The sequence below is a fragment of the Melozone crissalis genome, unplaced genomic scaffold (assembly GCF_028551555.1).
Source record: "Melozone crissalis strain CALT ecotype California unplaced genomic scaffold, PUWL_Pcris_2 ptg000081l_1, whole genome shotgun sequence".
Taxonomy (NCBI): domain Eukaryota; kingdom Metazoa; phylum Chordata; class Aves; order Passeriformes; family Passerellidae; genus Melozone; species Melozone crissalis.
In genome coordinates, this window is record NW_026535858.1 from 12,734,675 (window position 1) to 12,878,853 (window position 144,179).

General features: G+C 41.7%; 1 protein-coding gene across 1 annotated transcript; it reads left to right on the forward strand.

Moving 5' to 3' along the window:
• The first annotated feature begins 19,432 nt into the window (after window positions 1-19,432).
• On the forward strand, window positions 19,433-99,285 carry FSHR (follicle stimulating hormone receptor). The gene is given in 11 exon segments (XM_054290393.1): window positions 19,433-19,514; window positions 19,517-19,697; window positions 48,633-48,704; window positions 73,136-73,210; window positions 73,602-73,676; window positions 81,270-81,341; window positions 83,503-83,580; window positions 87,021-87,089; window positions 87,200-87,274; window positions 92,083-92,268; window positions 97,896-99,285. Coding segments are annotated over 11 exon segments (2,193 nt in total). The 3' UTR covers window positions 99,124-99,285.
• The last annotated feature ends 44,894 nt before the right edge of the window (window positions 99,286-144,179 follow it).

The window sequence follows — 144,179 nt, forward strand, 5'->3', positions numbered from 1 at the left end:
CTCAGAAGACTTATTTTCCATCACCTGCAGTTGGTCACACTTGCCCAGCCTAAGATTGCTGCTTATCAGCGTTGTTTTACCAGTATTACATCTGGCACCAGAGCCCAGCTGGAATCAAAACATTCATTTAAAAATAGTGCAGCTGCAAATCTGGCAGCTGAGTGACAGGCGCCTGGCTTTGGCTGTGCACACACTCCTTGCTTTTCCTGGGGTTGCACTGCAGACATCATCCTCTGAACTAAAGCCCTCTGCATCCTTGGGCTGTGCACGCTCTGCTCGCTCCTTTCTTCCTGAAATAGCTGCAGCACTGGGGATTATAGATGGCTCTATTTCACATTCTCCTTGCACCTCTCCCTTTCTCATGCCTCACAGCTTTCTTTAACTTGAACCTCTTTCTTTGTGTGTGTGTGAAGTTTTTTTTTATTGTGTGGTTTTGAGGGTATTTTTTGCCCCCAAACTGCGATTTTCCTGGTTTTTCTAATCACTTGAGTGGTCCAAATGGGTTGGTAATATTTGTATGTGCCTCTCTGGAGAGAAAGCAGTCAGCAAACTCTCCTGTAGCTGGGATCCTGGGTTGGTAGGGAGTCACCTTGAAAATCACAGGTAAATAAGAAAGTTTAAAATTCTTGTGTAAGTACGTGATAGGCCTCTTCTGGTTTATTTTTTGTGGGGGATCATAATACTTATGCAGCATTTCTGTCAGATATCTGGTGTTTCTGTTATTGTTCTTAGCAATGTTTTTTATCTTAATTTTCTTTTTTATTCCCTATGTGATGGCTAATACACATCTCCCTTCTGGCTTTCAGTTCTTTGTCTTTTAGCACCTATCACTAGATCTGTATACAGACTTTGCTTTCCCTGCACTTCTGTTTGTGCCAGATTCTCTTTGTTAGAAATTCAGCCTGGCCAATGATCTCAGTCACTCTGTGCTAATCACCTTCCCTGCCTTCCTGAGCATCCCCCTGGCCTGCCTTCCCCACATTTCACACACCACACCTTGGCTCCAAAACAAGAGGGTTTCATGCTGGCCTGTCTAAGTGTCTCTTTATTTAGCAGCTGATTTCAGGGGTGCTGCAAATGCACCACAAACTCCTCCCACAATAAATAGGTGGATGTCACAGCTCTTACCTCAGCCTTTCTCCTTTTTCGCACTTCAGTTCTGAGCAGGGAGGATATCTCTGGGGCACAGACAGTCGTTTAGCTCTGATTTCCATGAGTGTTCAGTACTTTTGCAGGCAGCATGCTTACTCTTTCTAGAAAAGGCAGCTCACAGAGCATCCAACAGCCTATGCCAGACAGGCAGGCAGCTGGAGTTGTGTGCGTATCATTTTCCTGTTCTGGAAAAAATTCCCCCTTTTTTCCACCCACTGGAAAAACTACATCTTTCTAACAGAAAAAGGGTTTTAAAATCTGTTTGATTTGTTGGGTTTCCTTAAGTAAATGGTGAATTTAGATACATTGTATATGCATTTTTTTAATTGTAGTTGAAGAGTTTGTGTATCTTAAAATGAGAAGCTTAAAAGAGGATCAAGAAAAATAGCGGAGTTGTTGACCTTCTGATTATTGTTACACATATTATATTCAGTGAATTTGTTTGTGTTTAGCTGTTTTCATCTTTTCTTTGCTTTCCTGGAGAAATCTCATATCTTATTCAACCTTTTACACTAGGTTGTTTTTCTTTTTTATTTTGACTATTAAAATCATTTTTGATACTGCTATCACAGAAATGGATGTAATATAGCAATCTATAAAATTATAAATTTTTTGTGCCAAAGTAGCACAAACTGGCAGCAGGTCTGACAAAGACAAGAGGGTGGGTGTAGCCATATGTAGAGAGCTGCCAGGGATTCATCATCTTCAACAATTCAAGTCATTATTCCTCACTGTGGATAATCAAGGGTGGGGGGAATTAAGCATGCAGTTTTATTTAACAGAAATGTTTTGAAGATGTATGGAATTCTTTGTGAATAATTCATGTTCTTTAAGATCAGAAGCACTGAAACAAAAAAAAAAAAGGTGGGCAATTCTGCTGGGATGTGCCAGCTTAGAAACAAAGCAGCACTCCTGCCACATGGAAATGCAGCTGAAACAGGATGGCTGCAACATCAGGGAAAAAGTTCTTTCCTAAAAAGTCTGTAACAATATAGATGATCTCTTCTTCAGAAAGTAAATTATTCATTTTGACCTTGATCAATTGCAGTTAACATGCATTTGTGGCTCACAACTGTTTTTCCAGAATATAAGAGTGGCTCACGGGGGAAAAGAAAAGTCATGCTTGGGAGAAAGAGCATCAAGAAAACCTTGCCACAATGAAACCTTCTCCATCTTGTGCCCCTACCAGGCATCTCTGATGAATCAACCCTTTCAATGATTTTGGCACTAAAAAGTTATTTAAATTTTCCTTGCCTCTCCCAGTGCATTGTTCTACTTATTTGTTTCCACAATATTAGATACAGAATGGAAATCAAAAAGGGAAAGAAATATTGGAATGTGCTTTTGATTTAGGACAGCTGGAGAGCAGCAGGTGTAGTGTGGGCTGTTAGGGTGAAGCCTGTGAGGGACAGGTGACAGCTCTGCCACTTCAAATGAACTTTCATGTGCTCCCTTCTGTGAACCTGCACCAGCAGAGTCGCATAGGTATTAATTTTATTTAATTTTTTTTAATGTCTCCACATCAAGTCCCTGGCTTTGCAGTCCAAACTGAAGTCAATGGGTGGTTGCTGATGCCTAAAAACCATTGCTTCTTGTTTGAGGAACTGGGACTTTGTGGCACAGGCAAATTATCCCCCAGCTGGTCACTGCAGGGTCTGCTGGGCAGCAGGGCACTGCTGGGGAACCCTGCCCCCTTGGAGCTCTCTTCCATTTGTGACATTCCAGCAACACCTTCTGTCCTCCCCACGACAGGGAATGCATGAGGCAAAGTGTTCTCCAGGACTGTCTGGTTTTCCCAGCACTTTGAGGACTTCTGTAGATCCCTTTTATCTAGCATTTTAAACCTCTTGGGAAACTGGATGCAAACTGTTTGTGTTCAGCATTCAAAAGCTGAAATACTTCCATAAATGTTCTTATGTCCAAGCAGAATCCTTCTTTGCCTGTGTATGCTGACTATGAGCATATCTCCTCTTCTTCTCAGGGATGAGAAGACACTCAGGAGAGGACACCTTTGGCTACATGGACATGGGGCTAGGTAGAAGCACAATGGGCCCAGTTTCACCCTACTGTCAGGACACTTTCACTGCCTTGGGTACACAATTATACTTGTCTGGAGAAGCCAGACAGAACAGAATGCACCAATCTTTTAAAACACTCCTTTTCCACCTCTTTGCAGCTTTTTTCCAAGCAGAGACAAATAAAGCTGTAGTTTGGTGGTGAGGTTCAGCCAAACCAAGCTGTCTGAACACTGAGCTGTTTTTGGAACTGCCGCAGTGTGCCCTGCACCACTTCTTTTCCATTTTACACGCACGCAGAGAAGGTCAAGCAGTGAATTAGCAGACACCTTTGATGGTGCCAAAGACAACAACCTGCTTCAATACATTATCAAATAATAGACTATAAATTATGTAAGCACTGAAATGCCAAGCTGCAAACAGCATTTTCAGTGCTAAATAGAATCACCAAAATCACTAGAAACTGCTAACCCCAATGATGCAATTGTTTTGAGGAGTCTGAGCATTAACTCTTTGTCACCACCTTTCATTTTCTTGCTGCCTCTCTGTCAAATGTGATTTCTTTTTTTTTGATCACAGTCGCTTGTTATGTGTTTCTGTGACACTGTGTTTCAATTCATGTTCAGACCAAGTGCATAAGCTGACAGAATTCTAAGGCAGCTCGGGAGGGGCACCACATAGGAATAAAAATGTTGAGTATGCAAAGCTAGGGAGCAAAATCCCTGAAAATGGAGCTGACAACATGGAGTTCTGATCCTTTGTGTGCTGCTTAGCTCCCTGCTTTCCATCAGCAGAAGATGGAGAGATGAAAAATCCGGGGGCTGTGCAGGCATCAGTGTGGTACCTGCTGAGATAGATCCTGCAGCCTCTGGGAGATGGGAATTGCATCTGGCCAGGGCTTTCAGCATCCATGGTAGTGAGAAATCAGACCCAAAAAAAAATGAGAATGTAAAAGACAGATGTCGCAGACATCTTTTATGAAAAATCCTTTCTTTAGGATTTTTCCTTATGAGAAGCTGAGAGGCCTCAGGAACAAAATGTAAACATTGATTATCTGCTGCTGTGGAATGCAACAGGTGGGTCTGTGATTGGTCTCATGTGGTTGTTTCTAATTAATGCCCAATCACAGCCCAGCTGTCTCAGACTCTCTGTCTGAGCCACAAACCTTTGTTATCATTCTTTGCTATTCTATTCTTAGCCGGCCTTCTGATGAAATCCTTTCTTCTATTCTTTTAGTATAGTTTTAATATAATATATATGATAAAATAATCAATCAAGCCTTCTGAAGCATGGAGTCAGATCCTCATCTCTTCCCTCATCCTCAGACCCCTGTGAACACTGTCACAGGCAGATTTTATTAGAAACTCAATTATGGTTTCAGTTTTTACGGGGTTTTGGTGCTTGTTTGGTGGTTTGTTGGTTCTTAGGTACTTTTTTAATAGAGAAACATCAAAATAAATGGGATTGATAGAAAAGTATCGAGCATCTTGGTTTCAGGGAACACAAAAACCTTGTAACTAAGAGCTTGATGTATCCAAGTCAAGGAAGTCTTCTGGAAGTTGAAGCATCCTTGGGAAAGGAAATATTTTATCTGAAAACTTGTTCTCACAGAGTTTCCCAGAGGCTGTTGGCAGACAGTGTTCTGCTAATGGAGTTTGTTAGACACAAGGAGTGCCAAATGTGCACAAGACCATCATCCATTTATTGACAAAATGTCTCATAGACTCCAAGGATTAACTAAAAATTAGGTAAACCAAACCATATCCAACACCTAAGGTAAACATTAATGCACAAAAATCCATAATCTAGCATGCTACTTGGTCCCTGTTTAAGCACAGCAAATGTCACGATTGTTGGGTACATTGTAGGACTCAGGCAAGTGCTGAGGTCTGCAGGGAAATGTAGTAGTTCACAAATTCTTTCTATACAGGCTGCTATCAATGCATTATTTTGGAAATCCACAAAAATCCATGTAATCATTATCAAAGGATAAAGAACATTAAGTTAAAACACAACAGAAGTTTCAAATCAAGGCATTTGCCACTGAGCATTTTACTTGCTAAGGCTTTTTCTTTCAGAGAACTCTGCAATTCCTAAAAACAAGTCTTTCTTTTTCATGATCACATATAGCTTTTAGGACCAAAAAATAGAAAAAGCATCTTTCTTTGTGTTTTATCTCGATATTTCACTGAACGGTGACATTTTTTTAAAGCCTCCAAAGAAAATACAATTTGCAAAATAATTTCTCTACCACTTTGAAGAAAGAAACCATCAAAAGATCATGCCATGTCCTGTGTTTCTGTGAGAGAGACTAGGGTAGGGAACACATATAATTAGGTGTTTCACAGCTGAATTTTGCTCTGATTTCTGTAGTTGTGATAATTTGCTAGCAATGCTGCTTAAGGCAGGGCTGCAGTTGTTCTACCTCCTAGTTCAGGTGCTCTTTGTTCCCCCTTCTGCAAGCAGACTTGAAGTCAGTGATTAGAGAAACATATTTTCTCCTTCATTTACTCCATGCATCAAAAGACCAGAGGTCTGGTGGCTATGGGTGCCCAGAATTAGATTAGTTTAACAGAGAAGCAAAAAAGGAATACTTTGCTGCATCTCTTCAGAACAGGGCAAGCTGTTCCCTTGCCAGTGGGAGTCCCTAACCTAGGAATATTCTCCAAGCTTAAGCATGAGTTGTGATTTTGGTATGTATCAAACATTTCTAATTCATAAAATTAGACATCTACTTGGCAAGCAATGGTTTCAACTGTTAGTAAAGTACCACTGTCCTCACATGAATCTGGAGGCAGTGGAGATCTATGACTCAAGAGCTCACTACTAGAAAGTGTCTCCCATTTCCAGAATTGCCAGTTCCAGAATATTTCACTGTTATAAGTTCTATGCAAAACAGCAAGAATGTTGAAGAGAAAACTTTGGCGATCAACATAAAGTATTTCTATTGTCATAGTAGAAGTTCTTCAGCTCTACTTCAGCTACTGTAGAAAGCTAATTCTCTTTAAGCCAGAACTGGCTGTTCTGGAGTCTTAATGTTGGTGACAATATTCAAACCAAGGATTTGCTATTCTGTCTCCAGAATTGCTCATAAATGGACACCTAAAGCCGGCAAATTTATGTAATACCTTCCCCTCATTTTCTCTCAGCCCTCAACTTCATACCTTTCTGGTGATTTCCTAAGTCTCTTGTGGCTTGTTCATTTAGAACCCTAAATCATCTCTTTTTCAGGTAATCATACAATTTTTCCTTGAATCAATGTCCACTCTTGCACCTAAAATAACAAGGAATTTTACAGATCTGTGTTCAAAACCAGCTCTCCTGGTTTCATGTGATAACCCATAGCTCTTGGAATGAAAGAGGTAGTAAAAATGTTGATCCCAATCCTTTACTCCCATGCCAACCTTTATTTTGCAGACTTGTATCAAATTCTTTCAGATCATCTCCTTTTTTCAGCCTCTTCATTTTGACCCTGGCTATTTTTTTTTTAACCCAGACAGAACTCTTCCTTTTCTCCCTTAGCTATTTGACTTTGGTGGAGAATTTTGTCAAAAAATCTTTTGGAAATACAAATATCAAATACCACAATCTCCCTTTTCTGCAAGGATCTGCAAGGCAGGATTTCCCTTAGCAGTTTCTCTCAGCTCTGGCAGATTTCCATGCTCTGTAGATGCATCCTTTATTACAGTTTCTGCTAATTTGCCCGGCGTTGTCATGATTACAGGCCTGTGATTCCTCAGATCTCCCTGGAACCTTTTCTCAAGGATTGATACTGCACCTAATCTTTAGATTGGAGGATATTTTAAGAGGTTGGTCTGCTTGCAAATTGCCATTAATAACTCAACTGCTCGATCTGAGTTCTTTCACACCCCCTGGGTGATTGCCATTGGTTTTTGTGAAGGTTGCTGGTCATGTGGAGCTGGAGTTAACCAGTGTAATTGTATTATCTGCCCTCACTGGCTCTCTGACTCCCCTCAGCACCTCAGCACAGAGCAGCCACTGTCAGCAGCTTCCTAAGTGCCATCCTTAGGGACATCCTTCCCACTCCCTGGATGTGGTTCAGTGTGATGGAGTTCACAGAGGTTCTTGGATGAGGGAAGAGATGAGATTCTGACTCCATGTTTCAGAAGGCTTGATTTATTATTTTATAATATATATTACATTAAAACTATACCAAAAGAATAGAGAAAAGGTTTCATCAGAAGGCCAGCTAAGAATAGAATCCAAAAGAATGATAACAAAGGTTTGTGGCTCGGGCTCTCTGTCCGAGCCAACTGACTGTGATTGGCCGTTAATTAGAAACAACTCTATGAGACCAATCACAGATGCACCTGTTGCATTCCACAGCAGCAGATAATCAATGTTTACATTTTGTTCCTGAGGCCTCTCAGCTTCTCAGGAGGAAAAATTCTAAGGAAAGGATTTTTCATGAAAGATGTCTGTGACAGTTCAGCATGGTTATGTGCCCTTCTTGTCCTAATGATGTTTCTGGAGCTAATCCTCCTCTACAGTCCTCTCCCCATCCTCTTCCTGGGAAGCTGCACTTAAAAATAAATGGAAGAAAAGTTGAATACTGGACCTTTCTCTGCTTCCAGCCTGCTCCTGGCCCATGTTGTGCCATAGTCAGTTCCTTTGGTAGGTGGCATCTGGCTTTAGCATAGGGGTTGAGCTGAGAAATCAAGTACCTCTGGGACTGTGGGATCTATTGTTTCAAGCTTTTTTGCAGAATGGGGTGGATTCAGAGTTTAATATCTGAGAAATGTTTTTTCTGAAGAAATGATTTTTCTGTAATGAATCTGGAGCTCTAATCTCATCACAGGATCAGAAAACTAAGTAGGATCAAATACTATTTACTCTTCTGCTGCTGTCAGAAATGTGCCACATGACACTGACAGATCAGTTGAAGACAAAGGAGGAAAGAGATGAAATAGGAGCTATTTACAGATGCTTAACTTTGGTGCTGTCACCTTCATTCATGGCAGAAATGTCATCTTCTCCTACACACATCAGAGAATGCTCCCTCCGACAGCTGTGGTCTGTCAGTGACGAAAACCAGGGTTTGTGGTGGGATGTGAAAGTGTGAATATTGGCCATGATCAGCCTTGGGAACTTTCTCCTGCTGCTGCTGCTGCTGGCAAGCTTTCTGCCCAGAAGCTGGATGACTTTCTGCTGTTGTGTCACCGATGTAGCTTTAGATTTGGACAAATATCCTATCTGAAGGGCATATTTGGCCTGGGTTTCTGTTTCCCCAAAAGCTTTACAGATCTTTGTAGTGGTTTGACTTGTGTACCTTGACTGTTACTCATTCTTTTTTCCTTTATGCATAAGTGTGCATGCTGTTAATGCCAGGATGGCAAGCTTGCATAAAGCATGCAGAGGCTAAATATTTTAATTTCTTTTTTTTTTCTTTTTCTCCAAAGAGAGTCTTTGTAAGTGATTTTATTCCTCATTCAAAATCCAGTCCTCTTCCCACAGTTCAGTGTCACTGCTAGCATTTGGTAAAATCACTCCTATAATGAATTTGAATTGAGATGTATGAGGGTGACCAGTGGCTTAATGGCACAACTGTAACTACTCCTTGAATCAGCTCCTGGGTAATAAGTGAGGTAAGAATAGCTCCTCATCTTGTGTGCTGCACTACCTGAGCTTCCTGCAGGCAATCATTATTACCTGCTACTTCATACTCTGTTTGGCCAGATAATGTCTTGCAATTAGGCCTTAAGAGCAAGCCTTGGAAAGCTCTCCATAAAAACTGATTATATTTGGGCCCAGCAGCACATCCCTACCACCATTCTCTGAGATTTATCACCTTTTTGATGTCTCTCTGCTGCTGCTCTGATACAGAGGCAAGCTGTTTATCCAGGCTGCTGCAGTCCAAAGCTTCAGCAGTGGTGCTGTGGCATAACTGCACTGAAGTCAAGGACAGTATGGCCTGGCTTCTTCCCACTTACATCCCTGCATATTCTGCAATGTGAGCTCTATCCTGCTGGCACTTTTAAATTTCTTTTATTGCCATAATCATTTTCAGCAGGTATAAACACCGTGTCCACATTTAGTCAATGGATTCACCACTGGAATCAGCCCTGCTTCCTGGCTTTTCCATGATGATGCTGAAATGTTTTTGTGGGCTCTGGGAGAAAGGACAAACATAGAAAACCCTGAAAGTTTGGTGAATGTCAATAGAGTTTGGAAATGAATCTTCATTGATGCTTATAGGGCCACGAATGGAAGGGATGGGCAGTTAAACTGCCCCACATCCTGAGGGCACAGCGGCTCCTTTGCTCCTGCACAGCAGCCAGCCAGCACAACTGGCTCCCCAAGGACAGGCAGCACTGCAAGCCCAGGCTCAGCAGATAATTCAGCTGGGAATCTGTAAGGGAATTTCCAGCCCTCCTGCATTCCACAGAGGGCATGCATATGAGGCCAAGGGCCTTCTTCCCCCTTCCCACAGCTGCTGTGGTTTGGGAGGGTGTACAACAATATTCCCTTGCTTTGTATTTGGACAAACAGCATTGATGTCCCCAGGGCTGACAATGCAGCCTCCACATGTTACTGTGCTAGCAAAGCCACATCACTTTACCCACAGGCCAGGCCAGTCAGGAGTGACATCAGGAGAAACGCTGCTTAGCACTGAGCATGAGCTAATGAACCCTAATGAGATTTCTGTTCAGCTCGGAGCACGTGCAGAACAGACTTGTAAAACATAATCATATCACTTTCTAAGAGACAGTACAAAAACTTCACCTATGAGAGCTTTTGGGTCTCCAAGCACTTTGAAGTTCATCTGGACAAGCAAAAATTAGTCAAGGTCTGGTCTTCATTTGACAGGGTTTAACAGGTTGTCTTTCACCTTTGTGGTGCATCTTAAAAACACCAAAGGAAGGTGGCCATTAAAGGTAAAATAGTCTTGCAGTCTGGTTTCAGGTTGTTATGCCTAAACTGTAGTCAGCTTAGTCCGAAGAGTATTTGCTTTTTTCATCTCATACAACAGGATGTGTCAATTGTTGATAAATTATATTATTCTAAACCATGTCACATGAGTGAAAACTGTAGTAGAGATAAGAAAAAAGAAATATATTGAGGTTAGAAAAGTGAAATATATTGAGGTAAGAAAAGTTAAATATGTGATGGAGTATGTCCTTTTTTCTGCTTTTAGCTTGCAGCACTCAAGAGATTTAAATGTTTTTTAAACATCTAAAACTTTTCTTCTCTACCCATGAGTGAATGACATCCCAGCATTGTCACAAGGGTGGCGGCAGCCACAGGAGCCCTTCTGAGTGAAAGACATGCAATCTGTCAGGGTGGGCAGGCTAACACAAATCTGTTAGCACTTGCTTTTCCTACACAGGTCAGAGTCTTCTACACTGGCCAGATTTCAATTTGGGTAGCTGTACATCTGTTATGGCTTCAACTGTGGCTTGTAAAGTTTGTTTGAATCCTTTGAAGAGCAAGTAAATCCTGTGGAAATGCTTGGAATGGGGTTTCAGAGACAAGGGAAATTTGAGATCTTGGCTGGGATGCGAGGAGGAGCCACAGGGCTTCTCTGTCCTTCCTCAGCTTCCCAGGGTGGATGCCAGTGAATCCCTGCAGGCAGCAGGGATGCTCCTGCATTGCCAGGCCACAGCTGGGTGTGCACAGGAGCAGAGTGCAGATGTCAAAAGGGACTGCAGGTGGGCCAGGGGGAGGTCAGAAGTCCCATGTGTATATTTGCAGCTCAGGAGCCCAAAGCCCAGCTCCCCAGCTTGGGCACCTCTCTTTGGGGTTGTGCACAGATCTGCACCTCTCTGGGGTCTCTGGCTGCACCCCAGGGGATCTCCCCACCACCAGGCAGCAGATGTGCCATTAGTTCCCCTGACATCATCTGTAAAATGATGCTGGAGGTCTTTCTTTGCTGCAGAAATGGGGACAAAAATGGGCATTAGAGCTGCAGGGCGCTTTGATGGCATGGTAATGAGGGCTATAAAGCACCTCAGAAATACGGACAAGCTTCTTTCTCATCATCTGCAGAATCTCATTACCCTACCTGCCACTCTATTCTGTGCCTTAAGAGCAAAGTCAGGACCTTATTCTTCTCCTCTTGCAGAGAGCTGGGCCTGACCTGCTCCCTCTGCATCGAGAGCAATTGCGGCAGATCAAGGATCACAGGCTCCTCTTTGTCACTCTTTGTCACCTTCCATGCAATAACCTGCTTCCTGACAGAAGAAGTGTCAAAGGACAGCTATTCCAAGGATGAATATATCATGGGCAGTCTTACAGCACTAATTTGAGCTTTCTGAAGCAACTTGGAGCTGTTCTTTTTCATTTTTTCCAGGGCTACAGCTGTGTAAAGACTTAGACATGCCCATCTTTCCTTTCAATGCTCATTTGCTTGCTTTCAAGTGCATGTGTCATTTTTCATTATTTTTTATGCTAAAGGGAAGATCCTGAATTTTTAGCCATGTTTGGCAGAACCTTGTTCCATAAGTAATCCTATTAATTCCAGTGGATCTTTTTGTGGAAAACAGGACTGTTCAGCAGCAGCTGAGGAGACCCAGCAGGAAGCTCAGGGAAAAGTGGAAGAGGAAAATGGTTGCCAGAGATTGGAATAATATTTAGGTTTTAATGTCATTACACATCAGCCAGTGAATGAAGCAAAATAATAATTTTTTTTTTTTTTTTGCTGTAAAAGCTCCTGCAAAAGTAGGAAAAGCCTTGGATGACCTTCAAGGATGCTTTAAAACAAATCTGCAATATTCATTCTCGCTGTATAGTGCTAAAAGAAGATTCAGTGACTCTTTGGCTCCTAATTGTCACCTCAGGCAGCTTATTTAGCTTACCTGTCAGGAAGGTAAAAGCACACAAAACACTATTCCTGCAAAGTAATTGAGCCACTTTTTTAACCTCCTTCTATCAATATTAATAATCTACTCTAATTGCACAAGGCTGCTTTTTTCTTTTCTCCTTCTTCTTCAATCTGCTATAGGGATTAGTTAGTCATCTGCATCTTCTTTAGAGGCCTTAACAAATGTTAATTTTTCACTCTTGCCTCTCTCTTTTTTTTTATTAAGTGTCAGAATGAAATTAATTTCCCGGAAGGATATTTAGTGTCTTTCATGTATCAATCACAACTGAGTTCTTCCTTTTCTCATGCAGAGATGGTTTCTCTTAGGTTGTATGAGGTCAAAAAAAAATAGAAGATAGGTACATTGTAAAGATATTTCCATTTCAGATGGAAATCTTTAATGCTGGAAATGCTCACCCAACCTGAGTGAATTTAGGGAAATTTTGTTTTCAAAAGGCCAAACAACAGGTTGTTAGTACTGTCTATGGGCTAATTTTAAGTATGAGAGGAATTAAAAAAAATTTCTCTTTACAGATATCTCTATACTTCAATCTTTCAAATTTCTCAAAAATGCTCTGCCAGGCAGCTCTCCTTCTTTAATATGAGATTATAATTATGGCATGTGGTGAAGGCATCATTAAAGTTTCTTTAATTCATTTTATGTCATAATAAATTGTACTTGAAAGAATTAATAGCCTCTTGAATTCTAATGAGTAAGGACTTCAGGTTTGTCACTAAACTGTCCAATGGCAGGTTTGTGAACTTTGAAATGCTGGGCAGAAAGCATTGCCAGCCTATTTAGTTCATGCTGACAAACAGTTCTCCCTTCTTTAGGGATTAAAGACTAATAGCTCAGTAGCATATTGTAACCATGCTCAAAAGCAAGTGACATGAGAAAAAGCATAAAGAGTCAGTCTCTATTTTAAACATCCTAGGGAGATTATTTTTTTCCTCCCTGAGCCATAAGTAGAATCACAAAAGGATTCAGGTGAAAGAGGGACCTGGGGACGTCCCACGTGTGGCTCAATGTGAGGTCAAACTGGGCTGCTCAGGGACTTATTCAGTCTGGTCTTTTCAGCTTCTGTGGAAGGAGAGAATGTGACCTCTCCAGCAGCTTGTGCCCCTGCTTCAGTGTCCTCAAGGTGAAAAATTTTCTCCTTGTATCTACTCTGAATGCCACTTATTTCAACACAAATCTGCTACTTTCTGCTCTCCCACCCTTCACTTCTGCAAAGAGCCTTGGTCCACTTGTTGATCATCATCCTGTAGGCACTGGGGACTGTTTTTAGGTGCCCACAGGCCACTCCTTCCCTAGGCTGAACAAACCCTGTTCTCACAGCTTCAGCTCACACAGCAAGGGCTCCTGCCCTGCCCATCTTGGTTCATCCCTGCCCTCCCTCAGTTAGATGATGTCTGGGCATCCCAGAATGGATGCAGTGCTTTCCAAAAGTCCTGAGTAAAGGGGAATAACCACATCTCTCAATTCAGCAGCAGATCTGCTCCCTGAACAGGCAGTGCCCAGCCTGCATTGCTGCAGGGAGTTTGTCCTGCACAGCTTTGGGGCTTTGTGTTTGTCTGTCGCAGACATCTTTTATGAAAAATCCTTTCCTTAGGACTTTTCCTCCTGAGAAGCTGGGAGGCCTCAGGAACCAAATGTAAACATTGATTATCTACTGCTGTGGAATGCAACAGGTGCATCTGTGATTGGCCCATGTTGGTTTGTTTGTAATTAATGGCCAATCACAACCCAGCTGTCTCGGACACAGAGCCAAAGCCACAAACCTTTGTTATCATTCTTTGCTATTCTATTCTTAGCTAGCCTTCTGAGGAAACCCTTTCTCCTATTCTTTTAGTATAGTTTTAATGTAATATATATCATAAAATAATAAATTAGCCTTCTGAAACATGGAGTCATATCCTCGTCTCTTCCCCAATCTGAGACCCCTGTGAACACTGTCACATTTGTCTGTCCCTGTTGGATTCCATGGGTTTCCCCTGGTGCTGACGTGGGCAGTGCATGGTTATTGATGCCCGTGGGCAGGTTCCTTGACTCCACACTCAGGCAAGGTTTCTCTTTCCTCACATCCCTGACCTTCAGGTACCTTTTGCTGGCTGGGGAAGGCGTCAGAGGAGAAAATACGGCGCAAAGTGTGATTCTAGGCAGGCTTTGGTGTCTCTTGTGCATTATTTTGGTCTAGTCAAACCCACTCATGGACAGTGCAAAGAAAAAGCACTTCTATAACTGTGCTTCTGCAGACATGTGAGAGAAACCCAGCAGATGGGCTGCGTCTTTTATTATCGGCTGGGGATGAACAGACCTGAACCCGAGGAGCAGCACTAGATGGAGTGACAAAGATTAGTCTCTAACTTCACTCTTGCCTCTTGCATATGTCTCCTGTGCTATGGAAACACATGAGGTGCTTATATCCTCAGATTGCCTCAGAAAAATCACACAGATAAAGGGCTGAGTGGGAGCTTGTTAGCCATCAAAGCCATAAAAGTATTGGGACAGAGGGAAATAAAGAAAGTCAAAACTCCCCTAGCCCATAGCACGAGGTCACTGAGAAGTGTCAGCAGAAACATTAGAAGTTTCTGAGACCCTTCCATGCTGGGCAACGTCCTTCCTTAGCTGAATAGATAGGTAGGACTGTTTACACAAGATCCTAATCCATCTTCAAGCAGGAGGAAAGTAAAAGCCACAGTGCAACTGCTTGCTGCTGCATTGGACAGCTCCATGTGATGTGCAGCTTCTGCAGGGATGCAATTTAACAAGGGAGAGACTCATCACAGCCAAGTAGTGAGGTCAAGAGTCAGACAGCCACAGGAAATCGTCATGGGCATAATTTCATGCAATTTCTGATCCCTTGCCTCACACGGGTGTGTTCTATTCCCGAGTCAGTGCACTCCCTCTGGTGGCTGATTTACCGTCTCTGCTCCACTCCGCTTTGGAGTTGAGGTTTCATGCGAGCAGATGGCTAAAGGAACTGAGAGAGCAATAATACTGCTTTTATTAGGCTACTTTAACGTTTTATGTCCTCGGCACCGAGGGCACAGATAAAGTCCGTCCATTCAAATGTATTTTAAAATAATCCCCATTCGCAGAAAAAGGTGAAGCTAAAAATATTCTGTTCAGAACGGCTATTTCTGGAAAGCGCCTAAAACATTATCTTTTTATCAGGTCAATGATCTCTTTGCCTCAATGATCTGCTGTTTTAAGACCCATGTTGGTCATTCAAAAAAGGTAAATCAGTGATGTGTCAAAGACCTTTTTAGTAATTTCCTCTAATTTCCTTTTAGGATCTGCTCCAGCTCACATTGCCAGCTTTTCTGGATAGAAAACACCTTTTTCTTCTCATAGCATGGCAGTCAGGACAATAGAGGCTATTGCAGCTTGTAAAGCCACAGGGAGAAACTCTGTGCTGGAAATCCTCAAAAGAGAAAGAAATATCCACTCTGAAAGGATAAACCTCTTTTGGATGTGTTTTTATGTCATCTGTTCATGCAGGTGATTGATTTGCCTACACATTTTTAGAGAATGCTTATTGTTAAGCAAAGCCACTGATAAAGAGGCATTCAGTAATTAAACAGAGTTCTGAGGCTGGGAAACATCAGTAGGAACAGTATTTACTTAATTAGCTGTCATGCTGTGTTTCAGAGGAGAGAAACACAAGCAGATGCTGCTGTGGACTTGCTTGCCTGTAGGTTGAGGCACTCCAGCGCCTGGTGACCTTCCTGCCTTAAGGAAAAGAGCTGCTCCCACACATCCAGCAGCTGGATTTAGGGGCTGGCCTGGCCACATGAACACTGCAGAGAAAGGGCTCAGAACTGTCTTTGAAGCAAGTTTATTGAGGGCAAGAGAGAGAGAGGTGGGGTGGCTCATTTTAGTTCCCACTGTAACCTCATCCATCCAGGTGACAGCATGGCCCGGGACAGGCACTGCTGCTTGGTCAGAGCATGGAGTCTGCAGATCCCCTTGGTTCCTCTGGCTCAGAGTTTGCAAAATTCAGCCAGAGCTGATTTTAGAGGCCAGTGCTGATTTTAGAGGCCAGTCCTATCAACCAGACTCCCCAACTACCATCTTAAAAAAGATCCCCTGTTGACTACATAACCTTGAATTAACTGCTTGTCTCAGACATCGTCTAATTTCATAATCTGTAACATCATCATTGAATATCTGTCATAATTCACTTAATTGCATCTCTGTTGCTACAGTGCTTCAATTTGGGGAAATTTCTGTTTTCTTACTCAGGAAAACAGTTTACACTCTCAAGACCAATTTGCCAGCTGGAGCATAGTTCTTCTGCAAATGGATGCAAAGATAAGGCTCTCATAAATATCTGAAAGCACCATCATCTCTGCATTTACACATTCAACAGCATGAATCTCAGTGGCAGTGCATGCTTGCTCCTAGCACTGATGTTCTGATGGTGGCCCCCTGCAACAGGTCCTGTGGGGTTTCAGACATGGTCATAGCTCCAACCTGGCACTCAGGAGTGACTTGGGAGTGCAAATTCCACAGAAAGATACCAGGAAGGGGTTTTTTTCCCCCCTTCTTTTACAAGAATTTTCTTCCCAAGAGGGAAGAATATTACTGTGCTCCTGAGCTGGGAGTGAGAGGATCACCAGCTGATTCATCATTGCAGGGGACTGTGCTGATGTGGCTGCGTGACATTTGACATTCATGTGCAAAATTAGGACAGAGTTTCCCAGCTGAAAACATTAATAGACACCAGAATCTATTCCTCAAGAGCTTGGATGGTATCTTTAAAACAACTCAGAGATCCTTCTGAGTGTTCGTGTATCCTCAGGGAGTTTTAGTGTGGTCCTGATAGTGCTTGTTCCAATATGAATGAAGTGTCAGTTGTATTTAGCATACTAGCCTGATTTTATTGAATGTAATGATACTTGCATATTTCCATCAAAATCTTATCTCTGCAGTATTACAAGAGAAGCTTGCAGTCTGGATAAGGGATTTATATTATTTAATAATTGTCATCTCATTCTTAACTGATGTAAGTGAAAGTGGAGCAGTGTGTACTGTACTGATAAAATAGTCTCACCAGACCAGACAAAAATGGAAAAGAGGCAACCTCCCTCCAATATTTGTTCATTATGCTCATGATTTTCTACTGAGCCTGACCTGATGTTTTAAAATATCTCTATTTTACTAGCTGTATTAAAATCAAACAGACTTACTATAGTTTTGGTTTCCACTAATTAATTGGAAAAATCCCTTATAATTGTTGTGATATTTTTTGATCTCCTGACTTTTGTATATAGAAGAATTATTGCTATCATTTGAAACAACTTTCATGGTTTGATTTATGAATCCCAAAGTTAATCAAATTGTGATGTCTTCATATCAGTGAAAATTGTTTTGACATTCAGAGAATGTTACCACTTTTTCAACCATGTCATAAATATTACTATCCGTTTCATCAGTATAACATGACCATTTATACTGATGTATGAAGAGATATAGCTTAAATTCCTTTTTATCCAAATACTCCTGTACCCTTTATATGCCTGAAACTTCACATTTGGTATTTTGGAGATTTTCTCAGCCTGCTTTTAGTCTATGACTAGCAGGAGTTAAGGACTTTGTATTGAAAAGGCAAAACCCCAAAAGCCTCAAATGATTTGTCTTCCTGGCATTTGTTTAAATCCTGACGTGTGTCGTTATTCCAACTTTCAGTGGGCCACAGCCAAAATTTAACTAAATAGGAATTTCTTTGATCATAGGATGCAATTCTGCAGTTTTCATCCCATTGAGGATGAAGGTGACTGAAGGTTTTACTTACTTCAGAAGACCTTGTAGGCTTAAGATCTTTCAAAGGAAAGGGAAGACAGAGAGGTGAGGAAAAAGTCGGTCAGTAGGGTTTCAGAAATTCTTTTTTCCTGGCAGTCACTGTCTTGCTCATGAAACTTAGAAAAATGGACTCTGTTTTACACATACAACTAAAAGAATACTCTTTGTTAGAAAAAAATTATCACGACTTTTCCTTACTTTTTTCCTAAGTGAATCTAAATTCTCATCTTGAGTAAGCTTAAATTAATGGGGGGAAAATAACAAATATTTGGTACAACTGGGGTAAGTCTTAAGTTTAAGAATTATTGTAATTATTTTAAAAAATTTAATTGGTTCCCTTAAGAAACATCTATATTATGAGGCTTGTTTTAAAAGTGAGAATGGTAGAAACTTTTTGTCACACAATTCAGGGAAAACATGTTGTCTTTTGTCTCATTACATTTGTTAATGTTTTTTGATTATGAAAGACAAGAAAAAAAACCCCAACCATTTAAAAAACTATGCCAAACATGATAACAGCAGCTTTTAACAAGATTAAGAAATCCTTCCAAGCAGTGAGAAGGATTAAATATGAGTCAGGTTCAACAGAATCACCCATGGCTCCCTCCCTTATTTAAAATGCACATGATTTATAAGCTCTGTATGTCTGAAACAGCTATTTACAGTTTAAAGAAAAACAAACCAACAGAACGCTCAAAAAACCAAATAAAATTTTTAAAAACACCACAAAAAAAAACCTTTATGTCAAAATGCTCATTTCAGGTGTCTTGTAGAGAAGCTCTGGCTCCAGGCAATGGCCTGGTGCAGCTTGACTCAGTGACAGCAAAGAGTTCACAGGGCCCCTTCCTCAAGGATTAATATTTGTAGGGAGATAATTTAGCTCAGTCAAAGAGTAAAAAATTTGAATAGGGACTCAAAGACAAGATTCAATATCCAAGCCTTCTGATGATATTCTTGAGGCCGTTTTCCTCCTGTTGTGCCACAAATAGTCATCTGGCAATATTTCTAGGATTTCTGTTCTAGATGATGAAATTAGTTTACCAGTCCACAGGGACAATTTGGATTGTGGAGTTTTCTTCTGTTTGGATTCCGATAAAGGTGCCAAAGGAAAAAAGGAGATGAATCAGCAACTGCATGAAAAATAATCACAGCTGTGAGAAGAAAGGCATTATTTAGCTCTGGCTTCAGGTCTGTAGAGCTCTTACCCCATGAAGTAGACTATATAAAATACTACCACCCTACTTTTGCCTAAGAGAAATACAAAAGCAGGGGTCCTTGGATCCATGAATGGGAGCATAAATAGTGCCATAAATAGAGTGCTTCTCCTTTAGGGACAAAAAAAAGGGTCTGAGCTGTAGAAAGTAAAAATGCTTTGTGGTCCCTTGGTCTCACCAAGCAAGACATGAAAAATAGTGTAGCTGAGAAGGAAGAACCTTTCCCCAGCATGTTGAAAGAGCCTGGTTAGTACAGCTGGTTAGTACAGCTGGGCCCCCTCATTTCAACACCACTTAAAATACAAAATACTCGTGTCATGAAAAATCAGCATTTCCCATCTCTATCCCCACTCCAACGCCATGAGGAATGTGGGGTCACGAAGTGAAACTTGCAGAGAAGTCATCATCCCCTAAGAGCCACATGGTTTGTCCCAGCTTTTGGGGCGGATCTTCCATCCAGGGAGCTGGCCTGGGAGGTCTCAGCGTTCCTCCTTTTCCGATAAAGGGACGGGCACAGATGTGAGGGCAGAGATGTCTCCAGCCCTCTCCTGCCTGCTGCTGCTGTTCCTGGAGGGCTGCCTGGCATGCCAGCACCCTGCCTGCCACTGCCTGGGCAGGGTCTTCATCTGCCAGGAGAGCCAGGTGGTGCAGGTTCCCCGGGACATCCCTGCCAATGCCACCGAGCTGTAAGTAGGGAGAGAGGGAGCGGCTGGGAGCAGCAGCCTTGTGGTTGGGAGCAGCAGCCTTGAGGTTGGGAGCAGCATCTTTGTGGCTGGGAGCCTGGCTCTCCAAAGGAGCTGCTGCCTGGCCAGCCAAAGGTCAGGTTTGAAGGAGTCACTTGGGAGACTCCAATCCTGCTGTTTGCAGAGCACAGCCCTTCCTCTGATGCTCGCTCGATTACACCTTGAAACTCCTCTCCATTTCTCTGATTGTGCTCATTGTGAGGTCTCTGTTAAGGAAGGATTTTGCACGTTATAATACCAAGTGCAGGGTAAATTTGAGACAAGCATCTTTGGTGCTGTGACAGTAATTTGAAGCATAAAGTCTAAGCTTTCTTTACAGCTTTGCTTTTAGCGCTGTCGGAACGTGCCGAGAAACTTGTCTGCCCCAAACAAGTCGATGATGAGTGTTTGTTTGTACTGCAGGAGCTTCCCAAAGGTTTGTGTTGTTTGCCAAGAAGGAACTTAATGTTTTCCCTTTGAAATCTCAAAGGCATTGCAGAAAGGACTCTGATAAACATTCAGAGAGGGATCCTCCTCCGCCACAGGAGCGGCATGGCTGTGCTTGGAGAGAGTGAACAATGTGAAGATAGAGAGGGGGTTTTGTCTATCTTAAAGCTTCTCATTATTTTTCATAAAAATAACGTGAGCAATACAAAAATAACGTGTGGCAGCTGTTTTCTGTGTCAGTAGCACAGGCAAGCAAAGGAGCTTGCGCAATGGCAAATATCTAACTGCAAGTGATTGTTTTCATTTTAATAGTTTGAAGGCAAATATCACCCTGTGCCAACACCCCCACACACATCTGGCATTGTTACAACCTAAAGCAAAACCAAAAGGAGTAGTCCTGGATAAAGCCTTTGGTAAATAAGTGGAATGGCAAGCTTGAAGGGAGGATACAATGAGGAATGATGTGTCACTAGTAAGAAAAATACACCCCCATCCCAATTTTACACACCACAGTACATCCATGGTTATTATGCCACAGTTTTCTTAGGGTAGAAGTTTTGTTTTCTTCAGAAGGAGGGGTTGTTATGCTCACTGACTAAGCAGACTGCAGTGAAAACTTGGGAGAAATGTCTGAATTAACCACAAAAGGTCAGTAAAAGTTTAAATCATTCTCACAACCAGAGGAAAAACTAATCCATCTGTGATTTAGGTCATCTAAATCTTGAGTGCACTGTGCTCCAAGCATGTACAGCTAATTTTGTTTAATTTTGCTTTGATTGTTTCTCTAGATTACACAGTTAAGGTCTGCCTTCTAGGGATTAAGCAAAAGCATTTTTTTAATTATTTCTGCAAAGAAGTCGAGTATTGCTGAAAAGCACCTGTTAGTAAAAAGGGATTTGTTTTTCTCCTTGTTAACTTCTCGAGGGTTTGTTGAGGATGCTAATTTGTGGGTTCTTAGCACGAGTGCTATTCTCTGAAACAGGCAGAATACAACACTAGTGTGACTGAAAACAGCAAATAAATCCTTTCTTCTGCCAGTGCTGTGCAAATACTGGATTTAGAATCTCTCAACTTAACTCTCTTCTCACTTTCTCAAAATAAACCAGCTTTTGGTTTCTCAGGAAGTAATTCAGGTCCCATTCCATCAGTATAGCCCTGGGACTGATTTCAGCATGCCTTAAAAATTTGAAAGCTGCCTAGAGTAGCTTTGAATATATCAAACCTTAGCATTACCAAAGGCAGATACATTAGCTGAAGAGCTATCAAGTGACAAATAAAGCTCAGATTTTTCCTTCAGGATCAAAGGGGAACTCTAGAAAAGTGCTTTCCTCTGCATCTCTCCACTGAGTGCCCAGTGGGGTGATTCAGGTGAGTAAAATAAGTTTTACTGCTCCAGATGACACTGCAGGTACACTCCTGCTAGCAGGAAAATCTGGCTTTATGTTTTCTCAAAAAGTCTTAATGGGTGAAAAGAATTTTTTGATCAGTGTACCAACTTTAGCACAGAAGTCCATGGTGTCTAAGAACTCTGTACAGGACACAAGCAGAAACTTCTTGTTACATACAGATCATACAAGGTACTTTTTTCACCTAAGAGCTCAATTCTGGGAGTCTGGATGCAGTCTGTTTTTATTTATATAAAGGAGAGGAATTCATTCAGTACACTTACAGCTCTTCACCTTCCCTTATGTGATTGTGATAGCTTTCCTAAGTTATCTTAGAGTCCTTCCCTAGTGCCTTTAACATGTTGAATAGCATGCTGGTGAATGCTTTAGAGTGAGAGCAGGAGCCTGATCAGCCTCAAGCACTTCTCCCTTTGCTGTGTGCTTCTATTTCACTACAGCTATGTCTGAAGTTGGGACCCTGGCATGTAGCAACCAGATTAGACACTTGGTAGGAAAACTCATGATAAAGGTAAAAATAGTGCCCTCCCTAGAGCATGTGCTGCCATGAGGGGTTTCTTTGTGGTTGGCTTCCCAACAGAGAGAGCTTGGGCTGCAAGGGAAACTTGAGCTCTGCAGTGTGGTGCATGAGACAGGGGTTTGCTCCCGGCTGGATTTAGCAAGGGTGCTGCAGAGGACAGGCTGGCAGCCTCTTAGGGTGAGTGATTTCAATTTGTACTCACCTCACGGAAACAGAGCAGGGATCAGAATCCACATGATTCCATCACTCTCATTTCTGCCACTTCTACTTTTTCACTTACAGTCCAAAATCTCATGATAGGATAATTACAGCTTGGTTTGTCCATTGCTTTTTGCAGATTTCCAAGTGTTCTGCAGGTGCCATGTTCTGAGTGTTTACAGGGGAGGCTGTGGTTATTAGCTGCTTTGCTTTATAATCTTTGCCTGGAAAGAAGAATTTTTGGTATTTTTTATACATACCATAATGCCTGAGAGATGGCTCTGACTTACAAATTTGGAGTCAATCTATCAGAAACCAGAGTCCAGCAGTTCAGATGGGAAATGTAGGCTCACCTGGATCAAGTATTAACAATTATTTGCCTCTAGGGAAGAGAGGAGGGAGTGACTCAGTAGCAATTGCAGGCAGTTTGCTGCTCGAAGATTTATTCCAGCCTTAAAATCCAGTGTCAAGTTTTGATATCCACCATCACTATTCAGTAGGATTTCATTTATTCATTAGAGGCCTTGCTTTGTAATGCAAACAAAAATAACATTCTCAGAAGGGATCCTTCTGAAGATTTAACAAACTAAGTAGAAACGTTTGGATAACACCAAGTAACAGGAAAACAGGAAATGCTCTCAATCTATGCCGAGGGCTCATTGGGTTCAATATTAGGAAAAATTTCTTCCCTGAAAGGGTCATCAGGCGTTGGAATGGGCTGCCCAGGGAAGTGGTGGAATCACTGTGGATGTGGCACTTGCGGACACGGCTGAGTGGTGAACAAGGTGGTGCTGGCTTCGCGGTTGGACTCAATTATCTGGGAGTTCTTTTGCAGCCATAATGATTCCATGATTCTAGGAGGCAGTTTAGCCATTGTCAGAGCAGTTTAGAGCTATGTTATATAGAGTGTTTTCTCCCGAGCATCTGCAAACTATAAACAGCAGGGTTTTTTACTTGCTCGCTGCATAGGTGTTTTTTTTTACAATTGCTCAAGGATATTTACTTTAGACTATCAAGTCAAGGCTGAGTAGATGTCTGAGCACTAAAACATCAGCTGCCTAGAAATAGCAAGTCCTGTGCTGTGTACTGAGTGAGTCAGATGTGCTTCCCAGCGACAGAAGCTGCAAATTATGTGAATTGTAGCTGCAACACTGTTACTGACAGCTGCAATTAGGATGTTTCTTTATTCTTTCACACTTCGAGTTGAAATTACACTGAAACCTGCAAACAGCTACACTTCTTGCTTGGGTGTTTATACTGATGGACTGACCTGAACCTGAGAAAGGCAAGGTGTGAGAGGATGAAGTAAACTAAGGAAATTAAGATCCATGAAGCTTTGAACTCTCTGTATTGTGGTGATTCATCTTACAGTCAGTCAATAATCCCACTCTCATCTTTTCAGGAATAAGATGAGAATATTTTCACAGCAGAGCATATTGAGAACGTATTACAGGCTGACTAAAGCCTTTTTAATTATTTTAGTTTTTAACTCAAACCAGCTTTGCATCTGTTAGGGTTACATTCTTCTCTTCCTGAATTTATGATCAGTTCCTACTTTGAAACAGAAAACAACAGAGTTGCTGTAAGATTGCTGTCGGTATATCAGTGCAGTGGTCCAATCCTTAGGCTGGATTCTTATTTAACATTTTAATTGGGTGGATAAAAAGAAATGGGCAGATCATAAGAGAGGAAGAGAAAGAAACAGAGGAAAATTACACAAAAGGATAATAAACTCAGCAGGACAGATCCTTGGCTGGTATAAATGACCAAAGATATATATATATATTTACAGAAACATTCAATTTCTAAACATCCAGGAGCTTTTGAACACAGGGAGTTATACTGCACACAATGGAAGCTGCTTTGCCGTGCAGTTCTCTGCTGGCTTACTCCTGATGCTATAAATAAATTCTTGCACATGGCTCCCAGCTAACTTATAGAGTCTGCAGCTTGGTGCATGTATGAGAGAGGGATGGCCAAGTCTGAAGATGTATAAATGTGTGTGTATATATATATATATATATATATATATATATGTACACACATGTATGTATGTATGTATGTATGTATGTATGTATGTATAAAATATATCTTTGCTATGAAAGTGCATTCACTTAAAATTTAATGACTTGCTAAATCACTGAGCTTTTTGCAGGGAAACAGTGAAAGCTAAGACTTGATTTTGTTTGCATGCAGCATTGGAAGGGTACAAAGCTGATGCCCTTCAATGGGGTCAGCTACAGAGAGATTCTCTCAATATCTAAATTCTGTTTTTTCCAGCAGTCTCTGTTATACACATGCACACACACACACACACAAAAACCGGCTGTGTCACATCCCCACACATCTGAAACCAGGCAAAATGGGCTCCTGGGCTGATGAGCTGAAATAAAGCCTCTCTGTTAGACATTTTAGATACGTTCTGGTTCAGTTCCTCCAAAGAATCAAAACGTGCCTAGTGAATGAGATAATAATAAATGTTTTTCTAAAGTGTTTGGTAGATTAAAGTAGTAATTTGTGGGAGTTACATTTTCTTGTCTCAAATATGGTGTCTTCATCTTGTGTGCCTCCCCATTCAAGTGATTAATATAGTTAAAAACCCAGGAGAGTTTGACAGTAATGTTATTCATGAGATGGGATCTGGTAAATACCAAAGTTAGTGTTGAGGCACAGCAGAAAAAAAAAAAAAAGCAGCCCTACTAAGATCTGAAATTAGCAGTTTTAAACTAAAATGTGGTAAAAATGGGGAAGCTGGTTAGCCTAGGGGACACTGCAAAGTAGGATGGAGGTCTGTCTTTTGCTTCTCCAACGAGAACCTGAATCACTGAGTAGAGTTGAGGAGTCATGAATTCACTGGTGTCACGCAGCAGTTAATTTCCTTTGCTCTGAATGGTGTGTTAGGCTAAACACTTCCACAGCATGGATGATTTCCTGGCTTCATTTACTCCCCTTATGACAGTTTCTCACAACTCATCAGTTTTCACTCTGCAGAAGTAAAACACTGCATTCCAGACTTTGTTGCCGTCTCATATCTAATACTGCAATGTATTAACTCCATCCCTCATCCCATGCAGGGACACTTTGGCACAGGGAATCCTATTGAGTATCACTCAAAGATGACTGCTGCTAGCCGGGAGAGCAGAGCATAGTCAGAGCTCTAGGGAAATGCTTTCATGAGTTTGAGTGACATTAAAGTGTTTATGTGGCTCAGTCTCAGCTTCAATGAGCTGCCTTCCCTTCCCTCACAGAGGGAGCTGAGGGTATTTATGAAGAGAGGGATGCAGACATGTGTGTGGGTGCCACTGATGCCCTGACCCAGCTGCTGTACTGTAAGAGCTACCAAGCCAGGCCAGTTCATCTGTTATCCTTGTATTTGTCCATGCAGTTGTGCTTTCAGCGCCTCAATCACATTTAGCATCTTGGGAATTTGAGTTAATCATTTTCTAGATCAGACACTTAGCAGGTTCATATCAGCATTGCAGTCTTGAAGAGTAAAGCTTATTATCTCCCTCAATATCCCAGGCCATGCCACTTAAATAAAAAAATAAAATTAAAAAAAGCTTCTCAAATACTTGATAATCCCAGATAAATTTCTGAGATGATTTCTGGAGAAGAGATCCCCAGTGGGACAGTGCCTGTAAAAGCTGCAAATCGCATTCCCCTGGAAGAGTGTCACACACAAAATGTGTCACCTGATAAGCCAGCAGGAGCCAGTCTGCTGTGCACCTCCAGGGTTTTCTGTGCAGATGCTGCGGGGGTTTCATCAGGCTGACATGTCACTGGAAACACTGCTTGTGTGAGAGTTTAACGAGGGTGACAGGAGAAAGTGGATGAGGAATGCCACAAAAACAGGAAAAGAGTTGCCCAGAGGAGAGATTATAGGAATATACATCCCAAAGGGAGAGCTGCTCTGACTGCCAGCAGTGTGTGTGCAGGAGGGGGTCCTGCAGAGGCAAGCTGAGTTATCTGCCGAAGAAAAATAAGCAAACCTGTGAGACATCCAGCTGAGGAGCCAAAGAAACCCGTGTAGAGTTCAACATGCCTCACTGTCTCCTCTCCTGCTGGCAGTTTAGGTTAGTTAGTTCTGCTTAACTTTCCCAAGTCCTTGTGCAGGCAAGTTAACAGATAATTGGGGTAGGCTCACAGTTAATTTAAATTGTCATAGCTTCATTAACTTCAGTGGAAAGAACTCCATTCATTTTCACCATCTGGCAGTGGGGAGCTCTCTCAGCCATGTGCTGTTCATTTTGGCAGCAGCTGATTGGGAATGAGTGTGTTTGTCTCTGTGTGTGTGTGTGTGTCCAGTAAACAAGATAGTTTAGGCACAAAAGGCAGGTATTATTTTTCATAGCAGTCTATTAGTTTTACACAGTGAGGGGCAAGGACTCTGGTAGAAAAAGCCACTTTTCTTTGTTTAAGACCTTGACCTTTTCAGACAAAATCTGTAAATTATTTCACACACTTTGCCTGTGGTTTGATTGGGCTGCTCTTATTAGCAGTGAAATTTAAGTCATTAAAATGAAGCTTATTTCAAATTATAGGTCAGACCAAGCATGGATTTCATGTAAGAGTATAGAAAATTATTTCTTGTAATTGTCTCACGTACACTATAATAAGGAGCCTGATTTCTGCCTTTTACTCAGGTGTAATTTCTTTGATCTTGAGGGTCTAGGGTCACAAAAGCTTGTGGTTTGTTTACTTTTGCTCAATGTTTTTCTCCAACTATGCTTAGGTCTTTCAGGAGCTCAGCCTGGAAGGTAGGGATGCTTTTTATCTCCCATTACCTTATCAAGCCACCTACAATCATTTGCTCCTGGGTAGCTGGAGGAGAACTTACAGACTGTTATTATATGCAGAGGGAGATATGTGTCTGAGTGAAACGAAAACAGCCTCCAACCCAACTCAGCTGAACAAATCCTTGCTTCTCATAAGTGTATTGAGCTTGCTGAGCCTCCCTCTTTGCCTGGACTAGCTAAATAATGCTGTATCCTTAAAAGTAACACACTCAGATCTTCCTATAGATAGGACAGCCTCAATTTTAAGCATATACCTACTGGGTGAGCTGCAGGCTGAAGCTTTCAGCTCTGCTCACTCTCTTATCTATTCAAGAATGCTATTACTGGTCAGCATTTTAACATATTTGCCTGGAAATTCTGGTTTGTGAATGTCTATGGAGCATGATTCTGAGAATGGTACTATTGACACAAAGTTTCCCCATATCCATGTACATGAGGATGTACTTTCTGATATGAATCCTTGCCCAAACACAGCCAGTTAATTGAAATTTATTTGTAAATATTTATTAATCAGGAATCTGTGAATCTTCAGTGATTTTCCAAAAACACTCTGTGCATAAACACGCAGTGGGAGAAAATTCCAAGTTCTCAGTGTTTCATTAATCTTTTGTTTGAGAGTGGAGCAAGGGGAGAATATACTTTCAAATGAAGATCAGAATATTTTTTTTTTAAATTTGAAATAGTAGCATGCAATAAAGGACTGGATGGACTGTGTGAAGATTGGAAAGTGGTGCTTGTTTTCTCAGGAGATTTTTATAGTGTCCTATATTTATGTTCCAAAATTTTGGGATACCATGGGATACTTATAAAGACATCTTCCCTCCCTCTTACACCAAAACCAGAGTCTACCCCAAGAAGTGTGCCCACACACCTGTGTATGTGCACAGAGTATCTGTGTTTAACTTCTTCCTGCATCAGTTCGGCCCTGGGAAAAGGGGATGAGATTGGAAAACACCAGTGTGGATCTATAGCTGTAACTCCTAAAATGGCCCAGGCTGAGGTGAGAGTAATAATGGTAGGAGGGACCCTCTGCCTGTCCCTTTTTCCCAAAACCAGGAGCAGAAAGAAGTGATATGTGGTTATTTGAGGTTGGTTTTCTTCACTGAAAAGGATGTCACAAAGGCAGGGTAAGAATTATAATGGTTTTCTTTTGGACACACCTTTGGGAGCCTTTTAATGGTTTTATATTCTGTGCTATGTCTTGTGCTTAGAAATAATCTCTGGTGTAACAGCCCTGCCTACACTTGGCTTTGAGAGGTTTGGATTTCAGGGCTTACCTTCAGGGTAAGCTTTGATTTCTTTTATTCACCATCACATGGTATAACCACATTAGGCTGCTGCCTTTAGTAGCCCAGTAGGCATTTTTGAGGCCCAGACCCTTTGTAAAAGGGTTCTGTGGGAAACATTCCTGCCTGTGAGAGCCACAGACATTCACTGAGGCAAGAAAGCACATCTGTCTCCAGCAGTGGAAGCACCACCTGTGCTGCTTCCTCTGGCATCTCCAGCCTCTTCACAGCTTTAAAAGAAAGAACACCAACAGCCAAATCCATTTTTTGCCTCTTGACAACTACTGGGAAGCAATCAATTCTGAAGAGTCTTTCCTTGGAGTCCAGTTTCCCAGCAGGAATATTTGTAGACACACATAAATTTCTGAGCAAGGAAGGTATAAGTAGAGGGGCTATAAACCCATGGAAAGACAGTGGCTTGATGCTAAAAAACTTCTCTTGTCCCCAAAGTTTTCTTTGGCCAACGGCACTGCTATGGAAATTTTTGCTTTTCATTTTTGGCAAGTGAAGAGTCATAAAAGCAGTGCAGGCTGTGCTAGGAAATGACAGCAGACCAAGAACTGCCTTGGCAGAGCAACTTTCTAGGTGGAATTACTGGTTTGGGGAAATACTCGCTGCATCCGAATCCCACGAGCTGCAATTTCCTATCTGCAGTATATTGTTGCCATGGCACATGAAGCCCAGACCTCATTCTCCAGTCCTTTGAAATCAGCATTAGTGGCCCCTGTGAGGGAATACCTTACAAAAAAATCCAGGGTCTGATTCCACAGGCGTTCATACACATCCTAATTGCTTGCCCAGGCTGCTCCGCTGCTTCCCAGTGGGACAAATCGCAGGTGCAAAAGTACCTGTCTGCTCTGATTTGCAGATTCAGGACTTTGTGCTATTGCAGTAGGCAGGAAACCACTGTGGGAAAAATAAAATGGGCATTGAACACGTAAATGAAATAATTTTTTAAAAGTTTGCATTTGTTTTATATTATTAGGGGAGATTTTAATTGTTTTAATGGACCACATGGAATTGATAAAACTGTTTTAGGGCTCACAAAGTTTTCTGTCTTAACAGATTTCACAATATTCCTGGTAAGTATGTAAACACAATTTTATCCATTACAGTAACAGCAAAGCTATGGGTTGCAAGAGACGTGCAATTTCCCAAGAGTACAGAGTTTAACCCAGTGGTTTAGCCTCACCTTATCCACCAGACTGTTCTCCTGTGGCAAAATGTTTCCCTTTTCCAAATAGCAAACAAAAAAAAATTACCTCTTGCATATTTGTATTTCTTTCTAATAACTATTTCTCAGCAGAGAAAGCTATAACTCTACTATTTTTTAACATCAAGTGAGGTGTAAAGTTTCAGGGCTTTTTCCCCTCAAGTGCATTTTTATTGACTTGGTACATCTGCATCATCACCTCTTCCACTTTCTTCCTTTCTGTACTTTTCTGGTATCAGTTTCTGTCACTGTATTAGAAGAGAAGCATTTCCCAGCAGTGTTACAGCCACTAATTTAAAGAGAGCTGAGGTGGAGATTTTGTGAGTATTTCAATTATGGCTAACGGTTGGCTCCGTTATGGTCAGTAGGGCTGCCTATGGAGCACTAATTGGAAGGTTCTCACCCTTTTATGAGTTTAATTGCTCTCTGTATATTTCTCCTTAGCTAAAGCTCTTCATAAATGCATGAGTGTTGCATCCACAGGAATTTTTTAGTATATGTTTACAGTATTCATATAACAAACAAACAATATTTCTTTGACTTCCTTCATTTCTCTACATGCTATGCTGCATTATGTCAGCATAACGTAGAGAAATGAAGGAAGTCAGGGAATATTGTTTGTTTGTTATGTGAATATGGGCCCACACCCCAGAAATCATGCTGGTTATGTGAATATGGGCCCACACCACAGAAATCATGTTGGTTTTTGAACACTTTAGAAATTGGAGCATGTCCATCCTGAGCTTGACAGAGCACTGTACAGGCTGGACAAGGAGCCAGCAGTTTCCATGAAGCTCCCACTGAGGAGTGGATTGATTCCCATTCACTTGCATGTACTGATGTCCTGGCCTGGTGGGGACAGCGTGTAGCCTCAGGGCTGTGGTCCAGCACCAGCTCAGGCCTTGCCATTTTGTTTGTCTGTTGAGAGGCGTGGACGCTGTCTGGGAGGGACGCTCTGGCGACACTGGGAATCAGGGAAACTGGTTCTTTGTTCAAGGCTTTGAAGGGCTTTGCATTTTTTTCACCCTGGGTGTGAGGCTGCCAGGAGCCGGCCTTGGTTCTAGGTGTGGATTCATCTCTCAAGTGTCCTCCAGGCCGAGGTGGTTATCAGCTGAAACAGGCAATGAGGCAAGGGGCGCCTCCGGGGCTCCTGCTTGCGTCTCCTTGAGGATTTTCTGCATTCCACAGAAAGCTTGTTAACCTCTGATCTGGTGGGGTGGCAGACTGTTATTTTTATTAGGCTGGCTTGCCAGCTAGAGTACATCTCTACAATGTCCATTGTGTACAGGAGTTTATAGATTTCTGTAAAGCACCACATGCTGGTATCCTACTTTTATGAACAGCTTTGGGCTTCAGCCTATGTTGCATAGCAACACTCAGGGTTTTGTTAGTCTGAACTCAGGTAATTCAGGATGGCTCTCAATCTTAGAAGCCCAAAAGTCCCAGAAGCCTTGAGCTTCAATAAGATGCCAACTGCTTTTCTAAAAATGGCCCAAAGAAGGAAAAAGGTGCACCCAGACTATGTGGAGGTCTAAATTTCACCTTCAACATCAAGTATAGCATCAGTGTAGGAGTTTCCATGGCTTTGAGTTCCTCCCTAGAGGAGGGTCTTTTTCCAACCTCAGTGTCTGTATTTCAACAGCTGCCTAATAGAAGCTTCTGCCCGTATTTCAACTGCCAGCCTGCCTAGGAGCATGCTTTCCAAGCTATGCCTAGCTTGCATGGTCATCTGAATTGTCTTTGTCCTTGCTGATCTTATTGAAGAAGAGGTGATGGAAAATACTGCTTGGAAAGAAAACAGTGTCAAACCAATCACTAATCATTCCCTGCTATCTCCATGCTGAAATAGCAATACTCACTGAGAGGCTACTTCTGCCAGATAAAGGATAATCACCTAAAACATCTATGTGCCTTGGAAGATTACCCTTGAGTGAAGGAGATAGGAAAATCAAAAAGCATAAGCACAGGCAGAAAATATTTTGATTGTGGCTTTCTTTTCAATGCTTCCTATATAGGATGTAGAAGAGGCTGTGATGCTTAATTTCTTTTTTGCTTCTTTCACAGTAAGACTAGTTTTCCTCAGGGTAACCAGCCCCCTGAGCTGGTAGACCAAGGTGGAGAGAAAATAGACCCCCTGTAATCCAGGAGGAAGTAATTAGTGATTTGCTGGGCCACCTGACGACTCACAAGATGTTATTCACGCAAAGGCACAAAGGGAGCTGCTGGAAGGGCTCACCAAGCCACTCTCCCTCATTTACCATCAGTCCTGCTTAACCAGGGAAGTCCCAGACAGCTGGACGTTGGACAATGTCATATCCATCCACAGGAAGAGCTGGGAGGAGCATCCAAGAAACTACAGGCCTGTCAGCCTGATCTTGGTGCCAGGGATGGTTATGGAAGAGATCACCTTGAGTGTGATCGCAAGTGCTCACAGTGTGAGCACATACAGGAGAACTAAGGAACCAGGCCCAGTCAGCTGGGCTTTGGGACAGGCATGTCCTGTCTGACCCAGCTTGATTGCTATGACTCATGGGGGATGAGGGAAAGCCTGTGGATATAGTCTGCCTGGACTTCAGTACAGTTTTAATGCTGTCTCCCACAGCATTCTTCTGGAAAAGCTGGCAGCCTATGGCTTGGATGGGTGCACTCCTGGCTGGGTAAGAACTGGTTGGATCCAGGGCCTGGTGGTGAATGGTGCCACACCCAGGGTGCCTAGTGGTGTCCCCAGGGCTCAGTGCTGGGGCTAGCCCTGTTCAATATCTTTGTTGATGATCTGGATGAGGTATCAAGAGCACCCTCGATCACAGACAACACCAAGTTGGGTGGGAGTGTTGATCTGCTGGAGGGCAGGAAGCTCTGCAGGGGGATCTGTACAGGCAGGATAGATGGGCTGAGACCAACAGTGTGAGGTTAAGCAAGACCAGGTGCTAGTCCTGCTCTTAGACCACAACAACCCCATGAAGTGCTAAAGAGTAAGGGCAGAGTGTCTGGAAACTGCCCAGCAGAAGAGGACCTGTGGGTGCTGGTTGGCAGCACTGAATATGAGCCAGGTGTGCCCAGGTGTGCCAAGGTGGCCAGGGGCATTCTGTCCTGTCTCAAGAATGCTGTGGCTAGCAGAACCAGGGCAGTGATTGTCCCCCTGCACATGGCACTGGTGAGGCCACACCTGAAGTGCTGTGTCCAGTTCTGGGCCCCTCACTACACAGAGACATTGAGGGGGTGGAGAGACTCCAGAGAAGGGCAATGGAGAGGGAGTCCAAAAGCAGCAGAGAATATTCTTTTAAACAATGCAGCCTTGTAAACAAAGCCCTGGGAAATAAACATCCTTTACAACTGTCAAACCCAGAGCAAATGTTCATTTTCTCATTGCCAGAAGCATTTCTTAATCTGAGAAAGTGAGACAGGATGGCTGTGATCACACCTACTCTTTGAACAATCCATTTGCAAGAATAGATATGAATGTCACACTAAAAAAAAAAAAGTAGTTGGCTATTGAGGTGAAATAATCAAAAGGGGTGAAATAACAAGCTCTGAATCTAACCCAACAGGTCAAGGGGTATAAATTAGCAGCACATTTTCTTGACAAAGAAATCAGCTACAAAATCCATACATTCTCACATTTTTTTTTGCAAGGCCAACTTGTCTTTGAAACTTAAAAGACTTTTTGCCATGTAAAACAGAGGGAAAAGATAGGATATTCCACAAGGAAGCTGCAATTAGAGTAGAGTAATGTTGCAGACCTTTGAAATAAATCTGAGGGAGCACATAATGATTCTGGAAGGGTGAGTGTGAAACTTCACAGGGATGTTTCAGGTTCAGTGGTTGATGCTGACTGTCATTTTTTCTTGCCTTTAAACTAAACTAAACATGGTTAACCAAGCCTCTTGCAGCAAATTCTATCAGCTAGATAAGATGTGCAGCACTTAATGTACAGAATGTTGGCTGATTGTGGATGTCGCCAGAGAAGAATGTGAGGCCAACTCATTTTTTTGTTAGAAACTCTGATTGGGACAATTCCATCTCAGCATGAAGAGATTATCACTGCACCACTGATTGGTTAACCTCTGTTCCCATTATTCAGGTTTCTGCATGCAATAAATTGTCTGTCCAATACATATTGAAAAATCAGTGGAAGAATTCCTATTGATTTCCATTAGATTGCGTAGTAATATTGGGCCCAGTCTTTTACTGCACTGCTTTAGCACTTGGTCATCAGCAGTGAAGTGTCAGCTAGCAAAAGCTAAGGAGTTGTGGCAATGTTTTTCTCATATGACTCATGAATGGATGTTTAGAATAAAATGAGAGCATTAGAAATATCCAACTTCTTACACAACTTATACCCTTTAATTACCTTCTCTCACAGAAAGTTATCATTGTTTTTAATTTAGCAGATGCCCTCAGACTGGCAAAATGTGCTGTTTCATCCCTGCTGGAAATGTTGCTTTGTTTTCTTTATTTAAATTTTAATATGAGCCATCAAGGAGGTGGAAGGAGAGCAGGGGTTTCAAGCACCCTGACATCCAGTACTGTATCTTATGTTTCCCTTACTCTCTCTTCAAGGTGAGCAGTCAAGATAAGCCAATGATCTGCGGCCCATCTAATTTGTTTTTCCATCATTTTCTTAAGTTGTCTTATGTGAAATAATCATTACAGTGTAAGTGACACTGCTGGGAAAATCAATTCTTCCTCACTGAATAGAAAATAAATTACACTATGCTTGAATCATAATTGGTATTTTGTTTATTTTGTTGGACTTCAAGTTAACCAGTGGGTACTTTGCCCAGGAAAGTTCTGTGTCTTCTGACAAAGGCACTGCTTGCTATAAACATTAAGGAATCTACTTCCGATCGAAATGTAATAAAAAATGTTCATGGATTTGCACTGAATTTTCTGTCAGATGTTCAATATTACGTCCTTGAAGACTATAAAGTCTCTGAATATTTATTAGCAAGATAGGAGTCTGTTCCAGATAGACTTTGAACCACGCTCACCACTGGAGCATGTGAATGACTTTCAGTAGTACATCTGTCATAAATTCTATTATTACAAGATTACTATTCCTCTTCTGCTGTTTATCTATAATTCAACCACAACAATGAAAAAGACTCTTATGTGCTATTCATGAGCACAAATCCCACATAACTGATGCCAGCTTTTCAACCTGAGGATGAATGGGAGTCAGCAGAGGTTATCAGCACCTTGCATTGTTCTCACACATCTAGGGTGTTATCCCACAGTGTGCCAAAAACCTTCTCAGTTTTACTATATTTGATAAAACAAATTCAGGACTGCTGGTTTGTACTTTCCTTAAATTAAACAAAAAGTTTCATTGGAGGGGAAGAAAAGGGGGCTGGGGTTGTTTAAGTGCTGTAATTTTCTGTGTGGCACTTATTCCTCAGAGCAGGTGCTCAGGGTGTTCAGGATGAAACCCCTGTGATGAAAGAGTGACCAGGTGCCAGGTGACAGGATAAAACCCCTGTGATGAAAGGGGAGCTCCTCAGTGATGATGTTCTCCCATTAATAAGACACTGCAGCTTCCCAGGAGCAAAGTCCCTTAGGAAAAAAGAATGCAACAAAACAAACAAAAAAGGATAAAGGGGAAAACAAGGCGCCTGTGTGCACCCATCCCCTCCCATTGCCCAAAGCTTGATTGAAGTTCATTCACCTCCCTTGTTCCCCTCCAGTGGATAACCCTTGGCTGAGCACTGGGGTTAGAGAGAACTTCCGTGGTGTTCTCCAGCACCTTTTCCTAACTTACTCCATGGAAATCCACTTTTCCAGTGATCTGACCAAGAATCTCTTCACCTGAGCATTAAATCTCATATATAATGCAGGATACTTGGTTCTTGCTTATCTATTTAGTTCTGTCCTCCCTGTAAATTCCTACATTTATCTTCAGGAAAAAAAATATTATTTTTGGGTTTTATTTATTATTTTGGATTTTATTTTCCTTGTGGGGAAAAGGAAAGGGAGTCTGTGTTTATGTTTGGATAACCTGGAGTATTTTCAGTATCCAGCTCTGTGTACAGCTGTTCTGGGAGAGATACTGAAAAGCTGCAAGTGGATTCTTTTGCCATCTTATCACATTCAGACAAGAGAAGACACCCCTTGGCTTATAATGATAAGCTACAGCCTTGATCGATTTGATCTGTGCTTTTGTTCTTCTTCATAATCTGAGCTATTGATTCTATTTATTAAAACTAATTTAAAAAACACAAGCCCTGAGTGCTCTGCTGTTCCAGATCAGGCTGCTCCAGGCAGTCTGATCTGAAGCTAATCCATTCACTGCTGATTTATTTTCACTTTGTTTTCAAGCAGAGCTCTGTTCTGTTTCTTTTTTTTTTTTTTTTTTTTGGTTCTCTGTTTCTCTCTGAGAAAAAAGGCATTTTGTTTCACACCTCTAGTGCAAGCAGGGATGCTTAGATTCCTTTTTCTGATACATGAAGTGAACTCAGGAAAGTTTACCTGACTCTTTCACACAGGTTTTTGTTCAGAAGGTGGCCTACTGTGTATTGTTCTCTGTTGTCTTAAATCAAAGCACTACCTTTATGCTAGAAAAAAAAAAAAAAAAATTTGCTTAAAAGCATTCAGTCTTGCCATCTTGGCGTTCATGGGAGTCACCATGTTCCTAAACTAAGGGCCAGCAGAGGAAATCTTTTCCCTGCACTTCCTGGGAAGCACAGGTTTGTCTAAGGGCTGACTGATAGTTCTCTAAAAATAAATACCTTTATTCAGACTTAGATAAATAGAATGAAGCCCTTATTATTCCAAACAGATTAAAAGAGAAACCTTAAGGAGACAGACACTTTTCAGCACCAAGCTGGCTTTGAATTTCTGGGCAAAGATCAGCATTTAGGGACTTTGTGGTATTTTATTTATTGTAGGTGCATTTTGTTAGTGATGCCATTGGGCCTTCTTTCCCCCCAGTTTTATCACAATTATTTAAATCTTTAACCTCCAAATTATTCGGCTGGTTCAAAGCTCTCTGAGTGTCCAGCTTGTGCAGGGACTGCACATTGTGCCTACTGCATCTTTCAGTGTTTGCTGCTGCAATCTATTCTTTGCACAGTAAAAAAACCCCTCATAGTCAGTTCCTAATTCATGCTGAGGTCTGCTTGGTCATCCTCACAGTCTAAAGCCTGCAATTTGTTTTGCAGCATGTCAGAGCTATCAGCTGGAATCAATCAGGCAAAACATAGGCCTTGATATTGCCATGAAGGAAACAGGCACAAGGTAACATAGAGTAATATCCTCTGGAGCCTTGGTGGGGCTTTGAAAACACTGGGCTTCACTTCAGAATCAATATGGGCACAGCAAGATGGAGTCAGTGTTGCTGAATATATCTCTGTAGGTTAGAAATGCCTTATGTAGTGCATTAGGAAGTTATTTTTGTTTTGACTTGGGAGCCACAGGTAGATTATTGATGGGATACTTGCTATAACCAATATTTAAGCAAAACCACAGTTGTTCAGATGCAGTGAGAAAGAAACTCCCCACAGCTTGTTTACAACGTGATCTTGCCCCAAACCTTCACAGAGATGTTGGATAGCCCAGGGAGCATCTTCTGCAAGGGGTGAGCAACTCAAATTTGACCCATCAGCTCCAGCTGATGCCATGCTATTCCCAGTTTCCATTTCCTTGTCCAGGGTCTCCAGGCAGGGTTACAGCCCAGCAAAGGCAGATCATGGCAAGTTTTTCCTTCTGTAGAAAGGGTCCCCCTCCTTTGCCTGCTCTCTCCCTACAATATCAGCTGTAGCTGTAGTGAATCAAGCATCCTGTGCACAACAGGGAGTCTTGGGAGCTGCTAAGGGTAGCTTAAGAATCAGAGAAGCATTCAAGATACTTTAGCCCAATACCCCTCCAGCCTCCAAATTATTCCAGCCCAGGGGGTTGCCTGGAATTTGTGTTGAAATATCAGTGCTTGCCCACCCTCTCCAGGACTTCTGTGGATCCCTAAGCTTTCCATGCCAAAAAGTCAAATTGGTTATTCCTCTTACAAAATTAATATCATGTCTTTGATCAGCATTAGTGCCCTCCTCTTTACCTTTCCCAATAGTCAAATACACTTTTTTGAGATGGAAGGGATCATAACTGCACCCTCTGTTTTTACATTGGAGAAAGGAGAGGAAGGCTTTAGAGAAAGAGTGCAGCAAACAAGTGACACAAAACCCTTAAGCATTTAGAGTATTATGAGCCTCAATTTGCTTTCTAGTCCACCTCCCAAAGAGGGCCTGGGAGAAGAGTAAGGGACAACTTGAGACTTTGCACTGGCAATTCAACTGGTCTGATTTTACAAAGATTATCAAAACTACCTAGGAAAAGAATTTGTGGAGAGCTGAAACATTCTTCTAATATTTTCATTATTAGGGTATGCTAAACTGTTCTTGTCACATTTATTTTTGGTAGTGTCTCGTGGAGCCAGTTCTGTGCAATGAAATAGGAGTCTGAATGAGGTGCTGAAAGCAATAAATCCTATCAGCAAGTGCCACATCCACATGCCTTTTTTTACCCTGTTCTATGCAAGGAGATGCCTATCAGAGTCATTTAGAGAGCTGATGTCACAGTCAAATCAAGGAATATGATGGAAGGGTGTGTAGGAAGGGGGCAGAAGTCTCAACTATTGAGGTTAGATGTTGCAAAGAATATATTTTCCCAGGCATAACTGCTAAACTCTTTCTTAGAGGTCCTCCATAATCTGCAGCTGTGCCATGAGCAGGTCAAGTTTCTCCCACCTCTATTTCACTCTTCTATCACCCTTTTTAGGAGTACCATGTCTGTTTATTATTTTTAAGTGCTCTGTGGAGGGTTCATGTTTGAGAAGCAGTCTGAAGGTGAAAGCAGAAAACAGATCTTTATTCTGAACACAAGCTAGCATTTCAGTTGCCAGCGTGGTCAAGGTGGCCTCTTTCTGAAACAATGCTACTCACTTTCAAATACAATAAAGGTCCATGCTTGACAACAGTGCAGGCTTTGTCCTGTGTTTTACTGAGAAGAGACCTGTCAGTGTTAAAGGAAATAGTACAGTTAGTATTTTTAAGAATAGTGGCACACTAGCTGCCATGCTATATTTAGTCAGGAGCATCATCTCAATACGTGAAAATAAATCTCTGGTTAATGGAAGGTAGATAGATAAATTCAGCTTTTTGCAGTGGCAAGGTAATTCCTGCTAAAATAATAGGGAAATGTAATTGTTTATTTTGTTTTGTACAAGGAGAAGTAAGGATAATTCCTTGCTTTTTCATTCCCTATCAAATTGGTGATGTCTATGGGGAAGGGACCTCAATAACAGAGAAAGACTGTGAGGCAGAAGAGACACTCTCAGGAGAGTGCAGGACAATATTGGAAGCGTGCAGGCACCTGCAGTTGATATCCCTGTGATTGTTTCCCTCAGCAATCTCCAAGAGATGAGCTGAGAAAAGTTCTTGACATGGGAGCTCTGTGACTGGGAAGAGGGCCAGTGATGTGGGAGTGTGTGGTGAGCAATGGCAGTGAACAGGAATTTTTACAGGACTTGAATAAAATGTGCAAGGTGCATTTAATTGCGAGGACTGTGACCCCTTTTACAATAACAGGAACCTGCTGCTCACTTTAATCTCATGGGTACTCCCATTCTCAGTGTGCTTTTTGGCAATTCCAAGAACCAGCCCCTGAAAGATCCAGCAGAGATTCAGATTAGAGGAAGGTATGACCGGAGGAGATTTCCTTTCTTGCATGCTGCTGGAGTGACCTAAGTTTGGGATGTTTTTCCACTATGTCACTTTGAGTGTTATTTCAAAACTTAAGCATTTAAAATTTAAATGTGTGCTTCGGTAGTTAAAAAGAGGTAAACTCTCCCCTTGCCATGGTGCTGGAGAAGCAGGAGCATGGGGCACAGGCCCAGTACATTTCTGCATTTCAGGGTAGCTGTGTCAGCACAAATCTGGTGCCCTGGGAAGAGTAGAGTAGGTGCTGTTTGACCCCTCCTTCCAGAGAGGCTGTTTTACCAATAATTCCACTTGAGTTAGCTGTGTTTGACACTCACACTACTCTTTGGAAAATACAGCATGAGTAGATAGCAGAGAGAATATTTACTTTTGCAAAGCTTATATTCAGATAGGAAAGAGGAGTACAGTGTCTCAGTGCTGTTTCTTAAATGGTTTCTGACTGCTGTGGCACTGGGAGTATCTGATATCTCATTACAACTTCAAACAAGCCTTTGCATGTATCCAAATTAATCCAAATATTTGGTGGGGACCCTGTTACTTATTAGACTGTGTGCTAAGTAGGGAATGTAACAGTGAGTGTCTTTCTCTTTATTTCATTAATATTCTGGGATATTTATTTCATTAATATTCTGGGATATTTCAGCTGTGTCCCATGAAGCAGCCTAGGTACAGTATCTATGAAGATATGGATAGGAAAGGAGATAAAAAGCACTCTAGCTGTTTCTAATGAATTTATCAAGATAAAGTGACACAGTTACAAATAATTAATTTGGTATTTTGCTATCCAGTGATGGCTCAGCAAGAAGTTCTGCAGAAAAGCTTCCTTTTCTGTTTTACGTTTCTTAAGGCACCCAACTCAGAACTGAAGGGATTTTGTACCTGCAGGATTTGTCTCAGTCCATAAAAATAACATCACGTATGGTGGCCCTGCCATCATAGAAAGTCCCAAAGTCTTAGAGGCAGAAACACCACACACAAAGAACACTTGTCGCCTTTTGGGAATGACCTCAGGCAATGAACAAACCCCAGTTCTCTCCCTGCTGTGAAGTAAGACCTTTTTTGACTCATTCTTGGGACAGGAAGAGTCTAAGTGACCGGCTGTGTGTGAGCAGGATGGCTATTCTTGCACTGCATCAAAAGAGGGCAGGAAAGTTGTGAAGACAATACCTAAAAAGCTTCCCATCTGATTGGACTGTGGACATTTTCCAGAACTGTATTTGCCTTGACAAGCTGCCCATGGGAAAGAACACAAAGTGAAACATTCTTTCTGCCAGAACAAAATACCCAGTACTTGTACAATGCTCCTTTTGTCAGGAAAATATGCAGAGATATTAATTTAGAGCTATTAACATAAATAGATGTAACACCAAGAATGTTGCTCAGAGTGAATGAATTTTTAATGGCTCCTCCTCACCACAAAGATGGTTGCAGATATCAAGGTCAGGTTTTAAGGAAGCTGTACATTCATCACATGCTGTACATTTCTCAAAGGCCCCCTGCAAGTAAGCTGTGAGGAACGAGGATGTGCTCTTCTAAAAGAAACACAGTGTCTTACAGGATAATCAAAACTAATAAAAGTATAGCTATTTGTAAAAATAAAGCAATCACTATTTCCTGGCTCTCTGTAACCAAGATGGGATAACTTCATTCACTGGTGTTATTTATCTTGCACAGAACACTTTTCACAGCATGCCTTTGACATTAATAGAAGCAATTTTAGCTGTGCTTTCAAGCTTACTGCTGGCCTTTTTTGTGGTAACTCATTCCAAGCAGTTAAACTCTTCCCAGATGCAAACATGATAACTGTGATTCTGCTCAGAGGCCTGAAGAGGACTTGTTTGTTGCAATTTGTGCCCTTTTTCTCTGTATGTGTATACACTGTAGAGAAATCCAGAGCTCCAACTTTGCTTTGCTACAGCTCTGGGGGAGCTTAAAGCAGGGAGCAGATCCTCCCTGCCAAGACAGCATTGCTTTGCCTGCTTTACCTGTCATTGTGTAGTTACTGCTGCTTGCTCCTAAATCTTCAACAAAATTAATTGTCAGGGACTTTACAAAATCAGTTAACTCACACAGGCAGCTGGTCTGAATAATCACAACTCTTGTGCATCTCCAGCTTTGCCTCAGTGTAAATCAACCCAACCTAAATGCACTGAAATAACTACAATAAGTGTAGACCATTAATGAGTAAAAGCTTTGGTGTTGCATTTCTTTTTTTTGATTAGGAGTTTTGCAATCTTCCCTTTTTTTTTCTCCTCTTCCTCCATATCCAGATTCCTCCCACCTTATTCGAGCAGAGCTATTTAAAAGCATCTTGGAGCTTTATTTTTAACTGGCTGCACGTGTGACCTCAGAAGGAAGCTATCTGCTGTGCCCTGGGGGATGAGGCAGCTACTGAGGACAGGGTGTGCTTTGTCCAGAAATGAAAAGGCTATCAGTGCTGAGACTAAACATGCCTTGGCTTTGGAAAACTAACCCAAGGAGGAGGGAGAGTAAGCTTTACAGGCCAGTTGCTTGACCACTTTTACAGTCTTTCAGATGCTTGGTTGTTTTGTTGGTTTTTTTGAGTTTTTTTTCTTCAACAGTTTTCTGCTTCCTTATCTCTCCTTATCAGCTGTGAGCTGCCTGCTGGCACTGTGGGCAATTAATTAGCTGACCTAAGCAAGGTCCTCGGGGAAAAACAAATCCCAGAGCAAATTTGCTGTGTGCCTGTGGGAGCAGCATCACAGCTCTGCTGAGAAAACAGACCTGTTGTTATCCCTGCCATGGTGTTGTGGGCACTGGGCAAGTGAAAAGGGCACTGGGGGTGTGATCTTGAAATGCTTCCCTGCAGCTTTTTGTGGCTGGGGGGCATTATTGCACAGGGTAAGTGTTAACTAAATTTAGAATAGGAATGCAATCAGTGCTGTTAATTATCCTTTTAATCTAATTCCAAGAAGAAAAGGAAATTGATTTTTATGGAAGACCTGATAAAGATTAAGAAGTGATTTTTCATCAGCTGCTGCAATTATTCCTTTTAGAGTCAGACCTGCAAAGCAGATGGACATCACTAATAATTTTATCAACACAGTTCTAATTGTATTTACTTTGTCTGTACAATACTTTATTTAATTGCTCACAAACCAAAATATTTTCTTTCTCATAGATGCCCTTTACATCTCTCCCAGACCTGAAGAGATTCCCAAGTAGCCTTCCTGCTAGGAGGACACATTCCCTCCCAGATTAACCCTACATTTTCTGTCCTCGTCATAAAATGTGCATTGCCTAGGTTTTCCTGGGAATACTCACCTTTACCAGCTTTTATTATCCCACGAGAGGAATAAACCAGCTGCACTGTCTAGATAACTTCTTCCTCAAGCATTTAAAAGGGATGAGGAGCTGTCTTAAGCACATTAGGTGGATGCAGTGATCAGATGCTTCAATCCAGATTGTGCATGTTGGCAAGGGATTATGCTCTTTCTCTCATAAATCCATTTACATGTGTATGAAGTAGGGCCTCTCAGACACTCAAATCCATGGATCATGTCTCAGTTGAACAAATGAATTGCAAAGCTCTTCCTCCATTATTCAAGTGTGCCTGAGCTATCAGGGTCCACTCTTTGAAATGAATCTGTAGTTACATGTATAGTCATTATTAGAGAAACATTCTGCTTGGCTTTGGGTTTCCTTCAAGATAATGCCATATCTCTCTGAAAAGATGAGCCAGCAGGATGGTGGGAGATGTTTTTTGTCACTGCCTGTGCCATTCCTCATGATCCTGCTTTACTCAGCTTCACCAAGTCCCTACTTGAGAATCCCATGGACAAATCTTTCCCCGTTCTTAAATTAAAGCCTCATGAGTGTTGAAAATAGCTTAGCAGCATGATATGAATGCACTCTAAAGACTTTAAAACCAAAAAGAAAACAAACCCAAGCTTTTTGCATTTAGCTTGATGGGTTTTGAAGCCTGATGTTTAGCATCCAATTTATGACTTTTGTACTTCTCTCTGCCTGCTGTTAGGAAAGGGAAAACATAGCTTTGTCTGAAAGCACCTACAAGCTACTTAATAGATTCCAGAGGTTTTCCACCTAGGCAACTGAGCAGGATAAATACTTTAATGTTCATATACATCTACATATGCCCCTTCCCAGTGAGGTGTTCACTAGAACCAGGCCCCAGTCACAGTGAAGTCAGATGACAGTGTGAACCCATTTCAGGGAGCTGGAGGCTTACAAATGTTCTTCATAAATTTAAATTACATCGCATTCCACTCTAAGGAATGTCATTATTCATTCTGGTGAGAATTAGGACAGAAGTTTAGGGCCAAAGTGACACAGGTCAATTGATTTACACCATCTGGGATGTGGTCTGCAGTGTCTATTTGTCTCCTATTACAGCATGAAAAGCAAAATATTCTTTCACTACTGTATTGACTAATCAAGAAAAAACAGAAAAAAACCCACTCCACCAGGATGCAGGATCTTGTTGATTTGTGCATTTAATCAAGGGCACATTAAATAGGTCATAGAATCATTTTGCCTTCCCCTTATGTAAAGCAAAAATTCGTCTGTTGCTTGTGCAGGAACCTCCAAAGCAAGAAGCAAAACCAAAGAAACAACAAAGAAACAACCAAAAAGAATTACAGAGAGTAAATTAAATTTCACTGTAAATCTTTGTTTGACAAAATGCACATTTCTGCAGAGGATTAGAAGGTGATAGCATCAGTCTATTAGCTCAGAGATTAAAGTAAAAATGTTCTTCAAAATCCTATCACATTTATTTCTTTGGAACCAAAGTTGGTGATTTAGCATTATGGTCACTGAATCTTTTTGGCTTTTTATTTTATTTTCCTTTGGTCTTTAAGTTATAAACTTTATAGTATCTGCTTGATATAGTTCATTTTAATGTGATGAATTTGCAATTTACATGAGGCAGAGAAGATAATTCCACAATGCACACACTTTTCTGATTAACTGTGTGTGACTTAAGTAGATCTAAGAAATGTGTTTTAACGAGTGTTTCGAAAGACCTAAATTCAGCCAGGCTTTATGATGCAGAAATTGTTTTATTTTTTTTTAACCAGTCTAATTTCTGATAATCAGTGCAGTTCTTTGTTGTGCAAGGTTATTGCCAGTGGCAGGGGGAGGCCTGTGCCAAGGAAGGGTTTTGGGAGGAGGGGACAAAAAATCATTGTGGGAGCAAGTTCTGGTGGAAAATTTGTGCCAAAGAGCACCTTATTAATTGTTCAAGAAAAACTTGTGGGACCAGGGTCTGAGAATTCTTTTGATGAATATGTAAAATGCACCATTCTGAACACAAATGGCTAACCTCGCAAACACAGTGTAGCTACATTGGCTTCAGATTTCCTTTGCACTTTTTTTTCAGAGACAATTAGCAGAAGTGACCTGTATAATTCCACTTTTTTTTTAATCTTCGAATTTTACAAGCCTTTTTAATCACCCGTACCTTGAGCATCAGGTATTTAAATAATGACATCCAGCCCTCCATCCTTTCATTAAGAGGTCAATCTCTTTTCTATCACTGGAATCATGTGGGGCTGCATGAAAGAACATTAATTTTTCTGAAGATTTTTTTCCTTCATGTCTTATGCTCTGCCTGTCTGAACTACTTCAGCTGAAGACTCTATTTTAAGAAAAGATCAATAAATCTCTTCATAACTGGAAATGTTAGAGGGTTATTCCAGAACATTTTAGCAGTGTCTGCTAATTTCTGTTCTTTGCATCATGTCCTCTACAGGCTCTCAGATTAATTTGCCACTGTGATATTTCTGTGATACTGGACACAGCCATACAGAAACAAAATGCATTTCTATTGTTTGTTCTTCATAGTGGTATAAAGTGCAAGTCATCTGTGTCAGTGATGCTACTGTTTTAAACATCAGGCTTAAATGTCCTGTAAAAATAAACAAATCTATAGGAGATAGTTCTGTCCTCATCTTGACAGGTCTAGCTTTAAGTTGTAACATTTTTTTTAGTAGCTTTATAATACAGGAGTATACTCAAACCCATTCATGGGACAAATGAAGTTGATGCAATAGGGATATGTAAAACAATTAAAAATGAGAAATGGAAAAAAGCTGTGGGAATTTTGTATGTTCAGTCCAGAGAAATATAGAAATTATGAGTGTAATTGTAAAACTGGAGCAGGCAGCTTCAGTCCCTACCAATAAACTCCCCAAGAATCCCTTTCAACAGATACTTAAGCCAGGATTTAGAAACCTCTCCTGGATATCATTGAAGCAATGGGCCAGACTGAAATCTATCCTTTTACATAGTTAATAACAGTAGTTAATATTGCCATTTTTCTATTTCCAGCTATGTATATTGCCTTCCCACAATGCAGGATAACCATGCGACCATCTGGTGCTTGTTTCCTTTTCCATGCTTCCTGATGTGTCATTTGTTAAGTTTTTGATGGCTCCAACACTGGAGTCCTTTCTGGGACCTTCTCATGCCTTGTGTTGGGCACCTGGCTCTGGGTTTTCAATCCCACACCATTCACTGAATATTTAGGCCTTTCAATGCTTTCCTTGCTGGTACCTAAGGGCCAACATAAATTTTTAGGACCAAACGCTGCAACTCTGTCTTAAGTACACATTTTTTAAAGGAAGCTTTTCTTTACTTGCTTCTCTTGACATGAAACATGCTTGAGCAAAGGTGGGCTGTATTCATTTATTTGACCCTAAAATAGTGCCAGAAACAAAACCTAGGTAATGCTTTCCATTTATTTTCTCTATGTAGCTCAGAAAGAATTGGTACTGAACAGCCAGTATCTCATGTTAAGTACAGATTGATTCTTGGAGACTAATTGGTGAGATTTATTGACACTAAAGAATTTGGCTAGTTATAATAGATTCTATTCATTATACAATTGATAATTCAATGAGTAGATGGTTCTAATTTTCACTGTTAGTTATGCCTTGAAGTCTGACTTTCTATAGCTCATGCAGAGATGTTTAAAAACAATTAACCTTAATTTTTTTTTTAAGTGGAATATGAGATTTCAGCCATTAAACTTCAATTCTGTTTTAACTGCTTCAGGGCATTAGACACGTGGATCCTGAATTCTGGCACCTTATTAACACAGGATATCAGGATCTTCTAACAAAGAAACTCAAGGTCTGATTTTTAGTTTTATGCAGATGAGGCTTTTCTCATATCAGTAACCCCATCCATGAATGAGGTTCCCTTCTTTTCATTGGTTTCTGTATCAGACTGTAATTTCTTGTTGTGGTGAAGCACAGCATAGGCCAGTGTTTAATTAAAAATTGCAAATGTCCTGATGACCTGTGCCTGCAGAGAGAGGATTCATTTTAGTACATTGCCATAAAAAAAAAATGATAGATGGCTTTTCAGACAAAGCCCTTTATTTTAGGCCTCGGAAATTAGGTGTGCATTTCTACAAAGCAGAGTTTGAGAGAGATTTCAAAGCAGATCAAAGTTAAAGGGCTTCCTGATGGTTCAGCTTTGTAGCACTAAGCCTGCTGGGTGTTCTGCAAGGATCCATTGTACCCATCCACTCTGAAAGCACAGCCTCAGCTTTGCATGCATTACACCAACCCCGTTTTCAGTCGGGTTTTACAAATTGCCTAATCCAGGTTAGGCCTTTTCTGGAAGCTCTTTTATCCTTCTAACATTTGCATAATGATCTCAATACTGTAATTCTTGTGTGACAGTGTGTTGAAGCTCTTTCTGATTTACATTAACGATAGTACAAGAATAATGAAATACAAAATTGACTTCATCGTCTTTCACAACTGAGAAAACCATAAATTTCAATGTCTAAAAAAAGTGTGGGACCAAGTTCACTCCTGGTGTAATCACTATGACATCTCTGGAACTAGGTGGGGTGTGCATTGACTTTTTTTGCTTAAGTAAATATTAACTCATGAGGGGGTAGAGTCTCTTAAAGACCTACAATTAAAAAATGTGAACTTGTCACATTGGTATTCTGACAGAATAATAGGTACTTTCCCCTAAAATTTTTGATTAAAACATGATAATCTCCCATGAAAATTCTCAGCTAATCATCTGAAATAAAACATAGATGAGGATTGCATGAATACTTTATATGAATGGTAAGGAAGTAAGTCTCTAGTTTTGAGGCATTGTGTTAAAATTTGCAGGACTGCACAGCAGGTAATAGCAGACTGAGTTCTCATTTCTGTCCTCCTGCAGACCTTACAATGAGACAGCATATGAGCTGAAAGGTGATCCTAAACAGCCATGCAAAACCAGTTCTGAGATGATGAAAATTAGGGGTGGTCTGGCAGATATGCTCACTAGATAAAATAACTCCATAGTAATGCAGAAAAAAATCCATTTCCCCTTCCACAGAAAAATAGAATAAGTAACTGAATCCCAGGATGTGATATATGTATGTAACGTGTTCATGTGTGAAACTTGGGTGGGTGTTTTTTTAAAATAAAGAAAAAAAACCTTTTTAAGAACTGTCTCTCAATGCAACCAATGTCTGATGGCTTGTGATGAGCAGGTCATGTCATATGCATTTGTTTGTGCTAGCTTCTTATCAATGATTAAATGTGTGAAAGAAAACAATCATGCAGATGACACCTTATTTCTCTGAGGAGTAGTAGAAACCCTATATATCATTTGCTGGGTTCTATCAGAAGTTTTCTAGTCCTTTTTGTTTATAGAGATTAAAGAAGACAACTCCAGGTTAACAAAGAGCCTTACACTTCAAATATTTTAAATGGGTATTTCAACTGGGTTTTCTTCATAAAGCATATTCTGTGACCTTTAAAAATGATAAAAGTGTTGTCCTGGTGCATGTGTGATCGAGTGTTCCAAAGTCCCTATTTTATGGCACATTGTGAACTAATTAGAAGAGAGACTGTGAGAAGCCATAAAGTTATTAAAATTGCAATGATGGGACACAGTAGCTGACCCCTCAAATTATCTGTGCAGCAAGCAGGTCAAGGAATTTTCCTGCATGAGCGTGGATGGAGCACTTTACAGCCTTGAGTAAGCAGCTCATCCCAGTCTGGCTCCACAGGTTACTTCATCCTGTGCTTGAGCATCACTCAAAAGAGCAGTTGAGAGGAGAAAGATGCTGTTCCCTCTCAGCAAACAGAGAAGCTGCAAGTCTGGATTTCTTCCTGTAGCAAAAAGGGAAATGGCAACTACTAATGATGCTTTTGCCCCTGAGGAGCCCCAATGCTGTGCTGAAATTTTGGATGTTACAGATGTATTTAGATGCCAAAGACTTCAGCCATCCTTGTGCCTGTGAGAAAGGCTTCTCCTGTCCTGGCAAGGCTACTGCACAGTCCTGTGCTGTGAATAGTAAATAATCACCCTGTTTTCTCTATTTTCAGGAGATTTGTCCTCACCAAGATGAGAGTCATTCCCAAAGGAGCTTTCACAGGACTTGTTGACCTAGAGAAAATGTACGTATTGTGTTAATATTTACTAGGAACCAACTATTTTACTCCAAGCAGCATTTTCTGATTGCAACTCCTTTTACAGACTGTGAGTAAGTTCCTATCACTGAGATTCATATAGTTTTATCTTTCTGTCTAAAGAAAAAAAATGGAATTTTTTTTATTGACACCTTCCAGAACAATATTGTCATAAATACATTTTCATATCAGCAACCAGGCAGTCTTCAGTCAAAGGGTTGGTTGAGCATGGAGTGTCATTGCAGGTAATAAATACTGTGCCATAGCAGAAGACCACAGGAAACTGAATATTTTGTGAGTTTTGGAATGAAGTAGTTGGAAAGATTATGGAGGAAAGAGCTCCTGTTAATAATAGGCCAGCTAATTCTCTTTTCACTAATGAATTAAATAGGATTGTTTTGTGCATGCTCAGAGGCAGCTGGCAGGATGCACGAGAGAATTTTCTAACAGGTGATAGATCCAAAAATCTTAGTACACAAAGAGTGTAAGCAGCTCATTTCTGTGAATTTTAGTGATCAGCCTGGAGGTACAATTATGAGCACCTTTGATGAACAGATGTATCTTGCATTCATTAGTACGCTGTTGTGGAGGCATTGCAGCTCCACCACTAGAAGGGAAAACCCTGTGTAACATGTTTCCTACTTCTCTTTAACAACAGGAAATCTATGGCTTAGCTGGTGCTAGCCCCAAAAATTATAAACCTCATTGTCCAATCAGAACTATTCTGCCTCATGTATGATTTTTCTGAAATATCTCATATATGGGCAAATCCCATTTTTCTTAGAAACAGAGCAGCACTTGCACCCTGACAGGAGGGAATCACAAACAGGCTGTTCACCCAAGAGCAGTGTGGGTGGGGAAATATACTTAAAATGCAGCACCTTTTTCAGTGCTGTGTGTGCAATGGCAGAACTCCAAAGTGACTCTGCATCATTCCTACCCTTCTTCCCTGTACTCCTGCATGAGTAAGGGATTTAGCAAGAAGGTGGTGAGGGTTCGTTTTAGCCTTGTCCTTATGGAAAATCATTGAGCACATTGGGCTGTGAAGTGGGCTGCAAAGTGCATTGTGAGCTGCTTCTGTTATCTTTAATTTCTCAGAAACCATATGTCAGATATGTATGAAGGCATTGAATGGGATGTTTCTAAGTGGTGATTTATTGTTAACCAAAAAAATTATATATGGAAATGGGCTCAATTTGAAAATACATCCATTTACTGGTAGTACATGGAGGAGAAATGGGGACAGTGAGTTTATAGCGAAATTTCCTTGAAAATAGAAGTGTGATAAATATGTAAATGAGGCCAATCAACATCAACAAAACTGTGGTATTTGCAGATGATATAGCAAACAGATAAAATTTGAAATAGCTCACAAATCCTAAACCTAACCCATAAAACATTCATCAGAAATATTCATGATAATGTAAAGACAAAAAAAGTCAGTAATCAAATAATAGATTTGCATATAAAAACACAGCCTTTGTATGAAAGCCTTTTTACTCTTGCAAGATCATGCACAGAAAGAAAGATTAAGCAAACTGTAGCCTATTTAAGGAAAACAGCTATTAATAATGTGATACCTCCATATGGTAAAATGTGGATGGCCTGATGTATACAAATGAGACACTTCAATGTAGTGTATGTGTGTGCTCCCCTAGAACTGAATAGGCTAAAAATGGAGAGTGACAATATTTCCTGAATGTGTTACTGAGGAAAAACAGCATCTTCTTCAGTCCAGCATAGCTGCACTCGGGATTTTCATCACTAATACATCATTCCTAAGTGTGTTTCTGAGAACAAGGTGGATGTTAAAGCCCAGAATTTGGAGGGAAATGGTGATGTTTGGAATCATCCCTAGGGAATGAGGCAGTTGAGTGCAAGTTGGAAATGTGATGGTCAGAGGCCATCTTGGGCATTGTCGGGGGCTCTCACTGGTCAGAGTGACCCCAAGAAGAGTTCCAAAGTCTCTTTTCCCAGCCCAGTGCTTGAAGAAGGAGTCAGGGCTCTTCATTTCTCAGTCTCAAGATTGTTCATTGTATCTTATCTATAAAATTCTTCCTCCTGCCCTGCCGAGGTCCATCCAGCAGGACAGTTCCAGGCACTCTGCCTGCCCCCGGGGCAGTGTTATGTCTCTATACTGAAAACTACCTGTACAATGTTTACAATTACATCCCAATACCTATCACCTCTGTTAGACAATGAGCTTCTACTCGAAACCAATCTATAAGTGCCAACATCACAGCAGAAGATGGAGGCCAAGAAGAAAAAGGGGAAAGGCTGGACACACCCAAATCGCTCCAACTTACCCTCCTGAACTCCCATTCTAAAAACCCCAAAATCTACTTTTTCACCCCGTGATAACTTCACTGTTATTCTACCTAAACTGTTGTGCCTTGTTGCTCTTCATATAAGGTTGGTCATTTGCTCCACGGGTCATAGTCAAAACACAGGGCATTTTGGGCTCTGTGCCAGGGTCTCTGAGCCCCCTGGCAGGGATCTGGGCTGCTCAGGACAGCCAGAGGGGTGTCCTGGGTTCCCACAGGGCATAGCAGACATTGGCCTGTTTAGGACACTGGTTCAGAGTCCTTTGGGAAAGAATCTTGAATAACAAAGAAGTTCAGAAAGGCTTCAAGAAGGAGATCTTGAAGTTACAGAAGTAGCGTCCTTATGTGCTGAAAGATGAGCTGTTGGAGAAGAAGAGCAACCAGGCTAACACAGAGCTTTTGCAGCAACCCAGGGAAAAAATAGTTTATGACCTTTGGAAAGGTTAGGCAACTCAGGAAGAATATAAGGATGTCATTAGGTCATGTAGAGAGAAAATTAGAAAGGCAAAAGCTCAGTTAGAATTCAATCTGGACACTGCTGTGAAAGGAAATAAAAGGGGGTTTATAAATATATTAACGGCAAAATAAGGGCCAAGGAAAATCTCATTCCTTTAATGGACCCAGGGTAAAACATTGGCACCAAGGATGAGGAAAACACTGAGGTACTTGATGCTTTCTTTACCTCAGCCTTTAACAGAAAGACTGGTTATCCTCAGAAGATCTCCTGAAAGGAAGTTGTAGCCAGGTAGACTTGGCCTCTTCTCCCAGGCAAATAGAACAAGAGGAAATGGCCACAGGATGTGCCAGGGGAGGTCAAGGTTGGACCAGGGAGAGTGTCAGAATTTCCAGAAAGGGCTTTAAGGCATTGGAACAGGCTGTCCATGGAAGTGGTAGAGTCACCACCCCTGAAGGTGTTCAAGAAACAAGTGGACAATTACAGGATTACTTTATGTGGTGGTGTTTGGTCAAAGGTTGGACTTGATGAATTTGGAGGTCTCAGTGATCCTTGAGGGACCCTTCCAGGTCAGAATATCCTGTGAAATATCTGTCTTTTCAAACCTTAATGATTCTATGATTCTAGGTTAAATCAGGGATAAGTCCTCCCTCAGAATCCTAACTCTGTTATATTTCTTCTCAAAGTGAATGAAGGCTTTTGAATTTTCTGGTTTTCAAAGAAAAATAATCCCTTTATATTTTCCTGCTTTTGCTATGCATTTTAGTATCTTCCCAAACATTTAAACTGCTGAGAAAATGTCAAATACTTTTCAGTCAGAGTATCCAGGGAAGGTCTCTTTTTTTTTTTTTTTTTTATTTGAACTGTCCAAGGATTTTCCAGAATGGACACTAATGACCATGGTTCATAATGGAAAAGCCAGTGTGACTTGGAAATGTTGGCATGGAGATATTGATCTGACCTCCATGATGAAGTTCCAGTTTTAGTTACCAAGACAAAATCTTTTAGGTTTCATCTGATTTTTTTTAATTTGGCAATATTGTCATTGGAATACTTTTACCTTTTTTTTTAACAATGAGAGCCCATTTGAACCATTTGCTAGTTTGCCTTTATCTTCTCAACCATCTAAATTCCTTCAGTTGCTGACAAAACATGAAATGACCATTCTGCAGACTGTCATATGGTGCAACAACTTTCCTTAAGTATGTTCTGGGAGAAGGATCTTTGCTTCTTAAATAAAACACTTGAAATTATGAAATAAACTTACAGGCTCTAAGTATCAGAGACTTCTCTTACTAAACATGCAACTTGAATCTTCCTACAGAAAACCTTTCAGAATCCCTCAGGTCTGAGGAACAGCCTTGCCATCTTGTTGCCAGCAGCTCTCCGACTTCTGCACAGCTCTGGATTCATGTCAATTTAGCAAATAGGTGTTCAGGAAAGCAGATTGGTTATTTTTGCTACATGTTTAGTCTACTGCTAGGTCTTAGTCAACTGGAACGTGGCATTTCTTCTGGACTTCTGCTTAACCAACTTATTTACACTCACAGAGCTAATTAACCCTCCAGTTACTAAATTAAAAAGCAGTCCCACGCAGGCACATACCCAGCAAAATCAATCTGACATGCTCAGCAGCAGCTGTGTCATCCTCAACCTGCACAGAAAGAGCTTAATTTGGAGTAGAGACAGTCAGAAGCAACACCAAGTCTCTCTTTTTCTGTTTCTGATTTTCCTGCTGTTACTATGAGGTGGCAAAGTAGATTTGTGAATCTTGATCTAACAAGGCTTGATTTGGGCATTATATATACAGGAGGCTTGATCTGATTGTGTTACCCTGTGCAAGCAAAAGAGGCTTCATGTCTGTACCCTGAGGCACAATCCCCTTGAAAATTCATCATCAGTTATTTGTTCTTTTTGAAGGGTTTAAGCTAAAACATAATGCTTTGGTTCATCATTTGCTCTCAAACCCAACCTATGTGCAGCCTAAGGAAACTCAGCTGTGAGGATGAAGTACTTCTTGAACTAGAAAATGTCACAGAGGAGAAAAAAGCACCATTACTGGCCCTGGGTTTTTTTTTGGAGTAATTGGAGGGAAGCATTTTTATAGCAGATGCTGGCAAAGACACATTTTAAGAGCATGAACCATGGTATGGACAACAGAGCCTGATGAGCTAAACCCATAATGAGCTCTGGAGACCATGGAAAGCTAAAGCTTTTAGGGTGGAGGGAAACCACCAGAGCTGACACTCCTGGAAAAGGAAGTTTTCTGTCCATGGAAGACAGCAGCTGTTTACTGCTTCCTCATGAATTGGTAGAGAAAAATAGCCCTGAATCATGTATTTACTCAATTACTTGGTGCATTCAAAATTTTCTGGTTTTCTCTTTGTTGAAATTGTGGATCCAGTGATAGTTCCTAAGGACAAATGGTGCTACTCTGTGACCTAGACACACAAGCACCAGGTTATTTCACAAACAACCAACCTAATGGATGATGCTAAAACCTCTCCTGTTTGCCCCTCTAGGCTAAAAGGCAAGTCCCAGTTTCCTTTGACTCAGCTGGATCACACTGAGTGATCATGCTGGGATCATCTTTTATGTTTTGTCTAAACTCAGAGGAGTTACTTGTGGACAATGGAGACCAGAAGACAGAATTTTGAATCAAGGGATGTCTCTCTTTCTGTGGCTGCAGAAGGACCAGAATTCTTGGCTTGGTTTTAAGTCTCACCTAGAAAATTTGGCAGAACGCAAAGACTTCACTTTCTCTAGCAAGTTATAACAACCTGGCAAATTGATGCATTCACCATCCAGACCTTCTTCAGCAGTAGCCATCAGGCTGCCTGGGCTAGCAAGGGACCAACCCATCCCATGTGCTCCTAAAATCAGCTTCATTAAGCTCCTGCAGGTGACTCTGCGACACTTTTCAGCGTAGGGCCCAAAGACGTGGGAGGGAAGGGGGGAGGCAGGAATCACAGGATCACCTAAGGACGAGCAGGCTGTGTCTTCTGCTGTGTCTTCTGCTACCAAGAAAGCTGTTCAGCATTTCACAACTTCTCCAGTTTTCCTTGTATTGTGTGCTGCCTCATTTGATATGCAAAAGAGCAGGCTTAAATAAGCTCATTTCTCAAAATGAGAAAATGGTTATGATTAAGTGTAGCCAAAGCATTTGGAAATTTTATCTAGGCAGGAGTTGCTTTCTACCTTTTGTTACATCATTTGGATTAACCTGCTTTTTATTTTTTTTGCAAGTGGAAAAATATGGATTTTAGGATCTGCTGTGATATATAAGTTAATTAGTGAATCCTTATAAAAGTATTTATTTACATCCCTTAGGTGAAAGTGGTACACAGACCATTCTGTGTACCAAAATACCTACTGAATAAGGTAAAAGTCATCCTTTGGTAGCAAATACTTCAGGGTATATTCTCAAAGTGCAACTCTATGGATATTAAATTCTAATTTACATTATAGGAACTTCTGTGTAACTTTCAGCATCTTGAGGGCAGGCCGTGAAAATAAGTACGCTGCTTAATGCATTTAAATTAGTCTATGCATTTTCTCTCAGGGAACAGAGGACTACTGTTCAAAAACATTAAGGCAAGTAACCAACATAGGAAAAGAAATTTAAAATTCAGGCAGTTATCCCAAAGAATAAATGTTTGAATGGGGCCATTGCTGTGATGTGGGGCTTTCCCTGCAGCCCTGGACAGGTCAGCAGGCTGGTGATTGGGCAGGGAGCAATCACAGGAGGCTTCCTGGCTTCTGCAGCTGGACTCCTGCAAGTCCCACCACAGGTGACAGTCTATTTTTGATGGTGATCAGTGGCTGGAACAGGGCTTTTCCTCAGAGGAGGGTTTGGTGTCACTTCAGACCTCTGGTGCATTCCAAGATGGATCCAGCAGAATCACATAAGAAAGCTTGTCCTCAGCCACATTTCAGGGTGTGTCAGTGTTCTTTTGCCCCCTCTGCCCTTCGGGATGGGTTCCCACACACGGCATGTGGAAGGTGAGCAGCCACAGGAGCTTCTCCCAGGGCTCCTGTATCCATGGTGGTGGTGGAGGAGCCGGGTGGAGCAGTGACTGCGCTGCTGTCTCTCCGTGAGCTGCTGGGGTAATTCTCCTTCCCCAGGCGGTGCCATTGCTTCAGACACCCCTCCATTGCTGCAGCCTTTGGAAACACCACCCCTCCCTTTATTTTCATCCCAAACATTTTGTGTTTGGGGTGAAAATAAAGGAAGTGTGTTCTAAATTCAGTTTATTTCCCGCCAGGAGAAGCTATACCTTGCGTTCTAAACGCAACGAGCAATGAAGGAAGGCTGGGTGGCTTTATTACAACCCATAAACCTTTTGCTGCATCATCACCTGGTATTCCGCTTTTCCCTCCCAAAGCTTAACTGTGGAAGAGATCTTCCACTTATTGTCATCCCTTGCACAACTAAAAAAACTGAAGGAGAAATTTATTATCTGTGTCAGTTACTCACTGCTGATGTCAAAGAGCAGAGATTTAATTACAGTTTTGCTACATTTCAGGGAAAGATAATCTGATCTCAGGATTTTTCTAATGCTTGGATGGAACAAAATTACAAATAAAGTAAATACCCTTAGAAGAAGAAGCTAGGAAATGTAAAATCAATTAATGGTGTCCATATCAACATTTTCTAAATTTTCTATTCAAAAAGTCACAGAAAAACACACTAATATTTGCATATTTTAATTGAAACACATCAGAGCACAAGAAAGAAGTATTCCATAATTCTTTCTATGTGGTTTACTATCTTGATGCTTGCTTTCTTTGATAAAATAAATTTAGAAAGAAAATACATTTTGTCATTGCTTGCTTTTGTTGAGCAAGAATGAGCTTTGTGGTAATGAACTGTTAGCAGAATCTTTATTTGTTAACTGCACTGGTGCGAAGCCAGCATTAAAGACTGAAGTATTTAATGGGAGAATCATCTTGCACATCATTTCAGGTCCCTGTTTTACAGCTGTCTAGACAGAGAGAGAGAGAAAAAAAAAGGGAACCAACTTGTCTGAATGTATGCTAAATGCTTTAATGCCTTTCCCCAGTGACATACTGTTCAGATTACCTGAATTTAGAAAACATGAAATGTGGGCAAAAGCTTTTGTGAGTTCCCACTCTGTTTCAGGAGGAAACTTTGATCCAGTCTTCTTCTGACTTCCTCCACCCTAATAAGACAGATAAAACTAAATGCATGCTAAATTAAGATAGCCTTTTTGCATATATAAATGTAGGATCTCAAGCAGCCTCATTCATCCAAAATGAGATTTGGGGGTGAAATGCACAGTTCCTAAAGAAGCTCTCAGCCGGTGGAAGAAAAAAAAAACCCAACCTAAAAAACCAACCAAACAAACACCAGCTCTGCAATTGAAAATGTTTTGAATTATCAATATAAGATTTTTTCTCAGTTGGCTTGCCCTGCTCTTGGACAGTTTGCTGGGCTTCCCCTGCCACCATTTCAGCAAGAAGCTGTGTCAGACAAGGTGGAGGTTCAGCATCACATGGAGACAATTCCTTCCCCTGGACCATTAAGTTCTGCAAGGCAACCCCAGTCCAGGTCCTTGCATTTGAGGGATGAAGCTGATTATTGTGACTGGCAAACCTAGCCAGGAGCCTCAGGACTGATGGTCATCCTGTGGTGCAGAATTAATCCCATCATCTTTCTACTTTTCTCCCCTGGGCATGGTCACTGCATGCTGAGGAGGCTGCTATGTCTGCCAGATTTTTGACATTCATCTCAGGTGCTTTTGGGTTTTTTTTGTTCCAAGAGGGAAGGATGAATGCTGGAAAAATCAAAAATTTTTCCCCAAAATGTGCCACCTCTTCAGTTTTCATCTCTTTCCTCCAGAAGATTCCCTCTATTTGGAAAAAAAGGAAGTTTCAATTTGTATTTTATTATGAGATTCATGTGATTTCAAGGTAGAATAAATGACCATCTAAGTGAATATAAAACCATCTTTGTAAATATAAAACCATTTTTGTAAATATATAAATACCTATTTAATAATTAACTTAAATAATTCTTAAAGTGGCAGAGTGGTACATTTATTAAATTTAATATCATATACCACAGAACTAAGAACTCAAAATTGCCGGTTCTATTTACATTTTACATTTTCAAATATAATTCATCACTCATACATGGCAAAATATATGTTTTTTCTTATGTGATGTGTCCGAATATTGTCCTGAGTTAAATAATTATCTTTTTCGTGATAAAATCAATATATTTATTCTAATGTCCCTAAATAATTTTCAAAAAATGTTCTCCTTTGTGTGTTAGTTATATATTACATACATTCCCAAATTTCTTGATCAAATTTAGAATTAAAATGTACTGACTTGTAAAAAGAACTGTAAATACAAAATTTAGGAGTTTAAAAAAATTATATAGGTATTTTCTAACTATTAAAATAGGTTTTTATAAGATTTTTTCTATTAATGTTGTTGAGTGTGCTGTAACTGTGCCAGCTAGTGAATGCAAAAGGTGTGACCTTGAAATTGTGCCCAATTTGCTCTAAATGGGATTTGCCTCAATTTTTATTGTTGCTACTACTAAATATTGTTTGTAGAAAGAAGAAATCTGGCACCAGATTGGAAATGGCAATTCCATTTCAGGAGGATTTCAGAAACACCTTCCCATATTAATTTTATCCAGCTTTTCTGTTTATTTTAGGAATAATGCTAGTGGAATTGACATGTTGCAATGAAGGAGTGTTTCCCATTGCTATACAAATGCTGATACAAACCTCAGCATTTATGGAAAACAAATGTTGAGATGAAGTCAAGACATTTATTTTCTAAGCAGGGGATGTTGATTCTCTGACAACATTATATTGCATAGCCTTTATTTTTATTATGCCAAATGATTGATGTGGATTTAAACATTAGTTTGATGGCTCCTTTGCTCAGTGGAGAGGCAACTGGGCATTTTATCATTATTAGTGAGCTGCATTTTGATTTTTCTATCAAAGGCTCTGCTGGCCCTAATTCATCCCAGGTGTAAAAACAGAGATTCATTTTGCCCATTGTTTATTTTGTGACCAAGCCAAGAACAATTTGCTCACAAAACATTGTGAATATTTGTTTTGATTTCTAGAGCAGGAGCCTGGTTTGGATGAAGACTCCCATATATGTGTGTGACCCTTTAAAAATAAGTAAGAGTGGGGTACCTTTTGTGACTAAACCACTCACACCACATGGCAGAAAATATATACTTAAATACATGCATGTGTGCTGGTGCATACACAGAGACTAGTCTGGGAAACATTGAAATTGCTAGGATTTAGAATGGTAGACAGATACTAAGCAAGAAAATATTTTGAATGCTTGGGGAGCCAACACCACAGATGGAAATTACAAATGGTTGTGAGAGAAACGCAGAAAGCTGGAGAGCTCTTGGTGTATGTAAGTTTTCCAGAGCAGTCAGCAGAAGATTGGGAGCTGGGGACAGGGACAGAACCTCACCTGTGAGAGCTGCTGATGTCACTTTCTGAAGGAGGATGTTCAAGAGAACCTTTCTGGAATAACTGTGAGATAGTTCATCCACATGGAGAATATATTTTGTCCACCTCATAGGGTGCTTCCTCCTCTAAACAGAACAAACTCATGTTAATAAATAGGGAGTTTCTCAGCCAGGAATGGCCTTTCCATTTTGTCTTGTGCTTGGAAGTTTCTTCACTAAAAGCAGGAATAATGCAGAATTTCAAGTGGGGACAGAATTAAACCATTTTTTGTTATTTGGAAGCATTGTTTACTTCTGTCTCACTTTTCTGCTCAAGAGCACAAAGATTTACATCTTTATCTGGAAGTGTTTATCCTTCCTAGTGTAATTATGAAGTGAAGGTGCTCATTAGACATGTCTAATCCCTTTGTCAATCTTATCTTTCATTTGGAATGAGGATTTTATACTGGCCTGTTTTTCATCTTTATTCCCCACATTTTTAAGGCTTCTTGTGCTGGATTTTTAAGATTTATGCTTTTCCCATCTGTGCTGCGAGAAGGGGTGAGCACGATGCAGTGAAAAGAACGTGCTTATTTATTATTTCTGTTTCCAATGAGATGAGGCTCTCTAGGAGAGCTGGCAGCAGCAGAGCTCCCTGGAGGAAGGGATGTGGGGTGTTTTCTTTGTGGGATAAAGGGGCTGCAAGTGGTAGGAGAGCTAGAGGCCAGAGATGGATATGTGCCACTCAAGGTCTGCCCTGGAGAGCAGGAAGCAGCCCCAGGGGTGAGGGACAGGATTTACAGGAGCTCTGAGCAGAGCTTGCTGCCACAAGCCATTGAGGAATTTGGCCATTCAATGTTTAGAGACGGTCTGCACAAAAGAGGGGGACAAACATTTCAGCAGAGCCTGTTGCAACAGGACAAGGAGTAGTGGCTTTAAACTAAAGGTTTAAAAGAGGTTCTGTTTAGATTACATATAAGGCAGAAGCTTTTTGCTGTTTTTGTGCTGAGCCACTGGAATGTGCTGCCCAGAGAGGTGGTGGATGAGCCATCCCTGGAAACATTTAAGGTCAGCTTATTCTGGTCTCTGAGCAATGTGGTCTAGTGGATGTCCCTCTAGGAAGGTGGACTGGATGACCTTGAAAAGTCCCTTCCAACCTGTACTATTCTATGGTTCTGTGAACTCCAAGCCTCCAAAGGAATTGGACGTCAGGCTAGGGAGGATATAAAATCTTCCCAGTTCTTTTCCAATATCCTGTAAGGTTTTTCTGCTTTGAACTTAATTATCCTAGTTGATATTCTAATAAAAGCTGCCTTTTTTGTGCTTAAAACCCTCTCATCCTTCTTTGAGACATCCTGTGCAGAGGAAGGTCAAGACACATAGCCTCAAAACTCATGACTTGAAGTGTCCTCACAGAGCACTGTCCAGACTGCTTTGTCATTACATTTTCACCATCCTGGCTCCTCCATTCCCTGATCCTGACCCTCTGTTGGGGGACCCAGTGCCATGAACTGAGGCTGCAGGCACATTTGAAGCATAGGAGTAAACTCAAGGGAGCAACAGAGGACAGAGCCAGGAGGCAATGAATTTCTACAGAGGAAAGAAAATGGATTTCAGTTCATCTGCAGCAGCCATGTGCCCAGGCATAATTGACAACACAAACTGTTTATTTAAAAATAAGCTTGGTTTTGCCTGTGTTTCTTGGTAGCAGACCTAAACACACTAACAAGTAAAGTGGTTTTTCACAAGCCTTCATCTGTCAATATCAAGGCTCCTGTTTTGTATTCCCAGGACCCAGAGCAGCTCTGAGCAGCACATTATATTTCCATCCCACTGTGCTGCCAGGCACTGTGCTTTCAGGGTAACAGATAACATGTTAACGACTGAAACAGGCTGTAAAAATGAGGGGGGAATTGTGTCAGCAGGGGCAATCACTCAGGTCTCCAGACAGAGGCCCTCCTAATGGGACCTCAGCTAAACGCTGTACAGGCTTAACTCCCAGGCAGCACCTTCCTGTGAACTGCACAGTCTCCAGGTTTCAGGCACCTTTGCCACACAGGGAGATTGACTTCATATTGCTAAAAATCTAGGACATAATTGTTCTTGATTTTGGTGGTGTGCAGTCAGCATCAGTCCCGGCAATGTGACAGTAAGGTATATTTTCATCTGCACACATAGGGATGCTTCTGTTCCCCATATTTTGTGAATCTGTTGGCAGGCTGAAAGTTCTCTGCACTCAAGGGGCAAAGCTCTCATTTGCCACGACTCCTTTGGTTCGCAGGAGACAGAGCAATAATTGTTCTTTGGGGAAGACCACCATTCTTTGAGGAAGACCATCCAGGAGCCCTCTCTTCCTCTTCTTGCTGTTATTCACTCTCAGTAGCCTTTTTTGAAATCTGTAGAGTTTACTCCAGCTCTTACTCCAGCGCTGACCTTGTCTAATCGTATTGATTGTTAGGAACTGAAGGCTAATTAGGAAGCAAGTTGCTATGGCAATTCTTGAGTCACACATATAAAGAGAAAATACTGCTAAAACCACCAGTGCATGGTGACTATTAGCATAGTTAAACAAATTAAAAAATATAATTCATTCAGATGTATGCTGGAATTCAAATGAAGACCTAATACGCTACAAGGAAGTTTTTCCCTTGCTACCACATTTTCCTCTTTCATGGTAGGGGTTTTTTTCGCTTTTATTTGTATGTTGAATGAGTTATACATAATTTCAGGACTAAATGACAAAGTAGGCTTTGGGTTGTTCTCCACCCCCACCAGGCAGCCCACACAAAATATGTCACAACAAGTTTGGTGTGACAGGAGAACGGCTCAGGCAGAGGGTAATGGGACTTGGAACCCCCCAGATTTCTGGGTCATTTGTTCATATCCAGTCTGCATGTGCGTGATGAATGTTTTATTTTCACTTGGGTGGGCTGATGGCTGACGTACCAGGGGAGGGTGAGCTCAGCCTGTGCCCTCAGGAGATGGTGATTCATTGCAAGCTGGGGCTGCCACAGCTGGCTGTCAGCAGCAGCAGCCTCTCTTGGCCAGGCTTTGAAATGGGGTCTCAGTGGGTGTCCAGGCTCCTTCGTGGGGCACTGTGGGAAGGCTTGATTGCTTTAGCCATGCTGCACCTCATCTGTGGATAAATGGAAGGTTTTTGCCATCCACATCAATAAAGTCTTTTTACCTCCCTTTTAACTAAATGTGACCTAAAAGAAAATCAAGTGTGTTTCTCCCTGTTTAGTGGCGGCCTTCCCTCTTCTCCTCTGGCACCTTCCTGAGTAATCATGTCCCTGACACATCTGAGTTCTCCTAGCAGGTCTCCATCTGTACATTTTTAAGGAGGAGGATATAAGAGTTTGATTCCTAGTGCCACCCTTCTGGATTTTTTGAATGATGAGGCAAAATGGATTTAGGAGAGTCACAGGTCTAGATGGGAGAGAATTGTGTCCTGAGCTCAGGTCATACCCTGAACTCCAGGGGAGTTTCTCTGCCCCTCTCAGTCTTCAGTGGATGAATGTCCTCAAATTGACTTCAGCAGCACACATAGAAAAAAGTGAGCAAAAGTAGAGTTGTTTTGTAGCATTAATCTCTTTTAACAGGTCTAATCAATAAATATTCTCTCTGCAGCTTCTTGGGGCTTGCATGCTCGCAGAGGTTCATTCATTTCACTGAAAATAAGTTATAAAATTTATTGGAACTGTGTGCCAGATGAAAAAAAGACAACAACAACAAAAAAACACACACTCACAAGAAAACACATACAAAATAAAATCAAAATACACAAGTAGGTTTGAATTCATTAGGATCAACTAAATCCAAAACATCTGATGTGGGGCTTTGTGTGGTCCTGAAGTTAAATAGATGCCACTGTCCTGACCCTGCCATTTTGAAGTAGCAATTGCACAATTTCAGGGCAAAGACAAAAATTAAAACCCCATGTATTTAAGCTGCTACATAATCTGTCCTCACCAAAGGCATTCAGGTGGAGCACAGGGCATTCACTTGGAGAATTTTTAGCAAGAGCCACACTGCAGGCCTATCTTGGAAGTGGTGGAAAGAGTACAATGCCACCCTATTAATTTTGTGTAGAAGAATGTGGTGTGTGCTGGTGCTGCTGGTTGCTTTCTGTTTGCTGGATCTTTCTGCATGTAAGAAAAATGCTCTTCTGTCCAGGCATCTGGTCCAAATTTCAGAAATTTCAAGAAAAAGTATTTTTTGGAGAGAATTTTGATCATGTTCCATAATATTATATTGTGGGATCTCAGCCTCTCAGAACTGGGGTGCAGGGTGACCAAGACCACCCCTGGGGGGCTCGGGAGTCCTGGAATGTTGCCAGAAATGTCTGGTGGCTGGACTTTGATCCCACAGGGGAGATGACATCAGTATGAGGACAGGAGGATTTCACCGGGGTGAACGGTGAAGGGATAAGTTAATTGGAGTGTGAGATACAGGGTTTAAGATTTCTGTACAGGGGGGTCTAGAGAAGTAAGATGGAGGAATTGGGGCGTGCCCTTCTCCTTCTTCTTCTTCTTCTTGGCCTCCATCTTCTGTGGTGATGTTGGCACTTTGGGATTGGACCTTACTAAAAGTGTACTGGTTAATAAGGGTGAAAGGTATTGGAGAAAAATGATAAATATTGTATATGTAACTCCGAGTATAAAGATAGGTGACCGCCCCAGGGGCTCTCAGTGTGTGCCCATGGCTGACTGCTGAGCAGAACTCTGTCAGGCCAAGAGAAAATCTTTTAGATAAGCAATTAATAAACACCGAGACCGAGAAAAGATCTGAAGTCCCTTCTCGTCCTTTGGAGCGCGGGCGGCCCAAGGCCACCTTGGGCCTTTCCAGACCATCTAAACAGCCGAAAATCCAACATTATATTTGTTTCTTCATTTTGCCATTAAAACTATTTAAAAACACATGTTTTTTCCTTCTGGTGGAAAAAGAAACTATACCATTTTTCTCTTAGTTTTAATTCAGTATTTAACTTTCCTTTAAATCTGAGCTAATTTGCTGTCACAGGATTGCCTTTAAGTTTGTGTACTTCTGTGTTCTGTGTATTGAGCTGTGTGCTTTCCAGAGAAAACACTTATTCATAATTGCAGGAAAACATGCACTCCTCTAAAATGTAGAATGCTAATGTAAATACATTTCCACTATTAAAATCGATGGATCATCATTCCTTCTGCAGCAGAATCTGAAATCTTCTTCAGTCTCAACTAAAGCAATGATAAGTATCAGAAATTATGGATTTAATTATTTTTATTTATTTATTTATTTAATTTTATTTATTTATTTGTTGTGTTTCATCATCATGACTTTTCCAAATGGTGATTTTTGTGGTTTGGGATCTCTTCAGGAATTGTTTTTCACCCTTATCAGTAGGGTTTTCTCATAGGGTTTTAATGAAAATACAGAAAGGTTTTGTCAGGTTTGAGGACTGTGAAAACACCATAAGTTCCATTTTATTTACACCAATACAGGAAAATTTTTTCAGACAGAAAAACATATCATAAGTATATGCAATACTGTTCAGCAAAGGAATAGGCAGAGCAACTTCTAAGGAAAACATGATTTATTTTTTTAATTCAAACCACATTTATTTTTCAGCCTCCTTCTTTAGTGCTGTGGCTAGGGAGGAAGATTCCTCCTTTCTCTTGATAAGGAAGGAAGAGCTAATTCCAATAAGGCTTTTTGCATCACCTCTAGGTCAAACTTCCTTCTATGCCCCAGGATAGAGGGGAGGAGAATGGTTCCCAGGTAGATCAAAGTACTCTGGCACAGGAGGAACAGGCTGCTCCCAAGGGCTGAAAATTGCCTCTGGGTTTTGCCTCATTCCTATGGAATGGTTCTTCCTGAGGGCTCCCCATCAAAGGGCTGGGCCCAGCCTGGGGATTTCCTTGTGAAAGCTCCACAAGAGCAGAAAGCCTTTGTATGTTTAGTGCTTCGCCAGAGCGGGGTACAGAGCAGCCTCCTTGGAAATGGGGTGAGGTGTGCAGAAAGGCAGCTGCTGCCTGCTTTCAGTGAGTAAGGACCATCCTATGCCCATGGATTTATTGTTTTTATTGTTTTATTGGAGTATGTGCTTTTATTGTGTGTATACACGCAAACACAGAAGCATATTACTATAGTGAAATTTGGCCCAAGCTTTATGACATCTTCCCTTCCCCCTGTTAAGTCTTCCTTATCTGTGTGCAGAATTTCTTATTGCAGAATTTGCTGATAAGGGTTGTAACTCAGGTGGAAGCATATGATTTTCCAAGGTTTCATAGTGGACAGCTGTTCAGTTATTTGTAAAATAAATAAGACTCAGGGTATCTTGATTCAGGCTCCTCTTAGCTGCCACTTGGCAAAAGGGGTAGGGACTGCGTGCAATTCCCATGTTTCCATGTCATCTCTGCATCCTCCAGCACAGAACCTGCAGATTTGGGGTTAGCAGTAATTTTTTCTGCTCATGATGATATCATAATTATATAAAGAAGTCTTGTTGCACACCTGTTTTGTAAAGCTTTTGATTTAGTATCTTCTTGGTTGTGTGTTTTTTGGTTTTTTCTCTGGCATTCTGTTGAAAGGCAGAGGTTTGGATTTAACTTTGGAAATATAAAAGAATATCCTTTTCCTTGGTTAGTTATATGTAATCATACAAACATTTATGCAGTACCATCTTAGCTGAGCCTGGTGCCAAAGCTCAAGGATAAGAGTTTGTAGGGTTCAGTTAGACACAAAACATAAGGACAGTAAAAGTTGCTTTTGTGGAAGGGAAGAATTAATGCAACTAAAATAAAGACACAAGGAAATCTCTGTGCTGGAAAAGAATATTTCTCAGGGAGAGCTCTTAACATTGAATAACAGAAACCTAAATCCTTTCAAGAGAACATTTGAAAAATGTAGTGCATGGTGCTGGCAGCTGTTGGATGATGCCTATATTTATAATTTGCCTTAACATTAGGTAATGCTAATATTTTTCTTATGATGTGTCAAGTCATGGAGATTTATTTTCACTGAAATGAAAACCACTGTGTGTTGTATGTACTATATGATTTGCTCTGGTGAATAATACTCAGTGTTCTGGGAGGATTTTTAAAGCAAAAATTGAGAAGCAAGAACAAATTTTTTTTTTTTTAGAATTTTTCTGTCTTATCCTAAATGTTTAATTGTGCCTATCTGAGGCACTTGTTATTCTGGATATCCCTGTTTCTGCAATGTATTTGAATTAGTAATGAACTGTCCTCCAGAGGCCTCTCATGAGTGTGTGCTTCCTTAAAGCATTTCAAAACTGCCTGCTGAAGTATCTGGGAGCATCTGCTCCAGGAGGATCTGTTTGGAAAGGCTGTCACCAGACTTTGGGCTCTGGAAGCCACATGTTCTCCCAGCCCAGGACAGTCTGCCTATTGATTTTTCCAGAAATTATTTGCTGCACTTCCTCGTTCAGCTGCTCTGCTGAGTGATTGTCTCCAATGCAATTTCTCCATCTCCCCAGGTCATCTTAATAAACTATTCATCAGTAGCTGGCTACTAAAGCCAAGAGAGGAGTAATAAAAGATAAGTGGCAATAAATGCTGCTTGCCCATTTCCATGGAAGGAGTTACAGCATCTCTGAAAGAGAACGTCCCTTCCTCTTCCATCTTTGGTCTCAACATCCTCTGGAGCCCCCCATGCCTGAGGGGAAAAGTGCCATTGACTAAAAGTGCCATTTCTATTTTACACACATTTTTCTGTCTTCCCTGCGAGCTTCCATAGCCATAAATAAAATTTAGCAATTCCTGAAGTGGGGGGCAGCAGATATGTCTGTCCCAGGGGCAGGAGGGCACTGAGTTCTGAGCCCCATCTCTCTGGGCTGCCTGTGTGGAGCCAGATTTCTGTGGAAAGTTGTCATTTCTTCCAAAGACCCTTTTTCTTGTTTGACCCTACAAAGTTTCATGCATTTTCAGCATTGCTGGCAATAAAATGAAAGGAGTGTAATACACTCCCTTAGTGCTGGAGTATGAGTAGATATCTGTCCCCCAAACTGTACTGATTATAAAATCAATTCTTGTAATGATGTAGCTTCCTCTGTTGGATCTGGTTGTTATCAGTCCCAATTCTGCAGACTAATCATGTGCCTTTTCAGATTAGAGAGACCAATTTAAAACCTTTACATGGACAATTAGTTTGATACAACCAAACTCTCCACAGACTTTCATCTGGATTGCTGGCATGGTGCTAAAGCACAGATAAAAATAAAATCCCCTTTGCTTCTGTCTGCCTTGCAGAAATTTGCATTTTATTTTCTTTCCCAAGCCTGCAGGAATTTCTTTGAGAACATGGTTTCCTGCCCTTTGGAGAAGACAGGAAGGCACAGCATTGGCACCTCCTGATAATCTCCCTCAAAGAATGACGCACCATCTGACTCCAAGTGTGGAGCTGCCATTAGTGTGCAGTTGGTTAAATGGGTTTTCCACTTATTTAGTAAGGCCACTACAACATATGTGTGTCTTCAGCAAAGTAAAGAGATGATGAGAAGAGTCAGTCCTTGATTTCATTTCTGAAACATCAATATCTGCTAAGAGATATTACCCTGTAACTCCCTGGTGTTCAATAAATCATGGCAGGGAGACAAGTTTTTCATGTTCACAAGGAAAAGTGACAGGAGAAAGTGTCAACTATCTATTTTTTAAAGGTCAAAAGTCTCTAATATTTTTAAGAAAAATGGCTTTCCTTTTGTAACCTGTTTAAATCAATGGAGTAGCATTTTGCTGTCACTTCAGAGGCAAGTTTTCAAAAGTAGATTTTAGACTGCCTTGTTTCTGATCAGACTGAAGAAATAAGAGCCACTCCATCCATGACAGAGAGACAGAGGAGACAGAGGTAGCCAGGTGTTTAATTTCTCAGTTCAGACACATCTCAGGCAGGTCCCTTGGGGGCTCACCCAGTGAATGCTGGAAAGGATTGCCTGGGCAGCACCACATTTACCTGTGAAGCTTGACATAAATTGTGGCATCAGTCAAAGCACTGAGTAAAACTGACCTGAAGAATTGCTCTAAAGAGCATTTATATTTACAGAAAGGGGGGGAAATAAGCACTGCTGGCCTTTTTTCCCTTCTCCTTTCCCTTAAATGAGCACAATGCTGTTGATTTGTAGCAGTACAGAGAGCACAGTGAGGCCACCTGCTCTGGGAATCAGTACCTTGAACCTCCAGCATCACTGCTGATTTCAGAGTGAAAGAAAAGCATTCCCAGGAATCCACAGGACAGCTATGCCGCAGAAAAACTGCATCAAAGGTGAAGGATAAAAGCCAATAAACACCCAATTATAATGTATTACAGGAAATACAAGGTGAGCAGATCAAGTGTATAGCCTGTGTACACACCTGCTCTGGAAGGGAATTGAAGGAAGGCTGTAGGAGTTTGCAGGGATGGAGTCACCACCACAGAAGACCACAGAGCAGGACTGTGTTCCTGGAGAGGGGAGAAATCCTTTCTTCACACCATGTGCTACATCTGTGTGCAAGGTGCACACACCAAGCAAGGACCACAGAAGCCTTGACAGACAGGGCAGTCCCATATGCTATTCCACCACGGGGAGAAGAAATGCAGAAATCCACAAATCCCACATTCACAGTGGCCATCAGGCAGCCAAACTCACCAGGTGGGCAGCAGCCTCTCTCTGTCATTCCTGCTGCAGGAACTACAAGGTCTTCATGCTCTAAATCACACATCCCTGGTCATTGTGTGAGGGGCTAATGCTGGTCCAAGCTGCTCTTCTGCCTCTTGTGTGCTCTGCTCTTCTTTTGACACGACTTACCACTCACTGATCTCTGTTATCTGTATATATACATGCATATATAAGCACACAATTTTTTAAAACAGTCCTATTTCCAAGCAGGAGAAGAAATTACCTTGTATCCTATCCATGCATGCTCCACTCTAATCCTGAAAGGAATTCCTATGATAAAAGACATAAACTTCCAGTCTATTATTCTTTTGTTATTTTGGAACATTAGGCCACTTGGCCCCAAGTTTGTGAGTTTAATACAGTCTTGTTTTTTCTGTAAGACTTTGGTTAGCCTAAGAGACTTTTCCATCAGTGGACTACAGAGAAACTGTCATGAACCCTAAGTCCTTTGCTAACAGAATTGTTTAAAAGGCCATTTTGATGTGTCTTGATTTTTACAGGTTGCACTCTGGGTGCAGCTGGTTTGAAGAGGAATCCTTGCTCTGGATCACACTGGGCTCTGCCACAGATGTCACAAAGTTGTACCCCCAGCCTTGCCTAAGGGCAGCTCTACAGGCAGATTAAGTGATTTTCCAACTCTCTCTCCTCTAACACAGGCTCTGGCTGTCACACATGGAAATTATACACTGCTCCCAGTTGCTGGAAATGGGTAATAGTGATTCCAGTTTGCTGCCTTGGGGGCAAATTAGAGGAGATCCCTTAATCATGTGATGGCACATCTTAGAGTCTTACATTCTCTTTGCAAAAAAATAAATACTGTTGTCCTTTGTGCCTTTGGAAAATGCATTTATTGAATGCTATGTCATCTTTTAGGCTGTGTTTGAGTGAACAATTTATGCTTTCAAGGATCACTGGTGATTTCAACTCTGCGTGCAGCGAAAACTTATCTCAGGCAGATGCCTAAGCACTTTGCAGCCACTGGGTGGTTTGGATATTTGGGGTTTTTTTGAAGAAATTGCCCCTGGTTTTTTTGCACACCATCTATTCCAAGGCTTGTCTGTTTGAGAAGTGATGCTGGGATTGCTGGCTGGGTTTCCTGCCATAGCTACCAGTAGCACTAATAGTGTCATTCATTCCAAACAAACAACATAATACATAATAACAGCCCTATCTTCTCTCTTGATGACATATAATCAGATTTGCATTATGAACAATCATCTGTTTGTGTGTATTTATACTGCAAGACAAAACACTTGCACAAACACTAGCCAGCAATCCCTTTTTTTCTCTTTGTAGCTGCTCCCTCAGGTGTTATTTGCTCTCCTCTGCAGAGGATCTGAGTCTGCTGAGTTGGTTGTTTGATGTGAGCAGCAGTGGTTTGCACTTTTAATGTCATGGATACCTGTATCCAAGACAGTGTTTGGGATTTCCAGGAGCAGGTGTGCACACTTTGCTAGGTATGAATAAATAGCTCACACAAATTATGCAACCAAACCCCAGATTATTGTTGCCTGTTGTTCACAGTGTGTGCCTGATCTCCTAAACAGAATGGTTTTATTTTATTTATCCTTCTTATCTCAAAAACAGGCCTATCAGGTTTATGTGCAGCCCAAAACTGGGATTCATCTGCAAAAAACAATGAAGAATAAGGTTATCACCACCAGGATTTCCTGGAGAGAGTGTAGCAGAGGATACAGTTCATTGCCTAAAGGGACAGAGGGTCATTTCCCTCACCACTGCAATCCCCCGAACACAGAGGATGCAGCCCAGCACCAGGAGGGTTGCTGCCTTCTGCCACTGACAGTTTTCCCTTCTGTTCCTTTTACTTTGAGTTGCTCATAACCTCATCAGCTGAAAAAGATGTTTGCTTCAGCTGGAAGAAAAAAAAATGTCATTGTAAATGGACATATTTATATTCATTACCTGTTTAAAAAAACCAAGCCTGTTGCCTGTGTACCTGTGAATGGGCATGTTAGAATAAAAGCCAAGTCATTTCCCACATCTCTGAAAGCCCCCTCACACAGGTGTTATTTAATTCTGTTTAAAACACAATCTCTAAAAGACTTACTATTTTAAAAACCTAATCTTGCAAAAACAGTTTGGAGATTCCTATCTTCCTCCCTCTCTTCATTCCTTTCCTCCACCATGAATTCTCCAAGCCTTCCAGAGTGCCATGGCCTGCTTGTGCCCCAGCTTAATCAGGTCTGTATCTTCCATTTCTTGAATCAAAACAAAGCCAATAACCTACCACACTCACAGGAAGCCAAAACACTCTTCTGATGCAGAAACATTCATTTTTAAGCAATCCATTAAAAAAGCTGTGTCATCCAAGTTGTTGCAAAGTTAGATAGCAGATTGGATCATAAAAAATTATTACCCTCAGCAGCACTATCTGCTGGGTGAGGTCACAACTGTATTATGGTTTCTTAATAACCCTTTTTTCCCTGGGTGAGGCCAACACATCTGCAACATTTTTTCCCTGAACTTCTTAGTGGCATGAAGTATCTTCTGACTAAATGTATTTGTTGGTATTAAACCTGATGTTTTTTCTGAAGATTTTCTTTTTTCTAGACAACTGATTTTTAGATTGTGAGGAATGGCAAATATGCACCTGACCGCCCAAAAAGAGCATGAGGAAAACCAAACCAAACCTCAAAAATGTGAGACACCTCCTACCCTGTTAAATCTTAGAGACTGTAGTTAGGCAAGTGAATTTTATATTGACATATAAATACCTCATGGGGAGTGCTTGCTTCTGTTCTATTCTATTCTATTCTATTCTAGTCTATTCTACTTTTCTGAATATTTCTACTTATATCTTGTAATTATTTTTAAAGCAAACAGGAAGATGATAAAAACTCTTTGAAGTATCCTTTGCAATGTCCGGATATCTCACATGGCATGAAGGAATCCCTGTTTTCAGGGATTTTGTTGCTGCTGAAAATTAAGTAATTTTGAAACATTTTGTTGCTGCTGAAAATTAATTAATAAGAAGGAACACACACATGTGAGCTGGTGGTTCAGCCCTACTAAACAAACCTAGTCCTCAATGCACCCTGCCAAGCACCTATTGTCAGTCCTCGTGTACTTTTATTTTCCTATTCTCCAGCCAGTTTGGAGCTCCTGAAGCAGAGCAGAGTTGGATTTCTTCCATTAAAAAAAACCAAAAAACTTGAGGAAACAGAAGGGAAAACTTCTTATTAAACTAAAAAATATTAAACCACTAAGGCATTTTTTAAAACTGAAAAGGTCAGGTGAAAAACATGTCTCCTTTTGCAAGGCTTCTGTTTGTCTTAAATGGGCAGGTAATCTGTCAGGTATGGTTCAGCTGTTACTTAGAAGAGAGTGGAACACATTTATATTCCTCTGATTAATTTTTGTGATTATTTTTTGGCTGTGCACCTGACATTACAATCTCTTGTTTTACCTCAGGCCTATTTGAATCTATTTGCAGCCATCATAATTTCAGAAGAACAAGATATCCAGGAACAAGTGTCATCCATTTCCAATCTATTTATCCAAGGTTTCATTCCAAAAATGTGTGCAGTTGCCTTATGATTAAAATGCAACAGACCATGACAATATCACTGAATTATAGCTGTATTACAAATTTTACTTCCTACACCTGACCTCAGCCTGAGAAAATAACATTTTGGCACCATTTCCAAAAAGCTGGCAGTGAGGAATCTTTTGGCATGGCTGTCTTTACCTCGACCTTCCTGGTCAGTGCCAGGATAAGTGATGTGATGCCAGGGGACACTGCAGTAATGCCCACTTGATTCACCAGGGGAAATCCTGAGCTCTAAATTACACCAGAGCCCAGACCCAAAGATGAAGGAAGCAAAGAAAGATGTGTTTTCTGGACTAGCAGGAGATGTATTCTGGTGTGGTGAGAGCAGCAAAACTGGCCATTTATATTCTGCAGTTCTCTGGCTGTAAGTGGGCATTAACTGTGTGCAGGCCATGTCAAATGAGGTTTGCTCCAAGGTGTGGAAGACTTCTTCATTTCTGTGTTCTCCAGCTGCTGCTAGCAAGGGCACATCTGCTGGTGGCTTAATTTTAATCTCTGTTCTTCCCATTGAGTCAAGACAGCAGCGTCCTGTTGCTGAAGTTGTGCAATATTTCTTGGGAACTTTTTAGCTGTCTTTGTTTTCAGTCACCTTCACCCCCCCCTCTTTTCTTCACTGAGTTAAAAGGTTTCATTAAATTTCTCTCAGTAATTAGTAATGTCAGAGGGCCAGTAGCCCATGATGGATAGACCCTGACTTCAAATGCACAGGGAATGGTGGCAGCAGGACATGCAGGGCTGATGCTGCGGATACAAACTCCAGCCTCAGATCTCTGTTCCTGACTGTCATTGTTGCTTGCTCCTTGTACTCAGCAGCATTTCTGTTTTCTTATCTGATATCCACCTTGTTTTTAAAACTCATCAGTAATCTGAGAAGAAGTTCCTTGTGAATTTTTCACTTCTCCATTTTCTGCTTCACCATGACTTGAAATATCTTGACTTCTAAATTATTTTTTCAGAGAGATCTCACAGAATGATGCCTTGGAGGTCATAGAAGCAAATGTGTTTTCCAACCTTCCCAAACTACATGAAATGTAAGTAATGAGCAATCTAAATGCAAAGGAGACAATTATAAAGATTCATTATAGGCGAGTATCAAAGGTTTTGCAGTTTGGTTCAGGTAAGCGCTAAAGAATTTGTAGCATTATAGGAGAAATTGAAATCTCCCTTTGTCTTTTCCATCCTCTTATCTAGCTGCCCCTTTCTTTACCTGCTCAGGCAAAAATTTATCCTCAGATCACTGCCAGGATCAAAAGGTGGTGGGGTCTGCCTGTCCATGGCAGGCTGCTTCCTGAAATCATCCAGATCTTCTGCTGCCAAAAAGGAAACCTCAGCGTATTGTTCCACTGCATCATGGGACAAACACAATTTTAAGATCAATTTATTGATATATTTTTTCTCTGATGTTTCATTTCCTCTTTGCAGAAGAATTGAGAAAGCCAACAACCTCGTGTACATCGATAAAGATGCCTTCCAACACCTTCCAAGCCTCAGATATTTGTAAGACCTTTTGCTCTTTACAACTCCTAGAGTCACTTTGAATTACACACCTGTGTGTTTGTCCAGCTGGTGCTGAGCACTTTGGGTGATAAGACAGGATGATTCCCTCTCCTCACTATCAGTTGCACGTTATCATGACACATTTTCGTGCCTGCACAGTCCTCAGAAAAGCTGAAGATAAAGCTTCCACAGAGGAGTCCCACACACAATTTGCTCAAGCCTTTCTAAGAAACAGGTTGAAAATGAGTGATGAGAAGAGGAGCTGGAGCTTTCTTACATCTGTAGAAACAAATTTAGGTTGAAATTCCTCCTGGAAGCTTAGAGACAAAAATAAAATCTCTCATCTGTCTTTGCTATGGTGCTGCCTTCTATTATACGTCTCATACATGATGTTAAACATTCAGATTATTTTTTCTTTGGCAAAGGTGGTGTTATAGCCATGGTCTTCATAAATGCCTAATGTGAGATGATTAGATCCCCAAAATACAAACATATAGCTGTATACAGATACAAAATAATTGTATACAAAATAAAGCTGTATGTACAGCCTCATCAGGAATGCGATTTGCACCTCTGTGGTTGCCACATCTGCTTCTGTGGAGTTGCCATCAAAATTCAGTGGTAACTGAATGCATCCTTACAGGAAGCTGGTCACTCAAACATATTTTCACTGCTTTTAGCACATGGTTTTAATGTGACTGATGATCTCTCCTCTGTGTTAGAACCCCAATGAAGTCCAGTGAACTCCATTTAAAACTAGCTGGTGTTAATGGTGGCAGCTTATACAGCTCAAATGGTGCCCTTTGGTGAGCAGGACACCAGTTTATTCACCCAGCAGGATACCAACTTAACTTTTATATGTCCACCAACCTGAACACATAAACCCTGTCTGGTTTTCCTGACTGACACAAGAAACCTCACTCATACAAGAAGCCTTGTTTTCCTTACTTATGGGAGAAACCTGGCCATAGTTTGTACATTTCAGTACATAAAAGGAAACATTTAATTGTCTGGTAAGCAATTTTATGAAGACAGTATGAAATCAGGTCAGTGGTTTGATAAGCATAGCTCCCAGTAAGCCAAGGAATGTTTAAAGTCTCTGAAAATCATTAATATCTGACAGGTTCTGGGCTCAAAAATGCCAAGGGGCATTGCTTTGAATTTTTACTTTAAGATTTGAGATTTAAGACTTGGACTTTAGGAGATAAGGTGTATTTAGCACTACAGAAGCCATTACAGTTTAAATCCTCCTTGAACTGGAATATATGTCTAGATTTGGAGTAGGATTTTTGCTCTTCCCAGTATTTTGACTGATTCCCACTTTATCAAATTCATCAGGCACCTTGGTAAACTTTAAATTTTGTGTTTGCCTAACTGAAACACAGATTTTCTCTTGACAGTGGGGAAATAAAGCTCTAAGTTTGCATTGTCATGAGGAGATATCATGTGCCCTTTTCCTCCCATTTCAAGTCTGAGTCATTCAGCAGTGACTGCTGTCTTTGTGTAGCTCTGGCCACCCAAGAACAAAACCACAGCATTTGTGTATTCCATGTAAAATCCCCAGTACAGTTGTCAGATGTACAGATGGGTGGAAAGAATGAGAGCACATTTATCTCACATGAAACTGAAGCAGAAATGTGAACATACTAAAAAACACACACTAAGCATTTAACTATGGGACACAGAAATCATAGGGGAAGGTAAATTCGCACTTTAAATATCTGAAATAGTGAATGTTTTTCTCTTGGCACTAGTGGATGTTGAACACTTGTGAACATTTGTCATTCCAGGCTCTCATGCATGTTGACTCAAACATTCAAAGATTTCACCTATGTAAATTTCAGCTGCAGCAGTAATCCTATGACCTATAGAAAAAACTAGTTGAAAATACAGAGGATTTCTTGTCTACCTGACCATTCCCCTAGTTTTACTCTTCAGCTAGTTTTACTTGCTAGTTGATATCAGAGGAAACTGCATTTTGAAGTTTTTTCAAGGTTTTTTCTCCTGTGAGCATGGAGGGCTAGAAGAGACTCTCCAGCTGCTGTATCCTATTTCTTCCCAGATCCACTTCATATATCCCATTAATCAGGTGCTTTATTGAAATTCCTGATGCCCTTCACTGTTGCCTGCTTTCCTCTATTTTCCAGGAGAGGCTTTTCTAGAACCTTAATGATTTGGTAATTAGAAGATTTCCTCTAGTTTATTCACAGCCCCTTAATCCATGTTCATTCTTGTGCCAAAGCTTTTCTCTGATTTATGTTTATAAAATCCGTTTTTGGTGCTTACTCCACTAATGGATTCATGCTGCATCCCCTCTGTGCCTTCATTTTAGGAGGTAAAACCCCCCAGCCCTGCATGACTATAGAGAGCTCAAAGGGTGCAGGTTCCATGGCTGGGAGCTTCTGAACAGATGAATGTGGGGTTTGTTCTAAAAACAGGGGTTGAGGAAGGTGTGCTGGGGGTATAAATCTGTGCAATATTGTTGGAGCCACAGCATTTCCCAACACAGGGACTGGGAGCAGGACACAAAGTTCTTGTTGGGGACTTTGTGCATCCAGTGTGCCGGGCGTGGTGTTGAGTAACATCATGATCAAATCAACATGGTCAGATCACCTCTCTTTGTGTTCTCCCCTGCATTTCTGGAGCAAAGATGTCATTTTCTCCATGCCCTGCCTTCACTGACTGGTGCTTGCCCTTTTGGAAACTGAATAGGCAGAAAGCTTTGCTGTTTGAAAGGGTAGGATAGTTAATTTAATGAGAAAACAGAAACCTTGATGGAAGGGTGTCAAACACCACCTAATAAAGGTAACCCAGTCCTCATATTCACCTTCCTGTGACATGCAGGGAAGAGGCAGTATTGAAAATATAAGGTAAGGTGTAGAGGAAAAACCATTACTTAATGGTTTTTCAGTTCTGTTTTGTGGTGGTTGTTCAGGGTTTTTTATACAAGACACAAGCAAAAGGTTGTAAACATGTGGGACTATAGTTTAAAGTAATTCATAAAAGAGTAAAGCATGTGTGTGGAGCAGCTATTGCAGAAATGATAAAAATTTTAAGGCCATGAAAGGAAACTTGTAAAACCTGGAAACTTGGAAAACCTGGAAACTTGTAAACCTGTACATCACTGCCTAATTTTCGCATTAATTGCTGTAAGTTAGGAAGGAATAGCACACGGTTTTGTCAATATCTTTTCACATAACAGATTAGGTGATAATGTCTGACTGTGTAAGGAGGTACAGAGTGACCAAGCTGCAACCAGCATCTCAAAAGGACTTGGGTACCTGCCCATCCTTGGATCATTGTGGTTCTTCTGAAGCCCCCACCTATGGGGACAGTCTGGCAGGGTACAAGATACATGCTCTGATTCATTACACAGTTCTGGGGCTGTAGCAAAACTGTTAAAACACAATGCAGAAAAACTTCCAGAAAAAAAATTATATTTACTGGTGCTTTTAGTTCAGAAAACACAGAGGAAAAAAAATAAATAATGAGTCTCAATGTCCAAAATTGAGCCCAGGTACTACAACCCATTAGTTTAATGACCTTTTCAACACATTGTTTGCAAGGCTTTCTCTGTGTTTCTACAAAAATAGTTGTAAAGCCACTGGGTCATGTTTATGGGCAGGCAAGAAGCTCTAGCTAGCCTTGTCAGTCCCCTCATCGGTTTCATGGGCTCATTATGGCCACCAGCTGTTGAATATTAATATGCTTTTATCTCTGTCAGCTTGGAGACAAATGCATTTCCTCCCAGCCCCTTTGGCACTCCCTTTGTCTCCTGCATCATCATTACCAGTATGGCAAAAACACAAAGGAGAGGAAAATGCTGAAAAAACACAGAGCTGAACAGCCTAAACCTTCCAGAAACAGGCAACTTTAACTTTCTCACCAGTCTTTTAGAAAGCAGTGAAGAGAATTGCTAATTGGTTTTCCTGGGTATATGCCAGAGAGACAGGCTGCTTCAAAATGGTAACTTACTGACCTTTTCATGGGTACAAGATTATTTATCTGGCTCTCATTAGGGAGACCTGTGCCATAGTCTCCTTAATAATGTAGTGATGGCTTTTCAAACTCATTTTCTTTCCAAAATTAGTTCTCATATGTGATCTATGTCCTTTGATTCCTTTTTGAGGGGTGTCCATGTCCTGTATGAAGCAATCTCAGCTTACAATACAAAGATTTGAATGTAACAGTCCTTTCAGGTTATTTTTGAGGGCATACAGCTGAATTCTTGGAGAGGAGGGAAAATGTAGGTCCCAAAATTGTAGGTTTTGCCCAGACCTACAACTGGATTTTGAGCAGACCCCAACTCCAAAGTCTTTCAGCAACTTGTGCCTGTCTGGTGCTTCCTAAACACAAATCTGCATTTGGTGCAGGTGCAGCAAACCCCACAGAACTCCTGACCCTTTTCTTGGAGTTGACTCTTCAATAAAATGAAGTGATGCTCCACTCCTTCCTTTGGCCTCACTGTAAAAACCTTCCCCCAGGAGTGGGGGCTGCAGATTTAGGGATACCTGAATCAGAGGGATGTCCTGCTGCAACCAGGCTCACAAGCACCATCAAGTGACCAGTGTGACTAAGGGACCCAAAAATAATGCTTCCTGAGTGAAGCTGTGTTTATCTCTGCCTATCTTGAGTTTGCAATTTAGAAAATACCCACAGTAAATTGATGAGGTGAACTGTGTTCCCAGATTGGCCAGAATAGCTCCTACAATTTGGCACAAAAAAAACCCCAGACAAATTGCTTATCTGGAGATAAGCAGACAGAATCTTCCAGGAATTAGTTTCTGAAATATATTTTTTTTTCTCTGCTGATTGTGGTGCTCTGTTTGCTTAAGTATTGACTCTAGTAAGCCTTTTCAGAAAGACAATTAATACCTTGGAAAGCAGCCATCAAAAAAACAGTAATCTGAAAAAAAAAAAATATTCGCACCAAGCTGTTTATGCATGGCAAGGGGGGACTCAGTTATAACACAGATTAAAGAGGACACTTGTTTAAAGTGAGGTTACTAAGGATGTATACATTGTATGGTAAATATATTGACAAAGCTGTCCTGCAGGAAAGATATTCAGTAAATTGGATTATCTACATTCTAAAGAGATTATCCACTTTAAGGCCTTTGGAGATTTGCTGCTGGAATAAAAAGAGAGGGAAGATCTAGGCTGCAGTCTAGCTAAATATTTTTTCAGTTCTTTTTTCTGCTTTTAATTAAAAGAACATCCTCTCCTGCTCCTAATCACCATTCTGTGCCTCTGTGCAATCAGTGCCTTGTACCACCTGTAGATTTACTTCAATATGTAATGATTTGTCAGAGATTCTTCCCTCTTCATCTCATGCTGCTCAGTTGACACCAGTGAAAACTGAGCCCTGAACACTTTGGAATTACTGGAAAGATCAGAACTAACCCAAGGCATTGGGGATGGTTTTTCTCCCATGTAGGGTGAAAGCCCTGAGAGCCAATGTGGAATTTTGCTATGCTGGGATTAAGTTGCCCTTTGGAGCAGGGTTTGAATAGCAGATGCTAGAGCCCTGTCACCTTTCATTGCTGCACCATGAGGATTGAGATTTACTTGGGGAAGGACTGTAGAAAGAAAAGCTCCTTATGTCTTCTCTGCCCTGCAGTAGCCACACACTGCTTGGCAGCAGTCCCCTCCTTCATTTTCCTGCTAGGGGAAATGTATGCCACAATTTGTGTTTAAAAGGGGCTTGTAAAATAGGATTGCGCCGATTTTTAGCATATGACTCATTTAAAATGAAAGGCAGCTTTCCACTAAAACCCTGTATATCTCCAGTAATTTAGAATGTGTATTTTTAAATATTGTAAGGGGGAGTTACAGGTTCTTCTATTGCTTCTAATTTTTTGGGTGAAGTCCTTTTATGAAGTGTAAGTGCAGAAATGTTTTAAGCAACAAGGGTCTTGTATAATTCACCTGCTTCGTTAACCATGCTTTCTATTTAACTATATATAATAGTTTTTCACAGGCATTTTTGTGGAGCTTTCTTGGTCACATGTGGCAGCTGTTATTTTTAAGTTAATGCAATGTCAGACCACTCTGAACCCTGAGACGAAACAGTCTTGACATTTTAGCAACTTTCCCAAATTGACTTCTTGAATATTCACTAATACTACTTTAATTTTTCCCTGCATATGAACTATTGCTTTCTGTTACAAGATGAGACAGATCAAAGTTGGCTTTTCAGCATCTGAGGATACCCAGATACCATCTCAGGGAGCTCAGAGCAGTACTTATGCAAGTGAATGACTTTTTCATGAACTTATGTGTCACCCTGAGTTCCCAAATGTAGGATTTGGTTGTCACATGGAAGCGTTCCATTTCAGTTCAAATTATGAAACCTGAAAGACTGCAACTCTCCTGAAATAATCTGGATTAATAAAAAAACATCATATGAACAATGTTCCTTTTTCCAGTCTCAACCAGTATTTTGATCACAATTCAGCTATTCAGGGATGATTCTGTTTAAAAAATAAATAAATAAAAGGAAAAAGTTCTGATCTAGTAATAAAATAATGTTGTTCTAAGTGCCAGGATAAAAAAAAAAAAAAAAAAAAAAAAAAAAAAAAAAAAAACTTACATATCCTGTGTTCTTTAAGAAACCAATATTCTCAGTGAAATGTTACCTTCTTTACCGTCTCATATATTAAAAACACAAAGATGTAATCAAACTTTCAAGAATCCATATTTTCTCTTTGTTTGGTGGGGTAAACATGAGACTTTTTGGCATCTGGGAAAGGCTCCCAAATGTCCAGAGGCCAGTCCAGTCCAACTCCTCCCTCCACATTGAGCCCTCCTCCCAGCCACCAGCAGCCACCAGTCATGGCAACATCACATTTTTCCTGACCTTGCCACTGCTCTGGATAGCAAAATTTGACTAAATTAGATGTGGTCCATCTCTCTGGATACCTGTGAGCTCAGTGGCAGTGATCACAGGGTTGTCCTTCCGAACCAGCATCTCTGGGGTGGTGTTTCAGGGACAGGAGCCACAGTGCAGAGGCCAGTGGTGGTCAGTGCAGAGGGAGGGTGGAGGTGTCTAAGGACAGAGGCTTGGGTTCATTTCCAGCTGCACAAACTGCTGAAATGCTCCCGTGGTTTTGGCTCCTCACTATCAAAGCTGCTGGGGAGCAAAATATCCTAATTCTCTCCTAATTTCATCAATTAATTTCCCTTGGAATTAATGTGCCCTCTGTTATAGTAGAAGGTTAAAATTGTGGTGAGTCGATACTTTTGTCTTAAAACATCTACCATGAAAATATTTATCCTGTGTCAGTGCAGTTAATTTCTTAGAGTATTGTTGGGAAATTAATATGGACAATTTACTGAGATCATCAGGAGGGACTGTGTTATCATCAAAGGTAGGGTTTCTCCCTTTACATCTGTCGGCAGAATTCAGCTTGCACTTCGGACAAAAACCTTTTTAAATTACAATGTCAAGTTTCCTACAGGGAAACCCCACTTTTGTGGCTAAACTCTGCCTTTTGTGACAACCATTTTCAGTCCAATATTCTTTCTTCTTCATTGACTGCTGCCTTCTTTCCAGGGGCAGACTGAATAATCTTCATCTTCTCTTCCCCTTAGGTTAATATCAAACACTGGCCTTCGGTTTTTACCTGCTGTCCACAAGGTTCACTCTTTCCAGAAAGTTTTGCTGTAAGTTTGAACGTTTGCCTTTCACTTTTTGAAAGCTGCCTTTGACTGTTCTTCTCCTCCAGCAAAACCTCTCTAAACATGATTCCCCATGTGTTCATTTATTAGCTCTGCAGTGGCGTGCTGATTGTGATTTTGCAGGCACCGATGGTCAGGAGGTCTCAGTTCTCTCCATATCTCCCTTCTACAAAGCATTGGAACTTTGACTTTACAGACCACTCTTCCTTGAACTGCAGTGTCTGAGTGGCCCAGGGGACAGATAACAGCCTTTGACTCCTCTTTCAGAAGTTGAAATCCAAACCAGGATGGTGGCAGTGGAAATTTGTTGTCGCCTGGTGAAAATTTTCTGACCTGCATGGGAAGAGTCGCTGATCTCAGAGCTGAGTTGTATCAGAAGTGGCCATAGCACAAAGAAAAGAAAAATAACAACAGCAGCAAACCACACCAAAACCCAAACTCAGGGGGTTATCTACCATACCCTTTTCCATTTTCCTCTGTCAGTAAAAATGCCCAGAAAATTAAAAATTTTTACAATGGAAAACTCCAGTGCCAACGAGGAAAAAAATATTTGTGCAAAGTTCTGTGTGCAAATAGGCTGTTAATTTCCTAAAGCACTTCTTCTGCAGAAAAAATGCATGTCAGAAAAACTTGGTTTCTTTTTCACTGAAAAATATTTTGACATACATTTCTGTTGGTTCTTAGTTTAACTGAAAACATTTGGAAAAGATTTATTGCTAATTCACATACAAAGTTCTGCATCCTCAGATGTTTGATTAGAATATTTCAACCTGCAGAAGCATTAATCCTGCAATTATTAATGGCTATTTTAGTAATATCCATTAATATCAATAAAAATGCATATAAAACATAGAGGAGATGACTGAATATAGTGTACAGACATATAAGATAAGAAATCCATTTCAGGAATATATTTGAAGTTCTTAATTCTGAGAACTTCAGTTCATTGCTCCTCAAAACCATCAAGGAAATGCAACAGCTATGGCACAACAGGGAATTTCACCTGTACATCTTTGTGTTTATCATCAGTCTTAACTAGACAGGAATTATTGCGTCCTGTACCAGCAAGAGCTTTTAATTTTTTTAGATGCAACTCCTCACTTTCCTGTAAGAATAAACAGACCTTGATACTGATTGAGTCCCAAACTAGACCTCAGTTCAAACCTTGGACCTTCTGTGGTCAATAAAAGAATTCCCCTTGGCTTCAGCTGTGCCAATATTTAAGTCTCAAAGACTGATCTTGAAATTTATAAAGGGCAGAGCTTTAGTAGAGGGATACACACAGTTCACTCACATGGGTGCTGTGTTCCCTCCCTATTCCTGCCCCTGCTGCCCTCAGTTTGCTGAATGAAGCCTCTGTCTAAGTATCACTCTGTGCAGAGTTGTGGCTGCATGGAGCTGTCAGCATGAGATAATTTTTGCACTTAATTTCAAGCTTTGCAGATAATTAATTTTGTTCTGTGCTTTCCAACAGAAACAGCATGGAAACAGCAATATCCCCAGTCTAAATTATGAGTAACATTATTTAACTTCTTTGAGGCCTATATTGAGCCAGCAACAGAACATTCCTTTTTTTGTATCAGCCACAACTGAGGAAAGACAGAAATTCTTATTTGTCCATTCAACAAATTGCACTGACAGGGGTCCTGCATTTAAGTTCTTAAGCACATACAAAGCTTATAAGCAGCCCTGTTGACATCAGCTGGGGAATGATTCATGGGCTGGTAGGTTCCCTGCTGGATCAGGCCAGAAAGGCTAATGGCTTTCCTCCTTCTGTAGGGAGGCTGGGAGAAGGGGTGGCTCGCAGCCCCCTCTCATTGCATTTTCTGGGGAGTATGTTTGCTGGAGGAGCTATTTCATCCACCTCAGGGTTATAGACCTGAGCTTATATGCATTTTAATGTCTTCAGCCTATTTGGGAGGAAGGTATGGGGGTGTTGGAAATGTTTTGCTCCAGACTTTTTTATCAGGAAGGTTTGTGCTCTGCGGGAGAAAAATGTCTCGGAAATTTTGGTTATTACCCTCTGTCTGCAGTACTTCCTCAGATTGAATATAAGGGGAAAATACTGTGTTTGAAGCAGCATATTGTATTGAAAGGCTCACAGAAGTACAAAAAGGTGTAGTTTCTATTGTATTTTATTTTTCAGAGATATTCAAGACAATATCAATATACGTACAATTGAAAGAAATTCATTCATGGGCCTGAGTTCTGAAAGTGTGATTCTGTGAGTAGACATAGCAAACTCATTATTCTCCTTGTTAGCTCATTTCTTTTCCAGAACAGGGTCAAGGATAGCAGGAGTTGGGCACTTTTTCATACACTTCCAAATTCAATTTGAGATTTTACATCTCTCCTTGCCCCTGAGATCTCTGTAAGCTGTTTCTCTGCCATGAAACAAATGAATACTTTTGGGGGGTTTTTGGTTTGTTTTTTGTTGTTGTTGTTGTTGTTGTTGTTGTTGTTGTTGTTGCGTTCTATTCCTGCTCTTTATTTTAGAAGCACATCAGAGAGTGAATTTAGTAATTACCAATGCCAAGGTTAAACACCTACAGCTACAGTTCCCTGCGATACAAATTGTGTTCAAAAGGATGGCACGACTCATAAATATTTACAGTCAGACACATCACTCAAAGACATTTATTACTTGGGCAGAATGTGTGAAGATGTTGTGGAAATGTGGTTTCTGTGTACACAACGTTAATGCATTGGTACAAGTGGGTTGTCAATGCAGTTTGGAGCTGCGTGGTTAGCTGGCCCTACATTTGATTTGAGCAGTCATGTATTTTAATGAACTAGCTGGCTTCTTTGATCCTTTCTCTCTATATATCAAAACATAGTGTTTGCTTGCTAACAAGCTGCCTTCCTTTCACTTAGCCAGTGGCCAGACTGGAAAAAATTCCCACCATGTGGTTTACCTGGCACACTGAGAGAGAAAAGCGAGGTTTGAATTGACTGAGCTCACGTCGATTCTGGGGGAGCAAGGTCAGACCATCAATAATGAAGAGAAGTCATTAAGCTTTACCTCTCCCTTTTCCCTATCAGTTATGCACAAACCCTCTAAACTTTTCTGAAGTTTTAAACACACACACACATATACACACAGGCTTTTTCCAAGTAAATACTTCCAAAGCACTGCACAACAAATTCTATGTTTGTTTTCATGATACCCACTGGAGGGTAAGATAAATATCCCAGAGTTTTGCTGTGTTTTGATCTCTCTGTGCCACTTGAGCAGCTTGAGGTTGGCTTTCCCCTTTCTCCCCAAAATGTTTCATTGCTTCTATCAGGAAGAAATTCTTTACCAGGTTGCCCAGAGAAGATGTGGATGCCCCATCCCTGGAAGTACAAAAGGCCAGGCTGGATGGAGATTTCTGCAGGCTGGTCTATGGAAGGTGTTGCTGTCCATGGCAGGGGGTTTGGAACTGGGGGATCTTTAAGGTCCCTTCCAGCCCAAATTTTCTGTGATTCTGTGATTGTCACAGGCTCCCCACACCCACCACTGTGTGCAGGAGCAGCAAGAGCTGTGTGAGCAGACCTGGCCTCCAGCACCCTGATCAGACAGTGTCCTAACTTTACTCTAGTTCTCCCCAGACCAATGTGGGACAGAGGCCCTGCATGCACACTTTGAGCCCCTGATTAGGCTTTCCCTGTGCTGTGGTGAATTTAGTTCATTTTAGGCACAAATATGCCATTTTTCTATACAAAACTTAAATCCCAGCAACTCAACAGAGTCACAGCAACGTCATTTAGTGCAAGCAGGCATATCAAGATGATTGAAATAATCCAGGACCCACTGAACCCCCACATTCTAGGGAGAAACCATTTTAACAGGCTTAGCTATGGAAGGCTCCAAGCATATTTTCACCAGTAATTTGGATTTAATCTTATGCTATGCATGGGATCAGCACAGGTGGGAGCTGAGGAGACATTTGGTGATGAAGTGCTAGAAATTTGTGGAAGAAATCCACTTTGTTCCCAGGTCTGCATGCTACTTAAGCTCCGAGATAGAGCCTTTCCAGTCCTGAAATAGAGTGTAAATTCCTGTTCCTCAGGGACAGTGACGTCTTGCACTGGGTGAATTTTAGAGTTTTAAAAATCTGCCCTGGCCATGAAATGATAAGGAAAAGCCCCCATGTGCAAGCTCTGATCTCTCCTCCATTGTCACCTTGCTAACATAAGAGTTAGTGGAGTCAGTAAGTGTGCTGGTTGAAGTGAGGGGAGAATACACCTCAATAAGAATTCATCTATGTGTGCTATAATGAGGTCTCAGGATTTGAGTAATATTTTTTTTGCTCTTTTTACTACTCAGATGCTATTGGCCAGGTGACAGGAGTATATAGTCCACACTGTGTGGCTACAGTGGCTGTTTTACAACCTTAGTATCTCACTGCATTAACATCATGTTCAGTGAGAGAATGCAGCAAGTGCTAATAGTGTGATTAAAAACGTATCTATCAGCCTGGCAGCTACAAATTTATAAGATCAATGTAATACAATAAATGTTTCAAATGCTGTAAGCAGGGACCTGTCTCTCCTCCGTGCCTGCTCACTCATGTCTAATGGTGCTGGCAAGTGAAGGGGACGGTGACAGCTCTCCTGATCCATCCTGACAGACATTATAGACACAGAGCCATGTGCATCTGCCTGTCATGGTCAAAGGAGCAATCCTTTCAGCCAGACCCATGACTGATTTCCGTGCTGACCTTAGCTCACCACCTCAGACCTCAGATAAGTGGGTCACTTGTATGCTCAGCTTTCAAAGTGAATTAGAAAAGAGTCCGGGTTGGCTGACAGTTTAATTAAATCAGGCCATTTCTGCCATCAATCAGCCCTGTCACTGCCTGCTGGAGAGGGCGTGAGCTGTGCGGTGACGTTTAAGGCGAGATGAAAGATTGCACCGTAAAGATGATAAATAGAACTGACCTCAATGTAAATTTTTAGCACCGTGAAGGGACAGAGGGAAGGTCATTAAACGTTAATTAGCTAATGCACCAGAGTAAAAACTTGGCAGAGAGCCCCAGGAGCTCCAATAGCCAGGTTCACTACCTGTGGCCTCCCCCTGGGGAAAGGAGCCTGGGGAGGGAGGGCTGGGCAGCAGGGCAGACAGGGGGTGTAATCTGTCAAGGCAGCAGTGTAGGAGGAATCACCTGCTGCCTGGGCAGTTTGGCTGCCCCTGTGCCCTCCTGCCTGGCTCAGTGACCATCAGCCCCCCTCCTGGCTGCCCACGGCACACAGCAGGCTTTTTTCCCTAATAACTGGCAAAGGTGAGGCTGTGGCACAGCATTTCAAAAGCATCTTGATAAGAGTAAAAGTGAGTGGCACTGACAGCACCAACAGGAAAGATTCTGGTCTTCCTGGCTCCTCTGCTGCCTTCCCAGTGGAGCCATGAGCAGCACCAGCATCTTCACCAGCTCTGACCTTACTCTGGAACTTACTCCAGCTGCCATCTCTCATGGTTGCCCTCATCCACCCTATTCGTGTCTGCCCCCTCCAAAGCCTGCCTCCACTGTTGGGGTCTTGCAAGCTGGGATTTGTAGAAATTTCACCATTTCAATGTCCATTTACCAATTTTGTTTGTTTGAGATTCCCTGTTTTGAATTGCATACATTTTAGTCATGAAGCATAAATAAGAACACAACTCTCTTTGCCGTTTCTCTGTTGCAGATGGCTCAATAAAAATGGAATTCAGGACATTGAGGATCATGCATTTAATGGAACATACCTGGATGAGCTGTAACTATTTCTGTTGTTTGCAATTCTGAAAAATGAAGATACTAACTTCTGCAAGATATATTTTTTTTTTAGTCTCAGATTGTTTCAGCCTAAAATATTGTGTTTTTCAGAAATCTAAGTGATAATCACAACCTAGAAAAATTGCCAAATGAGGTCTTCCAGGGAGCCAATGGACCTGTTGTTTTGTAAGTAGCAGTTGGATAACATTTTTCTCATTACTGACTCCTTAGAAAAGGTCAAAGAACATATGAATGCCAGTCTGGATTTCAGCATCTTGCAAACCTTGGAGGTCAAGACCAGAGGTCTAGCTCTGAATTTAAAAAAAAAAAGGAAGCCACAACTGAAATTTCAGTCTAGAACTTTATTTTCACTTTGTCCTCAAGTTTTTGAGAGTATTGAAGGTGAGAGATTTAGATCCAGGTTTGTCTCCACAGTTAATTAAACTGTGCAAGAGAGGAGTCATTCTGCTTTGTTTTTTCTGCTAAAAAAAAAAAAAAAAAGCTTTTGGTTTTCTATTTGAGCAAAATCAAGACTGGCTGAGTGGTTCTAATGCTGAAATCTGAATTACTTGCCACTGAAAATCTGCCCCTGCATCTGTGCAGCTTGATTCTGAAGCGAAATTCCCATCCTACAGGGATGGGGATTGGGATAGGTATGAAATACATCCCACACAGTTCCAGCAGGATGTCCTTGGTGGGTGATGAGCTGAGAATTGAGAACTCAGCAGTGGAAAATTCAGCAGTAGGATGCTCATGGATCTCAGCCACCATTACCATTACTTCAAGCCATAGTTTGCCACAGCCTCCAAAAATATATGAGTTTGCACAGCTGCCTGTGTTTCTGAGCACAAGCCACCACACGTAAGGGCTGCAAGAGAGATGTGAGGTTCTTTTTTCATCTCACTGATTCATTGGAGCCTTTCTCTCTTTGCATCTACCCTGGTTGTCCAGAAAGGGCTAAAAGTCACCCCAAATAAGTGAGAGGGGTCATTGGAGCTGTTGGAAGATTTTGCACAGATGCTAGAGTGGTTACACATCTGAAGAGGAGAGAGAAAAAATTATTAACCTTCAATTGAGTCCGGAGTTCATCTGAAGGCCTCATTTTCCACTGTGTGATGGTCAGTGCAGCTATGACATAAAGACCTGGGCTCACTGCATTCTGCTGCACTTCCATTGTTTCTTCAAAGCATCTTCTTTTTCTTGGAAAAGACTGACACTGGAGCCTCTCTGAATCAGTAAAATCTGAGGTGTTTCTTTGGGAAATCATTGTTTCCTGTAGCAAAAAATAAGTGCATTTCCTTTGCAGGCTATACTTGATACAATCATATTCTGGAGGTTTATCAAATTGATTTGTCTGTAGTTGAGATTCATTTGATAGTTCAATTTCTAACACTGAGTTATTTGTGTAAAAAGTTTTCTGTTCCATTACCAATGCATCCACTATTCCGTGGATGGGAAATTACCTTTTTATCCTGGCTGAGATCATGAGAGAAGAGCCTTCTTACTCATCCATCACCAGGGATGTGCTTTCACTTGTGGAAATGATTGACCCATAATCATATCTTTGCTGGGACAAATCATATTTTTGCTGTTGCTGCAATCAAATCCATGTTGCAGACTGCAGTGTTCTAATAGAATGAATATCAAGGTGGTTTAACTCCTGATCTTCCTGGACCAGTGTTAAGGAGTCAATTACTGCCAACTTCTATTTTATAATCCATCATATTAAAGTAATGTGAAAGAAACACAAATAGACAGCACCAATCATGGGCCTTGTGCAGGATACAGAGTTTCACAAATTAATTCCTCTCTCAGACTTACAGCTCTTGGCTGAATTAGAATCTCTCTTTGGGAAAGACATCAAATTTTGAGTTAAAGCATTTCAGCATTGACAGTAAGCCAGTAAATCAAATAGCTAATAAATCCCACAACTATACATATTCCTTCTATACAGATATACACTCTCTTTCCAACTTTGAGTTTCATAGCTTCAATTTTCAGTTGCACTGTTTCATTTAATGGTCTGCAGCTCCTCTCAGAGCTGTAGTGGCTTGTACCAGCCTCTGCTGGTGTCCTTGGTTCTCTGGCTGTGTCCTGGCTCAATGCAGAGCAAGGCATGGCTGTGCCCCATCTCACCCTTGCAATTTTTCTTCATTGATAGTCCCACATTTGGATGCTGCAGGAGAGCTCCAGCAGATCCCCAGCTCCACAGCTGAGCCCTGAAGTGCAGCAGTGATCAGTTTAAATACAAGCACGAAGAAAATTGTTCTCCCAGTCTGCCTATCCTGCTCTGATTTCTGCTCCAGGAGCTATTTTTTGCTGTTTCTGTAGGTGTCTTTCAGACCTCATCAGCTGGTCAGTACTTCTGCTAATCCAACAGAGACTCCCAGTGGGAAAGGGAAGTGTTTGGAGGAGAAGGCAGATTCATTTTGCTGTTCCTGCACCGGCTGCTGCCAAGGCTGATGACTCACAGCCAAGCAACAATAACACAAGAACACGTATTTCAATTGCTGATGCCTTCTGGTTGGATTTCCTACTGCCACTTTATAATCTTGTCCATCAGGCTTATTTAATTTTTCAAGCCTCTAACTAGAGTTCTCTAGCATCCCAAAGAACCTCTGTGCTGAGGTGTGTGTGGTAACTCAGTGGAGTAATTTACTAAAGCACCTGCACAATGTCTGTGTTTGCTTTTTGCGGCTTTTCAGTGGTGTATCCATAGCTATCCCTCACAGACATACTGAAAAAAAAACCCACAGGGGCATGCAAAGCACTTTCCCTAACTCACATCTGTTTATGTGTGATAATGAGCATAAAAAGAGAAGTTTCTTCAGTAAGAAGTAACAAGTCTTTGTGGGAAAACTATTAAATATCTTTGAAACTATTTAGAGATGATGAAAGATTCAGAAAACTTTTAGACATTTTTAAGCTCTATCCCTATTCATATTTATTTCCACACAGTGTAAAACCAATTTGGATGCAGTCATGCTTTTTATCTAACAAGCCAAAGGAAACATTTTTTTTTCCTCTGCTCTTGTTCAGAACTAAGAAGTTACACATTCTCTTAATGATGTCGTGAGAGATGCTGTCTCTGGATTTAACCAGAAACCTGCTGTTTAGTTTTTGACTCATGAGCACACAGTCTGGTGACAGTTTTCATTAGGCAGAGCACTGAGGGCAGCATCAGCATCAGAGTGAAAATTGAGGCTGCTCATTGCAGCCTAATTGCCTCTTCAAGCGTCCAAGGTAGAAATCGATGGCCCAAAATTTCTCATCAGCTGCCAGGTTTAGCTCCTCTAGAAACAGGCCCAGGACCTCAGGACCTCTTCTGTGAGAGGTGTGGCTTCTCTCAGCCTGCCCTGCAGAAGTTCACAGCACTTAGGAACACACCAGTCTGTCTTCTGTAAAAGCCACTGTCCCAGCTGGGGCAGAGGAGTGGGGTTTGTGTTTGTCCTCTGCTGCCACAGCCCATTGTCCAGCTGCTGAAGGTGGCACATTCCTGCAGAGCCTGGATGTGAAGCCTCAACTGTGGACACAAAGATATCTTTACCAATTTTACAAACTGCTTTATCATCTGCCTATGAACTTCTTAGGCTTGGCTGGTGCTCAAGCAGAGCCCTTTCCTGGTATTGATTTTGCTTTCTAGACCAGAGAACAGAGGTGCAAATGTGTTTATGGTACATAGTCTAAACTTTATTACATGCTGCTAAAGCCTGGTCTCCCCCTCACATGGCACCACTCTCCTGTATTAATGCAATAATAAAAACAATTTGTGTGTGTTGGGTGATAGAGATCAAATGAAATGTCCTGACATCACACTGTCAAAGATGAACTGGAAATTGTACCTTTGAGGGGACATGGAGAAAACTGGAAATATTGTCAGTCCAATTCCTTGATTAGGGAGAAATCTGACCTTTTCTTGGAGAATAAGGAGCAGAGCAGCCTCAGCAAACCCTGCATCCTGGATCAGTCTCAGGCTGTGAGAGCACAGGGCTTAAAGGACGAAGAGTGATTTTTTGCAATTCACTTTTACCTTTGCTCTTCAGAGAAAGGAGTTGCTGTCAGGCTGTCATGATCTGAGGGACATGGTTTGTGTCCCAGTAAGGGAATTGCAGAGATGCTTCGCCCCAGCTGCTACAGTCTGGAACTATGGGGATGGATTTTCTCTTAGCGTGGAGATGGAGCACCCTTGGTCCTTCTTCCCTTTCTTCGCTTGCATTGCACAAGTCAAGATTAAGTGTATGCAGAACATGTTTCCTTTTAAAAGCCCCTCTAATGCTCCCTTTAGTTCATTCATGGCTGCTGATTCCATCACTGCCTCTGATAGTCTGTCCCACAGTAATTGCCTTCACATAAACACATCCCTCCCTACTCCTGCAGTCGTGCCCCCTCCTTTGCTTCAGTCTCTGCTATATTTGTTATCTAAACCTCCAAGAAGGTTTAGTTGGGTTTTTTTTGTTCCTAACAGCCTGAACAATGCCACCCCTGTCTCTCTTTAATGTTTTTCTTCCTAATAAGTACAAAATCTGATATCCCCAACCTGTACCCACATGTGAGCTTCTCTCTTTGTGTTTATTGCCTTTTCCACAGCAGCCTTCTCATGATGTGATGTTCGTATAGCAAACTTCTATTGTGATTTCATCAGCCATATTTTTGTCCTTTAACAGTATTATGGGATGATTGCTTCAATTCTGGGTATTTACTAAGCTCAGCATCATATTGCAGTAATAGTTTACGTGCCTGCTAATTTCCATCCAGAACATTATGGGATTTTTTTTCTTTTGTTCTCACAGACTAACACCACTTGATTGTTGTTTGCAATGGATATTACCTCAGTTTGCTGGAGGAACACCCAATTTAGCACTGGATCATCTTTTCAGTGTAGATTTCCAGCTGATCTGTTTCCAGTCACTACTCAGAGAATGAGTCTAAAACACATATCCATTGTTGAGCAGTAAATTTGCTTTTTACCAAGATTTTCATATGTTTTCTTAAAGGGATATTTCCAGCACGAAAATCAGTTTCCTGCCAAGTCATGGATTAGAACTCATTAAGAAGCTAAGAGCAAGGTCTACATACAATTTAAAAAAGCTTCCTGACTTAAGCAAATTTAGATCTTTGATTGAGGCAAACTTCACCTATCCTAGCCATTGCTGTGCATTTACAAACTGGAAAAGACAAAAGTAAGTGATTTAATTTGTTTTTCTTTCTGGTGCTTTTCAGCAGTTGATAGTGAATTAAATAAAATTCCTCAAAATGTGGATAGAAAAGGTCTCTTCAAGGCAGGTAAGTAAATGGATGGAAATAAATGAATACACAATATGTACAGGTTTATGCATGCCACACAGTGCACACAGGGAATTATTAAATTTTGATAGCATCAGCACCTTCCCCAGACACAAGTCTGCCCTCACCTCTCATAAATCCATCTTTCACTGAGACCAGCCTGGAGCCACACTGAAGATATTAACCAGGAAACATTTGATAACTCTTTCAGAAGGTAGCTGGAGGGAAGGCTGTGTTTGCAGAGAAGATGGTCAACACTTGTTCATCACTCCAGGAGGGCAACAGGACCACTGAGTGATCCCAAACTCTTCTTTCTGAAAGCCTCATTGAAGTTGGAGCACTGCCCAGCCAAGCATCACAGATACATTTTCTGTTGAGTTCACATTCACAGCAATTTGGGGCATGTTTTCTGAGCAGATCCATTTCACACAAATCAACAGAGCAGGGTAGGAGGCTAAGGTGTCTTTTTAGGCTCCAAAAGCAATTTTACATGCTGTTTTTAATTTTCCATTACCAAGTTGCAGTGAGGATTTAGGTATCAGTGATTCTCATTGAGTATTTTCATCTCAGTCATGCAGTCTTGAAACGTTCACGTTTAGTAGTTAATGAACCTCCTGAATCTGTGCCACTGGAAAACATGAAGAACTGGTTCCTACAAAAACCCTTGGTATTGTTTGAAATTTTTCCTTCACTTCATGTCCTGAAAGGTTTGGACTTTACCATGAGAGAAAACAAATTATGAACCATTGTTACAATTCAAGACAACATCTTCAGAAGGGGCATAAAACTTCAAAGAAAAGTAAAACCATGCAGAGAAAGCATAAACTGTTAGTAGCTTCTCTTTTAATACCCTTTAATAGCCCTTTGTTTTACTTTTAGCATTGTATTGTCTCCAGACAAGGGAAGATTACTGAGTTTGCTGATAACTAATAAATATCTACATGTGTTTATAAAACTGTGTTAAGAGCACAAGTGTGATGGTGGAGACTGTAGTGATGACAGAAGTATCTGAAAGAATCCACCACCCATTTTTGATCCAAAATGCTAAGTTTTCACTAGAACAGTTGATCAGCAGACAACGTTTTCACACACTTGTGCAGTCTTATGCAGACACAGTGTCTGGTGACTTCTGAGCAGAAATGGGTCTAGTCCTTCCAGAACTGGTGGCAAAGTGTTGTTTTCCAATGAGTCCATTGAAAGCATGTTCAGTTCTGGATCTGCAAAGGAACACTGATATCACTCTGATTCATGTTTTCAAAGGTATTTGGCTTCTGGGCTGCTTGGGCCTAATCAGGACCCAAATTCCAGAATACAGCCCTTAAATTTGGCAACTGGACTTTTCAAAAACAAGGAGTTGCTATTGAAGGGAAGCTACAGAAGGAAGTAGTCCTGACCCTGTGGTAAGCTCTCAGTATCTAGTCCCCACACTTGTGCTTTGAAAAACTTCCATGCCACACACTCGCACATGAAATTGAAGTCCTCAGCACCCACTACCCCTTAGTACAGCCCCACTTTTGGAAGCTTTTTTCTGGCTAGCAAGAAGGCAAGGAGAGCACAACACAGCCCTTTGCACAGCCTGGGTAAGTGTAATTTTGCAAAGAAATGCCAAGAAACCTGTGAAGAGCTCACATAGCCCCAGTGTGGATGTTCAAGGCTGGGCTGGAGCACCACGCCATGGTGGGGCTGCTTCTGGAGCAAGTCTGGTCACAACTCCACCTCCCTGGTCAGCAGAACCAAATTGAGCATATTTATCCATGCCTTTAACAATTACCATTTGTATTTTCTACCAAACATTAGGCATAAATGCAAAATTATGAGAACCTATTACCTAGATGAACCCTTCCTGTCAGCTTCTTTTTAACATAATTAAAAATTTTCACTTCTTTCACACGGTCATGTCTCTTGTAGTGAAACTGGTGTGAAACTGTGATCCTCTCTCCAGATTAAAGAGAGAAAGTGGATGCATGTGTTTGGTTTGAAGACTGAAAGTATTACCATACACTTCAGCAGAGATTAGTCACACATACAGTAGCTACACCCTCTTTCATTTCAAAGCAGTTTTCATGACAGCTGGCACAAGCTGCATGTTCACTGAAGGCTGCTCAGGCTGTTTAGAAGTTATTAATACTTTGCATAGTGCTTGATCACACAATGTGTAATATTCCTTTGGTGAGAGCTGTGCTTGGCTCAAAGCAGCAGGCATTGCTTGTGGTGGTGGGAGCCCTGGTGTGACCTGGCTTGTCGCGCACCTTCACAGGAGAGGGACATTCCCTGTGGCCATTTGGCTCACAAAATACTTCCAGGCAGTCCAGGGAGTACAAAAAGGATGTCTCATCCTCATCACCCCCAGAAGTGCATTTTTAAGGATCACAGCAGCAGCTGATGTTCACATGAGAACTCTGGGAAGGAATTAAGACAGGGATGTGTGGCCCCTTTCTGGCTGCCCATTCATGTTTGATTTCACCTTTTTGAGACATTTGCAGCACTCAAATCCCTAGATAAAATAAGGTACCATAGTGGATCATGCTCAATCACCTCTCCAAAAATTGTCTGCAGCAGCAAACAGGTGCTGTAGTGATAATGGAAACCTTAAACCTGTTCAGCAACAGTGTTTTCTATGTTTTGGAGGATGCCACATCAAGCACAGTTCTGCCAGTCTAAGAAACACAATTAAAACATAAGACAGTTTTGATTTTTTTTCTCATTCCAATAAGGATTATGTGCTAAATATTAATCTGTAGTTTGAATAATGTGGTGCTGGCCTAAGAAAAGGTAAGCTGCATTCTTAAGACAAGTCCAGTACAGTATGCTGAACTCCCCTCATATTTTTTTGTGACTGGAAAATAATATCCTTGAGGTATGGATAGAGCAGAGACCGGATGTTAAAACCTTCAACTTGACATAGGCCATTAGGAACTTCAGCAAGATTTTGGCTTTCCTTGACATAAAGATCACCTTCTGCCCAAAAGAATGGCATTGATATGACTCTGTCCTTACACTTGATCGTTATTCTTTGGAGGAGCTGTCACTTGAAATCCTACTTTTTCAAAAAATGTGGCAGCATCAGGAATGGTGTTTGGGCCTCATCTCACAAGAACATACTGTCAGTTGCTCACAACTCACTTAATGACACTTTTTGGTGAGGATGATTGGCTTGAGATAGGACTTATTACAGAGCACAGGTCAAGACTATTTATTCTGCTGAGCATGTTTCTCAGCACACAAGATCCTGCTGCCCGCAAATCCAGACGAGGCGCATAAAATAACAACTTAAATAACAACTTGTACAAAGGTAGTAATTTTTGTTTATTTTTGTCAGAGCACTCTGCCAATTTCAATTTTGTTCTCTAGGCTGCCCTTTCTGCAGTTTATTTTTCTAGTTTACTTGAGCAAAATAATGTTAGACAGTAAGGAAAGTTTACAAAAAGAGGGAATGAATTAACTCTACAATGACACCCATGGTGGCAATAGGAAGCAAGGACCCAAACAGCCCTTGGGAAATAATGTTTTGACTTGCTCTGAGTGCACTGCAGAGCCCAAAGGGTGAGAAACAGAGGGCAAAGATATGACAAAGAGTCAGTATCAGAGGATGGCTCTTCCTTCCCCTGGGAGTTTCATCTTGCCTGCTCCCAATACAGGGAACCAGCAGGACACTCCCCATTGCCCTTCCCTGGAGCAAACACCTTATTCCTTGGGATCCTGCTTTCATTTGGGACACAGGCTGTAAAAATAAGTCAAGAATTAATGAATTGTAATCATTAGAAATATTTAATTGTCCTTACAAATCACTCTTGCCTGGGTATATATTTAGGTCCAGGCAGTGCCTGCAAAATTTTAGAAAAAGTTTATTTTTGCCTTTTGCTGAGAAATGATGGGCTACAAACATTTCCCTCAGTTCATTTTCAAAGAACCACCAATTGCTGTAGCTTTCAGTGCCCCCAAGTGGCTGTTGCACTAAAAATGAAGGACTTTTTCTCTGTTATTGCTCCTTGGAAGCCTTTATTCCCTTTCAGCCAGAGAACTGTTGATATATTGATCAATACTCTGGACCCTTCACTCATCCTTATGCGAATAGAACACAGGAGAGCAAAATGTAATGCCTTGTTATTGCTACTGTGACCTTCATTTTTCCTTTCTTGCAGACCCTTTAAACTCAATTTTCAGGAGATGTAGTGAGTGCAGAAAGTCAAAAGGTAAAATTAGGTTACAAAGAAGAATTCTCCCTTTTAGGCTGCTATCAGTTGTTAAAAATTTCAACTTTACTTGCCTAGAGAGTTCTTCTCTCAACTGTACTCAGAGTCAGGGTGGAAGATAAGCTGGGGACCTGTCCTAGAAATTACACATATAAACTGCAGTCTGGCTTGTAGCTGAATGTAGGCAGAGGTGAAGTGGATTGGTTTTACAACAAAACATCAAGTATTTTATTCCATAACTCAGATTAGATCCAAAACTGTGGATGCAAGTTCATGGGACAACCAAATTCTAAGGCAGCCAAAGAGCTGTTGTAAAAACTCGTTGTTCATTTCATGTTTCTTGATATCTATGATCTTGTTGGAGGTGATCATCTTTCTATCATCAGCCAAAATATTTGTTTCTTCTGTAGGTCTATGCATGGAGAAGGGCACAGAGTTAATACTCTACAAAATAAACCCAAACACAAATCTATCAAAAATGCTAGTATTTACTTGTGTTACTAAAAAATCTTAAAATGTTTTAAAAATGCTTTCTGACAGAAACAAATGCAACTACTGTTTACATTAAAACATTCAGTTTGGTTTGGTTTGGTTTGGTTTGCTTTGGTTTGGTTTGATTTGGTTTGGTTTGGTTTGGTTTGGTTTGATTTTGCTTCACTTCACTTGATTCCTAATCCACTTATTTTAAAAAACAGTTTTTAAGCAAAATGGTCTCCTGTGCCTTGTGTTTCTGTTGGCATCTGCCATCTAGAGATTATCTGGAATCCTGCATTAATTTATTGGTGCTATTTACTTGTGTTACTGGCTAATCACTAATATGATATGAGATACTAAAAATGAACAGCACAAAATGGAGTTTTGTGCCCTGGCAGAGTTACAAGATGGTGGTGGTCAAAACCTTTAGAAAAGAGGGAATTTGAGAATTCCTAGCTGACTTGACTCATTCCTCAAAGCTCAGTCTCACACCGGTGTTCATTGTCATGCATTGCCCCCATGCTTCTCAGTGACAGCTTAGGTGAGAAATTCATTTCTGATGAGGGAGGTTTCTTACAGAGTGTGTTATCCAGGTGGATAACTGCATCCTGAGTGTTAGGCAAACATTAGCTTTTCCTTTCCTGTGCAGTTTATGATGTTTCCAAGTCATTTACATGTTCTTGTAGTATTTTATAAATAGGGACCAGCCGCACTATTAATTTCAGGCTTCAGGGTAATCTATATAATCAGCTAACCAGAAAAACTGTGCTGTTAATGGAAAATGGAGGATTTTGTATTTGTTTTTTGCCTCATACTGTGTTTCTTAGCTTCCAACTCTACTCTTTTTACAATTTCAGGACTGAATTGCATCCGATATGTAGCATATCTCAGGTGAAGCAAGACTTTGAGGAGAAGCCTAGCAAAAAACTACAGAGAAGGTCTGCAGCTGAAGATTATATTTCCAACTATGGCATAGGATTTGACCCAGCAGAGAATGAATTCGACTATGGTTTATGCAATGAAGTAGTGAATGTAGCCTGCTCTCCTAAACCTGATGCTTTCAACCCATGTGAAGATATCATGGGATACAACATTCTGAGAGTCCTGATATGGTTCATCAACATTTTAGCCATTACTGGGAACACTGTTGTCCTCATAATTTTAATAAGCAGCCAATACAAACTCACCGTTCCTCGCTTTCTGATGTGCAATCTTGCCTTTGCCGACCTCTGCATAGGGATCTACCTGCTCTTTATTGCCTCTGTAGACATCCAGACCAAAAGCCAGTACTACAACTATGCCATAGACTGGCAGACCGGGGCAGGGTGCAACGCTGCGGGGTTTTTCACGGTGTTTGCCAGCGAGCTGTCGGTGTACACGCTGACGGTGATCACGCTGGAGCGCTGGCACACCATCACCTACGCCATGCAGCTGCACCGCAAGGTGCGCCTGCGCCACGCCGTCACCGTCATGGCTTTTGGCTGGGTGTTTGCCTTCACGGTAGCGCTCCTGCCCATATTTGGGGTCAGCAGCTACATGAAGGTCAGCATCTGCCTGCCCATGGATATAGAGACACCCTTTGCCCAGGCTTATGTTATGTTCCTCCTGGTGCTGAACGTGCTGGCGTTCGTGGTCATCTGCGTCTGCTACACCTGCATCTACTTCACCGTGCGCAACCCCAACGTCGTCTCCTCCAACAGTGACACCAAGATCGCCAAGCGCATGGCCATACTCATCTTCACTGACTTCCTCTGCATGGCACCAATATCCTTCTTTGCCATATCGGCCTCGCTCAAGGTTCCTCTCATCACAGTGTCCAACTCCAAGATCCTGCTGGTTTTGTTTTACCCCATCAACTCCTGCGCCAACCCATTCCTCTACGCCATTTTCACCAAGACTTTCCGCAGGGATTTCTTCATTCTCCTGAGCAAGTTTGGTTGCTGTGAAATGCAAGCCCAGATTTACAGAACAGAGATCTCCTCGTCTGCTCATACTTTCCACACAAGAAATGGCCATTGCCCTCCTGCATCAAAAAACGGTGATGGCACTATTTATTCTTTAGTTCCCCTGAATCACTTGAACTGAAATGCTTGCATAGATTTGTGTCTGAGGCGGTGTGCTACCCACTTGCGAGTATGTGAATTTGAATAATGACTTCAGCATAGCATGCAAACTTGTTTTTTATGAAAAGAAAATTCTTTCCAATTCCCTATTTTTTGTTCAATGAACAACCATCAGAGATGACATATCATCTTCATCAGTTCTTGAAGAACAAAGTGCTGAAGTGTTCATGTAGAACTGTCTCAAGAAATAAATGAGATCACAAACTGGTATCTCCCACCATGCGGGCAGATTCCCTTCATTCTAGGGAGTTGTTAGTTGCTTATTGAGAATTAAGTAGTGGTTATATACAGTTTAAAAAAAAAAAAAAAAGTAGAACTAGTTTCTTTTTCTGTGAATTGTATTATAGCAATACAGATAATTAGCTTTTTTCATTAATCACACCTCCTGGGGTTACAGGAGACAGAAGGCCAATTTAAGCCCTCCTCCAGCACAGGCTTGCTAGGAATGAGAATATCTTGTGATGTTTCCATTTCTGTTGAGCACAGCAGGGAGGCAGGAGGCATCTCCAGCTATGCTGGATCTTTGCAGTTCCACACTGTGTGGACCTGCCTTTCCCTGCACAGAAGTGTCACTTTGGGTGGTGTTTGTGTTGTTTTAGATTGGCAGGCTCAGAGAAAGCTGGTTTTTCTGAGTTTGTATTAAAGAGTTGGTTTGGTTTAGGTTTTGTTTTCAAGGTAAGAAAGAGCAAGGGCAAGAGAAACCCCTCATAATAAAAAGGGTGTTCTTTAAAGTTGTTTTCACAACAATTAAAGTTGAATTCACTTGTATGTCTGGGAGCCTTGGATATGCCAGCATGGGCCAATGGGCTGCTCCACCAAGACCTGTGAGTCAGGTTTGCCATACAAGAGCATTTGTGTATTATACTGCCTGGACTGCACAAAGAACAATGGCACTGGATGTGGCTTCTAAATCCCTGCACAAAAGTTCATGTGAAATCCCAATTTTTTATATACTCCTTTTAGGATTTCTCCTTCCCTTCTAAAAAAAAATCCTTTGTGCACACATTATTATGTCCTGGTCCAGATTGGAAGAGCTGAAATAAATCACAAGCTGCATACGTTGAAATAACAAACCAAAAAAAAAAAAAAAAAAAAAAAAAAAAAAAAGAAAAAGATAAAAAGAAAAAAAATTTAATCAAGATTTTCTGATTTTACAGGGGTTTTTACTGATATCTCAATGAGTGTACAGACATTTTACATGATTTGAATATCTAATTTTTGCATGGTTCATCATTCCAAATTGCAACAAAATTCATGGATGGGTAGGGTTTTCTCATGCTGATTATGTGTCTGTGTGTGGATATGTGGGCATAAAGAAAACACCAGGAGAGCAGTCTGGGCTTCATTCCCATCTCACAAACAACTCACAGTTCTGCCCCATGAAATTATAAAAGCTTGGAGTCTCCATGGTTAAATGTGATGTGCTTTAAATGTTTCCTACCTACAGCTCATAAAATTTCAGTAGCAAATCTTGATGCTTCTATCCATAATTTCCCCTGTCATCAGTTTCACATTTCAGCATCTGAATCTTATGTGAATAACAACAGGAGGTGATTATTCATTCAGTCCTAGCCAGGGAAGGAACTATCAGCTCCCTAGTGCATAAAACAGGGGAGATCAAAGACAGTGTGTTTTGGCGGGGGAAATTTCATTACTCAACACAAGTAACACTCCCTCCAAGATCCAGGAAAAGAAAGAATGAAAGAGAAAAGTGGAAAAGACACTTCATCTCTGGGAAGAACATCTGACTACTCAGAGGAATAATTTTTTTTCACAAATGCTTTATGTCATATACTGTGCGCTGGTGCGCAGCCATTTAAACCCATCTCAATGGAAGTGACTGAATGATGATGTTCCAAAATGACAAATAATCTAGTTATATTTTTTAAAGGGTCCTGATTCTATTATTTGCCTAAAATTGAGGGAAGTTCTTTGGCAAACACTACCCCACTTTTGATGATAAATATGCAAAATTCTTGCAGCATGTCATGTCACACTTTTTTTGGCTGAGCTCTGTCCATTTACCAGGAATGAGACCTGGCAGCTCAGGAAAACACAAGCACAGCAGTCTAGAAGCCAGTCTAGTAAATCCTCTCATAGATAAATCAGGCACATGAGCTTGATACAGACCATACTTCATGCAAACTCATTGCCCAGACATTTGCAGAATCAGAACACAGTTAAATATGTTTTTCTCTAATTAACATTCCTGAAAAGAGACCTTGCAGGGATGTGTCTTGTACCCAGAGTCAGACCAGGGCCTGGGATTGAACCACCTGGCCCATGGGCTTTCCTCCAGAGGACACATGAGCTGATACTTGAGGGGCAGGTAAAGCCTGCAAAATTGGACACCTTGCCCGTGTAGAACATGTCATCCTGCCCACACATGCTGCTCAGGAGCTCTGGTGGCAGCTCCAAAGCTGAGAGATTGACTCTGCAGTTACCAAGACAAAATTCTCCCTTTTCCAGTCCTTAGATCTCCTTGGCTTTAGCTATTCTTTTGATTTTAATTTTAAAAATCTTCCACATTGTGAAGGACATTGTGCAACCTGTGTCTTTTCCTGTGTGAGATACTGGTCTTTTTGTATCATTATTTTTTATTTGAAGAAAGCAGTATAAGAAAAAAAAATACCTCAGGATACATTTTGTCCATGCTTGTAATGTACAAAAAAGCCTGCTGGTGTTTGGTGTGGGTTTCCTCAGCTCTTGAACAACATGTTTATGTTGCAATCTCTAAAATATTTTACATTTCCCTTTCCGAAATCTGTTTTAATAAAACCAATATCAAAACAGAGTGCCTTGAGAACAAGTGTGCGGCCAGAGATATGTTGACAAAGTATGCAATAAATGTTGCTGCTTATCTGGAGAGTTCCATTTATGCAGTGCAGCCCCCACAGTCAGGTCACTGTGACCTACAGATGAGAGACTCTGCAGAGAAAACCCTCCTGGAGAGTTAACAAAGCACAGAAAGGTGTGCTTGAAACCTCTTCAGCAAATAACACAGGAGGACTGACCTGTCTTTGTTTTAACAAATCTCTTGTATTAAGCCATATTTCTTAGGAAATAAGATATTAACCATTGACAGAACTCAGACAGGCATGTTTTTTCTCTTTAATTCATATGAACAGCTCTTCTTATGTGATGCATTCTAATTTTTTTCCCTCATTTTTAGAGTCAGGGCTTGTAATTCTCTTTTGTTTGGTATTTTGCTCAAACAAATAAGAGTATGACTGTGTGTGCACATATGCTCATGTGAGTAGGAGAGACAGACCAAAGGTAACAAGGAAACTGAATCAAAGCCTATCTCTGATTCACAGGAAAAAAATGATAATTTGTCTATTACAGGTAGAATTGCCATTCATTGTGGCAATTCATTGCACTTTAGTCTTCACCAAGCCCCCAAAAAGGCTGAGTTAAAGAGTTATGACTCTGTCTGCCCTTATGGTGCCATCACCACAGTGACTAAAAAGAGACTGTACAAGCAGTGAGAACACAAAAAGCAACTTTTTAATATTTTTGATAGAAATATCATCCCTTCAGGCATGTACCTTGTGGAGAACCCAAACCTGACCTCCCCAATAAACATTCATCAGGTGTTGTGGTGGGAAATGAGAAATGGGGCCACTTCAGCTTGGCAGACTAAAAGCAGCATCACAGAAATTGCCACCATGGGTAAAGGTAATAGGAGCATCAGGAGCACCTGGTCAAAAGTGCCAATAAAAACAAAATCCTGACTTGGTAGAGAAAATGAACCATGATCCATTTTCTTTACAGCTTTGCTCTGGGGGTTACACAGATATGCCAGGCAGAGTTTGCTCATTAGAAGGCAGGCTTGTGTTTGAGCTTGTTAAGAATTCAAGATGAGATTTGCATCCCATTTAGCAAGTCTTCAAATCATTTGACCACATTTCTTTCCTGTAGATTCCCTCCTAATCATTCCACTGAGGACACAGCAGATAATCTTACATTTAATTTATGCAGCCTTGTTGTTAAGAGGAGTTAATAATGCGAAATGATTTATCCTCAAGGAATAATTTAACCATCCCTCCCCTCCCTGAATGAAAGAACAGAAAAGAAAGGTAGGTCTGGTTCAAATGGTCAAGCAAACACACACAAACCTCCTCACAGATTTGCATCTTTAATATGGGCATATGCAATCTCCCATGGTGTATGCAAATGGGAATTGCACATACACACTCTTCTTCCCTGAGAGCTTTTGTCTGAGTACTTGGCTACAAGCACATATTTGAAAGTCTGGGCGTTGTTGCTTTAAAATATTCAAGAACAGGAGTAGGATTTTATAGCTGTCATCTGGATAATTAAACTCTTCATTAACAGTTGTTCACAAACCAGTAGGTGACCTTTAATTAGGGATAAAAGTACTCAGGAATGGATTTCAAATGTTAAGAAACTGCAGAGGAGCCCTTTTCCCTCCACTTCTCCAAGTCCATTGAAAATCTTTTGTAAAGCATTGGTTTTCCAAGAGAAATTATGCTGGGTGAGGCAAAAATATGTTTCCAGGCCAAACTCATCAGATATATGCTTTGTTTAACCTTGCTGTAACTAAAATATTGCATTTTCTGTTTTCTGCCTCACGCAGAGTTTGCCATGTGTCACCTGGGTCTTTGTAACCCCAGCCTGAACACCTGCACCAAGCCATATCTCCACCAAAAAAAGAACAGGAAAATCAACAAGTTCACAATGAGAGCAGTGCACAGATGGTAACGTGCTGTATTTGTGAGTGGGTGGAAGATTGCAGGGCAGAATTAAGCAATATGGACATTTCTGTTGAGTCATTTGAATATCCAGTGCTGAAATTCTGCATTAAAGGGGCAGTTTAGCTGAAGATTAGTTCCCAGGAAGAAAGCAATAGAAATTTGCATGGAAAAATCCTGTAGAGAGATAAAATTTAAAGGTAAAGTTAAAGTCAGTGGGGTTTAAAAGCAAAATATTGATATGAGAGAGTATGTTCTGTCTCTGGAAGAAGATAGCAGCTCCTTTAGGGGCCATCCAGACACCACACTGCACCAGTCACCTTTGCACTGTATTTCTGTGTATTCATTGTGAGCTACAAACGCCTGATTAGCTTTAAGTGCTCACATTTTGCTCTTTTCTTGACTGTGCTGTGTGGACAGGCACATACCCCTTGGACATCTATACTTCATTGCCTCAGACTTACCCCATTCCACAATGATGGTTTGTGCTGTCTGTGCTTGGAAGTGCTCTGCTTTTACCTGCAGTCATGTAAGGAACAGAATCCACATCCCTTAGAAACACTTCTTCAGAAATCAGTGGCTGGAAGACCAGAACTCTGTTCGTAGCTCTCTGTTCTGGGATGCACAAATCATTTTATGCTGCCCTGCAGCTTCTCTGTCTCTCCTTTTTGGTTATTTGAGTGACTGTTATGAGGATAACTGGCCCTTTGCCAAGCTTGAGACATTCTACTTTGAAATTGTCATTGTTTGAGCCAGACAATTTCCAAAAATCAGGGTGATATGAACAGATCCCTCTCTCTGACTCTACATATTCCCTGGACTTTGCTGGGGGGAAAAAACCCTAAATTTTACATAGATGATTCACAATTTTATTCTCCCAGATTGCCAGCTGCATTTTTGTCTTGTCTTAGAGATGTCATGGTGGCATGGGACAACCCTAAGTGACCTGGGGAGGCTGCAGAAGGATGAGGGAGGAAACATAGTCTGGATAAAGTGGGGACATCAAAAATTGCACACCCAAATTAGAGCAGTTTTTAAATGACCCCCAAATGCTCCAAGAACTACCAAAACCCACATCAAAGAAAAGACCAAAGCCATTCTATTTTTTCATTCCTGCCACCAAGGCCTGCAGTCAGAGAGGATTCCCTGATCCAAGGGGTCTCTGAGAATAACCACGGGGTCTGTCTGTCAGGAAGCTGTGCCAAATATGAAGTTTAGCAAACAGTGATTTTGCTCAGTGCTATAGCTGTCCTGAAACACTGTTTCTCTGCAGATTTAAAAGCCTGGACTGGGCAAAAAAAATTGCATTGAACTAGGCTTTTTTCGAGAGGTGGCATATCCATGGTACTGTTTTCAACCACATCAATCTAACCGAGGTTTGGGGTGGTTTTTTTTCCCAGCAACTTCTCCTGCTGCCCAACATTACCTTTCTTTTGGAATGCTTGTTCTTCCTTCCTTCCTTCCTTCCTTCCTTCCTGGAATCCTTTCTTTCTTCCTTCCTTCAAAAACCACTGCAGCCCAAAACCACCACTTTTAGTACCTGTTTTCCTTCCTTCTGTGGATGGTGGCATCTTTTCGTGTGATTACACTGGAGTCCACCAAAACACTCATTAGTCCCTGAAAAACCTTCAAGGCATCAGTACTCTATTTTCTTCCAGTAAGGTGTTTTTTTTTCTTCATGGGAACACTCAGGATATTTTTTCCACAGACCTAATACCATCATAACTAGCACTCAGCTTCAGTGTCTGTCCTACAGCACACCATTATGCAGACATGAGGTTGGTAGTGGTTTTGGTCTCTCAGTTTCACCATCCTTTCTGCACTTGTGCTAACCAGACAAGTGTCATCATTCTCAGATCCTCACTAGAGACCTCCCAGTTTGACTGTCCAAGCTCTAGGCGCTAGTCCTGTTTTGTTGTTCACCAGAAGAGACCTGCCTTCATCCCTGAGGAGGGTGAGCTGTGAAGTCACGAGAAGCTGAGGAGGAAATTGGTGACCGGTGTACAGAACAGCCTCACCCTTGCTCAAACACCTCAAAGGACACTTGAATGGCAGCCAAATCTCACATGTAAACATACGTCATTACAATTTTGCCTCTCCCCTTGTTGCTATAGTTAAACCTCCATGTATCACACAGCAGCACCAGTGTTGTGTCCCAGAACTCACAGTGCTGGAACTTCAGTGTGTAAAGCACAGTGGGACCTCTCCTGTAAAACATGCATGCACGCTTTTGTCACCAGGAGTCAATAAAGGTCTCTAAGAGTTAACTAGTTAGGCAATCAGACAATTAATTATGCAACTAATTAGGTCTGACCTAATTTCTGGAAAATAACCATCCAGGAATCCTTTGGTTCGCTTCCTCTCTCAGAATAATTCATCAGCAAATACATTTCCTTTCTGTGAAGTGTCCTCCTGTGAGTTGCAGCCCAAGTGGCTTCTGGTTCCTTCTTTCATAATTAAAGGCCCTTTGTCACTTTGTTCAAAAGGTGAGAAGCACCACCAGGGCTGTGCCTGGCTTCCCCTTGCCAAGCAGGCACAGATGGCAGAGCCCGAGGCTGCGAGCGAGGAGCTGAGGCTGTTTGCATAATGCAATCTCCACACTTCCCTCAGCTCTGCAAAACTCCAGTTAACACTTGCATGTAGACAAGGTAGGCAGAGAGCTCCAGAGGGACCTCACTTGTCCAGGATTCATGGACATTTATGGGGAAAATTCTGAATTTGAAGGCTTGGGGTTTTTAGCATCCCTTTAGTCTTGGGAAACTGTTTGAGGGAAGGGTTTTTCATGAGACAAGATGATGATCTGCCTTGTTTTAATTAATACTTGCTGACACAAAGGCAGGTCTCCAGCAGTGCCCTTCTTACCCTCGTGGTCTTCTTCCCCTCCCAAAAGACCAAAAGAATGAAAAGGCTTTTGAAAGGTAAGCCTGGAGAAGCACTCACTGCTACTAGGGTGAGGAGCACTGCAAATAACGCAGGGAGGTAAGGAGGGAGAGAGGGAAGGAGGGAAAAGGATGGATGGATGGATGGATGCATGGATGGATGGATGGATGGATGGATGGATGGATGGATGGATGCATGGATGGATGGATGGATGGATGGATGGAATGAACCCAGGAAAACAAGGTGCACTTAACAGGAGCTTTTGCCATGTTTCAGAAGTAGAATGATTTTCTTAAGGCTGTAACCAGAAACCAGGTGGTGTTGAAGCAAAATCTTCCACGTCCTGTGTTTTTCAGTAAAGAGAGCAAAGAGAACATGGCTGTCTGAGGAGAGAGTCTTAGTGAGGCTTTCAAAGGTTTCATACCTCTTTTTAATGTTGGCAAACTCTGAGGGAAAAGTGTTGGGGAAGGAGGGAAGAGGATGACAAGGAGAATGAAATTTCTCTTACTTAAAATAAACCTATAAAAATAATTCTTACGAGGGGAGTGAAAAGATTTGCACTGAGGTGGCTCATAAAAAAAAAAAAAAAGCAATGTTTAATTTTTTAAACTGGGCCTCCTAGAGCGAGTAATGCTCTGCACAGAGACCAATATCCATCCCTGTTCAGAGAACCAGCACAAGGACTATTTCCACAAAAAATGACCTTTTACAGTGGGACTGACATGATGTGTAAGTTTTGTGCTGGCCCTCTGCACTGCAGCAAATTGCATGTTGAGGAGGAAAGGCTTGTCTTTCGCCCATGACAAATGTCCCTTGGCTGCCCCGTCACCCCCAGCCCCTCCCAACACACATTTGTTTATGTGCACCTCGGGCTCCAGGGCTCTGCATCACACAATAGCACCAGAGCTATTTAAAACACACTCTTTTAAAGTAAAATGCATGGTAAAATCCTTCCCCAAAAGACAGGTGACTCCTGCCTATTGCCTGGGATCAGGGCAGCCTTTTTTGAGCTGAAAATCACAGAAAGGTGGCAGACAGGCTACAGGAAGACCTGAGCTCCTATCTGTTCAAGCTGTATAAATAAAAAATAAAAAATAAAATAAAAAAAAAAAAAAAAAAAAGGGAAGAAAGCGAAGGGAGAAGGGAAAGAATGTCTGATTTGAGTGTCTCAGCTCCTCAGCTCTCAGCCTCTTCAAGCCAACACCATTCCCTCTGCAAGAGGGTGGCTGAAGGGCTGGAAGATCATGAAATCCCAGCAAATCCATCTTGTGGGCTTGTCATTGCTTCTGACATGGATTTGGATCTGCTCTTACTTAGAAACAAACCAAATTAACTCCTGTGTGGAATTACAGCCAAATTTACAAGCATACACAAAAAATACCTTCATGTTTCGTCACCAAGCACCACTTTCACCATCACTACTTTCAATTCTCTCACTGCCTCATCACTCTAGGTTTTATCTCTATATTTACTTACAGTTTTCTTGAAAAAAGTCTTTTCCTAATCAAGCCCTTCCTAGTGCCAGAGAGCCTGTCAGCAATAAACCACTTCTGCAGTCCTTCCATGTCTGGTGGGATATCTCCACTAATGGCAGAGTAAACTCTCTTCCTGCCTGTCCTGGGTTGACTGTATGATGCTTTTATCCCCGATTGTCTTGTTCTTTTTTGCTAAATAATAAGTTTTGCACCTTTAAGACTTGTTCCAGAGAGTGAAGGGGGGGGAGAGTAGAAGTGCACAGTTTTGTTTTCAGACACTGCCCTCATCCTATACATTCCTGCTCCAGACTGTGTTGTCTGCGGATGGACAGACAGCGGGACAGAACTCTCTTTTGCTTTTAGTTAGTTTTAGCTAGCTGAGGCAAAGAAGTTCCCTGGACTGTGGGTTTTTTCCCTTTTCATTGGAACTGAACACCAGCAGAGCACTGGCAGCTCACACCTGAGGCCCACCAGGCCGGGCCTGGGCCGTGACATTTCCAGCACCGGAGGGACTGATCAGAGCCTGAGTGAGCTGAACCGCAGTCCAGAGAGGGAACTTTCTGAGCTTGTCATCTCTTTTGGAACAGCAAGGGGTTTTATTGTTTCATATTATTTAGGTTTTATTGTTTAATAAACAGGTTTTTTCCACTTTTCTCCAAGGAGGTAGTTTCTCCTGGACCGGTTGTGGGGAGGGGCCAATTGAATCTGCTTTACTAAAAGAGCCCCTTTGGGGGAGTCTCTCCCAAATTTTCCCTGAACCAGGACACTGCCTCATTCCTGCACAGGACAAGCAGTCCAGGACCCCATCCCTCTCTGCTTCCTGGGCAATGATATCAAATACCAGCAATCACAGCAGGGTCTGCAGACTGACTCAAGCCTCTGCTTCACCCCTCAGAGGTCGCCAGAGCTCTATGCAGCCTGGCAAACCCAAAAATGGATATGCAAGGTGTGCTCTCCCCAGACAGAGTGGTAGGTGCTGCAAAATGAGAGCAAGACCTCAGTGCTTTTGCAGAATTGCTTTTGTTCACGCTCTGCAGCAGAGCAACCGGCAGAGAAAGGCATGTGGAATAAGTGAGCACATATTGTCCCACCTGCTGGGTGGGCATTAAAGTCAAACAGAGGATGGGGACTGCGTGGAGGAGAGCAGGCAGCAGGCTGGAGAGTCCCTGCCCTCCCCTCTGTTTCACACAGGTCCCTTGTTCTAGTGAGAATTTTTTTATCCAGGTGCATATGATGAGCAAGAGAGCAAGAGTGGAGCTCAGGAAAAGAGGAAATGAGCATGTTGTGCTTTGCTAGGGCACTCTTCCTGCTCCTTGCTCCTTGCTAAGAGCCAGGACACCAAAACAAGGCAGTGCTTGAACACCATTAACTACACAAGGGCACGATGTGCGGGGTCCATGAGAGCGAGCTGAGCTCCACAGCTACTCAAGGGCCCTGGCTTTGGGTGGTGGGAGAGTTTCCCCCCAGGTCTACATATTCTTTGTGCATAGCATTCTAAAAGCTAAAGCATGCACTTGTTCAGAGCAGGAGAAAGCACACAGTCAGTCTGCTCACAAGGAGCAGGAGGCACTTGCAGCTCTGCTACCATTTCAGCTCTTCTTGTCTCCTTCACTGCTCACCAAGTTGCACCACATTTCTGTAATTCCCTTCTGTGCTCTCCTCCACCACCTCCAAAGGCATACATGTCCTCTTTCCCTCTTTTTTGCTCAAGTGCTTTCTGTTTCAGCCCTTTCCCTGCCTGTTACATTTCTTTGAACCAGCCTGGATGTTTCACTTCTGACAGGAATATTCTGTGCTCCTCAAGCATACAAGCAGCTGAAAGGGGAGACTGGAGAGGCTCAAGGAAGAAAGCCTGAGCTTGATCAAGAGACTGATGGGTGGGACAATTTCTTCTGAAGGGTTCAGAAGGAGAAGGAGAAGGAGAAGGAGAAGGAGAAGGAGGAGAAGGAGAAGGAGAAGGAGAAGGAGAAGGAGAAGGAGAAGGAGAAGGAGAAGAAGGATAAACCTTGGCCTGGTTTTGCCCAAGCCCAAAGGATCTGTCCTGATTTGGGATAGACTTTTGAAACTGAAGACTGAACCCTTCAGAAGGTTTATGTACATTATGATGGAGAGGAAGGGATGCAAGTAGTTATAAAAACACTGAAACACTCTCACATTACTTACAGGACATTTGCTGGCATTTAATAATAAGAGGAATAGTAAAGAAAGCTGCTGTGCTTTAAAAGCACTGCCAGATAAAAAAAGCACTGCTAAGCAGCCTCCAGCCACAAAATCAGGCTGACTGGATGTATAAAGCCCACACTCCACAGGTGGCCCAGCCAAGCTCCTAGGATTGAGAAGCTGCTCCAGAAAGCAGAAATGCAAGTAGCTGGGAAATTGCTGTGAACACAAAATTTCCCCCTCTTCACATTCCTATCTCTTAGCACATTTTCTCTCTGCCTGCTAAGCCCTGTGGGCAGAGAACAAGGGAACAGCAGCCACAGATGGGGGCACCTGGCAAAGGGCTGTCCCCACCTGCTGGGTGAGGTGGGGCCAGAGGACAGGGCAAGCTTGTGCAGGGCACATCAGCTCTCTGAGAGCACCCTGGGGCTTTGTGACCACCTCCTATTTCTGTACCTGGAATGTCTTTTTGTGGTTTCTTATCCATTCCCTTAATAGGATTAACTCACAGTTGCATAGAATACACAGTCTCAACCATCCATATTCATAATTCAGAAACTTCCTTTTCCTCTTAAAGCAGAAAGCAGCTGCCCTGGATTTCTGAAGCATCCAGTGTTTAGCATATGAATGGGATGGCATTAGCTACCCTGCCGCTCAGTAGCTGTTTGTCCATCTAGACTCCACCTGTGCATCTGCCAGGAATGGACCTCAGGCTTTCCAGGAGCAAGTATATTCTTCTCCTTTTTCACGCCTCAGTCTCTGTCTTGGTTTGGAAAGACAGCAGTCTTCTAAGGAAGGCAGGAGCCTTCCCTGAAATGGAGAATGTAAAACCCTCCCCACCCCTCTGAATTGCTATAAATTTTAAATTAAGGGACTCTCAAGCAAAAATATGGGAGCAGGAAATAACAGTTCTTTAATAGGGACAGGAAAAAAAAATAAAAGGAAAAAATAAACAATGCCGTACACTAGAACAACACTGACAGAGTCAGAACCCACCCTGACACCCTGTGGGTCAGTGCGTTGGTAGCAGTCCCATTGGAATTGTGGCTGCAGCCCTCCTGGAGTGTCAGGTGTGGTTCTGCTGGACCAAGGGGGTCCTGTAGAGAAGGATGTATTCTTCCTCTGAAGATCCAGTGGAAGAAGAGGCAGCTGCTGTTTCTCTGGGGAAGCCAGTGGAGAAGCTGTGTGGTATTTCCAGAATCTCCAGATTATATCTGGGTAGTAATGCTTGGCTCCTCCCTCTGGGCAGAGCATCTCCCAATGGGATGCTGTGGTTCTTATCAGCCATGCAGTGACATTCAATAGTGTGTTATGAACAGATGTCCCCTCCCGGGAGAGGTGTAATTGCGATCACTCAAAGAGAGACAGAAAGCAAACTGCCCACTTGACAAAGGTAATCTGCCATACAGATGGTAATGGAAAACATCCTGCGTGGCAATCTTCAACAGCCTCACCAATTTTTTCTGGACAGTTCATTTAACCCTTTTTCTTCCCATGACTGAGGGAGAAGCAGCTGCTGCCCTCTTCCTCCAAACTTCTCTCAGACCAAAATTATTCCTCCCAGAGCTTTTTCTGTTTTATCTGGAAGAAGGATGTGACATTTTAGTGTAGCTTAATGAGAATGTGCACATGGTTCCAAAAGAAAAAGCAGGTCTGGCTTCTTGCTTTGAGGTTAGAGACCAACAGTCTTCACATAGCAACACAAACTCTATATTCGGTCAAGCTTCCATTGACCTCTGAGCCAGTTTGGACAAATGGCATAAATTTTTCTGCAGAGACTTAAGGTCCTGACACTTTTGAGATTGTTGCAAAGTAAAATGTAGTGACTTGTACAGCTGCTCAGGTCAAAGATGGATTTTGACCTCTGATTTATTTTTTCTATCTTAGAAAGTAAGGTTCCACAGAATTGCAGAGAGGTTTTTTGTTTACTAACCAGTTCAATCAGTAAAAAAATTGTGGATTAGCAAATCCTATGCTTTCATATCCCAGGAAAATGTGCTCATTATATCAGAGAACTTCTGACCTTGCAAGGCTTTTAGGTGAGGCATTTAAACAAAACATTCCACCACCTTTTTCGTAGTAATACCCATGTGCTGGCTGCCATCAGGACATGCTGGGCACCTCTTTTTCCCCTCTGTTTCAGTCCTCAGGGACTCCAGCATTCCTGGCACACATGCAGCAGCTGGAAATGCTCACTCACTGCTCTGCTTCCTGCATGTCTTTGATCAGTTTCAGGCCATCACATCCCAGAGGAGTTTATCATGATGGACTTTCACAGCAGTCACTTTGTGCTAGTGGAACTGTAAAAATACTAATAAATTCTGGGCTTGCTTTGTGGCAATACAATAGGCTTTTATGCCCAAGGCTCAGGCTCAGAGAAGGACATGAAAACCAAGGCTGAGCAGCAGGAGCTGACAGAAGTTTCTGAGTAACTGAGAACTTTTGAACAGCATAAAAATCAGACATTTTGCCTATGGGAATACAGAAGAGCTTGCAGCCAGGAAAGCTGGCTGAGGAATGATGGGCATGGCCCGTGGCAACACCGGGCTCCTGAGGCAACCCAGGCACAAAGAGAGCAGGCACTTAAACCCCAAAGAGGTGGGTGAGCACCCAAAGAGCACCCCAAAGGGCACATCCAACCTGCTTGGGTAGCTCACCCTTCTCCTGGTCTCTGGGGAGTGTTCCAAGCTGCTGAACATCGAGGGGAATGTTTCCCATTGCCCACAGAGGCATTTTCATTCCATGCCTCATGGACCTCAGGCTTGCAAGGTGGTGGAAAGGACAGGCTTTCATTCCTGGGAAATGTCTGAACTCTCCCACAGAGGGCACCAACTGGAGGGCACAGCAGCTGCCTCCTGCTGCAGTTTCTGGCTCAGGAGAGAGCTGTGGAGCCAGAGCTGAGGTGAATGAGCCAGGTGGGACAGGTCCATCTCAGGAATCCAATCCCTCAGTGCTCACTCTGCCTCATTCACAGAATGCCTTGCAGGGATGATTTCCCTGGACCCACCAGCCCTCCCAGATGGCAAACAGCAGGCAGAGCAGCCTCTGCCATGCCACTGTCTCCTCCTGCTCCCCCCATCCAGGTCAGCCCTGTGCCAGGGAGGTTCCTGCTTGGTGCTGCTGTGCCTGGGAAATGAGTTTGTCTGAGGCTGGCGCTGTGGTGTGCTCCCACACACAGCTGCACAGTGAGCTATTTAACTGCACAGACAGTACTGAGGCACAGGCTGCAATTAATGTTTTCTTTCTGAAGTGAAAAAAGGAGCATTACATCATGCCTATACCGAGAAACAGTCCTCCCTTAAGGACAACAGCACAAAGTTTATCTCAAAATGCATGATTAAAATGTGTGATTAAAGTGCAAGGATGCTCACAGATAAGGAAGGGAGAGGCTGGATTCTTCCACCCTGGCTTGTGACCTTGCCCTCATTATTCCTCTGCTTCCCACCCGTGGGAGACACCTGTTTGGAGTTAGGATGGGGTGTGCAAGGAAATTTTTGTGGTCCCATCTATGGAAAAGCAGCGACGCACCCAGCATCTCCTGAGGGTCTGAGGAAAGCAAAGGACTGTGAGCGTCCCTGAAGTGCACATTCAGTTTTGGCATGGGAGGGTGAGAAGGAATTTCAGGGGATGCTCACATGGTTGGGTTTGACCCATGACCAGCCCTGTAAACCCATCCCTGGAGGGACTTCATCACAGGCAGGTGATGAGAATTTAATCCCTCTGCAACCATTCTACAGCTGCTCAGCACATTGCTGCCTCCTGCATGTCAACTGGAATATGCATAGGAAAAAAAAAATAGCTGTAACAGGACTGAGTCAGATCATGGGCACCATGGCTGTAGTTTCTTCTGTGCTGTGTAGAAGATCCCCAAATTTTAATTCCACTGCCCCTAGTGTTGAAGCTGACAGGATGCGTTTAATACCAGGTGAGGAACTGGAGTGCTGCACGTGTGAAGGAGCCCTTACAGGAGCCTGACAGAAGAGATTCACTCACAGCAAAAAGGCAGATTTCATCCTGATGCATCTTTGGTCGTGTACTGCTGAAAATATGCCATTTTGTTGCTGTGTCTCCTCTGTCTCAAATAAATATTGCACCTAGAAGAAAATCCAGGGAAACAGATTATTTCCAGCCCTGTAAGAGATGCAGATTCACTTCGGGATTTCTCTCTCTGCATTGGCAAAGACTTACACTGTGCTTTCAAGGACTTTTTTTTAATGCATTTTGGGGTTTTTCCGCTTATGGGACAAAAGAATTATTGTATCAATAAAAAGACAAGGTGCTCTGTGAGTCAGTTCTGCTATACTGAGGTTACAACTCCTGTATAGAGGTCAGCTCCCTGAGGTCCCAGTAGCTCCTACAAAACACTCCACATGCTCAGGAGGAAGAAGAACCTCTGAGTTTCCTTGTGAAGACTGTGGAAATAAGTATTTTCCATATGTGCTTGGACAAAAGTTGATGCCCAGGTTATAAATTTTGAATATAGGCAGCTTAAATGGGCTGCAGGGCTGGTGCTCTCCCTTAGTTTGCTTAATGATATCAGATACTCTTTGGTGATTACACTTAGAAACTGGTGTTAAATCTTCTTTAATAAGAAAACTTATTTTGATTTTTCTGCATTGCTACCTGTACCACCATAATCTATTGATAAAATACCAAGAATATAAGTATCTTATATTGGCCCAACATGTTCACACTATTTATTAATTATAACAATGCAAGAGACAATTTATTTGAAAAATTTGAGAAAAGTCTGCAAATTAAAACAGCAGCAGCAAAACTCCCACAAAACGAATCTTAAAGCACCACCATGTTCCTGGAGCTATTCCTGGAAAGGTTGTCATGTTTGTGTGAAATCCTGGGGAGGGAATGTGTGCAAGCATTCTGCTCATCATGAACCCCAAACACCCACAACACTGCTAGATTCAATGTAATAATACGATCTGAAAGAAGAAAAACTGCAAGCAAACTGAACAACCCTTCAATGCTTTTTGACACCCCGAAGGGAAAGGTGCCCAGGGAATGTTGGTTTTGCCCCCAACACATCAGAATCACAACAATCAACCACTAGGCTCCAAGAAAATCCTAATGCCAGGTTGCCAACAACAGCAAAACCTGACCACAGAAGGGAGAATCAGTGTCTGAGGAACAGGGGGCTCCTGTGGGATGGTTGCTCCCATTGAAGTTGTACCTCTGGTCTCCTGCACCATGGACAGAGGCTGTGCCCTGGAAAATATTTATTTCTTCTTGGAAGCAGCGTTAGTGAGCGTCCATGTCCGCTGAGGAATGTACTTGGGGGTTTGTGTAACAGGAAAATCAGAACATGAAATAGAATTCCTAGTTTGCTGCCTTTCTCACTGCATGCAGACTACAGAACTCATTCCAGTGGGATTGCCTGAATTGTATTAATTAGTAATTATTAAGGTAATTAATAAAGGAATATCTGCTACAAAAAGTGTGCTTTATTCATATGCTCATAACATATGTGGTTTTATATCCCAGAGGGTGGTTGGGCACTGGAACAGGCTCCCCAGGGCAGTGCTCACAGCACCAAGCCTGACAGAGCTCGAGAAGCATTTGGACAACAATCTCAGGCTCATGGAGTGATTCTTGGGCTGTTCTGTGCAGGGCCAGGAGCTGGACTGGATGATCCTGATGGGTCCATTCCAACTCAGCATATTCTGTGATTGTGGGGTTCCTCAATATTTCCTTCCTGTCACTGATCTTGTGAGGGTTCTGAAGGCTTGAAGACAAAGGACATTCTACCTCACATCACATAAATATGATTCACCCTAAGAACATACAGAGTGCCACCCTAACAACACAATCACAGTGCAGGGTTAACCTTAAACCCAGGAAGGGACAAAACTGAGCAATTCATTGCCTAAATCATGGTGTAAACCCAGACTGAGCCATCCAGTTCTCATCAGGTATGCACAGAGTGCTTTTCAGATAGATGGAAGACTATATTCTTCTTAGGGCTAGGTCAAGGCTCCTTGGCTGTTTTGCTGCCTCAAGGATGAGGGCAGAAATAAAAAATGCAGACATAAAGCAGAATCTCAGTAAGAGCCCTCCAGATCCACCCAGCACTGTTCCCCCTGGCTAAACAAAACCAGACTGTTTTTTTTAAAAAATTCTTTCTTCTTTTTTATCTGCTTGATTGGAGGGTCATAGGCAGAAATAGATTTTTTTAGAAATATTGCTACATATAGCATTATGGTTTTTCTTCTAGAATCTGAAGTGACTGGCCTGTCTTTATTGAAACAGATGCTCTACAGCATCAAAATCTTGTATTAATTAATTGTCTCCCTGCAATTAATCAGTGTGTCCATTCCTATAGGCAGGCTGGAGAATTGTGGTTTACAGACCCGGGCAGCCTTCCACATTCAGCTCACTGGGGCTATGAAAAACACAAGGAAAGAAATGATCTGGTACATAACAAATATCTAGCAGGGACTGGCATGGAGTCTATTCTATCTGCTCCTGCATGTGAGCTCTGAAGAATGAAGGCCCAGAGCACTTGCCATGTGGATTTTATTAATGATCATGAAACAAATCAATGGAGATTCTGACACAAGAAATTTGTGCTGCTCTGGAGGCAGCTAAATTATTCCACTTGCAATCTTTGCTTAAGATTTGCAGTCTCTAAGAGATCTCAAAGAAAGTCCTGCTGGAGCTAGAACCAGAAACCAGTTGAGTATCACATGAGTTTTGGGTATGATGGAAAATCTTTCTCACTGCTGGGTAGAAGAGAGTTACTGAGTTTAAATATTTCAAGCTGCAACCATAAAGAAGAGAGAAATTCAGACATATTTGTCTTTGCTTCATGACACAGGGAGAGAGGGAGAGAGAGAAAAAGAAAGGGGAAAAAACAGGAAGAAAACTATCCGAGCTGTTGTCAAATTGTGCTAAAAGGGTTTGTTACTGCTAGCAGAGCCTGACTCAGTGTAAAGAGAGTGCTTTAAATGTGTGAATATATTCAGCACATCTGCATATGAGCCCCAGTTGTTTATGGTGGCTGCCCCCTGAGGACAGGCACTCCCTGCTGCCTGAGCTGCATGAAGCTGCAAACCCCTCTTCCCAGAGGGAGCACATCTCCTGTCTCCAGCAGAGACGTTCTGCGGAGATGCTCTGCCAGCTCAGAGGCAAAGGCAGACACATTAATGATGTATTAGTGCACCAAAAACTGTTCTAGGATTCAAAGCTGCACTCCAGTGATGTAGTTTAACCACAGGAGGCTTGTGCTGAGTATTGAGGTTACACAAGGATTTTTCTTTCAGAAGTAATCTCGCTCTCGGTTTATTTTGCTTGGTTTCAGTGTTTTGTTGGATAAGTTAGGAAATTGTGAGTTTGTATTTTTTTTCCCAGTTTTGCATTTAATCTGAAAATTTATAAGAAATTTGTTTCAGGTCAGATCAAAATATTCACATTTACCTGAAAAATGCCACAGGAAAACTCTAGGAAAGACATACATTCTAGAAGAGGTAAAAAGTCATATTTGACCTAAAACTCAAATGCTTTGGATATAAATTTCTGTTGGATATGGTTTTCTGTTATATAATCAGGCCTGATAGTTTAAGCAAAATTTGTGTTAAGTTTAAATGGAAAACACCATGTTTTCTGGAAATTTTAAAAAGTAATGTAAAGCATTGAAAAAATTCTTTTGTTTCAAAAATAAATAATAAATTAAAAGCAATTATTCACAAACCATGGGTTTTTTCAGTAAATTAATTGTCAGTGATTTTTCTCTTTTTTTCCCTTTTCTCAGTTGGTTGCTAATTAACAGCAATGAGAAATTTCTGGTACCACAAAGAGGAAAGGTCATAAAAATTGCTGTGATCACTGTTGTAAGCACTCAGCACAAGTCATCAATAATTGTAATGGTCTCAAGAAAAACCACAAGTTAGTCCTGCCTTACAGATGGAAAACAAGAGGCACAGATCCTGAAATCACCTTACTGTGGTCATGCAGGACATGTAAAATTGATCAAGTAGCACAGCCCAAGAGGAGTGGAGCTGTGGGGAGAAAAATCTGAAGAGGTCCAGGATATTTGTGCTGGGTTCAAAGCTCCCACATGGACAGTCCCTGCTGTGTGTTTATTTCTAGTCTGGGCCCATAAATCTGGACCCACATTCACAAGCAGAGTGCAGCAGGGGCAGGCTCTGAAAAGGCCACGTGGTCCAAAACCACTCCCCAGTGGGAACCAAAAGTAGAGTGAGGAGAAATGGGTAGGAAATTAATTTCAAAATACACTTCAGTTCTGCTGGAAGATGCTAATGCAGATACTGCATTGTGCATCCTAAGAGAGCCCCGGTCTCTCTGAAATGCTAATTCTGGACTCACTTATATCATTTTCTCACTTCTAACTTGCAAGAGGTCTATTGTGAAATGGCGTGAGTGTTTCAATAGTACTAGCCAAAAATGTAAGTTTCAGGAGTAGTCACAGTCTCAGTCAGTCAACAGCTACTGCTCACTGCCAGAAGAGGTGGCCTGTCCCAATTCTGTTTCTCAAACACAGTTTTCTTGGTGACATCACCATCATCATAATTATTTTTAAATGGGTTTGAAAGAACATACCAATAAAATAATAATAGTTTAAAAATTGTACTGACACAAAATCAAATAGCCATGAGTGAATCAAGAATGAGTTCAGACTGGAAATCAGAAAACTGATTCTGATTAATAAAAAAAATGAAACTGAAATAGCTTACATAGAAGATAGTGGGAACTGGGCCCTCCCACTGTTTTAAAGTGAGGATGATATATTAATGGGATTGTATAAAGAAGGGACTAAGACACATGATTGCTGTATCAATGCTAAAACTTCCAAATTCTCAATATCTGCCGAGTAGGGAGTGGATCAGATCTCACGTGTTAATAGTGCTTGTTCACACCCTATCTATTCTCCACTTACACATGCCTCAAATCTCTCAGAGTAGCAGCACAGGGGTGTGGGAGCTTCTTTTGCTTTTTTCTTCCTCTTTATACAGCACACACAACATGGGTTCTGAAGGGCTGGTCTTTTTCCCCCTTCTTCTGAAGCACAAGAGCCTGTCCACAGGAGACAGGGCAGTGTGAGCTCAGTGATATTAAACCCCTCCAGGTGGCCATCTGTCATTTCTCCCCCATTAGTTCAGGGTTAAACTCATCATCTGGTTTGGAATCAAACTTGTTTTTCTATACATCACTCTGCAGCAATCATTGTTTCCCGGCTGACTGTTTTTAGTTTCTTTGCTTTCCATCTTTTTCTGTGGCTTGGGATGGGCCCCTTTTCAGGGCAGTTTGGGATTTTTCTCCAGCTAAAACGTCAATTTTGGAAGTCTTGGGACTCTGGAAATGCCCTCAGGTGTCCTGTGGCACACTGGATTTGGAGGGTTCGGTCTTTCACCACATTTCTTCAGTTTATTTTGTAGCAGGCTGAGCAGGCAATAAATGTAAGAGCCAAAGGGACGCTGGGACAACTACTGAGAGTTCTGACCATGACTTTGTGTCTGCAGTGAGTGGAGATCCAAAATAGGGCTGAACTCTGGCTCTGACAGCAGGTTTGTGACCCAGTGCAGGTCTTTACATTTCTATCTACACCTATAATTTATTCTGGAAGCACCACTGTGTGAATCATTTCTCCTGGAGGATACAATCTGAAGGAGAAGGCAGTGAGAAGCACAGACCGTGTCTGATGTTAAAGGGTTGTGGTAGTAGAGAGAAAGGGACCATCTCTTCTCTGCATTTCTCATGGATTTTGCCAGTGGTGCATAATGTCAAAGTACCAGGGAGCACTTGGTGCACCTGCATTATTCAAATTATGCACTTTTTTTTTGGTAGCTGTTGCAAGGAGGAAGCAGGGATGGGTAAAATGTGCTATGGAAACAGCATGTGGAGAAATTATCAGTATGTACACAATGATAATATTAGGCAGTAAAGGTGCTACCAAAATTGATTTATATGCCTTAATAATGCCTTTCCACTTTCCTAAGGGAGTCAGAAAACAAATGGAGCCAAGACTGCTCTGTGTTGGAGATGATATTTTGTAAGTTCATATTTCTTTTCAATCACTTTCTAGAAAAGGATTTTGCATCGAGGGTATAATCTTTTCCTAAAGAACTCTCCTAGTGTGCTTCCCTTTATGAACCAGCATTGGCTGTTATTAAAATACATATTTATTTACATGGAACTGAAAGCCCTCTTGTTTCACTTGGCTTCTACAAGTATATGGTAATGGTAAATGTACCAGGTCACTGTGCTCTTTATATGAGATTATCTCTTTTTAGAACCTGCTCACAAATATAGGAATAGATTAGAGCAAAATATACTTTAATACATAGCAAAATGCAAAGTACTTCAAAATAAAATCATTCTCTTCCAACTACTTTGTTGGGTTGGGGTTTTTTTTGTTTGGTTGGTTTATTTAATGAGTTTTGCCTAAGAGTTTCATAAAAGTCAGGTGGGTGTTCTGAAGATTTTGCCATCCAGAGACATTTATTGCAGGGATGAAGATTGCAAAGGTGGCTTGAGATCTCAGAGCTGAGCACTTGTGTTCATAACAAAGAACCAGCGCCCCATAATTGCAAAGTTATGTCTGTACAGAATCATTAAAATTCTGCAGGAGAAAAAATATGGTGTGATTGTATTAGTGTAAACAGCACTACCAATGAATGTTTTGCCCAAAAACCCAACCCTCCACTACATTTTACTGCCTTTAAACCCAAGCCTGACAGCAGATCCCCAGCTTTTTGCCCACTGAGCTTACTCACCTCCTCAGACTGATGTCCCTGCTCATTTAAACCAGTGAGATATTCCTCATTTCTAAAGTGTTAAGGCCAGGAAGAAAATGCTGGCAGTGGTACCTGCTTGGCACAGAGAACCTCACCCAGCCTCACCTGCAGGAGACTTACAGCTTACCTGGGAAGGTAACTAAGCATGAGTAGAAGCTCAAGTGACCCCATAAGATGGGTAAGAAAATAAAGAAAAGCCTGCTTTAACATATTTATGTCATATATTATGTATTATGAGTAATACCTCTCCCACCTCTGTCCTTACTCTTTTTTTCTGCTGCATTACAGAGCTGCCTTTTACCAGCAGCTTCTCCTCTAGCTAGGGTAGGATTTTAACAGTTGCCTCTCTGCCTTGGATAAATGAGACAAAGCCTAGTAATAAAAACAACTTTAATTTCTCTTTTTTAAAAAGCGCCCACCACGATATCTCCAGACTGCTGTTTCCATCAATATGGCAAGTTCCTGCTGCTTTTTAGAAATCAAAATGTACTGTGTTGATATCACTAAGAGGAGTAAATTGATATTTCATAAACCTAAAGCAATAATTCAGCTATTATTTTTCTTTCATTACTTATGGATCCTCTTCTATTTTCACATGATGTCTCTTTCAGAGAGTTGCTAGATTAATTAGTCTGTAATTTGCTGGGTCATTCGATTTACCCTTTTAAATTGTGACATAATATTAGCTCTGGCATCCCTCAGCCCTCTTGCTCCAAGACTTGCCAGAAATCAGCCCTAGCAGTTCATAAATCTCCTCAGGCAACACTTTCAATGCTTCTGGATACAAGCACTGTAAATCCAGAGATTTTAAAATGTTTCACTTCAGTAGTTGCTATTTAACATCCTCCCTAATTAAGAACAGAAGAGAAAGTGTTACCACACATGCTCTTGACATGAAACCATCATTCCCCTTCTCTCTGGGCAAAGAACAAACAATTATTGAGCAGTCCTGAGGCAAAGCTTTTGAGGAGAAGCAATATCTTTGTTGGACTATCAAATAGTTTTGACCATGCTGATAGCAGGTATAATAAAAGATTTTATCACTGCCTGAAAAATTTGCTTTACCTCCTCCATTTTTAAGCTACCATGGTTCCAACAGCACCCTCATGACAAAGATTTCAGTTTTTTAGTATCAAGATAATTTTATCATCCTTCTCTATGACTCTCCATGTACCAATGCTAAGGTTTCATCTGTTCCTCAGGCTGTTCAGCACTGTCTTTAGCCTCTTTCATCAATATTCTGAATTTTATGTTAAATTTAAGAGCTCCACACTCCCATTTCCTATTGGGAATGTGTATGGATGTGCATACACATATTTGGTTTCACTCACAATCACTGCCCCTCCTTCTCATCAGCAGGAGGTTGTGGCCTGGTTTTCCCCCACTGCTGAATTGCAGAGGCTTGAAATTTAATAAACATTTCCTGAAGAGTTTTCTATTACTGTGTGTACTCTGGTGTTTCAATTTTTCTCATTATGATTTTGTCTTTTGAGAATTATCTCTTTTTAAAGCAGAGAGGAAATTGCTGGATATGTCTGCCTTCCAGTCAGGATCAGCAAATGCGACTGGGGTTTTCTTAATGATATTTAAAATACATTTGGGATTTTTTTGTGCTTAGAAAACTACCTGTCATATTCAGAAATTCTAAGGTTATGGTGTGAATGGAGGAATGTACATGTGCTTCAAAATTTGGTCTCCTTTGCTTATTCCCTCTGCTGAACTCCATTAGGTTATAAGGGGTTGGTGGCCTCTTGGTGACCTTCCAGCCCTTCTGTATCTATCCTACATGCAAGAACTCTTAGCCTTTCAGAAATAGGTCACTCTGGGGTACAAATGGCCTTTTTGACAGAGAGAACTGCTTCCAGCCTATGGCAAGCACCCAAAACACACACCTCTCTGCACAATTTAATGTTTCTACAGAGGTCATGCCCAGTATTTGGGCACTCCAGATATTTAGGGCTTCCAAGCAGTTCTCAGTACCCCTGAGGGCATCCAATTTCTTTTCCTGTGTAATTCCTCTTATTTATTGCCCAAGCTTCTTGGTTTGGTAGGAAGGCTGCTACAGATCTGCTTTTCCTTAAATGCCTCAGTGCTCTGGTTCTCTTTGTTGCTATAACATGACGGAAGCAAACGTGCTGTGTTAGTGTTCCTAATTCTCTCTCATTTTGGGAAAGAGAAAAATCTTTGCGGTCACTTTGGTCAAGTAGCTCCCCAGAGGATGGAGAGCTGTCTCAGACCAAGGCACACATCCTCCAGCCACTCCCCTGCCACCCACAGCTCTGCAGTGCCAGCACACCCAGGGATGTGTGACGGGGTCCACAGGGGTTCTTGGATGAGGGAAGAGATGAGAATGTTGACTCCATATTTCAGAAGGCTTGATTTATTATTTTATGATATATATTACATTAAAACTATACTAAAAGAATAGAAGAAAAGGTGTCATCAGAAGGCTAGCTAAGCAAAGAATAGAACCAGAAAGAATGATAACAAAGCTTCTGTCTCGGACAGAGAATCTGAGCCAGCTGACTGTGATTGGCCATTAATTATAAACAAACGAACATGAGCCAATCACAGATCCACCTGTTGCATTTCACAGCAGCAGATAATAATTGTTTGCATTTTGTTCCTGAGGCCTCTCAGATTCTCAGGAGGAAAAATCCCAAGGAAAGAGTTTTTCATGAAAAGATGCCTGCGACAGGGATGAAACTCTCCCTGCCTCACTTAGAAGACACTTAAACATAATGGTGTAGACAATCATGCCCAAACCCCTTCTTAAATATACTTCCTCCTGCATCTTCATGTTTCTAATATTCATTTCATGATGCTTAAGCCCAGGTGTCCCCTCCTCCTCCCAAGTGCATTCGCTGCAGAAATCTTCCAGATGCCATTAGAGCACAGTGACATGGACCTATTACACTGAAATTATTGACAGTGCTGGTTCTGCTGAGGACTATTTGTGCAATTCACTGCTGTAGCACATGAGAACTGCCTCCAGCCCCATTAATCACATCATTTCCCTAGGATCTTAGGCATTATGACCACCAGGATACAACCTGCTTCTCCTCTAATATCTGCAGGTTATAGGCAAGCCACCTTATCATGATGCAAACTCACAGCATCAAGAGGGGCCTGAAGGACTAAATATTCATTCTGCATTTTTTTTTTTAATATGAAACCCACATGGAGAGCTCTACCCTCCCCCAAGCACTGCTCCTCCTGGTCTCACTGCTGTTATAAATAAACTGCATGCTGGCTATGTTGCCTTCACAAACTGGTGTTCCTCAGGCGCCTCTTCACAGCCTTGGGATGAGCTGCAGAGATTAGCCCCGGGTGTGCAGCCCTCAGGGATGTACTGTTGTCAGCTCTTCTCTCTCTTTTTCTGCAGGGGAGAGGAAATTTGACAAGTCCATGTAGCCCTGATAACAAAGCCATTATGGGAAATGGAGTGAGAGTGGTGCTGCTTGCTGTGTTGTGCCTCCCTCTGTGCTTCTGAATCTATTTAAATTCTCTCCCATGTCCACAGACCAAGTGCGGCACTCAGCACCCTTGCAAAGGCCTCCTCACATTCACATGGTGAAACGTGGACAAGTCAGTGCAGAATATTGGCTGGGCTGGAGAGCCTGGCTCACTGACTGAGGCATCTTGCATGTTTTAGCAAAGCCACCCAGAAAAAGTGTTGGTGTTTCAAGGCAGCAGTGGGATAAACATTCCCTTGGCTCTCTACAGCAAGCAAACATTATCTTCAGCAGGACAGACTTGCAGATAATCAGTTCACTGTGAATTCTTAGTACAACACAGTGGCCCTGGACAAATGCAGCCATTAGGTGCAGGATTAAAGAGCGCTGATAGAAGCAGTCAGCTTAGATTTTCCCTGCATATGAGACTCACCCATCTGTGATGAAAATGCAGCATCTGTCCCTCAAAAACTCTGAAAAGTTGGAAGAGATTCCAAGAAATTTCCTGACAATTATTGGGGGATTTGAAAGTATACTTACAAAGAACCAGCTCCAAGAGCTCCAGCTATTTATCCCATCAGGCCTGAGAGGTTACTTGGGTAGGTTCTAAAAATTCCTATCTAGCAGTCAAATGCATCCAATACCAAATGGGTAGAACCTGAGGCTACAAAAAATGGTGCTAAAAAATCCAGTGCCATTTTTAAACAATATTTGTATTTGATCACCAGATCAATTACCCAAGGGTAAATTCGATTCTCCACCACAGCAAAATGTTGCATTAAAGCGGGAGGGCTTTGTTTGGATTCACTTAAAATTCAAGTTAGAATTAACTCAGGCCAGTCTTGTGGCCTTGATGGCTGCTTTGGGCTTTCCAGTGTGTGGAATTTCTGTTCCTGACCTGCAGAAGAGGCAGAGAGCTGTCCTGACTCCTGCCATGGCCAGTGCAGATCCCTCCATGGGAAACCTCAGCAGGCACAGAAAGAGACCACAGCCAGAGCATCCCCTTCTCCTGCCACTGCAGGGGAGCCCCTGCAGATCAGGTATGGGTCTTATCATGCCCTCACTCCCTTTTATTTCCTTTTCTTCGATACAAGGTGCTCTGACACTCCCAAACTTACACCCCATGGGGCTCAGCTCCTTCTACACCTACCACATGGGAGTTTTTAGTGGCAAATTTTTCCTTGAAGTGGGTAACACAGATCTTTTGTCAGTCTGCATCCCTGCCTGTGGCAACAGGCTCAGGCTCACGGCTTCTGTAAGAAAACCAGACAACATAAAAAGGGAAATAGCACAACTGCCTGTTCATTCCCACATGATTATTCCTGAGGTGACAGGTGGCAGGGACACTCAGCTGTCCTCCCTCTCCTGTTGCCCTGGGTAGGGCAGAGCCTCCCTTTTCAGGGTCCTGCTTACACACACACTCAGGAAGGTCAAAGCAAACCTCCTGCAGGCAGGGGACAATGCACATAATTCAAAGCACACTCAGTCTGCAGGAAGATGCTGAGGTGCTTCAGGGTCCTAGCACACTGGGTCTGCTAAGATTTAGCTGGCATGACAGAGAACACTGCCTTTTCCACCTGCCTGTCCCCTCTGTTTATCCCCAGCACTGAAGCAGAAGTGCAGGTGATGGGGAAGTTCTAATTCCTGGTGCCACAGTTCACTGCCTCGAGAGTTAATCCAAACTGCAATTGATTGTGTAAGCAATTAATAAGACAGAGTGATAACTGCAGCACTCACTGCAGAGAGGATGAAGGCAGGCCAAGTTATGACCCTGCTGGAAGAAGTCTCCAGCCAGAGGAGGGAACAGCCTGATAATCACTTAAATCTTCCCCCCATGAATCACTGGAGTTTGTGCAGCAGAGTCTTTAATTCACTATAATTTAATTCTCTGAGGCATAAAGCACAGAGATCTACAGCCACTTAAAGCCCCTGAGTGAGAGCATCCAGGCATGCTATGAATTTTCCCACCTCTTCACACCTCCAGTTCAATTTCCACCTCTCACACAGACGTGGACCCAGAGCCACATAACTGCTTTGCAGGCTCAGACTGCTGCAAACTCCCAAGGAGAGGTCTGGCCACTCAGTCCCTCATCACTTTGACCAGAAATGTGGTTTTTTAAAAACTTGCACATGTGACTCCTGCCCTGCTTTGCTGATTACATCCTTTTACCAGTCCTGCTGTGAAAGGTGCATTTTCTCCTGTTTCTGTGATTAGGTGGGAAGTGCTCCCCTTTCTCATTTGGACTTGATATTGTCTTCTGCAGAGATTTTTTTTTTACTTGATGCGGGTATACAGCAGAGTTTCAGTTGATATAAAACTATGAATTTTGAATGCATATGTTAAAAATTGAGTATCCTTAATAAGGTATGGATCATCAGCACTTCTGTTTTTCCATATCACTAAAAACTGCCATAAAGACTAAGGCAGCAAGGTTTGGAATTGTATTTTAATCATTATGGGTATTTTATGTAAGAATTGTTATTTTAGACTCATGTTGCTGAATACATACCTGAACCTAACTGGGTTTTAAGGATAAAATCTTCTGATTTGTCTTTTATTCAAAGTCAATTAATATTTATGTTTTATAGAAGGCTAAAGCTAGGCTTTAAGATGAACGAATTCTTCATATTTAACACTATAACTTGTCACAGAAAGTTGCTTCTTTTAAACTGTAAGGGTTGTGATTCCCTGTACACTCCTTTATAGGGGAAAATATAGAGATGGTGAGGAAATGTTTAACTCCAATAGAATTTCATCAATCTTAGGAAAGTTACTATGCTTTTATGTTTAGTTCAGAAGTTTGAGTTGGATATTAGGCAGATTATTTATAAGAGTTTTTTTCATACATGAGCAGTATATCACTCCAAACTTGTAGAAATTATCACAGTGCAAAAGTGGCTGATATTTACCAGCCAGGAATTTAGAGTCATATATGTAAATCCTTCCCTAATGCAATGAGTAATTCTGTCTGTTCTTATCTGATCCCTTATAACAGAGGAAATGTTGAAACTAAACTTGCGATATCACATTAGAAATGTCAGCTGCAATTGAAAAGCAATCAGCAAACCAGGTTGGCTATTTATATATTTATTTATTTATTTATTTATATTATTATGTATATAAATATATACTATATATTTATATAATATAAAATATATTTATATATTATATATAATATTATGTGTATTATTTTTATATATAAATATATAAAAATAGATATGCATATTTATATATTATTATGTATAAATATATAAAATATATTTCTATCTAATATATATAATATTTTATATATATATATATATAATAGACATATTTTTATATATTTCAGCTATTATAATCAGCTATTTCCAAATTCCCTCAACCAACACCTTTCCTCTGAAAACCCAGTGCTGGCCTACAAGAAGAGGGAAATTAAATTGCCCCACAATTCCCACAGCAGCTGAGGGACCTCAGACACTTTGCAGCAGAGCTCTGTTGGCTCATCAGCTCCCACCTGTGCCACAGCAAACTTCCAGAGCCCCAGCAGTGCTGGAGGGCAGACCTGTAGCCCACCAGCACTTCTGCAGCCCTCACCCCTGCCCCTCTCGTCTCCCCAGGGCTGAGGAGCCCCAGGCTGGCATTTTCTGTGGGGTGGGAGCAGGGACTGAGAAGCTTGGGCAGCCACCTGGTCCTGCTATTCAAAAAGCCTTCAGAGCCCAGGGACTGAACCTCTCTGGAAACAAAGAATTTGATTTTGTCCTGATTCCATGCTGGCAGATATTGTGAACAAGCTCTTACAGCTTGTCTCCCTTTTCTGATTAAAAGCATTATCTTCATGTGGGGCTCGTATTTAAGGCATCAGATTGGAGGGCAGCCGTGGCTAAGTGACATTCCTTGCTAGATAAGCATCCTGAAAGTCTTGCAGAGGGTTTGTTCTTCTGAAACAAGCTGTAATGATACCATAAATAAAGAGCACCACAAGGGAGGGCTCAGATTGGATTTCAGCCTCAGCTGGGTGATAAAAGGGTAGCACCTTTTAACTAGGATATGAAAAAACCTTTCTGTAAGGGGTCCTCCAGAAATGAAATCCAATAAACACACACAATTAAAAGGGAGAGAGAGAGAGAAGCAGAAGGCTGTGCAAGGACAGTTTTCCTAGGGAGAATGGAGGTAATAAGAAAATATGTAAAATACCCAGATATAAGAAAAGGCACGTGAGCACATCAATCACTTTTAACCCTAATCCTCAAGTAAATTCTAGTCTTTTTCTTACTTCTTAAAATAGAAGCAGATCTTTAACCACGTCAGAGGAGTAGATAATAACCACCAGGGACTCAGAGAAACTTGACTACCAACAGTAAAATTCTCCTCTCTATAAGAAACAGAAGAATTTTAGCTTTCCAAACATAAATAGAGAATATGATAAGGGAAATCATAGTCTGCCTGAAGGGAATATTTTTTCTGGGTGGGGTGATGATAGTTTTTTTCAGCCTGTATCACTCAACTCATTGGTTCTCTTCTTTCATTAATTTCTATTAATAGAATTTCTATCTCTGGCTTTACACTGAACTAGACCTCATGAACAAAGGTGATCTAACAAAAAATAAAACACTTTACACTAGTAAAATCAAACATTTGAAATGTTGTGTGGGAGAGGAAAACCACATCTGTGGGAAAAAAGAACTTCTCTCCCATACATCCATATAAATGAATGATTTTATAATGTAAAGAGAGGTCTACCACTGCTAAGCCTTGTCAATGAGATCAGAGACAGGGCCCTGCTGTCTGCTCGTTAAAGTATATTATTTTTTGTTGGATCACCTTTGCTCATAACATGGCCATTGAGAATTTAATGTTCTCACATATTTCACTGTCAGACTTTATTGCACATTCACGAAGGAAAGTAATTTCATCAAGTGATAGACTATGAACGATACTAAATATAGATTTATTGGAAATTCTGGTGGAAGGTAAGAGAATTCTTTCTGCCAGCTGGAATAGAGAGCTACAGCCAAGATATTTTCTTACCTGTCCATCATTCTCAGGGTTAAGAAAATGATGAGAGCTAGGTCTAAAATCAGATTATCACAGCCATGCCTATAAGCTTATTTTTCAGTACCCAGTTTTTTGCCTTACTTCTGGAAGAAAAATCAGTTTCAGTCTGTAGACTAAATATTTGGTCAGAATTTACTGATTACAGCAAATTGCTGGGGGAAAAAGAAAAAAAATCCCTTTGCAATGAACTCCAGTTTATGCATCTATACAGAACATAGTGATATATTTGTTAAGATAGTAATATAGTACTATATTCAAAAGTTGGTAAGATGTGAGGATGACCATGGCTCTAAACTATTGGTGTGTGGTTGTTTCTTTTGCAGAAAGTTCAGCATCCACTGAGTTTTGCTTTGGGCAGCATTTAAAGTGAGGACAGGACTGACTTCAGTAAGTTAGATGCCAAATTTGATAAATTTAATGTTTTCCTTCTAATATACTATCTTAAAATAATCCCCAGAATATTTTATTTCCTATTTTTTCTGCGGCTGCTTTCTTTTCACATGCCCTGGTTCACCTGCTGATGCCTCTCATGTTTGCATTCCTGCCCTTGCAGGTTCCCTCTCCATGGGCTGCTCCTAAAACAAGACACAGTTCCAGTGTGCACTGCATCCAGTGGCACATCTCTGATTCCCAGGGCCAGGAGAAGACAACTTGAACAAAGATGCCAAATATTTCACAGTGCTGTTTTATCACTTCTTTGTGGCCAGGCAGATCATCCCTCTAATGTGAAAAGAGCTGCAAGACTCAGCCATCCACGTGAAACTTGGCCTGGATGAGGCTGAAAATGCTTGTGCAAGCCCTCAGGAGGCCAGAGCTTGATTGAGAACCCCTTTGTGCCTCTAAGGAAGAAATATCATGGTTCACTAAGAGTCTGGGGCCCCTCCAGCACCTGAGGGATGTGGGCAGCAGAGTTTCATTGCTCACTGCAGGCAGCCTTGGGGCTGGGCCTTGCTGGGTCACCCAGGGGCTCCTCAGCTCATTCCTTGTGACAGTGACCAAGAGCAAAGGCTCCAGGAGAGCACAGAAACAGAGAGGAGCAGACAGAACTGAATCCAGCCCCCAGGGATGCCTCAGGGAGAGATCTCTGAGCTGCCTCCCTCCTGGCCAATCTGCCTGCCCATCTCCTCCCACCAGAGCATCTCATGGATCCACCAGCAAGCAAAGGAGGATGCCAGCCTCTTTTGTTTGCCCCTTTTTTTTCTAAGATATTTGTTTGAGACCTCCATGGGCAGAAAGAGAGAGTGCTGATTGCTTGTGTTCGTTGCTGCTCTGTGGAGGAGAAAGTGGAGAATCACAAGGGAACAGATGTGCAAGAGCGGGAAGGAGAGGTGACCCAGAACTAACCCACAGGGGACAAAGGCAGTGACACGGTGTGTGTGATAGTCAGAGAACTGTGAAATTGGGGAAAAAGAAAAAGAAAATTTAAAAAAACATTTAAAAAAAAAGAAGAGTGAAAGAAAATAGTAAAGAGCAAGAACATAAGGTGCCATTGCTTACTCCAAAGCCAAAAGCTCCAGCCAGCTGTAGAAGGAATTGCCACCCCACTGGCAGCAATACCCCCTTACAGATTTTGATCTGTAAGTGAATCACACACTATTTTATTGATAATTACTCAGCTCAAGGCTATGAAAGTGAAGATACAAACTGATACATAGGGAATACTGATACTGATACAAACTGATACTGATAGGGAATTAATTTTAGAGCATTTTAAGGAATCAGTAGTATTTCAGGAATATGATTATTTGTCTCCACTATCTTGCACCTCAGTTGTGTACACCCCTTGCACATTAATAGGTGTGAGGGAAAACTTGATGCTTTTGAAATGCACAGAAGGAGGTTTTGGCCTACTGTTTTGGGTGTTTAGGATTGCATTCATTATCCAGTCCACTGTCCCACCATTCTTATTGTCTGCTATCATCTAGTTTGAAAAACCTATAAAACAGAATTTATTTCATTTAAATTCTGAGCTAGAATAATTAAGATTTTTATTTCATTCCCTCCTCATGAACAGTCAGGAATATACCTGAGTGCACCTACCTCAGATTTTATCACATTAGTTAATTAACTTAATTTGAACTAAGCTACCACATTGATAAAGGGCTCCAAATGTAGGCTCCAAATAGCATTTCCAGACCAGTAAAGCTGATGCTTTATCCTAAGGCTCTTCCTTGAGCCCCAGATGTGCCCGCCCAAACACTCAATTTAAAGAAAGAGCTCTATCACCTTCACAGATTCCCCCAGAGACCCTTTGATGGGTGAATGCCACCCGCTCATTTCCCTCCACGCCACCAATTTCACCTTTATCATCAGATACTCTCTTTCCATGGGGATGATAAATCTATCCCAAAGTCAGCATCTTTATTTGAGCCACAGCCAGAACTGTGAGAAGATCTCCAGAAGTTCACAATTCCTCACACAGCTCCCCAGCTAATCCTGACTGGTACCAGTGCAGGAAAACACCAGTTATAAAACAAAAGCACAAACCAAGTTAAGGGAAACAACCTCTGCTGTTTAAAAGTCAGTATTCAAAGTACTCAGGTGCTAATTTATTTTTCCTGGAGCCTGTACAAGAAAGGGTTTGAGCTCCACCTGGAGACATTAGAGCACAGCTGAAAGGAGTGACAGGCTGACAGAGCACCACAGTGTCCTTCTAATACCCACCCAAGGATCAGGCAGTCAGATCTCATCCTTCCCATCTGTCACTGTGACAGCCCAGCCATCCTCAGAGGCTTCCTTGAACCCTCACACTTCCCACACAATGGGGTCAAATAACAATTACTTCACTTAATGGCATCTACAACACAGCTGATGACAGCACCATTTCCAACAGCACCCAGGGAAGAGATAAGTTCTGTGCAGAGATAGAGCCTGGTGCTCATAAACCAAACAAATTGCATCATGTAGGCCAAATAGCTGAAGGGCTGTCTAGCTGCCAGATTTCACAGCCACTGGATAGCCTGGGTAGCCACCAAATCTGACCTACACCCAGTCAGGGTCAGCTCACAGCCTGGGAAAGAAAAGTGAATGTTGCAAGAGCCTGACTCTGTCAAAAGGGGTTTTATTACAGAATTTTATCCGGGGGAGAGGTGATCTGAGAAGAACAGAAGATGCTTAGAAGTATTTTCAAAGAGAAAGTGACGAACAAATCCTTGCAGGGAGGGATTAGGGAAGGGGGAGAAAATATGGGATGGGCACAAGGAGAAAATGGGATGTGAGACAGGTTGAAAATGGGATGTTAGATGGGTTGAAAATCCCCATGTAGAACTGAGGGGAACATGAGGAGAAGCTCTTTTTAAGAAGAGCTTAAAAACAATGTGAGGGTAGGGAGCCAAGCAAAACAGGAAGAATAACAGCACAGCAACTTTCATGCTCCACTTTTCCCTAACTGACAAACAAAAGGATGGGAGTCCCTGTAAGATGTTGGACCTAGCTGTCCTTGAATCCTACAGGGTTTCTGTACCCTCTTGTGAGCTGGACTTGGGAAAGCACATCCGTGTGACATTAAACTCACATCCTGCACGTGCTGTATGTGCTGTGTTCGCACCCTTGGAAGGGCCCTGACCCCCGTCCTTGCAGCTCCACAGGCTTAGATCTGGAAAATCCTTTCCCACCTGTCCTAGACTGAGTTGCACACTGAAACCATGTTTCTAATTAGACACTTAATCCACAAGTGTTCACCTTAGCTCTGGCACATCTCTGTCAGGAGGGAAAAACCAGAGCTGCTCTCAGCAGCACAAGCCAGGGATCAGCTCTTGGGGTCAGGGACAAAGGGGCTGCAAGAGGCAGGCAGAGAGGGACCTGCATCAAGTACTCTGAGAACTACCACCACCTCTATAGAGTAAAATAGGCATTTTCAAATGGAGAAAATAGTCTGTGTTTCACTACCAGAAGAGTATAAACAGAAGAGGGTAGAGAACACTCAAAAATTACATGGACTTTTCACCCTGCTGTAGCACGAACTGAAAATATGGATGGTAATTACAGCTCCCTGTATTATCCTAGCTCTTACAAATAACAATTTTATTCCCACCAGAGAGAAGAGGGGATTGATTTGCAAAGTGAAGAGCTGAGGTTGGTTGATGGAACTTTTAAATTCAGGAGGAGACACGTCCTGAAAGTCAGAAATTGGTAAATGAATGTAAATCCACATAAAACCTTAATTCCACTCAGTTGGAATGATGCCTCAGGACTCCCTTATCACTTTACCGTGACTCTGCTTTTGAACTGAGCTCATCATGAGCCCACATCCCCAGACCTGCAGGCTGCCACTTTCTGCACAGACAGAGCAGCACAGCTGCTGAATGCAGAGCACCCTGTCCCTCCTACGGCCCCCCAGCCTTTTGCATGCAAGGCCACTGGCACTGCACTTTCCTTGCTCTGATCACACCAGCAGCCCCTGATCCCTCCCCACCACTGCTGGCACTCCCTTGGCCAAAAACAGCGCTGTGCCTTCCTATTTCCACAGCTGTGGTGAAATTGGAAAAGGCACACTCATTCTTTCCAGGGACCCACCAACATCTTTCCTGGCACAGTGGTCAGGCAGAGGGTTGTGGCCTTCCCAGATCATTTCAAGTGGAGCTGCTCCAAAGTGCCTGCTCGCTGTGCAATGCAACTGCCTGCAAATGCAGCTGGTGTGCTTGCCACTGCCAGGTTCAGAGAGGCAAGCTCACATTTGCATGTCTATGCTTTGCTACTGAGCTTGCAGAAATGCGGTATTTATAGGTACAGACCTTCTGGGAGGACCCAAGCTTGCTGAGATATTGGGCAGAGTCAGCTAAGTTTCTCATTTGATCTAATTTGAAACTCGCTTGTAAAAGAGTGTAGCAAAAAGTTTTATGACATATTAAGCTGTGTGAGTTTGCAGGCTTTTTAGGACCTAATATAGCAGGGGGGGAAGAAGCAGAGAAGGGAAGAGCAAGATAAATTATAATGCAGTCTGAAATGCAGTTAGATATTTCATACACAAAGGAGATGGTTATGCCAAACTGCCCTTCTGGGCACGGTCTTTTCCTGATGCAGCACATGCAGCTCTGACCTGGAGAAAAAGTTGAGATTTAAATTATTTCCTAATTAAATTAGGAAGAGGTGTTTAAGTGCAATTTACATTTGTCTCGCAGAAGAAGGGGCTGGAGGCATGTTTCCATTGGAGAGCCACATGAGCCTGGGTGGGGAATTGCTGCTGGTGTGTGATGCCCCAGGAGGTGTCACTCGGGCTGAGGGTGTCACTGTGCTGCCACAAGGCAAGCAATTGATTTGGTCATTGAATATCCCCCTGTCCCAAGCAACACCCATAGTTTAGGGTGGTATTGGCGGCAATTTTTGTGTTACAAGCACATCACCAGTTTCCTGAGGATATAGAGGGGAATTAAAGCCAAGTGCCTCCATCCTGAGCATTTGTGAATAAGGACTTTTCTTTCCCTATAAAGGCTTTCAAAAGCATTTCTACCCCCAGGACTGCCCCCTTCTCTCTTCAGAGGCACTGTGTGATGTTTTGTGTCATGAAGCACAGCACTGGGTACTGTCTGTCAGGTCATGTTAAGCTAAAGGAGTGGCCTGCAGCAGAGACTCAGAGCGATTCCCAATAAATTGTCAGCAGACTGGAAAGCAAGAGTTGCCCATAATTTGAATTTCATGCCAACTCGTCACAGAAATCTTATGTGACAGTTTGATGTGCCCAAGAGCTTGCTCAAATAGATGCCTGCATGCTCAGAAATTCTGTATTAGCTGCATCTTGTTGCCCACACGGCTTGCTGGACACTCGCTGCACAGCTTAACATTGCTCTCCCAGCACCATGAGTGTTTAAAATAAAGCTTCATCAGTAGTTTAGAGAGCCCAGCTTCTAAATGTAACAGCTGTGTAGAAGAGCAAAGCTAGAACTGAGCTTTAATTTGGCAACAGGAAAAAACAAATTGAGATGATTTTGTCGTGGCTCGAACAAGGCGTACTCGTGCCATCCCTCTGGGCTGCCACTCTGGTTTAGGCTCTGGTTTAAGCCCAGGAGAGCTTCTTCTGGCCTTTCCAGGAGGAAAACACTTCTGCAGCATCTGCTCCAAGTCTGCAGGAGCTCTATGCAGCCTGGGTCATATTAGAACTCCGCTATTCACACGGGAGAAGAAATGAAGGCAGTACAGAACTCTGGCACCAAGGTCGATGCAAGGAGCCGTGGTCTCTACACCCAGGGGTCTGTAATCAAGGAGTTCCTTGTGGGTAGCATGGCCTAGGAGAGCTTTTAAAAGGGATTTAAAGGAAAATAGTGAGGGGGTTTATGAATTTTTACAGAAGTGTATTCAGGAATGAAAGGCAGCATGGGAGAAGACAGGGAAGCATTTGCAGTGCCAGTAAGACAAAGGTATTGGAGGCTGCTGCCTTGGGCAGGAGAGGCAGGAGTGACATCTTAATGAGAGATAATACTTAAGGGTAAGATCTGTCATTTGCTGGAGTGAGGACACATAACAAGTGTATTTACTGCTTGACAGCAAAGGGAGAGCTGTGGAGAAAGAGAAAATGAAATACATAGCCTAAGGGATTGGTTAAGAAAATTCTCTCTGTCACAGCACCAGGAACTGATACCTGCAAGATGTAAATAATGGGCAGTGCTTTCTCATTTTGCATACCTTGCATGGATGAAAATGAAACTGAGAGTCTTTCACTCAGAACAATCCCTGATGAATTCTGTCCTTCTCACATCATTTCACAGAACAGCTAGAACGCCTCCAGGACACTCTGGTTTGCTCTCCAGACTTTTTGGGTTATATCTGTTCAAGCTTTTAATTCCAGCATGAGCAAATTCTCCAGGTTCCATTTGCTGCAAAGGAGCTGCCAGTGGCTCATTGCAGCCAACATTTGTATTCACTGCAACCTGAACTCCTTTTTTTGGCCACCAGTTGATCAGCTGAGCTGAGGGAGAAAGCAAATCTCAAAACCAGCAAGAACCTCTGACCAAAACACTCAGAGATCCTTCAAGCTTTGTACAACACCACCATAAATTCAATTCACAAGCCAAGTTAAATGATGACAAACTACTTAACCTCAGCTGGCACCTTTCCTGAACTTTTACTTATGGGAAAATCCAGCAGCCTCATGAACAGATCTGAGACTGAGCTTCCAGGCACAAATACAGCACTAGTGTAACTGCTGGGATGATTTCTTCTGCACCTAATTGTTCTTGAAAAATGTGACACCACGTGCACCTAAAGGTGAGAGTGCACCTGAGATAAATGGCAATCTCTGATCCCTCCTGCTGACACAAGGCAGAAAGTATGTGCCAGCTCTTTGTTCAAGACAATAAGCAGAGGGCAAGTGGCAACTCCTCATTTTTCCAGGGAACACAGAAGGTGTTTTTTGCCTCACACTGCCAATGAACAGGTTGGATCTGTTTATGATGCCTTGTAGAAGGCAGGTGGTATCTGCTCGGGGTGCCAAGGAACAGGTAAGTGGCATCTGCTCATCATGCTACCCAACTGTGAGTCAATTAACATTAGGGTGGATGTTTAAAATGCTTTAAAATGTTCAAATTAGAAGCCAATTACAGATCAAAAAAGAAAAAGGCAAAAAAAAAAAAAAAGGGAGATTTTTATCCCTAATTGTTTATCTCTGACAGTTTGGAGACCACCTCACTGACATTCCTCAACTTATTGCAGGCTATTGTCAAAACCAAACTCCTTTGGGGACACCTCCTGCAAAGTTTTGTCACACAGCTGCACTGATGAGCCCAAGAAACTGAGCTAAGGAGCAGTGTCTATGGAGGCAAAATTCTGCAGGACTTGCAGAGGGTAATGTGGTCTGGTCCTTCTCTGTATCCCCTTTTTTTTCCACAGTTTTGACATATGAAAACACCAAATGCTAAACACATCTCATGTTTTTCCTTCATGGTAGTAAAAGGCAGAAGCCATAAAGAGGGAGGCAGTGCTTTCTTAGTGACATGCACTCTCCTGAATGGCCTTCAGACAAACTCATATCCCTGGACAGAACCTCATTTTCCCACATACCCTCTTCCAAGAGCAGAAACAGTGTGAGAAAACTTCAGGCAAAATCATACTGAGCAACAAATTTTTTTCTCAAAAATCAAAATCTAACATTTCCCTTGGTAGCCAAAGCTGCACTTCTAGGTTATTTCATTCTTTTCTAGCACTACCAGTTCCTTCCACCAGCTTCCCAGGCTGTTTCCAAAAGGATGGAGACACTTATTCAGCTGTGTCCTGGAAGCTGATAATTGTTTGAGCACCTTGCTTTGCCTACCAGATCTCCCCTGTGTGTGTTTCAGCTCTGGCTGGGGCTCACCCAAACACCTCCCAGGGCTCATTTGGGAAGGGGCAGCTCGTTCCAGCCCCAGCAGCAATTGGCTTGCGCTGGGAGAAGACATTTCAGCAGACATGGAATTTAAATACAGGCCAAAAAGGAGTGGAATAAATGTTAAACCAGTGATTCAGGTAGTCAAACACTGCCTTTTCATGGCCAGTACTCCCTTTGGAGGCTCCAGGAGGCTTCAGCCAATGCTGGAGGTTACTGGTGAGGAACAAAGCTCAAGCCCAGTTATTAATCCCATTGATCTTATAAGATCACACAAACTCTGTGCCAAGACCCTAGAGAAGCCCACTCAATTTCTGAGCCCCTAGAACCACCACCCAGGAGAAATATCTATTACAGTGAAAATAAACTCCCACAGACTCTTCCATTTCTACTTCAAAAATGTGATTAAAAACTGGAAGCAGACTCCCGGTTTGAAGGGTTGTATAAACCTTCAACCTTTTTAATTAAATGCTTTATGTGTTAGCAAAACCACAATTATTTCAGGGGATGGTTAAGACCCTGATTTGTAATGTGAGCTCAGCTCACCACCTTTTCAGGACTATAAGAACAGACAGAAAGGATAGACTGCTTAAATTTTTGATAAAAGATAAGAAAAAGTGAAATTAGCTTATGCCTTCAGGTTCTGAGGCAGACTCCTGCCTGACCTGTTCTCACACGTCTGCTACAAGCCAAACCAAATCTACATATAATAAGGAAAAACACATTCAATTATACAGGTTCAGTCCACTATTAGACAGACAACCAATATAAGGCTAAATAGAGCTGACAAAATCAAGCAGAAGCAGCATTAGCACATCCTTTTCATGAAACATCAGTATGCACCAGCTCTGGTAGTCTGTGATTTACAGTATAACCGAACATTACCTGCATTTGACAAACACACATTTGAGGCCATCAGCTCGAATGAATTTCAATGCCTTCAGAGGAATAACTCCATTTATTGTTCTTTTAGTCTTTGAATACACACGTCCTCATCAAGTGAACTACACCGAGCATTCTTGAATGTGATGTTTCCTCATGACTGTACAGCAATAATTACTGCTATGGAGTGGAAGCAATTCTGAAAGATGCTTTGAAATTTTAAGGTGCCGATTATAATTACATGCTCCCAGCAGTTTAGGAAGAAAACAGGTCCTTCAGCCTGACATCAGCTCCCTTCAGCCCCTGCTCCAGCCTCAGTGCTCTAAACACGCACAGACACACTCCAATAAACAGGAAACAAATCTTATTATGCCTGCAGGAGGGCCAGGGGCTCTGATTTTTAGATCTCTAAGATGCTATTTGGGGACTGAAGGGGTTTGTGAAGAGAATAGCAAGTTGGAGTACCAGTAAAAACTCCCAAAGGTATTTGAAATCCCTTGCATGAGCTGATAAGATCTTTGAGGAAGGGCAGCATTTTGCTTCCCTTTCTGAGGTTTGCCTGTTTGCTGCACTGCAAGGTGTGCCACACATTTTGGAGGAAAGGAGGAGTGAAACCTGAGCTCTTGCCCAGAGCTGTTCTGAGCCATGGCTGCCTCCCCTCAGCAGGACCACAGGGTACAAAACAGTCCTTGGCCTCCCTTCCCTGTCCATAAAACACTCTTCCTTCTCCCTGCCTTTTCCAGGGGTGAGCAGAGAGAACAGGAGACCAGGAGCTGTCGTGGTTCAAGCTCTCTGGAAGAAATCACAGCATGAGTCAAGCTCTCCCACCACTCCCAGAATTACATCTCTGCTTGCAATGATAGAACCAATATTATGCTTCCACACCTCCCAAATACCAGGAAAATAAACTTGAGCAATCCAAAGCTAAATAGAAATAAAATGCAGGCTTTGTGCACACAGTGAATTATTTATATATTAAAAAAAAATCATTCTTTGAGGGCTGCTGCTGTATTCAGCTTGGATTTCAGATAACCCAAAAAAACTTAAGCCCCCTCATTTGTATTCTTAACAGCTATTCATTGCAGCCATGTTGATTTCCCAGGATGTTTGATATTGGCTACAACAAAGTTTTGTCTGGACAGATTAGTGCAAAAGGATTGTTCTTCATGCAAGCATACGTTTATCCCCACAAGTAAAAAAATTCAGCCTTCAAACAAGATCATATGTGATTAATTATTTAGCAAATGCTATTTTCCAGTCTTCCCATTTGAGAATTTTAAATTACCCAGCCAGAAGCCAGAAGCTACTCAGTTTAAGGTAGCTGTTCTGTTACACAAAGGTAACAGGAGACAGTGAGACTGAACTGTCTGAAATCAACATGAAATCTTTAGACACTTAGCTCAGACTGGAAAAAAAAAAACATTTAAGAATACATTTACAGAAAAACTCTCTCATTTCAGCAATACCATGGCTGCAAAAATCCAGGAATGCTGATGCCATGTAAGTCATTACTGCAATATGGCACAACACATTTTTCTGCAGTGCTGATGTAAAGACAGGATTGTCACCCACACATTTCTTCACCTATCATTGCCAAAGGTACCAAGTCCTGTGTTTCCACATGCATATTCCTTGACACTGACTGTGACTTGAAATGTACATGGAGCCACTTTTCAAGCCCAGCTGGAGGGAAGCCACCTCTCTACTCACCATACAAGTGGGCTGAAACTGCACAAGAACCACCATCACCATCTCTGCTCCCATCTCCATGAGCTGCCAGATGGGTACACATCCACATACTGCCTGCACTCCTCACACTGGGAGCTGGCTTATTTTCTCAGCCTGTACTACATCTGTACTAACATCTGTTCTGCAGGATGAACCCGCTTTCCACGCCCTGCAGAAAATGGATCTCGCTGCCCCAAGGCTGAAACTCAAGGGATTTTTCTTGATGATGATCCTCAAATTCATCCCAAACTCAACTACTTGGCAGAGTTATCTGCATTAGTACTTCTCCACATTCCCTAATCTGATCCATTTTTCTGGTTTGTAACTCACCAAATAAATAATTTCAGATGAAAATCCTCCACAGTGAAAATGAGACATTGCTGTGGAGCTCTGTGACAGTAACCTTTGTGATAGTAACCACCTTTGTGGTAGAAACTACCTCTAACCCTGAAAAATGAAATAAAGGAATTATATGTAGAATGATTTTATAGTCAGGGAAAAGGCTGACAGTCTCAGGATATTAAAATTGAGTTTTGCTTTATTTTTTTTATTTCTGTCTTAGCAGTAGCTATCTTTTGTCAGAAATCCTGGTTGGTTGTCATCCCGGTGTCCATTTCCCCTATCCTTTTAACTTATCAGAAAATTATGTGGGTTTTTAAAGCTGCATGTTTTCACAAGTTTGGTCCAAATTCTCATTGCTAACTATGAAAATTAGATGTTTCTTGGGTGACCACTGATGATTTACAGGGGCTTCTTCAGAAAGCAACTAACCAACCATTTGACTAATTCTTCTGACACCACTAAAAACAGCTGTTCCTTTCACTGGTTAGAATGATAGAGTAGCAAAAGCCCATTCTGGGGGGGAAAAGAGGTGCTTACCTCTTGAATAGATGATTTGGGGTACAGAGGTCTTCATAATATCTTCAGAACCACCAGCCAATTTCCTAAAGTGCCTTAATCCTGCTTCTATCTTATTTCTTTTGGGGGGTGGATGGTCACAGAATTTAATGGGGGGTTTTAATCCCTTTAGCAAGTGTTCTTGCTGCCCTGTGCAAATATTGCTACCATTCAGGTAGGTTCCCCCTCATCTAAGCCAAGAAAATGTCTTTCCTCTGTAGGAGCAAGAGAGAAAGTTTAGTTGATGTCTTGAGACCCATCAGCCATAATAAAACTGATCCCCTCCTCTGGTTCAATTCAGGACACCAGAGCACTCCTTAGACATTTGAATATTACTTCTGCAGGTCTTAGAATAATTCAGTCTTTTGCCTTCCTTCCCTAAGGCATATTTAATATATCCTCAGTGTAAGTCATTCAAAGGCTCCCAGAAATTACTTCAGAGCCTGTGAGAGGCTCACTGGGCTGCAGAGACTGGCCTGAGGCCATTCCACCTGGCGCTGTGATTCTGCCTGATTTTGCAGTCCAAAATCCACGTTGGGTTGGTAACTGCTGGGAATATGTGTCAGTGTGGATGCTCAACAGCTGTTGAGGAAACTCCTGTAAGCAGAATGGATCTTATGCATTACAAATTTTATTTGCTAAGTTTTAACCCACAGCTCTGATGGGGAGGTTTCTTCCAGAGCAGTATCAACTCTGAACAGTTCTGGTTCTGGCTTTTCTGCAGCCCACAGACTTGTAAAAACCATGTCAGCCTGAAGATTTCTTTATGGTTTCAGCAGCATCTCCGGGCTGTTTATTTGGAACAGGATTTTGCAGCGGTTTTGAGGGAGCCAGCCATCTGGACACCCTCACTGAGCGCTGAGCACTGTATAACAAGAAGACACATAGCAAGAGGCATTTCTGAACTTCCAGCGTGCTGCTTGACAAGAGCTGATCTATCTGCAAGATGTGCCTGTAGGAATTGTTTGCACCATCTCCAAGGTCACACACACAGGCACCTTGATCCAGGCCAAATGCAGGCACTCCATTGTCGGAACTCAGTTCATCCCTCTGGGTGTCCAGAGCTGCTGAGGACCCCACCGGGGGCTCGGACACTGTGGCACACAGCCCGGAACACCTGTGGGTTTGATTATGACCCCTGGAGCAAGTTACCATCTTTGTATGAGGACCTGAAAGTCACAGAAGTTTGAATAGTATAATAATAAAATTATCACAATTTGTGATAATTTTAAATTATCACAAAATGTAGGGTGAAAATGTAGATTTTAGGATTTTTGGTATGGAGGTTATGGGGACAATATGGAGGAACTTGGGCGTGTCTAGCCTTTCTTCTTCTTCTTCTTCTTCTTCTTCTTGGTCTCCATTTTCTGCAGTGGTGTTGGCACTTTGGGATTGGTTTAGAGTAGAAGTGCACTGTCTAACATAGGTGATAGGTATTGGGAATTAAGTGTAAATATGTTATATGTAGTTTGTAGTATAAAAAGACAACACCACCTCAGGGGCGGTCAAAGTGCCTGTGGCTGCCTTGCTGAGCAGATCTTGGCTGGGCAGAAAGAAAATTTTCAAGATAAGAATTAATAAACAACGTCAAGACCGAAAACTCAAGAGCTCTGACTCTTTCTTCAGACACACAGGCACACAGAGACATCCTGCACATCTCGGGGCAGCAATTAACAACCAGCTACCCGAGATTCCATTAGCTTCACATATTAATTGTAATTCCTCTCAAATATTCCTAGATTATCCCAGTTTTATCTGGAGCTGGGCCACAAAACTGAGATGGAAACTGAGCAGCCCCACACTCCCGCAGTGCCAAGGAAAAGCCACAAGATTCTTTATTCCTTGCTCTCCTGCAGCAGGAGCAGGGATGCCTGGAGCTGTGAGATGAGCTCCACCTACATGATGAGGACCATGGCTGGATGATACCAGCTCAAGGCATCTCAACACCCACTTTTCAGAAGGGTTACAGCCTCCCTGCCCCCTTGAAAAGCTGTACCCCCTTCCCATCTTTGCCAAGCAGATTCCCAGAGACTCTGGCAACGAGGGCACCCCCAGGTGCCTAGGAAGGCACAGGAGCCATGGTGACAGAAGGCTGGAGCTTGTGCAGCTCCAGCTGAGAGCAATAGTCTGGGTGTGCTGAACACCAAACTCCCATACCTCCATCTGGGTATGCAGATGGGGGACATTTTTAACCTCTTTCCCTGAACTGCATTTTATGATCAGTAAAGTGGAGTTATTGCATGTCCAGGTGAATGGCATAAAAATAAGTGCCTTAATATTTGTGAAGCATTTAGGTACAGTGGCAATGAACAATAAAGGAGAGCCCAGGAGGAAAATAACAATTGTTATTTTCAGCTGCTGAGTAAGGTTTGAAAGGTGTGTGCAAGTAATTCATGGAGCTGCTAAGGGAGCAATGAGAAAAACAGAACTAGAAAACATCCACTCATTCTTTGAGCACCCCTCTTCTGTGCACTGAAGATAGGGAGAACCTGTGGAAAAATGGTGTGCAGGCATGGGCATGTGGCACAGAAACTCAATATTTGGGTTTGGACAGGCAGTCTAATTCTCTAACTTCTCCTTTTACAGGAAGGGGACTTAAAATAGTAGGGTAAGCAGGTGAAATTAAAGAAATTATATCAGACAGGTGTTTTCATCACACCTAAAACTGTTTCGCCCATCTATCCCACAAAAATAGTTTTGAAGCACTTCAGTCCCCAATAATATAGAAA